This window comes from Mustela lutreola, chromosome 1 (assembly GCF_030435805.1).
Source record: "Mustela lutreola isolate mMusLut2 chromosome 1, mMusLut2.pri, whole genome shotgun sequence".
Classification (NCBI taxonomy): domain Eukaryota; kingdom Metazoa; phylum Chordata; class Mammalia; order Carnivora; family Mustelidae; genus Mustela; species Mustela lutreola.
In genome coordinates, this window is record NC_081290.1 from 60,158,688 (window position 1) to 60,302,866 (window position 144,179).

Below are 144,179 nucleotides of genomic sequence, written 5' to 3' on the forward strand. Positions count from 1 at the left end.
TGTGGGAGAACTAAGGGAGTGTTTTGTTTTTGGTTTGGAATTTTTAAATTTTTTTTAAAGATAGCTTTAAGTACTATGTTAAGAGAAAGTACATACGTTCAAACAGCAGTTTCCATTATATTTACCAAAATTTTACTGTAGAAGTCAAAACAATTAAAAAAGAAAAATCTCAAATGTCCGTGTAGCTCTTTTATTCTCAGCTACATAGATGTGGGCACTCTGAGATTTCTGGCTAAGGATGCTCACTAAGGTAAGCTATCCTCTGGCTCTTGTTTTTCCTTCCTGTAGATCTATAATAAAGGTGATTCAAAACCCTTGATTTGCTTTAAAATTGAGTGTTGCCTAGAAGCACCCCATACTTTTATTCTTTTCACTTGTACCCACCAACTTGAGAATAATTAGTTGCCAATGGTAGTTTCAATCTTAATGTGGTGGGTTTCCACTTGCAAGTTTGTCTTTTGGTATCCCAATAAAGACAATTAAGTAAACTCCATAAGCCTATAATTGAAATGTTAACAGATAATTGCCCGTGTAATTATCCCACATCATTTTATTATCATTAGAGGAGGATAAAAGCCAGCTGTATAATTCAATATCATATATTACTCTACTACTGAGATATAGTTAATGATAATGCATCTGTTTTATAACAATTTGAGAGTTTTCATTTTGGATGACTACAAAGGGCAGGTTGATCTTAGGTGTTGGAAACATTTTAGAAAGTAGGAATATTGTCCCAAGTGCTTTTCATTTACCAGGGTTATGGCCATCTAATTCTCGACATTTCTCCTAAAAATATTGGTGTTTGCCCTGGAATACTTCTTCCATTCAGCAAATGGGTGACAGCAAGTTATTCCCTATTCTAAATAGGAAGTAGAGGTGATGAAGTCTTCAGTCCATTGTGTTTGGTTTGTGTGTCCCTTCTCAGTTATGGGGCAAGTTTCTCGGTACTCCTGTGAGAACCCCATTAGTGTTCTTCCACTTCTCTAGCACTTAGCTCTTCTCCATCTGTTACTTACTGACCTATTAGTCATTTCAGAATGTTCTATACTGGTTTCATGTGACTTCATTTAAATTTTTTTAATTTAATTGATTAATCTCAATGAGATTGATTATGCGATTATAACACACTTTTATCATTCCCCTACTGAAAATACATTTTTAAAAATGAAACTTAATCTTTACTTTAACAAATAACCAATTTCAACATCACCTTTTTAGGATTTCTATTATTTGGTTTTCTTTAATGGCACCCATACCTTACTCCAGATCCTTCCTTTAAAACTTCAAAATCTTCTGGAGATTTATCTGCTTTCCTCCTATTAACTTATTTAACAGGTCTTCATTCTAAATTGCTATTCTAGTAACTGTTTGAAAAATTAGAGATGACATGAAAAATTTTGGCTTTCTACTTTAGTGCCAAAAAGTTTGTACACATATCAGGGTCAGTAAAATTCAGTTTCAGAAATATAAGTAAACATTTTTTTACTTTACCAAATTAAGTCATAGATCTGTAATATAATATAAACAAATAATTTAGATTGTTTTTACAATTCAACATTCAGAAAATATGAGTTGGATAATAGAAGTATTTAGTTGGTATTTTTTTCTTCCACAGTGTATTCTTTCTTTGATTTGGAACCAAATCTTTTTTTTTTTTTTTTTTGCATGAAAATATCAGAGTCAGTTCTTGTATTTATTATTGTTGGTTGGGATGTTCAGTACAGAATTCAACATTGGATTATGTGTCTGGTAATGACATGTATCTATTGCATAATAAAAAATACCATTATATATAAAATGAGTGTTCTGAATATATATAGACTGTGTAAAGTGATATTTGATTAATGGTTTATTTCAAAAATGAGGTAGCAACACTGACGGGACTGGAAGAGATTATGCTGAGTGAAATAAGTCAAGCAGAGAGAGTCAATTATCATATAGTTTCACTTATTTGTGGAGCATAACAAATAACATGGAGGACATGGGGAGATGGAGAGGAGAAGGGAGTTGAGGGAAATTGGAAGGGGAGGTGAACCATGAGAGACTATGGACTCTGAAAAACAACCTGAGGGTTTTGAAGGGGTGGGGGGTGGAAGGTTGGGGGGCCAGGTTGTGGGTATTAGAGAGGGCACATATTGCATGGAGCACTACTTGTGGTGCAAAAATGATAAATACTGTTACGCTGAAAGGAAATTTTAAAAAAAATTAAAAATCCACATATATTTAAGTTTTGTGCTAGGCCAAATAGTCATATTTGTTTCTGACCATCTTACACTGCAGTTAATTAATTTATTTTGGAACTCTTCATTATTTGTCCATTGTTAACTGACAAAGGCAAATAGTAATATTAATTCAGTTTCATAAAACTGAAAATTTAAAAAAATTTTGGAAACTAACTTTCAACTTCACTATTTTGAGTATAAACTCAGGCTACTCTTCTCGTACCCACTTACTACTTAAATTTTTTAAAGAAATGACTTAGTGTACCAGAGAACTCTCTCTAGTGAATTTCTAAAGAACTCAGTTTCACTAGAAAAGAGTGAAAAATGTTTTTGTTTAATTATTACTGAATTATCTTGAAGATAAATATTCAATGAGTTTGTTTGACTGTAATGCCAAACAAAGATGCCTAATTGTTGATTTGACTTTTATTAGTGAGCTAAAGGTAAAGTTTTCTGACTTGATGTGAGCATACATTTCTTTCAACAGACCATATATAACCCCTGTATTTTCATTACTTAGTTGTCCAGCTATAAGGTATATGAAAGATAAAATGTATATCTAAATGTATATCTGAAGAAAAACTTTCACTGTCTATGGATATAGCCATGGGAACATTTCCAGTGCATATAAACCTCTTCAGCATAGGCAATTACGGGTAAATGATGTAATCAATGGATTTAAATTTTAGGTCTTTTCAAAATTTTCAAACTTGATTTGTTTGTTTGTTTAGTATAAGGATATCATCAACCATCAGATTCCAAATCAGTTCAGACTTATCCATCTTTAAGTTTTCAGCACTCAAGAAGAAGCTAATTAGGACTATTTTGGGTACCATATATATGAGCTTCTAGGTCACATATAAATTGCCCTAATAAATAAAAAATTATATTAAAAAAAAATAATGTCCTGTGAGCTTTCCCTTTCCCTCCAACATGATGAATAATTGTATTTCTTAATGAAGTCGTTTTTACAAATGCTTTTTTTTGGGTTAGGAACTGTAATTTTGGCAGTACTCAGAAAAAACTTTTATACACTTGCCTATGGTAATTATTTTAATATTCAGGTCTTTTCATTTATATATTTTCCCACTTACATTTTTCATCAGCATTATTTAAATTATTGTCATTCAAAAACAAACCTGGCTAGAATTTTGGTGTTTTTTATTTAGGTTATTAAGTTGTTCTTGATGCAATTACTGCATGTACCAGTCGTAGTATCTCCATATGTTTTACTTATCTATGACAATTTGATTTGTTTGTGTTGATATAAACATATTTTGTTTGCATATCAAGTATGTATATATTATTTTCATTTCCAAAGTAGAAATACATTTTCCTACATTTTAACAAAATGAACACAATTTTAGAGTTCTTTACACCATTTTTTTAAAGGATGAAAAAAGGGACATTCTTGCCAATCTTAAAGAAAAAAAAATTATAACAGAATAGTATGAACAGAGGTGCCTGGGTGGCTCAGTGAGTTAAAGCCTCTGCCTTCTGCTCAGGTCATGATCTCAGGGTCCTGGGATCCAGCCCCACATCGGGCTCTCTGCGAGCCTGTTTCCCCCTCTCTTTCTGCCTGGCTTTCTGCCTACTTGTGACCTCTATCTGATAAAGAAATAAAATCTTAAAAAAAAAAAAAGAATAGTATGAACAACTATGCACCAACAATAAGCTGAATTAATGAAAATAACAAATCCCTAAAAAGGTGAAGCTACCAAAACTGACTCAAAAGAAATAGGAAATATGAATGAACTTATAATAAGAAAAGAGATTGAATTATTAAACAAACACTTCCCCATGAAGAAAGACCTAGGACCATAGGATGTTATTGGTAAATAAAAACATTAATCAAACATTTAAAAAGTTAATATTAATTCTTTACAACTCTTCCAAAAATAGAGTAGAAATAGAATATTTCCCAACTTATTCTATGAGGCCAGTTTTCCTATCATGCCAAAACTACAAACATCATAAGAAAAAATTACTACAGACTTGATCAATATTCTTCATTAACATAAATTTTACAAAATCTTGAACAAAATACTTGCTAAATAAGTACAGAAACACATAAAAGGGTTATACCACATAAGTCAAAGTAGAACCAAGTGTGATTTATGCCAAAATACAGATACAAAATCAATAACGTACCATAATAATAAGATAATGGGGAAAAAACACATGATGATACTATAGGCACAGAAAAAGCATTTGACAAAATACAACATCATGGCATTATATGAACATCCAACTAAGAAAAGCAGAGGATTGGCTGAAATTGATAAAGTGTGTTTATAAAAAATATACCGTTAACATCATACTCAATGGTAAAAAAGTAACAGTCTTCCTTCTAAGATCAAGAACAAGACAAAGTTGTCTATTCTCAACATTTCTCTTTCATATTGTATTGGAAGATCTAGCTTTGGTATTTAGGCAATTAAAAAGAAATAAAAGACATTCAGATTGCAAGAGAAAAAGAAAACTATTTAAAGATGGCATGATCCATTAAAACCCATAAAGAAGTTCAGCAGTTTTGCAGGATTCAAGGTCAATATATAAAAAATCAATGGTATTTATTCATACTAGCAATAAACAATCTGGAAATGAATTCATATGCTATTTAAAATAGCATCAAAATAATAAAATAATTTAATAAAATATATGTACTAAACTTTAATAACATAAATGCTACACTTGTACACTGAAAATCACAAAAATTGTAGGAAAATTAAAGAGCTAAATAAGTTGGGAGACATCCCAGAATCTTGGGTTGATTCAATATTGTTAAGATGCAGTACTCACCAAATAGATTTACAGATTCAATAAAAATCCCTATCAAAGTCTTAAATGCCTTTTTGACAAAAATCAACAAACAGATCATAAAGCTCATGTGGAAATGCAAGGGATTAGAATACTGAAAATATTTCTTAAGAAGAAATAAGCTGGTGGGCTCATACTTCTTGATTTTCAACTTGACTACTACATTCATCAAGACAAGGGTAAAAATAGAGATCAATGTAATAGAATTAAGAGTCCATAAATAAACTCATGTATCTATGGTTAAGTGATTTTTGTCCAAGGTGCCAAGACAATGCCACATGGATAAATTTTTTTTTTTTCAGTAAACGATGTCGGGATAGTTAGATATCCACATGCAATACACACACACACACACACACACTACACATGTGTTGTGTGTGTGTGTGTATATATATAGAGAAAGAGAGATCACACGATTTACTCCTGTTATATATATATACATATGTATATATGTATATATATATATAGATCACATGATTTACTCCTGATATATATATATATATATATATATATATATATATATATATATATTCTTGTGATCCTGAATTAGGCAATATGTTTTTTTACATATGACACCAAAAACAAAAGTGACAAAAGAAAAAATATAGAAGCTGACCTTTTAAAATAGAAAACTTTTGCTCTGAAAATATAGCTCTCAGAATAGGGGGAAATAATTGGAAGTAATAGATATCTGAAAAATATTTTTATATGCACTATATTAACAAAATTCTTGCAGTTCAATAATAGACAAATTATTCAACTAGATGATGGGTAAAGAATTTAGATAAATATTTCCCCAAAGAAGATATACATATGGCCAATAAAGACATGAAAATATGCTTAACATCATTAGTCACTAAGACATACAAATCAAAATCACACTAAAATACCAATTCATACCAACAAAGATGGCTATAATAAAAAAGTCAGACAGTAACAAGTCATGGTGAAGATGTGAAGAAATTAGAATCCTCATACACTGTGGTTTTATTTATTTTATTTTAATTTTATTTTTTTATTTTTTATAAACATATATTTTTATCCCCAGGGGTACAGGTCTGTGAATCACCATACACTGTGGTTTTAAATATGAAACAGTTCAACAACTTTGAGAAATGGTTACACCATTCTTCAAAATGCTAAATATAGAATTCCATATGATTTACTATTTCCACTCCCAAGTGTATACCCAAGAGGAATGAAAATATAGATCCACATGCAAATATGCATTAATGTCCACAACAGCATTAGTCATTATAGCTAAATGTGCAAACTCCAGTTAGTGGATGGGTTCCAAATACCCATCAGCTTATAAATGGAAAGCAACATATGGCATATGCTATTATTACTTGGCAATAAGAAGGAATTAAGTACTAATTCATGTTATAACATGGAAGAACCTTGAAAAAGTCAGTTTAGAAGCCAGACGTATGTACCCTTGTATTGTGATATCATTTCCATGAAATATCCAGAATTAACCAATCCATAGATACAGAATATAGATTAATGGTCAGCAAGGTGTGGGGAAAGAAGAATATAGTTTGAGGGTTAATGATTGTGAGGTGTCCAAATGAGGCTATAAAAATATTCCAGAATTATATAGTGGTGATGGTTGTACAACTATATGGAAAATATAATAAAAATCATTGCATTAATACTTAAAAAAATGAATATTTTAACTTTAAAAGAGTGAAGTATATCTGCATTAAAAAAAAATTACTTGGAGTTTACAATGCTGAATAACTGATCTCTAAAATTTAAGTTTCCTAGAAGCAAGCACTAAAATACACAAAGATGTAAACAGATATATAGCATCAAAGTAAAAAATGTTGATTTTGGGCTGAATGTGGTCTTGGTTTGTATTTTTTTTTTTTATGGTGATCACTATTGGACATTAAGATTATGTTTCAGAATGTTTCTTATGTGTTTTACCTGCATATTTTCATCTAAATCCTCATAATAGTCTGTGACAATTTATAAAACCCTTATTTTACAAAGAAAAAAAGAAAGCTTTAGTGATAAAAAGTTAGCACAAAATCTCTCTATTAGTGCATGGCCAGATTTGAACTGAGAATGGCTTATTCCAAGGTCCATAGTATTAATTGAAATACAAACTTTTCATTAATTAATTGGCTGATTAACTGATTGGTAAATTGTATCATGTACTCAATTTTTTTTCATTTTTTGTTTGTTGTTTGTTTGTTTGTTTATTTCTACCAAAGGTCACATTTAAAAGCAGACATACAGTAGTAAAATGTCAAGAAAAATCAATACTCTCATGGGGATAGCATTTTTATGGGAATGGAATGGGTAAACAACCAGGAAGCACTTTGAGAACATAAAATATGAGAATAGGATAAAAAGAGATTGAATTGTTAGAGGGGTCTTTGCAAAGAAGGTGATCTGTAAGCTAATACATAAATGATGAAACATAGCAGCTCTACAAAAACCGGGAGGAAGAGAATCTTAGACATTGGGAACAGTACAAAAGCCCTGTGGTATGAATGTGCTTGGGCAAAAAGAAGGCAGATAGGGCTGGGATATAATGATGGAGATGGAATGGCAGAATAGAGGTCTGAGAGCTAGGCAAGGGCCAATTAATGGACTTCGTAGACCTGAGTAATGGGTGGGAAGAAGAAGGGAATGACAGTCATGATGATCTGGATGATGGTGGTAATCATGATTGTAAATCTACCAGAAAAAAAAAAAAAATCAATGTGTATACCTGATAAATGTCAGCACTTTGTCAAGTGGTTTGCATACATCATTCTCACTATTCTCCAAGACATTGGTAAGAGGAGAGTCATCTCCATTGTACATAAAATAAACCAAACTTCAGAGATATTGGCTATCTCAATATCACACATCTAAATCAGTGCTAGAGGAGTTTGCATCTGTGTAATTCCTTTACCACAACTACTAGCTACAACTGCCTTCTAAGAAATAAATCTGTAGCAGAAGATTATGTACCTTTATCATTCAATGGCATTTTTAGTTGAATTAAATAAAAGTTTATGTTGTCCACCAAACGTTTCTTGTTTGTGATTTGCTCTCACTGTGGTTGGTGGTAATTCTTAAAAATTCGATGTTCATTATTTATATCACTGGAATTCTAAGAAAACCAACGTTGTGATTTCACAAAGAGCCCCCATGTCTTGAGTTGTAATTCTGGGTCACCACCCTTGAGGATATTTTTGGTGTGTACCTTATGTTCTAGGGACAAAATATCCCAGCGTTGCTGCAAAAGCTAGCACATGCAACTCAAAGACCGCAGCAGGTTTAGATTGTTACTTATTAGGCTGGTCATTCTAAATAAGCAGGCACGATCTTGTTATTTTGGCATGCAGTTACAGAAAAGAGCTGGAACTCCCAGGAGCATAAAATGAAATGTCAAAGAGTCCAGGGATATGTCATTGTCCACGAAAAGCCATCAGCAACTGCCTGGAAAAACATCAGATTTACATTTATTCCACAAAGTAGTAAACACTATTGACAAGTGAAATGTTTCTTGTGTTCTGTCCCCTGGAAGGATTTTAAGAAAGACAAATGATATTTTTTTTGTGGTTGTTTTTTAAGAGGTTCAAGTATGGGTCAGAGTGGTAGAGGAAAATCTACAGAGCTGATGTGAAATAAGACTGTGCCCTTTCACAGAAACACATCCCATCTGGAAATAATCATGAAGAAGCAAGAATAGAAGAAATTCTTATTTTCCCCGACCTAATATAAAATTGTGACTCTGCTGATTATTGATGATAAACTTAGGCTCAGTAAGCCGAAAGGTTGCCTAAGACATCACTGCTAACTAGGAAGAGAACCAGGTTTTTGACCCAGGTAGCCTGCTCTTGGAGCCTACAAACACATTCACCAAGTAAAGAAGGAACTATACCATACAAACCTCTTTCTTGGGGAGATAATGATTCTAGTCAAACTGGATGGCCAGGTTGAATATGGCATCCAATGAAATGTCTTCTTGAGACCCTAAAGCATAATTTCTAACTCCTGTATTAAAAACAAACAAACAAAGAAACAAACACTTCTACCCAGAGTGTTTTGAAATCCTTTTACACATACCACATTGCATGACAATTATTAATATGCATATTTATCTGCCTGATCCCCCCTCTTCCCTGACGAGAATACAATCTCAGGAGATGCATGGATTTCTATTTTATATCCTTCATCTCTAGCCAAGATACTGAAAAGTAGTAAATAAGTAAATGATTAAATAAATTAATAACTCAAGCTAGAAATAACCTAGCAAATGACACCTTGGAAGCTTTTGCTAACCTTCACATAGAGTTATAGCTTGGGCACTCTTTTCAATTCCTTTAGATAAAATTGTTCAACCTTTCACTTGCCCTGGAAGAAAAGGCCAATCTGGCATCATTCATCTTCCAGGTAAGTTCAGAAGTATGTTTCAGGTATTATGATTTATGATAAAGTTTTCAGCATAATAAGGGAGAGATAGCTACCTCTTTCCCAGATTTTCAAAATAGCCTATTCTAGGGTTGAAGAACATAAGTGGATTATATACAGTCTTGTTTGTCCTCCACTGAGCAGGCTTAAATATTTATTTATTTTTCTTGGAGATAGCACAGTTTATCTCCGTAGGTGTCCACATATCTGTAAAGCAGCCAGGCAAGGATTTTCAGGAGGATCTTGGCCAGAGGCAGCCAATATGGTGGTGGATTAGTTTCTCATTGATTACCTGATGGGACAGTATGTGTGGGAGGGTCACACTAATCAGGAGTCCAAGTTTCTGTCTTGAAATAAAATCAGTCTGTGCCTGCAGAAAGGATTACACAGAGTATGTCTCTTTCCTATTAACATCAGCTCTAGCTCCATCATCATTGCTTGATGGCCTCAAGTTTCCCCATGACATCAGCTCAATCAACCTACTGTAGTCCTACTGGGGTCCTAATGGACTATTGATTGGAAGGTTAGCAGAGCATGGTTGGAATTAACATCAGACATAAATATGAAGCCAACATCTATACCTTCCAATCATATATTCTGACTTATACTCAGACTCCTAAAATTCACATCCAGTTGACATATAATGAGGACTGAATCTGTTCCAGGCACTATCATCAGCTGTTTATATAATTTACTTAACCTTTATTTAAAAGTCAAATAGTTTTGCTACTATTTTGCAGTGCAGTAATTGGGACTTAGAGAGATTAAGTGGTACAAAACAGAGCAGAATTCAGTTTTCTGGACATTTATTCTATTGGTCTTTCTATTAGGCCAGAGATGATTACTCCCAGTTAATAGCTATGATCTTTGTACTGCTAATCATGACATTTTCAAGTCTATGATACCCTTATGTTAAAGGTGAACTTTTGTCCATAGATCAGTAGATGAGCAGCATATATCTGTATGTGAAAAAAAAAAAAGAAAATGAATAAGATGTCTAATTATGATACTAGGTATTATATTTCACAATAGCCCTTAAATCCATTCAGAACGTATTTCCATCACTTTGGTTAAAGCCACAGTCAGCTCTTGATGAGACTACTTCACTGACCTTCTAACAAAGTTCTGTTTTTCTGCCCATTCTAATACATTATTTTTTCTATAGCTACAGGTGAAGTTTTAAAAATGGTATTCTAATAGTTTCATTGTTTCAATTGGCAATGAAGAAGTCAAACTCTCTCTCTTCACAGATGACATGATTCTTTATATGGAAAACCCAAAAGACTCCAACCCCAAATTACTATAATTCATACAGCAATTCACCAACATGACAGGATACAAAGTTAATGTACAGAAATCAGTGGCTTTCTTATACACTAACAATTAAAATACAGAAAGGGAAATTAGAGAATCGATTCCATTTACTATAGCACCAAGAGCCATAAGATACCTGGGAATAAACCTAATCAAAGAGGTAAAGGATCTGTACTCGAGGAGCTACAGAACACTCATGAAAGAAATTGAAGATGGAATGCTCATGGAACATTCTATGCTCATGGATCAGAAAAATAAACATTGTTAAATGTTTATAAACATTGTTAAAATGTCTATACTGCCTAGAGCAATCTATACTTTTAATGCCATTCTGATCAAAATTCCACCAGTATTTTTCAAAGAGCTGGAGCAAATAATCCAAAAATTTGTATGGAATCAGAAGAGACCCCTAATTGCTACGGAAATGTTAAGAAACAAAAATAAAACTGGGGGCATCACGTTACCTAATTTCAAGCTTTACTACAAAGCTGTGATCACCAAGACAGCATGGTACTGGCATAAAAACAAACACATAGACCAGTGGAACAGAGTAGAGAGCCCAGATATGGACCCTCAACTCTATGAGCAAATAATCTTCAACAAAACAGGAAAAAAAAATATACAGTGGAAAAAGAACAGTCTCTTCAATAAATGGTGCTGGGAAAACTAGACAGCTATATGTAGAAGAATGAAACTCGACCATTCTCTTACACAGTACACAAAGTTAAACTCAAAATGGATAAAAGACCTCAACATGAGACAGGAATCCATCAGAATCCTAGAGGAGAACATAGGCAGTAACCTCTTCGATATCAGCCACAGCAACTTCTTTCAAGATATGTCTCCAAAGGCAAAGGAAACAAAAGCGAAGATGAACTGTTTTTAAAATACATAACAAGCATGATACGCTCTAGTTCCATCCATGTTGTCGCAAATGGCAAGATTTCATTTCTTTTGATGGCTGCATAGTATTCCATTGTGTATATATACCACATCTTCTTGATCCATTCATCTGTGACAATTAAAAAAATAAATAAATAAAATAAAATACATAACAAATATTTCATATGTGCTTGAAACCTTCAGTCTTTAATCTCACCTGAAGCCATTCTCCCTGTGCCAATATTATATTGGATATCTAAAAGAAATCTCAAAGAACAAAAAAACAAACACTGTTCAAAACAAGACCCTTCACATCTCTTCCAGTCATTCATTTATTCATTATAAACTATCCCAAAAGTTAGTGGCTTAAGAAAATCATATTTATTTTGCCAACACATGTGCATTACAGACAAGGTTTGGTAGGTACAGCATGTCTCTGCTCCACTAGGTATCAGTTAAGCAGGTTCAAAGTCATCTGAAGTTTATTCACTTACATATAGGGTGGCTGATGGTGACTATGGGCTGAGACATTAGCTGAGTCTGTCAGGCAGAACACCTACAAGTGGTCTCTCCACGGGGTCGGGGCTTCTCACAACATGGTAGCTGGGTGCTAAGGGTGAAGTCTTAAGGAACAGAATGCCAAGTGGAAGCTGTCATTCCATTTATGTCCTGATCTTTAAACTCAGACATTCTCTTTGTTGAGGCACCCATAAAGGCCTGCATAATTTAAAAGGGAGGAGAAACAGACCCCATTTATTGAAAGGAGAGAATTTTAGAAGAGCATGTAGGACTGGAAATATTTGGGTAGACTTTTCAGTGGACAAAGCTAAGTTATATTTGTCTTTCTCTCTCTCTCAGATAGATTGATGGTAGGTAAACAGATATTTGAGTGTCTGTATGTGTGTGTATATAATAGATGCTTATATAGGTCTATGAGATGTCTGCATACATACAGAAATATATAGAAATCCATAAACCCAAGAGCTGACACCAATATTTCCCATCCAATCATCACTATCCAGCAACATAGTGTTTATTCTACTTTTCTATCTTTCCATATTTGTAAACTTCTTCTCTGATAGTGTAATTCCTCCTTTCTCTATTATATTATTTTGTTTAATCAATTTCCCTCTACACATCCCATCTCTCATTGCCACTCCTACTGGCTTGCCTGTATGGACACTTTATTTAACCTGCTTAGCTCCTTCCATTCTACTCAAGGCTGTCCATTTGCAGAGAGCCTCCTTACCTCATCTGTCTGCATGCTGTTTAGGTGCTCTACTTACCTTCCTCAGGCTCTGAATTTCCATACCAACTATACCAGCTAGAACTCTATTCTCAGTCGGCTTGGGCTCTGTATTCCTGAGCTGGTGTGCCTGGGCACACGGATGTCCTGCTCACTCCCCTGGGCTCTGGCCCTGCCTCACCAGGTTCTTTACCCTTCACTCCCTCACTCTGCATGGACACCTTCTTTATCCTACTGGTACTCCAATACCTAACGGGGACAATTCTCCATGTAGATACTCTCATTGTCCTGCTTGGATTCTGAAACCTTAAGCTTTGCCACATACAGACATGGATGCTATCCTCACCAGCGGACCAATTCCTTATGATAGCCCACCTCATGCAGACACCCTCCTCAACATCCCACACAAAGCTGTCCTTCCAGTACATGACTATCTGGCTTGGCCTTACCTAAGATATCTAAGACTACATTTTTGAGGAAGTTGAAGGGAAAGATCTGTTGGTTGCGTTCTTTGGAAAGCAAATGTTGAAATGGAGTTAGGAGCACAAAAGTGTCACTGAAGTAGCACCTGAGAGAAAATGGGACCATCTTGCAGAGAAAGCCAGGCAATAGCAACTTAGACTGTGAGGCAGATGAATGTGTGCCACTTCTCAGAAGTTCACACTACCCTCTTCTTTTAGAGAAGACCGGCACTCATACTCATTTCTGCTAACTGAAAGAAATCTGAAGAAGAATTTGCTTTTACCAAGGGGGAAAAAAAAAGGAAAAGCAAAAGTAGCATCCTGCATTGCTTTTGCAGTGAGATGAGCCCTTATAGAGGCAGCCCACATCCTAGCAGCCAGATTGGTGCTGCCCGGCTGCTTCCCCAGGACCAACACTCAGCATGTCAGTATCAAGCTTCCAGAGCATGATGGGGTTTTGTTTCTTCACTTTATGCCATTTCAGCTTAGGAAAGTTTTCATAGGAACACTCTGCTTTTGAATAATGGGGAAATCTGTATATTGAAGTCTCTTCTAGTCCAGTGGAGAGCTCTGGAGCAAAAATTGCCCTTCCAGTGAGTACTGTGTTTGTCTTGGCCCTTCAAGTTCTTTCCTGAAGAGGGATCTGAAAGGAGCATCTCTGAATCTGTCACAGACAGGGTATGGGAAAAGAAGGGGAAAGGATTTCTATTAACCTTTGATAGTACTAATTATCAATATAAACACACACTGAATATCTCAATCCTGCAACCCACAGAAGTTTAAAATTAAGATTTTTGGCTCTCAAATATTGTTGTCTGTCAGCATTGCCTTTGGTGATTGGCAAAAACATATGTGTAGATAGTAAATCCAGACTTGGAACCTCTCAAAATGGGTCTCAGAAACCTGAATTTTTAACAAGTGGCTCAAGTCTTTCAAAACATTTTAACTCTGCCTTCTGATCCCTCATCTACTCAACGAATATTTCATGTGAGTCCATTTTTATCACCATGGTCCAGCTCATAACTCTGGAAACTGTAGCCATTGTTTTGTTGAGTGCAACATCTTGTCCTTTTACTGTAAATCTATTTTGCTCCGGGGCACACTTTCATAGGTCAAGATCCCTGCTGTGTTATTGAAAAATGTAGCTTGTGTTGTAAAGAGCAGTTGCTTCCTGCAGTCACAGATTTGGGCCTAGCATGATGGATATTCTTGGAGTATACATGACATAATAAACCTGGAAAATTAAAGTTTTCTGAGTATGTTTTTTTGAATGAATCTGACTTGTCTTACCAACATAAAGCATTAGGCATTAGGAACATATGAAAGAGATACCATGGGCAAAATTCAACAATTTCTGGTATTTGCTCTGGTGATGCTGCAAATCAACATATTAACCTTCTTCCATGTCTTCTGGTTTCCTTTGACTTGCTGACCCCTTGGTTCTGAACTCTGCCTCTATCTTTTCTTATGATTTTCCTTACTTTGAAACTCCCTCATATTTGACCCCAACAGTATATTTTTAACATGATTTGGTTATTTTCCATAAATATATGCAATTGTTAAATAGTGCTTCTACTGTCTTCTAAAGCAGCATAGGTAATTACTGTAGCAGGAAACCCTTCCTTTCTAAAGTGAGTTGGCAGATATTTTAGTCTTTTTTCAAAAAAAAGATTTTGCTCCAAATTTTTATCGCTATGTAAAGAAACATCCAAAATGTAATGGCTTAAAATAATTATAATCGTTTATTTTTCTCATGTATTTGCAGTTTAAGCAGGGCTTGGAAAGAACAGTTCATCTTTGTTCCTTCACTGTTAGCTTGGGCACCTCAAGGTGAGGGCTTACTCTATGGCTGGGGACCACTCATTCACATGTCTGATGGTTGATGTTGTTGTTAACTGCAAGTGCTAGTGAAACATCTGTGCTTGTGGTTTCCTTTAAGCATGGCAGCTATTTTCTAAGACTGGGTCCTCCAAAATTAGTAAGTGGAAACTGACCATTTCTTAAGGCCTGGACCCCAAACTGACCATCTTCATTGTTTATGATCTATTGGTCAGGTCAGAAATATCAGATTCAAGGGAAGGGGACATAGAATTCACATCTCAAAAAGAAGAATGTCAAGGGTTTTGGGGGTCATTTTTAAATATCGCCACACCAAACACATGATAATTAAGATTTGCAATTGTGAGATGACTGACACTGCTTGTAAGATTAATCATTTTCAAGAAAGTTTATTCCAAAACTTTCTTCTTTCTCTAGTTTGAGTGCTAAACAATGGATAAAAGTTAAAAAAAAAAATGTGCTTCCATGAGGCAAAGGAAAGGATAGAGAAAGTGCACTTGACTGATTTTTATCATGTTGTTATTCCAGAAATAAGATCTAGCAGGGGGAGAACTTCCTTTGGGCTTTTCTCTGGCAATGAAGGAGGAAGAAGATGATTACCTATTATAGTGGGTAAGACTGTTTGAAGGACTGACATAGACAATGTCCCATATGTTCCTAACCATATCCACCAAAGAAATTAAGCTGCTGTTATTATTCACATTACACCAAGGGTAAATTTTGAATTTGCAGTATTGGTGAATATGATCAGTATTGAATAGCTAGCAAGTAGAGAGACTGAAATTAAAGTCAGTGTTCCCTCAAATCCCATGCTAAGGCAAATTTTGTTAAGATACAAATTTTAAATTCCAAATTAAGGTAGAAAATATGTATTTAAATTGGCAAAATGAAGAACACACATTATGAAACACAAAGAACCTTGGTGGTTCTACTTAAATAGAAGGTCTAGGAAGCTTTGTAACAAGAAAGGAGCTGGAAAATGTGATTGTGTTGTGGGGCTTGATCCTGACAAGGGAAGGAAGTTTATCAATGCCCAAGAGTGAAAGACTTGTTGAACTCACAGGTAATTTGCTTGGAAAGCAACAGCGTGGCTCATTTTATCCGGTAGGGTCTAGTAAAAGGGTTAATATACTTGACAAGTTATGTTCTAAAACTGGAATACATTAGCATGGTAATACCAAGAAATGCATCCACTCATGAAAAGACATCATTTTTGGAGTTATGGAATCAAGTTTTACCCACATTAGCATGGGGGAGGCACAATTTCAGCAGCATAAAGAGTCTAATTCAAGGTAATTAAATTTTGCAATATTTATCTGGTTCTCAAGGAGTATTACATTGAAAGTAGATATGAAAGAGGAATATGAGATATGAGTGTTATCACTCATAGAATATCTACATTATGCTAGGTGTTTCCTACTCTCTAGGTGGTCACACAATTTTTCCCAACTTCTTTCCTTCCTATCTTCTGCCATACCATTCTTGGGAAAGTTGTGTCTGATCCAGATCAAGAATAGAGACAAGGCAATAGACTAGGCTAATGTTCTGGGACAGGGTAAGGGAAGAATGTAATAGCCCCAAGTTCTGCTCCTAGTCTAACACTGTCTTCTCTAATTCAGGCTTCTGTGGGAGTTCTACAAGGTCTGGGAGGTACTCTATTCCTTTGGTAGGTTTAATAGGTTCAGTGTAAGGTCAAAAGAAGGGAAGTGTGGGATGGGCAAGATAGATTGAGTTTCACTTAAGATATCTTGAAAGAGATTTTACAAAGCTCTTAAGGTTTGTTTATGACATCTCTGAGTTCTCAAGAGTACACAATTGAGAAAACTTTATGGGAGAAGATAATGATAAAAATAATTTATTTCTCTTCAGTTTCTTTTATGTTCTAGACCTTTGAGAAGGAGACAGCTAGACTGAAATTTGAGGTCTTAGTTTACCATGACTGGTGCTGATCCCTGCTTGGGACTTACTTACAGGAGATCATTTTATTCTACTAATAAACTTGCAAAGCCATTGAATTATGGTTGCTATAACAAATTGTCATAAACTTGGTGGCTTAAAACAATACACATATGTTCTCTTGTACTTCTAAAGGTCAGAAGTTCAAAATCAGCTTCACTGGGTTGAAATGAAGATGTTAGTAGGGCCACGTTCCCTCTTAAGCCTACAGGAGTTTGTCTTTTCCTGATTGAAGCCTGCATTCTTTGCATTTATTGGCTCCATCTTCAGAAACTGCAGTGTAACATCTTGCTTCTGTGATCGGATCTTAGTCCCACTTTTCTCTTGTAGCCAAATCTCCTTCCATCCTATAAAGATAATTGTGGTTAGAATCAAAAGTCTTCATGGATAATTCATGATAACCTCACCTTCTCTAGATTCTTAATTGTAACTACAAACTTTATTTTGTCATATAAGATAACATTCACTGGTTTCCAGGATTAGGACCAAATGTTTGGAGGCCATTGTTTGCTTGCCAAAACCATATCCTCCTGTGTTTTAGATAAAATTACATGAAAGGAGATCATGATTAAAATTCAGATCTTACTTTAGCTCAAGTTTTTTCTGCCTTATTTACAACTTCTGTATTGACCTCATCCTAGGATGGGCACCAACATTCCCATCTGTAGCAAATCCTACTATTATAGAATACCAGAGTTTACAGAGCTCATCAAGGGACACAAAATTTCTGATTGGTTGAGAGCAAATTTAATGGCAAAGCACTTCATGGCAGGTTCTGAAATACATCCCCATCATCAATTTTACATACGGTGAGAAACAACTTTTTTAACTCCTCCGATACTCACTTTCTTCATCTTCAAAACAGGAAGAATTATATGTGCCTAATAACCTGTGAAGCTTACTGGAAAGATTAGAGGACAAAGAAAGAAGAAATGCTACTTGAATTGTGAACACTATGGCCAGCCACAATTTTGGGGGTTTCTGAGACTCTATCCAAACAATAATGAGGAAGTGAAATTTTCATTTTTCTGATACAAACACATCACCCCTTGATTATTCATTTTCTAGGGATTGTATTAACTATTTGTCTTAAATTTTAACTTTTATCTGAAGCTGCAGGTACTACCAGCAAACCTATTACTAGACTGCAAGAAGTAAATTTTGGTCTTTTGACATTCTATCAAAATACTTTTCCCTTATAAGTATTGAAAAAAAAAAACTGAATTAAAAATCCCCTAGAAATAAAACTTATTTTTTTTAATGGAACAACTTGGCTATTACATTGACCACTTTTAATCTGATTTTATTTTCCTTCTTGGTTCATCCGTGTTGATGTATTGCTTCTTATAATAAGCAAAACATAATTCTGAAGACCACAGGAAAATTTCAGTAGCCAAATGCATCCTGAATAATTGCTAGTCAACTGACATAAATCCATTGCAACTCCAAAATCAGAAAGCAATAAGATTGGAACTGACCCAGAAGTTGCCAAGTGTAAGAAGGTAAAATGGAAAGATCTCCGGACTGGGGGCCTAGGAAACCATTTTGTTCCTTGCTGTCTTTCTTTTCCTTTGTCCTTTTTTTTTTTTTTTTAAAGATTTTATTTATTTGACATAGGGATAGATAGAGAGAGCATAATTGGGCAGAGCACTTGGCAGAGGGAGTGGGAGAAGAAGGTTCTCTGGAGAGCACAAGGAGCCTGATGCAGGGCTCATTCCCAGGGTCCTGAAATCATAACCTGAGCGGAAGGCAGACACTTAAGCAACTGAGTCTCCTAGGTACCCCTAGAAAACCATTTTCTAATCCATTCTGACAATCCTGCTCTTTTTCATGTCTGCTCTGTCTCTATCACTTCCTTATCCATAGTCTTTTTCAACATGACCCAGCAAGTAGGTTTTTTTTTTTTTTTTTTTTTTGTATTTAAAGTAGCATTTTTTTTTAAATTTTTTATTTTTTATAAACATATATTTTTATCCCCAGGGGTACAGGTCTATGAATCACCAGGTTTACACATTTCACAGCACTCACTAAAACACATACCCTCCCCCATGTCCATAATCCCACCCCCTTCTCCCAAACCCCCCCACCGCAAATATCATTCTCAATGGAGCAAGTAGGTTCTTAATTCTCTCTCCTTTAGACATTGTTCATAAGATCTTAACTAGTTAACTCTGTCAATGATGGAAACTAGCTGCTTCTGAACACTTTACTTTGTTAAGGCTCTGATTACTAAACAAAAAGGATAATATTCGCCCATGGTATTGTTAAAGATTTTAAATGGCAGGTGTAAATTTCCTATCACAGTGACTGGAACAGAGTTAGCATCTAAGAAATACTAAGCAGATAGCACAGATTTCTTTGTCTCTTTCTGTCTCAACCCCAATTCGTATAAACAGCCCCTTCATATTAAGTTAAAAAAAAAAAAAAAAAGCTATGATCATGTAACTCACCTACTCAAAAATATTCACTGCTTCCTCATTAACTACCATTGACTCAATCCACTACCATTTCTTGTCAGGTTTTCCCATCCTCCAACCCCAACAATTTGCCATTTTACTTATACTGTAATCCTTGAGTCCCTAATACTCAATTTGTTGATAATTTTCCTTTATTCGATATTTTTTTTTTTTTTCCTGCATCATGCCTGTCCAAGTCCTAGCACCCAAACGAATATGGGGCAAAAGTGGTTTGGGCCAAGGAGATTAATATATGTTCATACTATTATTCCATTTTCTCTTCAGTCTTTTTGAAATGTAACTTCTTCAGTATAATATAAGCTCTTTCCAAAAAAGAAAAAAAGAAGCACAAAAAGCTGTAGCCAATTTTATAATTACTGGTGAAATGACTTTGTGAAAACTATCTGGCCAGTTCTACTAAAGCTGAACATATGTCATGCTCTTCTACTCATCAGTTCTGCTAATAGGTGTATATCCAATAGGATAGTGTTTTTATGTTTACTGCTATTGGTAATATTGAAGTGCAATAAATAATAGTAACTCTGGAAACGACTTAAATGCACATGAAAAGTAGAATGTATAAATAATTGTAATGTATTATTCTTTGGAGCACTATGCAGCTACAAAAATGAAACAAACAAACAAATGAGTGGACAAAAACTACAACAAAATATGTTGACTTAGATGAATCTAACAGACCAGATATTTACCAAAATCAACCAGACATTTAACTCACTTTACATGAACTTTAAAAAAAACAGTCAAAGGTAATCAGTGGAAGTAGAAGTCAGGAGAATAATATTGGGGTACTTAAAGAGAATATGAAAGAGGCTTTTGTGATGGTGGTAATAAAATTTGGATGGGCTAGATGGGTGATAGGTATTAAGGTCACTTGTGATGAGCAACATGTGTTCTATGTAAGTGAAAAATCACTGAATTCTACTCTTGAAGCCAATATTTCACTGTATGCTAACTAACTAGAATTTACATAAATATTTTTAAACATTTTAAACATTAAAAAGCTAGCTATATGGTTATTTTTACCTTGTGAAAAATATTAATCTCCAAATTATTGAGTTATATGACTTGTCAAATATATATTATAATTTAGTACTATATGAGTTGGCTTGGATACCATAACAAAATACCATAGATTGGGTGGTTTATGCAACGGAAATAAGTTTCTGACAGCTCTAGAGAGTGGAATGTCTGATGGCAAGTTACCACCAACATGGGAGGATTTTTTTTTTTTTGAATCTTCTTTTTTTTTTTCCTGTAGGTAGCTGCCATCTTGCTATGTACCCACATTGCTTGTTCTTGTATTTTTGTGCAGTGGAAGGTAGTAAAGAGAGAGAGGAAGCAAGCTCTCTGTTGTCTCTTTTATAAGAACACTAAACCCATCATGGTAGTCTCCCACCCTCATGAATGGGTATAAATCTAATTATCCCCCAAAGGCTCATTATCCAAATATCATGATACTGGGGTTAGAGCTTCTATATAGGAATTTTTGAAGGGCATACTTCAGTCCATAACGAATACCATGCTATAAAAATAACTACAAACTTTAGCCTCTTAAACTCTTTTATTTGCAGCACTCTTAAAGTATCCAGTGATTTAATTCTTAAAACATAACAAAAAATGGAGGTTATTACAATACTCTAATACTGTTCCTTCTCATACTCCATTTTGCATTTGCAAACCTTCATGTTGAGAGTTAATCTCCCTGCTTATGCCATACAGTACTGGAGATTGTACACATACTCAACTCAGTCCTCACTTCTAAAATCAACCCCTGCTACTATATTACCTTACTAACTCACCTTGCGCAATTCCACTGACCAATTCCATGTCACATTTTTATTATCAGACAAGCTCCCTTTGGAATGAGAATTCCACCCTGAGTCTCTGAAAACTTGAGGTCATAACTTTCATGTGATTCTTGCCAATCCTCCCATCCAAGACCACACCTGCCAATCCCCCTGTCCAAGACCACACCTGCATATCCTCCAGCCACAGACTAGAGCCCCATTCCAAAGGACAGCCTGGGAACCGCTGTGCAATCAAATCAACATCAAGTCAAAGTAAACAAAAAGTTTGTGTTCCCAACTCCTAGTCCTCATCATTTACCTTGTAGATGATCTTCTTCAAATTTTAGCCCCTCTTCAAGTCAGTTTTCCCAGGTGTGGTATTTATTTTTCCAGTTCCATTTTGGCCATTGTTATCCAGGACCAAACATGCCAGGAATTCAAGATCATACAGATTATGACACATGTTTATATTTTCCACCATTTCTCCCCTATTTTTTTTGTCTCTTCTCAATTATCTTCTCATGTATTTCTTGTAACATTTCAAAGGATAGTTAGAACTTTCCAAGGATGATATTCATCATTTAAATTAAAGAGAAGAAATATATATATATATATATATATATATGTATATATTATATATACATATATATATATATATATATTATATTGATTTAGATTATATATATATATATATATATATATATATATACATATAAACAAGGCAATTCAAAGAATGGGAGAAGATATTTCCAAATGACACTATAGACAAAGGGCTGATATTCAAGATCTATAAAGAACTTCTCAAACTCAACACCCAAAAAAACAAATAATCAAGGCCAAAAATAGGCAGAAGACATGAACAGACACTTCTTTAAAGAAGTCAATTATCATATGGTTTCATATACTTGTGGAGCATAAGAAATAACATAGAGGACATTAGGAGAAGAAAAGGAAAAGTGAATGGGGGGGGAAGCGGAGGGGGAGATGACGCATGAGAGACTGTGGACTCTGAGACAAAGACTGAGGGTTTGGGAAAGGAAGATGTTGGGAAATGGGTGAGCCTGGTGGTGGGTATTAAGGAGGGCACATATTGCATGGAGGACTGGTATGGTGTATACACAATAAATCTTGGAACACTGAAAAAAATATAAAATTAATTAAAAAAAAGACATACAAATGGCTAAGAGACACATGAAAAACATGTTTATCATCATGGAAATTAAAATCAAAACCACACTGAGATAACCACTTCACACCAGGTAGAATGGCAAAAAATTGACAAGGCAAGACACAACGGTGTTGGAGAAGTTGTGGAGAAAGGGGAACCCTTTTACACCATTGATGGGAACACAAGTTGGTGTAGCCAGTTTGGAAAACAGTTTGGAGGTTCCTCAAAAAGTTAAAAAAGAGCTATCCTATGACCTGGCAATTGCACTACTGGGTATTGAGTCCAAAAATACAGATGTAGTGAAAAAAAGGGCCATATGTACCCCAATATCCATAGCAGCAATATCCACAATAGCCAAATTGTGGAAAGAGCCCAGATGCCCTTCAACAGATAAATGAATAAAGAATTTATGGTTCATATACACAATGGGATATTACTCAGCCATCAGAAAGGATGAATACCCAACTTTTGCATCAATGTGGATGAGACTGGAGGAGATTATGCAAAGTGAAATAAGTCAGAAGAGAAAGTCAGTTATCATATGGTGGCATTTATTTCCAGAACACAAGGAACAGCATAAAGGACCCTAGGAGAAAGAAGGGAAAAATTGAAGGGGGGGAAATTGGAATGGGAGATGAACCGTGAGAGACTATGGACTCTGGGAAACAAATGGAGGGTTTTAGAAGGGAGGGTGGGTGGATGGGTGAGCCTAGTGATGGGTATTAAGTAAGGCATGGATTACATTGAGCACTGGGTGTTATACGAAAACAATGATCATGGAATATGATATCAAAAACTAATGATATACTGTATGGTGACTAACATAACATAATAAAAAAAAAGTTAAAAAAAATAGAAGAAAGCATGAACTAATAAGATCAAAACAAAAATAAAGAATAACAATTCCTCAGTCAATAGAGTTTACATCAAAGAGGTACAAGTGTGAAAGGCAAGGATACTCATATTCAGACAAGTTATTCTACTACTCAGATCTATAAAATGGGAATGTGTCAGGATTGGGACAGAAAATTATGAAGGGCATAGCCAGATCATTTTTGGGAGTTCCTTTGAGTCCTTGAGTCTCTGAATCTAGATGCAAAGTAGTACAGTAAATCTCGTTTCCTCATAAGAGTTAAAGCAGCTAGACTTGGATGTGAATGACATTTAGAGCCTATAATGTTAATAGCATTCATTTTCAGGTAATCAACCTTTATTTTCAGAATAATTGTGAGGCAATAGTTTAGATACTTGGAGAGTGAAAGATATTATTTAACAATGAAATTGCTTTCTTAAGTTCTATTTAGTGTCATTTTATAGACAAAGTTATTGTTTTTTTTTTATAATTTTTTATTTTTTATAAACATATATTTTTATCCCCAGGGGTACAGGTCTGTGAATCACCAGGTTTACACATTTCACAGCACTCACTAAAACACATACCCTCCCCAATGTCCATAATCCCACCCCCTTCTCCCAAACCCCCTCCCCCCAGCAACCCTCAGTTTGTTTTGTGAGATTAAGAGTCACTTATGGTTTGTCTCCCTCCCAATCCCATCTTCTTTCATTTATTCTTCTCGTACCCACTTAAGCCCCCATGTTGCATCACCACTTCCTCATATCAGGGAGATCATATGATAGTTGTCTTTTGCTGCTTGACTTATTTCGCTAAGCATGATACGCTCTAGTTCCATCCATGTTGTCGCAAATGGCAAGATTTCATTTCTTTTGATGGCTGCATAGTATTCCATTGTGTATATATACCACATCTTCTTGATCCATTCATCTGTTGATGGAAATCTAGGTTCTTTCCATAGTTTGGCTATTGTGGACATTGCTGCTATAAACATTCGAGTACACGTGCCCCATTGGATCACTACGTTTGTATCTTTAGGGTAAATACCCAATAGTGCAATTGCTGGGTCATAGGGTAGTTCTATTTTCAACATATTGAGGAACCTCCATGCTGTTTTCCAGAGAGGTTGCACCAGCTTGCATTCCCACCAAAAGTGTAGGAGGGTTCCCCTTTCTCCGCATCCTCGCCAGCATCTGTCATTTCCTGACTTGTTGATTTTAGCCATTCTGACTGGTGTGAGGTGATATCGCATTGTGGTTTTGATTTGTATTTCCCTGATGCCGAGTGACATGGAGCACTTTTTCATGTGTCTGTTGGCCATCTGGATGTCTTCTTTGCAGAAATGTCTGTTCATGTCCTCTGCCCATTTCTTGATTGGATTATTTGTTCTTTGGGTGTTGAGTTTGCTAAGTTCTTTATAGATTCTGGACACTAGTCCTTTATCTGATATGTCGTTTGCAAATATCTTCTCCCATTCTGTCAGTTGTCTTTTGATTTTGTTAACTGTTTCCTTTGCTGTGCAAAAGCTTTTGATCTTGATGAAATCCCAATAGTTCATTTTTGCCCTTGCTTCCCTTGCTTTTGGCGTTGTTCCTAGGAAGATGTTGCTGCGGCTGAGGTCAAAGAGGTTGCTGCCTGTGTTCTCCTCAAGGATTTTGATGGATTCCTTTCGAACATTGAGGTCCTTCATCCATTTTGAGTCTATTTTCGTGTGTGGTGTAAGGAAATGGTCCGATTTCATTTTTCTGCATGTGGCTGTCCAATTTTCCCAGCACCATTTATTGAAGAGGCTGTCTTTTTTCCATTGGACATTCTTTCCTGCTTTGTCGAAGATTAGTTAACCATAGAGTTGAGAGTCTATTTCTGGGCTCTCTATTCTGTTCCATTGATCTATGGGTCTGTTTTTGTGCCAGTACCATGCTGTCTTGATGATGACAGCTTTGTAATAGAGCTTGAAGTCCGGAATTGTGATGCCACCAACGTTGGCTTTCTTTTTCAATATCCCTTTAGCTATTCAAGGTCTTTTCTGGTTCCATATAAATTTTAGAATTATTTGTTCCATTTCTTTGAAAAAGATGGATGGTACTTTGATATGAATTGCATTAAATGTGTAGATTGCTTTAGGTAGCATAGACATTTTCACAATATTTATTCTTCCAATCCAGGAGCATGGAACATTTTTCCATTTCTTTGTGTCTTCCTCAATTTCTTTCATGAGTACTTTATAGTTTTCTGAGTATAGATTCTGTGTCTCTTTGGTTAGGTTTATTACTCGGTATCTTATGGTTTTGAGTGCAATTGTAAATGGGATTGACTCCTTAATTTCCCTTTCTTCTGTCTTGCTGTTGGTGTAGAGAAATGCAACTGATTGCTGTGCATTGATTTTATATCCTGACACTTTACTGAATTCCTGTATAAGTTCTAGCAGTATTGGAGTGGAGTCTTTTGGGTTTTCCACATATAGTATCATATCATCTGCGAAGAGTGATAATTTGACTTCTTCTTTGCTGATTTGGATGCCTTTAATTTCTTTTTGTTGTCTGATTGCTGAGGCTAGGACTTCTAGTTCTATGTTGAATAGCAGTGGTGATAATGGACATCCCTGCCGTGTTCCTGACCTTAGCGGAAAAGCTTTCAGTTTTTCTCCATTGAGAATGATATTTGCAGTGGGTTTTTCATAGATGGCTTTGATGATATTGAGGTATGTGCCCTCTATCCCTACACTTTGAAGAGTTTTGATCAGGAAGGGATGCTATACTTTGTCAAATGCTTTTTCAGCATCTATTGAGAGTATCATATGGTTCTTGTTCTTACTTTTATTGATGTGTTGTATCACATTGACTGATTTGTGGATGTTGAACCAACCTTGCAGCCCTGGAATAAATCCCACTTGGTCATGGTGAATAATCTTTTTAATGTACTGTTGAATCCTATTGGCTAGTATTTTGTTGAGTATTTTCACATCTGTGTTCATCAAGGATATTGGTCTATAGCTCTCTTTTTTGGTGGGATCCTTGTCTGGTTTTGGGATCAAGGTGATGCTGGCCTCATAAAATCAGTTTGGAAGTTTTCCTTCCATTTCTATTTTTTGGAACAGTTTCAGGAGAATAGGAATTAGTTCTTCTTTAAATGTTTGGTAGAATTCCCCCGGGAAGCCGTCTGGCCTTGGGATTTTGTTTGTTTGGAGATTTTTAATGACTGTTTCAATCTCCTTACTGGTTATGGGTCTGTTCAGGCTTTCTATTTCTTCCTGGTTCAGTTGTGGTAGTTTATATGTTTCTAGGAATGCATCCATTTCTTCCAGATTGTCAAATTTATTGGCGTAGAGTTGCTCATAGTATGTTCTTATAATAGTTTGTATTTCTTTGGTGTTAGTTGTGATCTCTCCTCTTTCATTCATGATTTTATTTATTTGGGTCCTTTCTCTTTTCTTTTTGATAAGTCGGGCCAGGGGTTTATCAATTTTATTAATTCTTTCAAAGAACAAGCTCCTACTTTCGTTGATTTGTTCTATTGTTTTTTGGTTTCTATTTCATTGATTTCTGCTCTGATCTTTATAATATCTCTTCTCCTGCTAGGCTTAGGGTTTCTTTCTTGTTCTTTCTCCAGCTCCCTCAGGTGTAGGGTTAGGTTGTGTACCTGAGACCTTTCTTGTTTCTTGAGAAAGGCTTGTACCGCTATATATTTTCCTCTCAGGACTGCCTTTGTTGTGTCCCACAGGTTTTGAACCGTTGTATTTTCATTATCATTTGTTTCCATGATTTTGTTCAATTCTTCTTTAATTTCCCGGTTGACCCATTCATTCTTTAGAAGGATGCTGTTTAGTCTCCATGTATTTTGGTTCCTTTCAAACTTCCTTTTGTGGTTGAGTTCTAGCTTTAGAGCATTGTGGTCTGAAAATATGCAGGGAATGATCCCAATCTTTTGATATGGATTGAGTCCTGATTTAGGACCGAGGATGTGATCTATTCTGGAGAATGTTCCATGTGCACTAGAGAAGAATGTGTATTCTGTTGCTTTGGGATGAAATGTTCTGAATATATCTGTGATGTCCATCTGGTCCAGTGTGTCATTTAAGGCCTTTATTTCCTTGCTGATCTTTTGCTTGGATGATCTGTCCATTTCAGTGAGGGGAGTGTTAAAGTCCCCTACTATTATTGTATTATTGTTGATGTGTTTCTTTGATTTTGTTATTAATTGGTTTATATAGTTGGCTGCTCCCACGTTGTGGGCATAGATATTTAAAATTGTTAAATCTTCTTGTTGGACAGACCCTTTGAGTATGATATAGTGTCCTTCCTCATCTCTTATTATAGTCTTTGGCTTAAAATCTAATTGATCTGATATAAGGATTGCCACTCCTGCTTTCTTCTGATGTCCATTAGCATGGTAAATTCTTTTCCACCCCCTCACTTTAAATCTGGAGGTGTCTTCGGGCTTAAAATGAGTTTCTTGGAGGCAACATATAGATGGGTTTTGTTTTTTTATCCATTCTGATACCCTGTGTCTTTTGACAGGGGCATTTAGCCCATTATCATTCAGGGTAACTATTGAGAGATATGAATTTAGTGCCATTGTATTGCCTGTAAGGTGACTGTTACTGTATATGGTCTCTGTTCCTTTCTTATCTACCACTTGTAGGCTCTCTCTTTGCTTAGACAAAGTTATTGTTAAAGAATTCCTTGTATTCTCTTGTATAGTTAATAGATTATACTACATCAAGTTTCTAAATTTCATGGTCATAATAAAATACACTAACGGGATTATTTAATAATCATTTCCCAGTAAAAATAATAGATAAAAGGTAAACTTGTAACAATGCCTAAGAATAATCAATATTTGAAAAGATAGAGAAAGATAACAAAAGACACTCTCCTTATTTTTATTTATTCTTCTCTTTTTCTCCTACTTTTTCTTTTCCTTCTTCTCATCCTCATATTCTGTCCCTTTCATAAATCAAACTAATTTTAATAATGTTAAAATAAACCAAACACTAGTAAATAAAACAAATTTTCTGTGGCAGTTGTCTTATATTTTGGTGCTAACAATCTTACATTTAGTTGTAAAATCAAGAATAATCAGTAAAATCAGTAAATAATCACTAAAAATAAACAATAAATCATCATTATCACCCTCTTCCTCCTTAGCATCATTCCCATCATTATCCCTGACAGTGGCAAAGGTGATGTAAAATAAAGTGCGGGTGAGAAAATTGATACAACAATTTTGAAAAGCCTTTTGGAAATATGTATTAATAGAATGATAAAAGCTTATTGAATTTAGATGCAGCAATTACATATCTGAAAACCCACCTGAAAGAAATAATCCTAAATAGGGATATATCATTACATTCAAAAACATGTAACATAGTTATTTATAATACTAACAAACTTGAAACAACTTATATGACCAACAAAATTAGAATAATTAAACAAAGTATAGTATACATACTCAACTGGATTATACAAGATTTAAACTAAATTTCTATGAAAACAGTGTTATAAATTATATTATAAACATCTCCCTTACCAAGGGAAACTACAGTACAACTACTGTATATAAAGTATGATTGGGCGCCTGGGTGGCTCAGTGGGTTAAGCCGCTGCCTTCGGCTCAGGTCATGATCTCAGGGTCCTGGGATCGAGTCCCACATCGGGCTCTCTGCTCGGCAGGGAGCCTGCTTCCTTCTCTCTCTCTCTGCCTGCCTCTCAGTGTACTTGTAATTTCTCTCTGTCAAATAAATAAATAAAATCTTTAAAAAAAAAAAAAAAAAGTATGATTATAATAATGTTAAATTTGTTCAGAAAAAATGAATCTAAATAAATATATTACCACTGTAGAATTTAGAATGTGGGAGAATTCTCCCCTTATATTCATATATTTCTGTTTTACACTTTTGGAGTGGAGTCTTTTGGGTTTTCCACATATAGTATCATATCATCTGAGAAGATTGATAATTTGACTTCTTTTTGCCGATTTGGAAGCCTTTAATTTCCTTTTGTTGTCTGATTGCTGAGGCTAGGACCTCTAGTACTATGTTGAATAGCAGTGGTGATAATGGACATCCCTGCCGTGTTCCTGACCTTAGCAGAAAAGCTTTCAGTTTTTCTCCATTGAGAATGATATTTGCGGTGGGTTTTTCATAGATGGCTTTGATGATATTGAGGTATGTGCCCTCTATCCCTACACTTTGAAGAGTTTTGATCAGGAAGGGATGCTGTACTTTGTCAAATGCTTTTTCAGCATCTATTGAGAGTATCATATGGTTCTTGTTCTTACTTTTATTGATGTGTTGTATCACATTGACTGATTTGCGGATGTTGAACCAACCTTGCAGCCCTGGAATAAATCCCACTTGGTCATGGTGAATAATCTTTTTAATGTACTGTTGAATCCTATTGGCTAGTATTTTGTTGAGTATTTTCGCATCTGTGTTCATCAAGGATATTGGTCTATAGCTCTCTTTTTTGGTGGGATCCTTGTCTGGTTTTGGGATCAAGGTGATGCTGGCCTCATAAAATGAGTTTGGAAGTTTTCCTTCCATTTCTATTTTTTGGAACAGTTTCAGGAGAATAGGAATTAGTTCTTCTTTAAATGTTTGGTAGAATTCCCCCGGGAAGCCGTCTGGCCCTGGGATTTTGTTTGTTTGGAGATTTTTAATGACTGTTTCAATCTCCTTACTGGTTATGGGTCTGTTCAGGCTTTCTATTTCTTCCTGGTTCAGTTGTGGTAGTTTATATGTTTCTAGGAATGCATCCATTTCTTCCAGATTGTCAAATTTATTGGCGTAGAGTTGCTCATAGTATGTTCTTATAATAGTTTGTATTTCTTTGGTGTTAGTTGTGATCTCTCCTCTTTCATTCATGATTTTATTTATTTGGGTCCTTTCTCTTTTCTTTTTGATAAGTCGGGCCAGGGGTTTATCAATTTTATTAATTCTTTCAAAGAACCAGCTCCTAGTTTCGTTGATTTGTTCGATTGTTTTTTGGGTTTTTATTTCATTGATTTCTGCTCTGATCTTTATGATCTCTCTTCTCCTGCTGGGCTTAGGGTTTCTTTCTTGTTCTTTCTCCAGCTCCTTCAGGTGTAGGGTTAGGTTGTGTACCTGAGACCTTTCTTGTTTCTTGAGAAAGGCTTGTACAGCTATATATTTTCCTCTCAGGACTGCCTTTGTTGTGTCCCACAGATTTTGAACCGTTGTATTTTCATTATCATTTGTTTCCATGATTTTTTTTCAATTCTTCTTTAATTTCCCGGTTGACCCATTCATTCTTTAGAAGGATGCTGTTTAGTCTCCATGTATTTGGGTTCTTTCCAAACTTCCTTTTGTGGTTGAGTTCTAGCTTTAGAGCATTGTGGTCTGAAAATATGCAGGGAATGATCCCAATCTTTTGATACCGGTTGAGTCCTGATTTAGGACCGAGGATGTGATCTATTCTGGAGAATGTTCCATGTGCATTACAAATTTTATTTGATGACTCTGAATTGATTTTTATAATAAAATAAAAATAAACATATTTTTGGATGAAGTTATTTTGGAAATTTTTAAGGCCAAAGCTTTTTAGTTAACCCAAATTTACATATCATGCTGTGAATTAACAACTTAGAGTACTAAGCACATAGGGAAAGCAGAAATATTATAGACAGCATCGTCTTCTCAATCACTCAACACCAGGTGGGGGGTACAGGTCTGAACCGAATTGACAACACTTTATATTTAATTAGGTATTCAAAGTTGAATATTCATCCTTCCTGATGGAGGCATAATACTCCATAGTGTGTATGGACCACATCTTCCTTATCCATTTGTCCGTTGAAGGGCATCTTGGTTCTTTCCACAGTTTGGCGACCGTGGCCATTGCTGCTATAAGCATTGGGGTATAGATGGCCCTTCTTTTCACTACATCTATATCTTTAGGGTAAATACCCAGGAGTGCAATTGCAGGGTCATAGGGAAGTTCTATTTTTAATTTCTTGAGGAATCTCCACACTGTTCTCCAAAGTGGCTGCACCAACATGCATTCCCACCAACAGTGTAAGAGGGTTCCCTTTTCTCCACATCCTCTCCAACACATGTTGTTTCCTGTCTTGCTAATTTTGGCCATTCTAACTGGTGTAAGGTGGTATCTCAATGTGGTTTTAATTTGAATCTCCCTGATGGCTAGTGATGATGAACATTTTTTCATGTGTCTGATAGACATTTGTATGTCTTCATTGGAGATGCGTCTGTTCACATCTTCTGCCCCTTTTTTGATATGATTATCTGTGTTGTGTGTGTTGAGTTTGAGGAGTTCTTTATAGATCCTGGATATCAACCTTTTGTCTGTACTGTCATTTGCAAATATCTTCTCCCATTCCGTGGGTTACCTCTTTGTTTTGTTGACTGTTTCCTTTGCTGAGCAGAAGCTTTTGATCTTGATGAAGTCCCCAAAATTCATTTTCACTTTTGTTTCCTTTGCCTTTGGAGACATATCTTGAAAGAAGTTGCTGTGGCTGATATCAAAGAGGTTACTGCCTATGCTATTTATTTATTTATTTATTTATTTATTTATTTATTTTTCAGTTTTGTGTCATAACTGTGAGGAAATAAGTGACCTCGGAAGCCTACATCATCCTGATAAGATCTATGTTCCCATTGAAACCTTACCTCCCCTTTCTAACTCTGGTTCCCCAAGGCTTATGTCCTCCTGCACTTTTCCCAGACCCAGTCAGTACGCTGGGTCCTGCACTTTTCCCAGATCCAGCCCAGGGTGCCTTGGCACCCCCTTGTGCCTGGAATATGACTTTAATTGCTCACTAGAGCATGCCACCCTGTCAGTGTTCACTTTTATTTACTCCAGTTTATTTCCCTTTCCCTCCCTTATCACCCATTGGTGAGTCATATATTTTACCTATTTGTTTATTTTCTTCAATAAACCATGAGCCTCATTAGAAGAGAGATATTTGTCTAGTTATCTCTATATAGCCATGGCCCAGAAATGTACAAGGGTCATGTCAGTCAGTCAATAAAATATTTGCTGGTTGTTCAATAAATCTATTAAGTGAATTTACTTTTTGTAATGTAGTCCACTTTGTACTTGTTTTTTCATTTACATTTTAAAAACACCAGGTTTGTTTTTAACTGTTATCAAAATATACTGAAAGTATTTTTCTTTGGGTTTGCTTGTTTAATGGAATGACCTATGAATCTTGTTTTAGATTTTGGGGAATTAGATCTTGGTGGATCTGTAGTGTGGGTCTTGTATTGCTTATACTTCCTACGGGGACATTAGAGGGGATTGCAGAATGGTCAGGTCCAGCAAACTATGTGATTTCACTGAACCTAGTAGAGTCAGTTTTAATTTACCATTGTTGCTGTCAGTAAAATGGCAACACGAGAGGTCTTGAGTTTAACTACTGGACGTTTGTTCATCTTGGACTTTTTATGGGCACAGGCACTCTGTGTTCTCCATTGTTCCTGGCGTATTGGAGCTCATGGAAATATCTAACCCACTGGAAGTTTCTCATCCAATTCAATGTCTTCTCTCTAAATGAGAAGCTGTGTTAAAGAAGTTCCATTTCTTTTAGGCTTCCTGTTTGGGGTTTTCATTAATTAATTCCCAGACCATAAAAAGAAGGACATGGCCAGTTTATTTTCTGGTCAGATTCAGTCAAGAGTTTTCAATTTATATACCCACTATCCTTTTTTTTTTTTTTTCCTGGCTTTTAACCTGAGTTTCTGGTTCCCATTGGTCCTGTTCTGGGTAGCACAGCAGAATGGGAGAAAGCAAGGCTCAGCAACCTCACAAGGGCTGCAGAATGCCACTTAGCCTCTGAAGTGATGTTGTTTTGTGTGAGTTAGTCTTTTTTCGCTGATCAAAAAATAATTAAAAGGGATATCTTCTAAAATTCATTCTTTTTTTGTTTAAATTTCTCTACAACCAGACACATATATTGGAAATATGCAATGAGTTAGCTTGTTATAAGAGGAGTTCTTTATCCCAAAGGAGTACGCCAACTCTAAAAATACATTTTTACATTTTCCTTTCTTTTATGTTGCCTAAAAACATAAGAAATACTAGTTTTCCCTCCCTCTCTCCCTCTCTTACTCCCTCCCTCTCATTCCCTTCCTCTTTCTCCCCCTGCCTCTCTCTCTCTCTCACCTCTGTGTTTATATGTATTATCTCCCCATCTGATATGACACATTCTAGTCCCTGACTTGTTTGAAGGTGCTAAAAGGAATCATATTTCAGGCCTCTGCTGATAATCACATTCCTTCAAGTTACCTTGGTGATTTGACTTTTTAAAGTGTATTTTTGAAACAATATGCATTCACTGATTTGCATGACAAATAAATTACCAGTTTGAAGTATTGAATGCCCCATGAAATGTAATCATGATGTTTCAGATAAATTATAGTTACCATGTAGTTTTTGTTTAAAGAAATAACTTACAATTTCTGTTCGGTACATCAAATTTGTTTACTATTTATCCGGTGCCCAACACTTTGCTTTCTGTGTTGCTTTCTGTGGGGCACAAAGAGGAAGGAGAGACAGCTCTTTGTACTAAAAATCCCATGCTTTGATGTATTCAGATGAGTGAGTGACATTAATAGTATTTTCTTCACTAAACTGTATGTCTCAAGTGTCGGAGGAACGATTCTATAGCAATCACCTTCAAATTATAAGGTTTCTTCAGGCATAGCCTTCTTATTTTACTGGACTTCCCAGGTTTTGGTTTGTCCATCCCTTATACCAGCTTTACTCTTTGTCAAACCTAACCATGTGTATATACTTCTGGGCACTGAGCTTATCACTGGTGGTTTATGGGAAGCAACAGAGACAAGTGCTCAGCCTTCCTGGAATTAAAGACTCATGATGGAACATCAAGGCTAGTGTATATGATTTCTTAACCCAGAATGTTGATTGTGGCAGCAGCTCATTTTTCTGGCACTTGTAAGCTAAAGCTATATTTAGGAAAGAGATATTAAGTTTTTTAATCTATAAAGAGTTACATTCTGGACTAGAGCCTTGGGCACTGATAGTGTAAATGTAGAAATTCCGAAAGTAATATAAGCATAATTTCTTGACTGATAGGGTATGGGGCATGAGGAAGAGAGAAATAGATGCTATCTTGAGGGGTTTTGTCTTAATTTCCTTGGTAAATGTGGATCCTATTAACTAAAGTAGGGAATAAGGGGGAAAAAAAGTACAGAAATGGGGTATTATTTAGGGAGAGTATATACCCATTTTAAGCCTGTCAAATTTGAGTTTTTAGAGCATTATTTAAATGACAATATTAAAGAGAAAGTTATATTTAGAAAAGGCTAAATCTTCAAGAAGAAATCAGAGCTAGAGATGAATAAGTGGACTTCATCTATATTCAGTTACCAGTTATGTCAAAGAGTGGTTTGAAATAGTATGTTGTGTGTGAACCATTAACATCAGTTCTATTTTTTTTTTAAATGGGGACTGAAATGGGCTAAATGTTTGTGTCTCTCCAAAATTCAAGTTGAAGATTAATCTCCAATGCAATGGCATTTGGGAGCTGATTAGGTCATGAGGATGGAGCCCCCATGATGAAATTAGTATCCTTATAAAAGAAACCCCAGAGAGCTCCCTCATCCCTTTTGCCATGTGAGGTTCAGCAATAAGATGGCTTTCTATGAACCATGAAGTTGGTCCTCACCAGACAGTGAATATGTTGGCACCTTGATCATGGACTTTCAAGCCTCCAGAACATGAAAACTAAATTTTTAATATGTAAGCCACTCAGTCAATAATATTTTTGTTCCATCAGTCCAAACAGATTAAGACAAAAACTTTAAACCCCCAAAATAATTAAGTTACTTGACTGTGGTTGTGTAGAAAATGGATGCAGAAGTGCAGAGCCAGTATTATTATTTTTACTGTACTACTGTTATTTCTGAAAGAAAACCTGAAAGAGGATGATAATAAGGCTATAACATGATATGATAATAAGGCTGCTGCTACTGATGAAGATGATGGTAAGGATGATGATGGTGGTGATGAAGATGATGGTGATGATTATGAAAATTAGAGTGATAGATTGACCACATTCATTGAAAAACTGTCATGTGAGAGCACTATAATAAATATTTCATATGCATTATCTTATTTTATATTCACAACAATGTTAGATGTAAGCGCATTTATTACCTATATTTTACAGAAGAGAACCCTGACATCCAGGGCAGCTAAAAAATGGATAAGCCAAGATGCTAACTTCGCTTTCTCTAACAGTAAAATTATTTCTCTAGGCCCCACACCATACTCTTTCACTTTCATCTGTCCATCTATTCACCCATCCAACCTATCAGCTAGCCAACTAAACAATATTGTCAAGTTCATTCTGTCTGCTGGTAATTGCCACCAAAGAACCCACAAGTCTAGGATAGAAAACTGATAAATGAAGTATTCTTTTTTTTTTTTTTTGTAAAATTCTTTTATAGTTGGCTAATTAGCTGTTGCCAAAAATTAACTTGAATGCCCAGGATAGAATACTTTGTCTAGGGAAGCATTACTATTATTGTTATCAGCTATGAAATGTTGCTTTTGCAATGAATCATCACATAAATATTTTAGTTAAACAAGTTCAGTAGAAAATTATTCTTGGGACATCTGGGTGGAACAATTGGTTAAGTGTTTGACTCTTCATTTCAGCTCAGGTGGTGATCTCAGGGTCATGAGATTGAGCCCCATGTAGAGCTCTGTGCTTCACAGAATCTACTTCAGACTATTTCTCCCTCTACCTCTGCCCCCCCAAAATAAATAAATATATATACACATATATACATATATATTTTTAAAGTTTATTCTTTATATCATAAATGATTTTCCTTCATTAACAAGTTTGTATAATAAGACTTGATACATGGGGAAGATCTTGATGTATAAAAGGATTTAATGGTTAATGACTTATTTTAATTTGATTGATTTTTGTGTAAAATGAAATAAACTTGCATCCTCCTGCTATAGATACTGTGATTTTCCTACTCAGCAAGATGGCCCACCATGGGCCATTGGGTTCTCTGATGCCAAATGTCTCCATCTTTCATAGGGGGCTTTCTACTACAAATTTATGATAATAAATACTTCTTTAACCATTCTAGTGCTCCATTCTTTTCTAGATACATTCTTCTTATATGTGTTTTCAGTACAAAATGGTGAAAAGCAGAGTTAGACACCGAATGCTACTAAAGACCATGGGACAATAGGGTCAAGGCTCCAATTGCCATATTCTTTTAGTACTATGTGTAGAAACTTGAAATGCACAGGAAAGATGGTCTCTAGTCCATTACTCCCAAAAGAATAGTAGTGAAGTCAAAGTTAAGGGATGACCAGAATCATCTGGTAAGAAAAGTTTTGGTGTGTTGCCAGGGACTATTAGCTTCAAGTTTGGAGTCTGGCCAGAGTTAAAATCAAGCTGGGAGGCAAAATGAGAGGAGAATCCCATGGGTAAAGGCTACAAGAGAGAACCAGTAAGCAAAAAGTATAGCTCCAGGGAAAGTTGATCCTGTATTATTATGCTAGAATCAACCTCCTTTGAATAATTTAGATACCTATCCTCCAGTGAATTCCCTGCTTGATTTTTAAGGACATAGTATTCTAAGCCAGCTACCTAAATGTAAGTTATTTTTTTCTGTGTCTAGGAAATGATTATTTTGTATGGATTTTGATTCGGTAATCAAGAAACTAGAATATATTCATCAAAATAAAGTGTGATTTGCTGAGAGATTCCCTAGGAGGCAGAGAGAGTGCCTGGTTATGCATGTATTAATTTGTGCCATTTATTGAACAATTAATCTGTTCCAGGTACTTTCTGTATATAAATATATGCAATTTTTATTATAAAGTCTGGATCACAGGTATCATTAGACTCATTTTATCTTGAAGTCAAGGCTTAGAGGTATCTTAAATGACTTGAAAAGTTCCAAATACAATAAATAGTGAAGCCAAAATTCAAAGTAGGTCTTTCTTTTTATCACTATTATACCCTATAAAACTATTTCAAATTCACTTTACAATGCTTCTAGTAGAGCCTTATGAGACAAAGTGCGGGCCCCTAAAATAACAAAATCAAGTGAATAAGTTAAAAAAAAAACTTTCTTGATGTATTAGAAATAATATTACCGAGAGATAAGTGAACCATAAGACGAAACAACATTAGAATAATTGGGATTCCAGAAGAAGAAGAAAGAGAGAGGGGAGCAGAAGGTATACTGGAGAGAATTATTGGGGAGAATTTCCCCAATATGGCAAAGGGAACGAGCATCAAAATTCAGGAGGTTCAGAGAACACCCCTCAAAATCAATAAGAATAGGCCCACACCCCATCACCTAATAGTAAAATTTACAAGTCTCAGTGACAAAGAGAAAATCCTGAAAGCAGCCCGGGAAAAGAAGTCTGTAACATACAATGGTAAAAATATTAGATTGGCAGCTGACTTATCCACAGAGACCTGGCAGGCCAGAAAGAGCTGGCATGATATTTTCAGAGCACTAAATGAGAAAAACATGCAGCCAAGAATACTATATCCAGCTAGGCTATCATTGAAAATAGAAGGAGAGATTAAAAGCTTCCAGGACAAACAAAAACTGAAAGAATTTGCAAACACCAAACCAGCTCTACAGGAAATCTTGAAAGGGGTCCTTTAAGCAAAGAGAGAGCCTACAAGTGGTAGATCAGAAAGGAACAGAGACCATATACAGTAACAGTCACCTTACAGGCAAAACAATGGCACTAAATTCATATCTCTCAATAGTTACCCTGAATGTTAATGGGCTAAATGCCCCTGTCAAAAGACACAGGGTATCAGAATGGATAAAAAAACAAAACCCATCAATATGTTGCCTCCAAGAAACTCATTTTATTTTTTTTATTTTTTTTTAATTTTATTTATTTATTTGTCATAGAGAGAGAAGCGAGAGCAAACACAGGCAGACAGAGTGGCAGGCAGAGGCAGAGGGAGAAGCAGGCTCCCCGCCAAGCAAGGAGCCCGATGTGGGACTCGATCCCAGGACGCTGGGATCATGACCTGAGCCGAAGGCAGCCGCTTAACCAACTGAGCCACCCAGGCGTCCCAAGAAACTCATTTTAAACCCGAAGACACCTCCAGATTTAAAGTGAGGGGGTGGAAAAGAATTTACCATGCTAATGGACATCAGAAGAAAGCAGGAGTGGCAATCCTTATATCAGATCAATTAGATTTTAAGCCAAAGACTATAATAAGAGATGAGGAAGGACACTATATCATACTCAAAGGGTCTGTCCAACAAGAAGATTTAACAATTTTAAATATCTATGCCCACAACATGGGAGCAGCCAACTATATAAACCAATTAATAACAAAATCAAAGAAACACATCAACAATAATACAATAATAGTAGGGGACTTTAACACTCCCCTCACTGAAATGGACAGATCATCCAAGCAAAAGATCAGCAAGGAAATAAAGGCCTTAAACGACACACTGGACCAGATGGACATCACAGATATATTCAGAACATTTCATCCCAAAGCAACAGAATACACATTCTTCTCTAGTGCACATGGAACATTCTCCAGAATAGATCACATCCTCGGTCCTAAATCAGGACTCAACCGGTATCAAAAGATTGGGATCATTCCCTGCATATTTTCAGACCACAATGCTCTAAAGCTAGAACTCAACCACAAAAGGAAGTTTGAAAAGAACCAAAATACATGGAGACTAAACTGTATCCTTCTAAAGAATGAATGGGTCAACCGGGAAATTAAAGAAGAATTGAAAAAAATCATGGAAACAAATGATAATGAAAATACAACGGTTCAAAACCTGTGGGACACAACAAAGGCAGTCCTGAGAGGAAAATATATAGCGGTACAAGCCTTTCTCAAGAAACAAGAAAGGTCTCAGGTACACAACCTAACCCTACACCTGAAGGAGCTGGAGAAAGAACAAGAAAGAAACCCTAAGCCTAGCAGGAGAAGAGAAATCATAAAGATCAGAGCAGAAATCAATGAAATAGAAACCAAAAAAACAATAGAACAAATCAACGAAACTAGGAGCTGGTTCTTTGATAGAATTAATAAAATTGATAAACCCCTGGCCCGACTTATCAAAAAGAAAAGAGAAAGGACCCAAATAAATAAAATCATGAATGAAAGAGGAGAGATCACAACTAACACCAAAGAAATACAAACTATTATAAGAACATACTATGAGCAACTCTACGCCAATAAATTTGACAATCTGGAAGAAATGGATGCATTCCTAGAAACATATAAACTACCACAACTGAACCAGGAAGAAATAGAAAGCCTGAACAGACCCATAACCAGTAAGGAGATTGAAACAGTCATTAAAAATCTCCAAACAAACAAAATCCCAAGGCCAGACGGCTTCCCGGGGGAATTCTACCAAACATTTAAAGAAGAACTAATTCCTATTCTCCTGAAACTGTTCCAAAAAATAGAAATGGAAGGAAAACTTCCAAACTCATTTTATGAGGCCAGCATCACCTTGATCCCAAGACCAGACAAGGATCCCACCAAAAAAGAGAGCTATAGACCAATATCCTTGATGAACACAGATGCGAAAATACTCAACAAAATACTAGCCAATAGGATTCAACAGTACATTAAAAAGATTATTCACCATGACCAAGTGGGATTTATTCCAGGGCTGCAAGGTTGGTTCAACATCCACAAATCAGTCAATGTGATACAACACATCAATAAAAGAAAGAACAAGAACCATATGATACTCTCAATAGATGCTGAAAAAGCATTTGACAAGGTACAGCATCCCTTCCTGATCAAAACTCTTCAAAGTGTAGGGATAGAGGGCACATACTTCAATATCATCAAAGCCATCTATGAAAAACCCACCGCAAATATCATTCTCAATGGAGAAAAACTGAAAGCTTTTCCGCTAAGGTCAGGAACACGGCAGGGATGTCCATTATCACCACTGCTATTCAACATAGTACTAGAGGTCCTAGCCTCAACAATCAGACAACAAAAGGAAATTAAAGGCATCCAAATCGGCAAAGAAGAAGTCAAATGATCACTCTTCGCAGATGATATGATACTATATGTGGAAAACCCAAAAGACTCCACTCCAAAATTGCTAGAACTTATACAGGAATTCAGTAAAGTGTCAGGATATAAAATCAATGCACAGCAATCAGTTGCATTTCTCTACACCAACAGCAAGACAGAAGAAAGAGAAATTAAGGAGTCAATCCCATTTACAATTGCACCCAAAACCATAAGATACCTAGGAATAAACCTAACCAAAGAGGCACAGAATCTATACTCAGAAAACTATAAAGTACTTATGAAAGAAATTGAGGAAGACACAAAGAAATGGAAAAATGTTCCATGCTCCTGGATTGGAAGAATAAATATTGTGAAAATGTCTATGCTACCTAAAGCATTCTACACATTTAATGCAATTCCTATCAATGTACCATCCATATTTTTCAAAGAAATGGAAGAAATAATTCTAAAATTTATATGGAACCAGAAAAGACCTCGAATAGCCAAAGGGATATTGAAAAAGAAAGCCAATGTTGGTGGCATCACCATTCCGGACTTCAAGCTCTATTACAAAGCGTCATCATCAAGACAGCATGGTACTGGCACAAAAACAGACACGTAGATCAATGGAACAGAATAGAGAGCCCAGAAATAGACCCTCAACTCTATGGTCAACTAATCTTCGACAAAGCAGGAAAGAATGTCCAATGGAAAAAAGACAGCCTCTTCAATAAATGGTGCTGGGAAAGTTGGACAGCCACATGCAGAAAAATGAAATTGGACATTTCCTTACACCACACCCAAAAATAGACTCAAAATGGATGAAGGACCTCAATGTGTGAAAGGAATCCATCAAAATCCTTGAGGAGAACACAGGCAGCAACCTCTTTGATCTCAGCTGCAGCAACATCTTCCTGGGAACATCACCAAAGGCAAGGGAAGCAAGGGCATAAATGAACTATTGGGATTTCATCAAGATCAAAAGCTTTTGCACAGCAAAGGAAACAGTTCACAAAATCAAAAGACAACTGACAGAATGGGAGAAGATATTTGCAAAAGACATATCAGATAAAGGACTAGTGTCCAGAATTTATAAAGAACTTAGCAAACTCAACACCCAAAGAACAAATAATCCAATCAAGAAATGGGCAGAGGACATGAACAGACATTTCTACAAAGAAGACATCCAGATGACCAACAGACACATGAAAAAGTGCTCCATATCACTCGGCATCAGGGAAATACAAATCAAAACCACAATGCGATATCACCTCACACCAGTCAGAATGGCTAAAATTAACAAGTCAGAAAATGACAGATGCTGGCGAGGATGCGGAGAAAGGGGAACCCTCCTACACTGTTGGTGGGAATGCAAGCTGGTGCAGCCACTCTGGAAAACAGCATGGAGGTTCCTCAAAATGTTGAAAATAGAACTGCCCTGTGACCCAGCAATTGCACTACTGGGTATTTACCCTAAAGATACAAACGTAGTGATCCAAAGGGGCACGTGCACCCGAATGTTTATAGCAGCAATGTCCACAATAGCCAAACTAAGGAAAGAACCTAGATGTCCATCAACAGATGAATGGATCAAGAAGATGTGGTATATATACACAATGGAATACTATGCAGCCATCAAAAGAAATGAAATCTTGCCATTTGTCACAACATGGATGGAACTTGAGCGTATCATGCTTAGCGAAATAAGTCAAGCAGAGGAAGACAACTATCATATGATCTCCCTGATATGAGAAAGTGGTGATGCAACATGGGGGCTTAAGTGGGTAGGAGAAGAATAAATGAAAGAAGATGGGATTGGGAGGGAGACAAACCATAAGTGACTCTTAATCTCACAAAACAAACTGAGGGTTGCTGGGGGGAGGGGGTTTGGGAGAAGGGGGTGGGATTATGGACATTGGGGAGGGTATGTGCTTTGGTGAGTGCTGTGAAGTGTGTAAACCTGGTGATTCACAGACCTGTACCCCTGGGGATAAAAATATATGTTTATAAAAAATAAAAAATTAAAAAAAAAAAGAAAGAATATTACTTCTTTGATTACTCACCTATTTATAACATTTGGTCAGAGATTACTTTTCAAGAAGATTTAAAATTAAAATAAAAATGGAGTCAGTTCCCCAAGTTAGTAATTTTTCATGTAAGAAGCATATCAAAGTATGCTATAGGCCCTATGAGTATACTCCAAAGTTTTGAGTAATGATAGCATATTTAACCTTCAATGATTACTACTGTTGATAATAATAACTAATGCCTAATATTAATTTACAGTTTTAAAACTTTTTCATTTTTACTGCTTCATAAAATCATGTAAACTCCCAAGGGTCTACTTTGAAGATGACTCACTTGAACATCTAAATTAGAATAATACATCATCTCAAGTGAATTGGGTACATAAATATAAAAATAAATACATATGATCTCATATTAAGGAAAATGAATCTTATACCCCTTTGTAAACACTAAAGTTCTGCATCAATGCTGGAACTATTATTAATCTTTTAATAAGTCAAATCTTTTCCTAGGGAAGAGACTCATTTAACAACGTCTGGATGGGTAGTAGCTTAGCCTCTTGCGACAGGGAATCTCAATACCTTATGAAGCGATTCTCCTTTTCTCCCAAATAGTTAGAGAAAGGCTTATTTTTAGTAGGTCAAAATCTATTCTTGTATATGCTAAGGTTTTAGAAAGACAATCAATACTACTCTTTCTTTCTGGAGTTTGGAACCAACTGAGACATAGGAGAAAAAAATGGGAATAAAGCTATTAGCTTTGTGACCGTTAAGTAGAATTAGAGAATGCTGCTTGATGTATGACCAAAACAAAATCCCCTAATAGGTTTCCCTTCTGGAATATAATCTTGCCCATAAAACTACAATTTCTCAAGCATGTTTATCCCATGGATGTGTCACTTAGGAATGAGATATTCAAAAATAAAGTGAGAGATATGAACAGAGCTACAAGTGCTCTATCTCTATTTCCAACCCTACTAAGAAGATAAATCACTTACAAGAAAAGTGGCAAGAGAACCCTTAAAGAGGAGAAACAAAAGCCTGTTAGACTTCCTGCAGAGCAGACAATTCCTTTGTTCTGTGGAAATAGTGGGAAGGGGGGTGGCAAATGCTCCTTTATAAGTTATTAATATTTCACGTTTTCTCTGTAAACTGTTGGTCCCATCAGTTAATTCTATGGCTGACCAGACATGTATCTGTCCTCCTCAAAAGGTTAGAACAATAGTTTTTAGGATAGTCTTTGGTCTTCATTCATGAGTCCTTTCTCCCAATTCCAAGTATTATTCCTTTGTTTTCTTCTCTGGAAATACTATTGTAGACAATAGTATTTACTTTTACTCCCTCCACCAAAGCTAAATAGCACAGAAGAGTGATTGAAATTAATCCTAAAGCCCTGTTAGTCCTAAAGATTAAAATGTAGTCCTTGTTCTATTATGCACAGCCACTCTTCCTGACATATAGTGCTTAAGTGGTTAAGCAATAACTTCATATGGCAGCTTAAAGATATTCATTTAATACAGTTTCCTCAGCATAAAGTATCCCCAGGTTAGCATATAAACACCCTTCAGCTATCAAATCCTCAGAGGGGATGTAACGCTTGAACATCTCATGCCCTTTCTCTAGGTTAAATTAATAATTTTTATTCTGGTCCAATCATACTTTGATCCAACATGGGTATAGCTGCCTCCCAGGGTCCAAAAGTGAATTAATTCAACAACTACTTTCTCCGGAACCTCACTTTTAAGAGTTTAGATTTAAGAGTAGACTTCCTCATGGCCAGCCCCATGCATTCTATATTGACAAAACACAAGCTAAAACAGAATAATATCCATTCTTAAAACAATTTTTATTTATTCATTCACTCAATTCACAAATATTTATTGTGGTTCTACCATGTGACAGGTACCATATCAGAAGATAGGGATACAGCATTGAAGAAAACAGAAATTCCTCCCTTACAAAACTTACCTTCAGTTAAGAGAGGCACAAATAAATATATAAATGCATAAATATGTAAATAAAATATATGTGGGTTTGATGTTAACCCATTCCAAGAAAAGAAAACATACAAAGTCAAGAAAAAGTTAGAAAATATGTTCAAGGTGGGGGTATAGAATGACATTTTAAATAAAGTAGCCAGGGCAAGCCTCTCTACTTCATATTTGTAGGAAAGACCAGTGAATAACTGGAGGCAGACACTAAATGCACTTTCGTAGATGTCGGGGGGGGGGGCAGAAAACAAGAGTGGAGCCTAGAGCTAGAGAGGAAAGTTACAGAAATAAAATAAAAGCTAGAGCCATTCTTGGTATCTATAAAGATAGTGTGACATGAGCTAAGAAGTGTGAATAACTCAACTGTTTGCATCTACTATATAAAAGGGGAAAACACAGAAACACAGACCCAATGAGCAGTTGTTTCAAGTAAAATTAAGTCTCAAAATCCAGCACCTGGTGCAATACAGAGCCAAGATACTGACCAGTCAAGAAGCCCATTGGAAATTCAGCATTCCAGAGCTGTGAAAATGGGAAAAATCTTGCTTTTTGTCTCACCAGGATACCAGTTAGCCTGTCTGTGCCAAGCCAGAAAGTAATGCCTGTGAACTTAAACTCTATGAAGGGATATAACCATTGGGAGGAGTGTTAATTGCCACCCATGCCCACTCTCAAAGGGTGGCACCACAGATACTCCCTGTGTCCCTCCAAAGGTTGCTGGCAGTGCCAACTACCACATTGTCTTTCCTTCCCTTCATATTTAAAGCTTCTAAAGTCACTTTGTCTGTGAGCTCTGGAGTTATGGTGCCATAGCTTTGCACTGAGTGTGGGCTTCTTAATGGCCCAGACTCTCTCACGAGCAGCCATTTTTAGCCTCATCCCACCAGTGCCTCCTGCCTTGACCTTTTGCCACTGAGTCTCCTAGGGCTAGGATAAACTGCCTTCTGGCAACAATTTCCTCATTGTTGTATTTATTTGTATTGGAGAATCACTCTCTGTAGGGATGATTCTATTCCTGAGGCCTTAGGCACTGAAGTGAGCATATTAGTTTTAGTAATTTTTTAGCTTACTACAGTGAGGATCAATATCTTTGCAGTGAACTCAAGACCCTGTCTTCCTTCAGTTTTTGAGCATTCCTGACTTCAAGCAACATTTCTGCTACATCTTTTTCAGCAGAATAAGACAGGACCCTGATGTCCTATTTCTAAGTAATTTTCTTTTCCCATTCTTCTTTAAGGAAGGTTCAGAAATTTAGTCAGTTTAACTCTCAGTGTTGTCTTCCTTCTCTAGTAAGCTAATGCAATTTACTGAATCTGAGCACCATCTTTCATATCTCTATCAAAAGAAAGAGAGATGAAAGGAAAGATGTAGTAGGTCCCACAACATCCTCTGTAGTTTTTCATCATAAAGAGGTACAAAGTAAATGATTTGTGGGTTTGACAAAAGGCATCCATTGTCTACAACAATCTGCTCCTCTTTTACCTTCCTAAGTAGGATGAATCCACCCTGGTGGCATTCTCCTTTCACATAAAAAATGAAACCAGGCCTGGTCTTGCTGTATCATTGTTCTGCTTGGTTCCCTTGGAGAGGCTTTTGTTTCCTGTGCCTTCCTTATAGTCTTCCAATCCCTATGATGCTCACTCATGCAGTGGGATAGCTGCAGCCTTAACTACAACTGAGCTGCTTATAATACACTCCACATTGGCTTTGAGTAGCCAATGTCCTTTGCCTTGATCTTCTTTTCTCAAATCAGTGCTAATTGTCTGCTACCACTCTACACAGCTGTTCTGATCTTTTCTGGAAGTTTTCCCTTTTATTATGAAATAGCTCTTAATGGCCTTAGATATGTCCTGCATCTGGTTTCCCTTGGGGAGGTCTCTGCACTCTTTACTCTGGAATAAAGCCACCTTCTTATGTATGATTGGGGGTGGAGATATCACCCTCTCTGATCTACAAAGACACCTGCCTGTTTCTTAAACTCCTTTCAAGGACAATCAACCCAGGTGGATCCCCTTTTCCCTGTCATATCGTCTAGTTTGGCCTCCCCGATCCAGTTCTACTTTATGAAAACACCCCTTCCTCCACAGATGCATTGCTTTCTCTAGAGTGTCTGCCATTCTCCACTGCTTCTATTGGGATAGAAAGGCAAAAACATAGTTTTAAACCAATTCAATATAAGAGAACCCAATTCCTAGAGATGGAGTACATGCTACAGGTACATGTTTTTTTATTTATTTTTTCTTAATTTTTGAGCTGGCAATTGTTTTGTCAAGTTCCTCTTTTCCTCAGTCCAATAATGTGACAGAGCACATGTATAGTAAAGAGTTTATTCCTTTTTATTTATTCATTAGTAAAATCCACTATTTTTTTTTGTCCATGAGGTTGCATATTTGTTTAATTTATTTTAAATTTATTTTATTTTTTCAGTGTTCCAAGATTCATTGTTTATGCACCACACTCAGTGCTCCATGCAATACGTGCCCTCCTTAATACCCACTACCAGGCTCACCCAACCCCTCACCTCCCACCCCTCTAAAACCCGGTTTGTTTCTCAGAGTCCACAGTCTCTCATGGTTCGTCTCCCTATCCGATTTCCCCCAACTCACTTCTCTTATCCATCTCCCAATGTCCTCCGTGTTATTTCTTATGTTCCACAAGTGAAACCATATGACAATTGAGACTGCATATTTGTAATCTAATGTCATAATTCTGAGTATGGGTCCTGGTTCTCTATGAATGCAAAAACCAGACTTCATACTCTATAGCTTATGTTGAACCTAACTGCAACTGTAGTGTTAAGTCGCTGCCTGGGGCTTTTGCAAAAAAAGCAGGAAGGGACCAAAATCATCTCATCTACTAATGCCTAAAGCATCTCTTCACTGAGGAATCTTAATTGGGTCCAATTCTTTTCCCTATTACCTGCTCCCTGACTTAGACCCACTATGTAAGTCAGGTCAAGGTTAGCTTCCATGGCCTGCATGCTAAGGCCCCTGGGATGTGCTTAATAAGAGCCAACAGGGCATCACTCGGGCCCTCACCTTTTTAAAAATAGTTCCTTGTCTGTAACTAACAGCAACTAGAGATAGCTGTGATCCACATTAAAAAAAAAAAAAAAAAAAAAGCAATCTGAACTTACGAAAGCTTAGATCCTAAAGCATTTCATCCTGGCCAAGTCAAAAACCTCAATCTGTCTCAATTTTATGTATATAATGTTATGTGCATAATTTTGATCTCTAATTCTTAAGAACCTGAAACCAGGCCCCATTTATAATATCATCATGTGTTGGTCTATTCAAATTAAGACCCAATCATGAGGAATCAGCAAAAGGTCTAAAATGTTATCTTTATTACTAACAAAGCTGATGGGAACATAGTCTTAGACCTGCTGCCAACATGTTTTCAATACATTCTCTACCTCTCAGTTAAACTTACCCACCCAGCTCCTGGGAATGCTAGAAAAATCAGAACCTTACATGCTTGAGATCCTACCTTAAAAAGAGGCATGAAAGAGTGTGATTGTTAATTTTACATACCTACTTGGCTGGCCCATGGTACCCAGATATTTAGCCAAACATTATTCTGGATGCTTCTGTGAGAGTATTTTGAATGGATTTTGAGTAAAACAAATTGCCCTCTATAACACGAATGGACCTCATCCAATCAGTTGAAGACTCCAGTAGGGGAAAAGCTAAAAAAAAAAAAAAAAAAAAAAAAAAAAAAAAAAAAAAAAAAAATTGACTTCCCTAAGCAAAAAGGAACTATTCTGGCTCTTAGGTGGCTCAGTTGGTTGAGAGGCTCCTAGGTTCAGGTCAAGATCCCAAGATTCTGGGATCAAGCCTTGCTTTGGGTTTCCTGCTTTGCATGGAGACTATTTCTCCCTCTACTCTCTGCTTGTGTCTTTCCTCTCTAATTTTTTTCTTGCCATCTTTCTCTCAAATAAATAAATAAAATAAAATAAAAATGAATTACTTTCTAGTGACTTGCCTTTAGACTTCATATACAGCAGGGTCTTTTCTGGTTAACCAGCACACTTGCCTTTGGGCTTAGATGCACTCCCTCTTGAGTCTTCAGCCTGCCATCCTACATCATCAGATTTTCGGTTCACCAAGCCTCCCACTTGTCACAGTCATGGCAGCAAATTCTGTATGCACATGTCTAACTGGTCTTGTTTTTCTGAAGAACACTGACTAATTCGGGGGACCTAGTGGGAAATGTTACTGCATACTCTCATTTCCCTTTCCAAACTCACTATCTCATCAGCTTGATGAATCCTTCTTCCTGCCTTAGCAACCAGAGGACAAAGTGGGGAGATATGCCAGTCAGTGGTGGTTTACTCATGTTTTCCTCCAGGAAGCATGAAGATTGGAGAACTTCTACCACTTGGACCCTAGATCTTCCTTCTACAGTGACACATATCTAGTATAATCTTTCCTACACCCAATAGCCTTACTTATTTTTGTCAGTCATCTTATGTATGTTTAGCCACTTTCAGATTAAACAGAATTTTCAACATCTTTCTTCTTTTGTGAAAGTGGATTCACTTTAAGGGTGCCTGGTGACTCAAATGGTTAAGCATCTGTCTTCAGCTCAGGTCATGATCCCAGGGTCCAGGGATGGAGTCAGCACTGGGCTCCCCACTCTATGAAGAGTGTGCTGCTCCCTTTCCCTCTGCTGTGCCCCCTGCTTATGCATGCTCTCTCCCTCTCTCTCACTCTATTTCTTTCTCTATCAAATAAATAAATAATATTTTTAAAAATATAAATAAACAAACAAACAAATAAATAAATAAGGAAAGTCGATTCACTTTACATCCAAGTCACAGCCTAGGTACCAGGTGTAAGGCAGCAAATGGAAACTTTCATTCAGACAAACTTGATTTCAAACCATGTGTTCCCATTGATAAGTTTTTTTTTGTTGTTGTTGTTGTTGTTTTTGTTTGTTTGTTTTTTGTTTTTTGGGCATTAGGTAGCACAATCTCTTGATTCACATTTGTCTCTCTTGTAGATTTGAAATAACAATCTACCTAATAGGATTTTCATAGGAACTAAATGAGTAATAAAGGTGAAAATATTTTGCACAATGTCTAGGGCATACTCTTCCAGTTACCACTGCATTCATGAGATTATAAAAATGCTCCTGTGATAAAAGGGATCAATATTCCCCAAACTCTGCTTTATCAATATGACCACTGCTCTTCTCTGTCAGTACTGCTCTTCTCTGTCAGTTTCTAAGGAAAATATTGACAAAATTCTTTGCCTGACCAAACTTTAGTCAGTCCCCTTAAACTTCTTCTAGGTCCATCTGTATACTTCCTTGTAAAATCCAATTTTAGCAAGAATTCTAAGTCAGTTTACCATGAATCTCCCACCTTTTGTATCGGAATGTCCTGGCCTGACTCATCAAGGATCCTATTAGGTTGGTTTTGCAAAAAGAACTCAAGACCAACCCCCACCCCAAGCTCATGTCCTCTCTTGATAATTCTCCATCCACTGTCCTTACCAGCTTTTCACTACAGATCCTCACTATCCTTGTTCTGTTCAGAATGAAGCCCAGTTCTATAATGGTTTTTTTTTTTTCCTATTACAGTAGGCCTGAGTAAAATCTGTCTTTATCACTTTAACTTCCATCCAGCCCTGGTTTAATTTAACAACATCCACAAAGGGAGAAGAGGGAAAAAAAAAAAAAAAAAGCAAATTACTTTTTTTTTTTTTTTTTTTTTAATTTTCCAGAGCCTTTGCCTAACATCCCAATGCAGAGTTCTCTGATAACTTGAGCCAGAGGAAGTATCTTAGGGTGTGGACCTCCTGGTAGGTCCCTTTCTGTCTGTCTATTTCCTTCCCTCTCTCTTTATACGTGCAAAAGGTCACATTAGCCTAACTAGTTATAAAGAGGCATAATGGAGGATATGAAAGCATGAGTGTAGAGTAGAAGAAAGAGAGAGGTTAAGAAATTTGGCATAGATATGCTGCTAACCACCTTACATGGGATCTTGTCTTATTAGATCCAATGTGCTCTAGGCACATAGAGGGAGAAAACCATCCAGGTGCTGCTGTGCGTGTGTATGTGCATAACTAAACTCACTAGAAATCATGTTCCAGTCAAACAGTTCTGAGCCACCAACTTTAAAACTCTTGAAGAATTGACAGGTAGGAGGTGATATAATGTCCTTATAAGAAAAGAGTGAGTATCTTTATGTATCTTATTGCTCTTCTCCTTGAAATAGTCACATGTCAGAGGTACATCAAAACACTATTCTTTTTTTTTTTTTATTTCCTGAAAAGAATATTCCTTTTCCAGGTACTCCCAATCCAGCATTTCACTTAGTAAGGACACAGATCTAAACAATGAGCATTGCATTAGGTTTTTTAGTTTAAGGAAGAAAATGAGAATGCCAGTTGAGGAAATTATAAAATCCAGGAATTGTATGGCTTCAGACAAAACAAAATACAGGTGTTTTTAATGCCATCACACTCTTGTCTCTTAAAATATCTCGTAGCTTCTGTTTCCTGTGTATGAGCTCTATCTTTCATTAATCCTGTCACATGTTAAAGTGATGCAGTCAGCAGGACAAGACTATGTGTGGTATTTATGATTTCTGATCTAAGTGAGTGATTTACCATCTTTCAACATCTATACCACTTCTCCAAGTTTCATTCACCCAATCCAGCCCATATGCTATGACTTGCATCTAATGTTAGGTGCAAAGGAGATGGAACCCTGTCCCTGCAATTGGCTTAGGGTAGTGAATTATTGCTCTGTTTTATGAATACCCTAATTCTTTGAGGACTTTTCTATGTTTCTAATAATTTACCAGATAATGAACACAGCCTCTGTAAGATAATACTCTGTAATAGCTTTTTCCTGCCTCCCTTTCATCCAGAGAATAAGCACGAGTACTACATTCACTCCATCAGACTCATCCATGAAAGATATAGAGCAATGGTAGGGAGCAGGTGTCATTTGAATGTATCCATGGCAAGGGTAGATGTTGACATAACACATGTCCAAGTTGTGTTGCTGCCATCTTTTGGCTTTGTTTCTGGCCATTCGTCCTCATGCATAAATGACTCTGTTACACTCTGATTCTTTGTGCCACCTAATAATAAATTATTTTCCCCCACTAAATTGGAAAGGGTTGAATCAGATACCTGCAACTTACAACTGTGACTATTATAGCTGCCCACCCCATTGATGGGAAGTGGACGTCCTAGTTTGATAATCATAGCATTTTGACATGATTTGGGAGAAGGTAAATTCCCCAACACAAGTAATACTGGATTATCAAAAAGTCCCTGACGATAGAGGGCACATACCTCAGTATCTTCAAAGCCATCTATGAAAAACCCACTGCAAATATAATTCTTAATGGAGAAAAACTAAAAGCTTTTCTGCTAAGCTCAGGAACATGGCAGGGAAGTCCATTATCACCACTGCTATTCAACATAGTACTAGAGGTCCTAGCCTCAGCAATCAGACAACAAAAGGAAATTAAAGGCATCCAAATTGGCAAAGAAGAGGTCAAATTATCACTCTTCACAGATGATATGATACTATATGTGGAAAACCCAAAAGACTCCACTCCAAACCTGCTAGAACTTGTACAGGAGTTCAGTAAAGTATCACGATATAAAATCAATGCACAGAAATCAGTTGCATTTCTCTACACCAACAACAAGACAGAAGAAAGAGAAACTAAGGAGTCAATCCCATTTACAATTGCACACCAAACCATAAGATACCTAGGAATAAACCTAACCAAAGAGGCACAGAATCTATACTCATAAAACTATAAAGTACTCATGAAAGAAATTGAGGAAGACACAAAGAAATGGAAAAATGTTCCATGCTCCTGGATTGGAAGAATAAATATTGTGAAAATGTCTATGCTACCTAAAGCAATCTACACATTTAATGCAATTCCTATCAAAGTCCCATCCATCTTTTTCAAAGAAATGGAACAAATAATTCTAAAATTTATATGGAACCAGAAAAGACCTCGAATAGCTAAAGGGATATTGAAAAAGAAAGCCAACGTTGGTGGCATCACAATTCTGGACTTCAAGCTCTATTACAAAGCGGTCATCATCAAGACAGCATGGTACTGGCACAAAAACAGACAAATAGATCAATGGAACAGAATAGAGAGCCCAGAAATAGACCCTCAACTCTATGGTCAACTAATCTTCGACAAAGCAGGAAAGAATGTCCAATGGAAAAAATAAATCAATAAATGGTGTTGGGAAAATTGGACAGCCACATGCAGAAAAAGGAAATTGGACCATTTCCTTCACCACACATGAAAATAGACTCAAAATGGATGAAGAACCTCAATGTGAGAAAGGAATCGATCAAAATCCTTGAGGAGAACACAGGCAGCAACCTCTTTGATCTCAGCTGCAGCAACATCTTCCTGGGAACATCACCAAAGGCAAGGGAAGCAAGGGCAAAAATGAACTATTGGGATTTCATCAAGATCAAAAGCTTTGCACAGCAAAGGAAACAGTTAACAAAATCAAAAGACAACTGACAGAATGGGAGAAAATATTTGCAAATGACATATCAGATAAAGGACTAGTATCCAAAATCTATAAAGAAGTTAGCAAACTCAACACCCAAAGAACAAATAATCCAATCAAGAAATGGGCAGAGGACATGAACAGACATTTCTGCAAAGAAGACATCCAGATGGCCAACAGACACATGAAAAAGTGCTCCATATCACTCGGCATCAGAGAAATACAAATCAAAACCACAATGAGATATCACCTCACACCAGTCAGAATGGCTAAAATCAACAAGTCAGGAAATGACAGATGCTGGCGAGGATGCGGAGAAAGGGGAACCCTCCTACACTGTTGGTGGGAATGCAAGCTGGTGCAGCCACTCTGGAAAACAGCATGGAGGTTCCTCAAAATGTTGAAAATAGAACTGCCCTATGACCCAGCAATTGCACTACTGGGTATTTACCCTAAAGATATAAATGTAGTGATCTGAAGGGGCACATGCACCCGAATGTTTATAGCAGCAATGTCCACAATAGCCAAACTATGGAAAGAACCTATATGTGCACCAACAGATGAATGGATCAAGAAGATGTGGTATATATACACAATGGAATACTATGCAGCCATCAAAAGAAATGAAATCTTGCCATTTGCGACAACATGGATGGAACTTGAGCGTATCATGCTTAGCGAAATAAGTCAAGCAGAGAAAGACAACTATCATATGATCTCCCTGATATGAGGAAGTAGTGATGCAACATGGAGGCTTAAGTGGGTAGGAGAAGAATAAATGAAACAAGATGGGATTGGGAGGGAGACAAACCATAAGTGACTCTTAATCTCACAAAACAAACAAGGGTTGCTGGGGGGAGGGGTTTTGGGAGAAGTGGGTGGGGTTATGGACATTGGGGAGGGTATGTGCTTTGGTGAGTGCTGTGAAGTGTGTAAACCTGGTGATTCACAGACCTGTACTCCTGGGGATAAAAATATATGTTTATAAAAAAATAAAAAAATTAAAATGGAAAAAAAAAAGTCCCTGACACCCACCCAGATTTGTAGTGATGTAAACCAGAAATACTTACTTAATGAAACAATCCATTGATTTCTTAATTAATAAGAAAATCTGGAACATCATCTGGTGAAAGAGTTATTCCTTATTTTCATCCACATGGCTGGCCTTTTAGGTGCAGTCAACCAGCACAAATACTATGCTGGGGCAGGCACCTGAAGCTGCCATCATACCATCATGCTCAGGACCACAGCCCTCTAATTCCTTACCCTGCTTCACTTTCTAACCCTGGCTTTGGATACTGGCTTCTTCCATTAATACTGAATTGTTTTCCTTGATTCTCTTCCACATTTAGGATGACATACTTCTTTCTTCAGCTTTTTGGGACTCCTTTTCACCCTGTGTTGCAATTTAGCATGCTTCCATGATTTGTACATTTCCCAGAGTTTCAGTAGGCATTCTGCCATCTTGGCCTCATTAAACTTTTTGGCCAAGCCAATTCTTACTCTCCACCTCATAAGGGAAACATGGCTCAGATATTCACTGTAACGTGCTGGTGTCCTTATATCACCATATCTACTACTTTGGTGGGGTGTCCAGATCCATTCTTTCTCCATTTTCCAAATCACACTGTTGAGCAATGCATGTCTAATTTTTATGTTTATGGAGGACCTTCTGAAAGAGAATATCTAACTGGGATCTTAATAAAATTGGCCTTTGAGTTATTGATGAGGCATCACTTTTTAAGATCAATTTTCTATGGTTTTATGACAGTTTTCAACTCAGCTTTTGTAAGCCCGGTTAGTGATGTTGCAACTTCCCCTGGGCATTTACTGGTCCTAGGTGCTTTTTGGTGGCAGCTGTTAAAAAGCTGCTGGAAGATGCTGGGCTTTGCATAGACAATACAAACCATATATATAGGACATAAAGTAAGTGTATTTTATAACAAAATAGAACTAAATTTTTTTGTGAATCAGAGTAGCTCTTCAGAATAGGACACTGGGATACACTGTGATAAAGGAAGATGCTAAAGACTGGCAGTCAAGGAACTGTACTCTAGTCCCAACCTGCCTTTAAGACTGTGTAATCTTGGACAGGTCCTGTCATCCATCAGGACTGCAGCATTTTCAATCTGCAAAGTAAGAGGTGTAGACTAAATCAGTTGTTAGTAAACTTTTTTTTTTTTTAATTGAAGTGAAATTGCCACACTATTTTCAGGTGTACAACGTAGTGACTGGCCAACCTTACATGTTATGTTGTACTCACCCCAAAAGTAGCTGCCACCTGTCACCATGCAATGTTATTACAATACCACTGACTATACTTTCTTCCTGTCCCTTTCATCCCTGGGATTTATTCATTAATAACTGGAGGCCTATAACTCCTATCCCCCACCCATTCTGCCCATCTCCACCCTTGGCTCCTCTGGCAACCACCAAGTTTTTATCTGTATCTATGGGTCCGTTTCTGTATTTTGTTTTTTTTTTTTTTAATGTTTATTTATTTGTTTTAGATTCCACATATTAGTGAAATCATATGGTATTTGTCTTTTTCTGATTTATTTCACTTAGCAAAATCCCTCCACTTCCATCCACAATGTCACAAATATTTTAGGCTTTGTGGGCATATATTTCCTGTTGCAGCTACTCAGTTCTACCATTTTAATGTGAAAAGAGCCATAGACACCATATAGGAGAATAGAACATGGCTGTATTCCAATTTACGAAAGTAGGGAGTGGGCAAATTTGACCTGTAGGATGTATTTTGCTAACCCCTTGAATAAATGATCTCTAAAGGTGACACACATCTTCTCTAATATTATCTGATTCCAAATACAGGTGATATCTGGAATAGTAAAATTCTCCAAATGATTTTAAGACTACGTTGTGGTAATAATATTTGATTTGCATTAAAGTTATATTTTGTAATATTTTCCTTGATGCCTTGTCCCTCACACTAGTTCCTCAGTATTACAACCCCTTCAGTTTCCATTAACAGACACACACACACACACATTTACACACACATACACATTTCCCTCGTGAGTTCAAATTGATGAACTCTAGAATTGTGGCTACCTAAAAATCAGTGTTACAAATGTGCTCATTGTTTATAGGCAATTTTGATAACTTTTGAAGCATAAGCTGACTCAGAAACAATCTTTTTATTTAATCAATTGAATAAATATTTATTAGAAATTTATTTGCTTGTGCTGGGAGCTGGGAATAAAATACTGGACAAACCGGATATGGTTCATATCTTCAAGGTCTAAATAGTCCAGTATAATTGATTTAACATTTTAATCACATCTGCTTAGTAAGTTTTATTAATTTAGTACTGCAAATAGAGAACTTGAACCAAAATACTTTTGTTCTTGTCTTAACCTAGTACTTGAATGATTTTGGTTCAACTCTTTAATTTTTGTGAACTTTACTTTTCTCCACTATAAAATAGTGGCAGTTACATGCCTACTTTTAAGAGTATTTGAGGAGCATGAAGGGTTCATTTCATGTGAAATGCTATTTATAAGGACAAGTTTTGTACACATAATGTATTATTGAGTAAAGGTTTTTTATTACCTAATGTTCATTTAGTTTAGAATTGTCAGATCTATGTTCATAATTGTAATTTTTCTTCAGGACTATTTCAGAATTTTCTGATCAGTCTCCTGGATTATCTATCTATCTATCTATCTATCTATATTACATAATATACATATACATATATATATATATTATTTTCATGAAATGTAGATGTGAATTTCTTTATAAGCGTATGACCTATACATTAAAATTGGTGGACTAATTCAGAGTCATCCACATTGTGTTCATTACGGGAAAGTCAGTTTCTGGAAAAGTTCCTAAATGCACTGAAGTTCCCATCGCATCGTCATCCTCCGAAACCCCCCACCCCATATGGAAGTAAATTGGAAACCAGTACTGGTAATACCAATGTGTGTCACATCAAGAAAAAATGCATTAAACTTATTAATTTGGCTAAATAATAAAAACAACATCATATTAAATATTATTGGCTGGTCTAGTCCCGTTCCTGGGCACCTAATACATATGATCACATCGTTGTTTTTTTTCCCCACAAATACCTTGTCTGATATTTTCTCCATTTTAAAACATGCTCACAGTTAAGAAGCAGATGGACCAGGATTCAATCCCAAATTAGTCTGACTTTAAAACACCTGCTCATTTCTCAAATTATACAGTGTTTTTTGTTTCTTTTTTTCTTCGTCAGTTTCAGTCTAAATTTAACTTCCAGATAATATAAAACCATGCTGGAGAGCCATTGAGATAACTTGGTTTCTATTCATATGAGAAGAGTAAAACCTTCATGACTAAGAATTCATCCTAAAAGAGAGACCAGACGCTAGAATGTAGTTAAAATACAACAAATCAGAGGCAGAGGGATGGGATGAACATGAGAACATTCTTTTGCGCCTGCATCTCATTCTAGGGATAAGGTAGGCATATTGGGAGAGGCAGTGCATCAGAAGGTAAAATAACTCTAAAAAAGCAAAGACATTAGGAGAAAGGAAAAAATGAAGAGGGGAAATTAGAGTGGGAGAGGAACCATGAGAGACTATGGACTCTGGGAAACAAAGAGAGGGTTTTGGAAGAGAGAGGGTGAGGGGTTAGGTGAGCCTGTTGGTGGGTATTAAGGAGGGCATGGATTGCATGGAGCATTGGGTGTTATATGCAAACAATGAATCATGAAATGCTACATCAAAAACTAATGATGTACTGTATGGTGACTAACATATCACAATAAAAAATAAATAAAAATTAAAAAATAAAAAATAAAAGAGCAAAGATGGGATGAATGGGACACAACTTTAGACTAAAGTTATAAATTACACTTATAGATTAAAGTTACAAATTACCTGGGTATACCACATTCCCACTCCTCACAAATTGTTGTGGATCCTTCTAGTCCTTTTGAAATTTAAGCCTACAGAATCCCTGATTCTCCGTTCCAAGGATGAGGAGCTGGCTACCAGGAAGGGAAATCAAAGTTCTTATTTATCCTCTTTCTTATCTCTGGAGCCAACTGTAAACATCCACCTCATATTCTTCCCCTTAGAAAATAACTCAGGTCTCCTGACCTCCCTGAAATCAAAGGGTCTCCTTCTGCAAATGAAAGGGAAAGAGAAAGAACACAGGGAGAACTCTTTTTTTTTTTTTTTTTTTTTTTTTCCCTTCAAGTAGTCCCCATGCCCAGTGTGGGGCTTGAACTCATAACTCTGACATCAAGACTTAAGCTGAGACCAAGAGTCAGATGCTTAACTGACTGAACGACCCAGGCACCCCAAACAGAAGCCCATAACGCCTGTAACACTTCCCTGCTAACCTAAACGTGTATCCCATGCCCTTCTCTACCAAACCTCTTACTTGAAGCTCAGCTTTTCCAGGAGAGGCTCTGGGGAGGTATCTGGTAGTATACTTGCAGGGGGCAAGAAGGGACTTTGGGAAAACGACACTTTAATGGAATTCCACATCCAGTATCTTTTAAAAAGCAAGACTTCGGAGAAGGTGCCTTCACCGCGTGACCCTCCTCTTCTTTCCAGGGAAAGAAGGTTAATTATCCCTACACTCCTCAGCAACATGAGGATAGGGCTTTGTACTGCTGACCACTCAGAACAGTGCCTGGCAAGGAAAGAGAACTAGTTAATAAAGGAAAAAGAAATAGGAAGGGGAGGGTGCGAGGGAGGGTGAAACAGAGAAAAGTAACAGGACTTATTTCTGTAAAGTGACTGTCGAAGTTTGAACCCTAGTCCCTTAGAATATGGCCTAATTTAGAAATACGGTTGTTGCAAATGTAATTCATTAAGGTGAGGGCATACTGGGGTGGGGCAGGCCTTTTATCTAACAAGGCCAGTGTTCTTATACAAAGGGGAAATTTGGACAGAGACACATCTAAAAGACAACAGGAAGGCAGAAGTCAGAGTGATGCCTCCACAAGCCAAAGAACACAAACATTGCGGACCAACCACTGGAAACCAGGGGAGAGCCAGGAACACACTCTCCTCTAGAACTTCTGAGAGAGCATAGCCTTCCCATAGCCTTAATCTCAAACTTTTGGCTTCTGAACTGTGAGACTATAAATAACTGTTGTTTAAGCCACACAGTTTGAGGTACTGTGTTGCAGAAGCCCTAGGAAGCCATTATACCTTACAAGCTTATCTGTTTAGGCTTTTTTTTTTTTTAACCAGTTCTCCCTATTGATTCATTTTCTTCTTCCTGCATTTATCTTAAAAGACCCAAAGTGATTTTTAAAGTCTTAAACATAATCACTGTCCCCTAAACCTCATGTTTCAAAATATCCTAATGTCTCCCTGTCACCCATTAGAGTAAGGCTGATAGGGCCCTATGTGTGCCCCCATGTCCCACATCATACTCATATCTAAGCTGCATTAACACAGGGCTTCTTAGACTCTCTGACCTATTTTCTGGATCCCACTGTAGACTCAAGTCTGCCATTCTTTGAACAAGATCTGAATGGCACAGAGGTCAGCCCCTTTTCCCTAATCATCTGCTCTCCATTTGTCAGGCAGGGCACAGCAAACTTATTTTTCTATGATTTCAGGATTTTTCTGGCTGAAAAGATAGTTATTTGTATATGTTAAATTCTACTTGAATCCCCTCAGGCCTAGTATCATAAACTTCAGTAATAAATCAAGCAAACACATCAAAGAAATAAAACTTTGCTGAGCTTCATCCCTGAATTACTGAAAAAGTGTTCTTTGGCACTCTGGCAAAAAGCAGCTTTTAGACTGATGATTTTTCCATTGCATTAATTCCTGATTTCAAAGGCATTAGGTGGAGGGGAAGGTGATAGCTCTTCAGGGTCTTCAAAAATGTAAGGAAATGAAAACACTTAAAACCTCTATTATGCTTGAATGCTCCTCTCCACTAAACTGCAAGCTTTGGGTTTTTCATTATCTTCTTACTAGTAATTAACTTACCTGAGCATAATCAACAAATAACAAAATGCTGTGGCAAAATAAGAAATTAGTCTGCAAACATTCCTTAGAATTATGGAGAGAAGCACAGGGACAAATGATGCACTCAAGATGTAGCCATCTTGCCTGAGAACCAACCCTTACCATATAACGGGCTGGAGTGACTTTCCCAGTGTTCCATCTCTAGGCTCTTATGAAACTATTTTCTACACTCAGACTTGCTTATGTAAAAAGTCTACAGAATCAAAATACCCTGCCGCACCCTAGGAAGAATGGAGATGAAATTATTTGGGATATGAAATAGATGAGAAGGCTTGAGAGTTTCCCAAAACGTCATTTTTCCTTGAATGAGACTGCCTTAGGATTGAAGCGTTGAATACTGAATCTCTGCTTTGAGACCTTTCTCTAAGGTTTATGGACACTTTCCATTCAGAGACAAAAGAAAAGGTGATGGCATTGTCAACATTTCCCATTTACTTCTTCGTTGAATGTGAACGAAAAAAAGAAAAAAAAAACAAAAAAAGGTTATCTTTGATTCTCTGAACTAGGTGGGGGTTTGATTAGTGAGAATGATGTGATTGGAGTTTATCAGATGTGGGCTGAAATCCAACCATTCCAGCTTCTTAATTCCAGAACTGATTCCACTTTGTGCTAATTAACATGGAACAGTGTTTCTGGCTAAGGGATAAAGGCCCTTTCCTGGAAGAACTTCATAAGTCTTAACTTTATGAAGCCTAGAGTTGGTATAATGGAGTTTGGGGCTGCAGATCTCACTGGATGCTTGCAGTCAGATTGCCCAGGGAGATGGAGGCCTGAGAGGGAATTTAGGAGGGATGCAGAGTGGTTGTGAGGTCATGTGAGTGATACGCTTCACCTGCTCTGCATGGCTCATGTTTCTATCCCTCCATACCCTGGGATAGAGCAGGTGTGGTAGGTGGTATTGAAGTCTGAACACTGCTGGAGGACCTACCTTGTCACTTAGCAGTGGCTTTGAACAAACTGATTAATTTTTTGACCTTCCACTTCCTCATTCAAAACATTGAAATTATAATACTCCTTTTGGAGGCTATTATGAAGAAGGACTGATGCAATGTATATGAAACATTTTGAAATAATAGTAAGTATATTTTGAATAATACTTACCATATGCCAGTCCTGTATAAGCACTCCAAAGTTGTTTTAGCAGGTAATAAACTTATAACTGTGTATTGTTATTGTCCCTATTATCTAGATGAATAATAGGTACCAAAATGTTAAGTTTCAAAAGGTATACATTCATAAATTATTCATCTGTTGTTATTATTATTATTATTGCCATAATCACTATATTTTTCATTTGCAGTCTTATTATTTCTCAACAGCATTAAGTTCAAAAATAGAATGGAAAAAAAGGGAAATATTTAAATATACAGAAGTAAGTGCATGGCATTCTTGAAGTTTTCCCTTTTATTTGGCTACTTTGCTTGCTCATACATCATTGTGGATATATTCCAGATTTATGGGCTTAGGAATGTACCAGTAAGCAGAATTTGATTTAGTTTTGTCCACTTCTGTCCATCTCTGCAGTCACTGACCAAACCACCATCTTGCCCAGCCTTACCATTGAAGAAATAAGCTCCTCAATGAGTTTCTTGACTAGAGTCTCACTTCCTTCCTATCTAATCACCACACTCCATGTGGTCTTTCCCAAATACAACTGTGCCATCCTTCATAGTTTATAACTGACTCCACAGTGAAGTCTAAACCATTCTTGTTGTCTTACGTGGAAGCCCTTCTTTTCTCAGTTCCCTACTTCACTTTCCACCTTTTCCTCTTGTGCCACCCTCCACCCTTGTCTGATACCATTCTATGCTCCCCAATCCCCCGGACCTCCTTCATTACAGTCATTTCTGCCAGAACGTGGTATGTGCATTCCTAAAAGCCATAGGCTATGCAAAATTATGCAATATAAGCCACAAGACCTATGGGATCAAGGGCATAGCAGACTCTAAAATTTTATTTGTGACATGCATAGAACAAAGACAGAAACCTAGTAAAAATGGGAACACAGTTTTACACCTGCCAAGTGGTTAAGACACCCATAAACTCTGCAGAAAAAAATAGACCCTGACCTTGAAAAAGACCAAGGGTGTGTTCATCGAAGTGAGAATCAGACGGTTGCAGATTGTGAGCAGTTGCAAGTGGTGGCAGGAAGGCTACCTTAAATTAGAGGGAAAGATGTTACAGTGAGTGGAAAGCAAGTTGGGTTTCTGACACTCAGAGGACATCTGAAGTACCAGTGGACATGTGAGGTGCTGCATGTTTCATTTTCTGTGTTCCTACACCACTCGGTTTAGCCAGATATGATTTTCTTCATTCAACAGTGTCTCTCAGAGTCACACATATGCAAATGTAAAATTTATCCAGGCTCAAACTATCCCTTAATATATTAACTAAATTGAAATACAGTTACCTTTTCAAAACAAGATGTGCAGCCAACTGTGTCATGATATGCCATGGTTTATCCTGCTCCTGGGCTTGTACTGCACTGGACTTTTCCATAGAATACAGCTTGCCTCTCTTCACTTTTGTAAATGCCACTTATCCTTTAGATCTTAGCTTAAACACAATTTACTGCAAAAAGCCTTCTTTCACCTGGTGGTGGATATTAAGGAGGGCATGTGTTGGATGGAAAACTTGGTGTAGTACATAAACAATGAATCTTGGAACACTGAAAAAATAAAATTAAATTAAAAAAAAAAAAGAAGGCTTTTTTTTTTTTTTTTTTTTTTTTTTTTTTTAAGGAGACCTTCAACATGCTCCAAGTAAACGTTTCTAAAACTAATCCCATCCTATTTTCAACAAAACTCTTCCTAAACCTAGATCTTCATTCAAAATACACTGTGAGAACGTATGTTTCTTTCTTTGGCCTCCCCTTCAACAAACCCCCCTCCCCGGTCTTTCCCATCTCAGTTAATGACAACTTCACTTTTCCAGTTAATCAAAAACTTGGCATCCTCCTGAGAACCTCTCTTTTATACCCATTACTTAGTCTGTCAGGAAAGCTTGTTGGTTCTGCCTTCACAATTTATTTAAAATCCAACACTTCTTGCCCAACACTATTGTCCTTGTTCAAGTCACTACCACCAAGTATCTGGGTGATACTAGAATTCTTCCTGCCAATTTGCCCTGTATAATCTATTTTTTTTTTAGTATTTTATTGATTTATTAATTAATTTTTTATTTATTTAACATAGAGAGACAGAGAGATCACAAGTAGGCAGAGAGGCAGGCAGAGGGGGTAGGGAAGCGGGCTCCCCGCTGAGCAGAGTCCGATGCGGGGCTCGATTCCAGGACCCTGAGATCATGACCCGAGCCAAGGGCAGAGGCTCAACCCACTGAGCCATCCAGGTGCGCACCATGTTGTCTATTTCTAACAAAGAAGCAGGGTGATCCTTTCAACACTCTTGGCTCAGGTATCAATATAGCTTTGTTTCTTACTCCCTCAGTCTCTGCCTAAATATCATTTTACTGGTGAGCTTTTCCGTGACCACCCTAATTAAAGTAACCAAAGTACTGTCTCATCTTTATTGGCATGGTTGTCCCTGTTCCCCTTCATGTAGATCCATAATATTCTGCATTTTTTTTCTTTATAATTGTCTAACTTTTTCAATGAGACCATGAGGGCATAGGATTTTTGTTCATACCTCAGAAGATAGAATAGACATTCAAAAAGTCAGAGCAGACATTCAAAAAGTATTTAATGAGTAAAAATTTTGGATTTGAGATAACTGCATGAGCTAGCAATTGTTCATAAAAATTACTACAGGGGTATCAGTGTTTTTTTTTTTTTTCCTAAAACTTATCATGTTTTTAGAAAGCCACATTATAACAGCAAGATTTGTTTTATTGATAGTTCTTGCTGAAAGAGGTTTGATTTTGGAAGTGGTTCAGTTATGAGTCTAGTATCTAAGGAAGTCTAATCTACTAACATAACAAATCAGATGTAAGAGTTTGGAAACAACAAACACAATTACACTGTTAGTGATAGAGTGTGCATTTCCCAAGAGTGCAAATCAAATAATCAAATAAAAAAGTCAGAATGATAATGCCATTTATTACTTGGAAACTTGGACTCCTGCTCTCTCCTTGTTTTTCACGCTGCATTATCATCATCTGTCGATATCAGTGAAATAGCTATAACAGCTGAGATGATATTTAAGATTCAAGAGCTTATCAGTTAACTTCAGCTGACTAACTAGGTTATTTTTCTGCTCTATTTATGCATTTTTTTCATCTGTTTTTCTTGTTTGTTTACAACTTCTGAGATGGCAAAACATGGGTCCAGCGATGTACTGAACACCCAAAGTTTAAAATGTAAGCTCCAGAAAGCCAGTATGAGTTTGATTTCAGAGATGATCTTTAATCTTGGTCTTACCTTTTGTTATTTGGATGACCTTGTAAAAATCGCATAAGTACATACTTAAAGGATCTACTCAGAAAGGGACAGCAACATCAATTAGTGTGTTAATTAGGCTTTTTTAAGAGAAACTGCTTCCCACTAGTGAAATTCAGTCTCACCTGCAACACTGTGTGTAAATTTAAGCTGGTTGGCTTGGTTCTTGTGTGATATTTGTGATTGATGAGTTTTTATATTTCTGTGACACTTTTTCTCTAGGAGAAGGAACCAGCACTAGGGCCAGATTGCTAACAATATCATTATGATTTTATTATAGTCCTGGTTCTGGAGATCCATAACTTGGTTTTCTATTAGCACATTAGTCAAGCAAGGCAGTGGGAAAGCAATCACTTCTGGTGTAGGGCAGCACAAGCCACCTGGCTTTTGGAAATGCCTATTTGGATGCACTAGAAATGAGAAAACTAAGTGAAGTGACCAGCATGAAAGGAGTTTTTCCTTCATTGTGCACCTGTAGCCAGTGTATGAGATGATAGTGTCCCTGGAAAGGGAGACACATAAGACCCATTAACATTTTGAGGATAGATGCACACTCACCAAGTGGTAAATTTGCCCATTAGAGTAAGAAATTTCATCAACAATTTCATTAGCAATCTTACACAGGCAAGCAGGAGTGTTGTTTGGCTGGAAAGATCCTAGAGGGACCTGAAACTGATAGGTTTTAATTTAAGAAATATTTTAAGAATACACATAAAAGTCATATTGTGACCTTAAAAAGATGAAGAAAACTTGGCATGAAAATCTGAACAAAATGTTATAGCCTTTCTTTTCATAGGATTCCAAGACTGAAAACTCAGGAAGACAATGTATGGAAGAAAACTTACCTTCCACATTACCTATGTGCCATTAAACCTGAATTGAGATAAATCATAACCTCATTATGTTAGTTTGCTAGAGCAAAGTGCCCAGATGGGGCACCTTAAACAACAGAAATCTATTATCTCACAGTCTGAAGGAGAGAAGTCTGAATTCAAGGTGTCAGCAGGGTTATTTTCTTCTATAGCTTCTCTCTTTAGCTTGCAGATGGCCATCTTCTCCCTGTGTCCTCAAATGGTCATCCCTCTGTGTGTCTGGGTCCTAATCTCCTCTTCCTATAAGGGTACCAGTCAGGTTGGATGGGGGCCTACCTTGAAGCCAGTTAAATGACTTCATTTAACCTAACTCACCTCTTTAAATTCATTATCTTTAAATAGTCATCTTCTTTGTTCCTCAGATGTTACTAATCAACATGTGAATTTTTGTGTGTGTAGAGGAAGGAGGGGACGTTTTCATCCATAATACTCATTCATGCAAAATTTGGATGGTAGGTTTTCTTAGCTCATCTTCCAGAAGAGATAATGGACGTTTGGAAAGGTCAAAAATTATCATAGTAACAGCTAAACAAAGTGAAAGAGATTGAATGAGAAAGCCATTCCATTCTTTTCTCCCTCCAAAGTTTCCTTTGTTTCACTGATAAACATTTAAAGGAGTTAGATCAGGAAAGGGAAGGAAAACAAAACACAAAACAAAACAAAACAAACAACAAACAACAACAACAACAAAAACAGAGGACTATAATGTTATTCCTCTTAATTTCTGGGTATTCATATCATTAGTGGAACACTGAGAAAGCACCTATGATCATGAAAACATTCATTTAATTTCTCAAGAAATTAGGAACTGAACTCAGCAGCTGTACTTAAAAATCACTGAAGATATAATTATATAAAGTATTTGGATAATTTATGTATCAGTGATTATTTTTCCCATGCATAGTTTAATATAAGACATTAAGATACTTAAAGAATTGTATAAAAGTAAATATATCTTGCTTAAAATATGAACTTAAATAATCTTGTTTTCAATTTTATAAGATTGGAGTCTTTCCAATGCAACTTAATTCTTTATAGAATCTTAGCAAAATGTCCTCACTTTCATATGGGATTCAGGCCACTGTAAATTAGAAGGAATTAATGTTGATATATATTTATTTTGACATTCTATATGCAGTTTCTTCAAGGGAAATATATTAATATTGCTCTTTCCCATTCAGAGTGGGAAAAAGGGGGAACGGGAAGGAAACCTGGTTAGAATTGAGGAATCTTGCATTTTATTCCCTCCTCAGGTATCAATGTGTCTAGTTATATTGGACAAGCTGCAAAACTGAACCAGGCTTCAGTTTGCTCATCTGTGAAAAGAGTATATCCATTGTTAGCATGTAAGTATCCAATGAATCATATGTGTAAACTACAAAAAAGTGTAAATGTAGAAGTGTATTGTTTTATTCCTTGAAGAGGAGACTGACCCTGTGTTGAAGTCCAAGCACATTATAAAAACTGGGAATACAATGAGAAATAAGCACATCCCAGGGCTACCTGTGTGGTGTAGTCTGCTAAACACTGACATTGGGTTTTGGTTCAGGTAATGATCTCAGGGTCCTGAGATCAAGCCTTGTGTGGACTTCGAACCCTGTGAGGAGTCTGCCAAAGTTTCTCTATCTCTCTCTCCCTCTATCCCTCCCCATGCACCTTTTCCCTTTCTCTCTCTTCATTTAAATAAATAAATAAATAAATAAATAAATAAATAAATGAATGAATGAATGAATAAAAATAAGCCCTATCCAGTTCTCAAGAATCTGACAACAAAGTGAGGGAAAGAGACAACATAATCTGTGGTCACAAATACAAATGATGCATGCCCCAGGGTAGTCCATCAGATATGCTGTGGGATCATATAAAAGAATCACAAAACCCTGCTAGGGATGAGCAGGGAATGGGTAGGAAGTCAGCAGAAAGTTCCCAGAGATGATACTAGAACTGGGTTGACTGTGAGCAGGATGTAGCCACATCAATATAATACATTTTTATACATAATACATTCTATTTTGCTTTTACCTTATAACCAATTAAAAACTCTTAACACAGAAGATAATGAGAGTTTTGATTGTGGTTTGATATAATTGGTGATTTTTAAATAAATAAAAGGTTGGTTTCTACAAGGATTTTTATGGATTTTCTCAAACTTCATCTTTTGTGGATTAGTATTGATATTTCTACTGTGATAATTGTGGCAATGTGTATTTCCAAAGATGATCACAGTGACATTTTCTGTCTTGAATTCTATTCTTTCAAGTGACTCTGCCATTACTTTAATTTAAAAGTGGGGTCTTTGCCTCTTTTTTAAAATTAGGGTGACCTTTTGAGCACCTCAACAAAGAGAAAGCCAGAAATGATGCTTCATCACTTTGTACCTGGGTAATAAAGATGATGTAGCTTTACCTTTACCACACATTTTAGCAACTGTGTGGAGTGTGGAAGTGGGTTCACTCCCTTGAATCACCATGCTACAAGGGGGTCAAACCACTTTGTGGGCATATGCAGGTACTCTGGACATCAATGTTGGCCTTTGACATTCCCAAACCAGCCGCCAGGCAGGTAAGTGAACAAACCTTCCTTCAGATGGTATTCTCTCTGGCTGGGAGTCACTGGTCACCAGCTTTTGAGTCCTTCGGCTCTGGCCCCCAACATTGCATACTTTAGTGTCAGCAGACTACCAAACCATAAGCTATTTGAACTCCTGACCCCCAAAATCCACAAAATTAAATGCTAAGCTGCTAAATTTAGGGTCAAATTTTTATGGAGTGAATAATCAAAATAGAATTTGGTCCTCAAAGGAAAATGCTGCCATAATAGAAGCCTAAATATGTGGCATTTTCTATCAACCAGATAGCAGAATTTGAAAGGGTCTTGAGGAGACTCAGGAAAGCTAGAACTCAGGGAGGGAATACTCCCGGAAGGCTAGAAGAAAAATAATTCTTGTTTTGTGATGGCATAGAGTTTGAAAACATTGTTTGCTGTGGGGATAGAGGAAATCCAAATGTTCTTAACTAACTAGCAGATTTGCTGAAAATAACTTCCAGGCAGAATAGGGAAATAGCTAGCTGATTTATTTGGTCCACAATAGCTAATTTTTTTATAGAAATATGCTAACAAGAAATTGGGCAGTTTTCAAGCAAAATATGAGGATTTTGAAGACAACAGGATTTTCTGGGTTAGAACAACAACAACAAAAACCACAAACAACAAGGAAAAACACAACAAAAGAAAACAAAACAAAAACAAAAAGAAAAAATCAAGTGATAAGGACCCTGGGAAAAAATAAAGTAAAAGATAGTCTCAGGCTAAATAGGAAACCAATATTTTTATTATAAAAATCCTTTTTAAGACTTCAGAAGTACCTAAGTTGGAGACTTATAGACTTTTTCAAATAATCAAAAGCCTTCTAATGACCTGAATAATGTGCTTACACATGGTCTCTATTTAACTGAACCTAAGGAAAGAAGGGCTTATCCCAAGGAAATTCGTGATGTATATTTTTTCCCTAAAATAATTAATTATAAAAGGATACACAAGAAGCCCAACAACATGTTAAGAGAAAAGAACTAGTAGGGCTGAACTGTATAAAGAGAGAGTTCTTTGAAAACCCACATTTTTATAGGCAGGAAGCAGGCTGTAAAGGCCACTCAGTTACAAACATGACTCATATCTCAAAGAAGTAGAAAATTGTTTCAGAAAGGTGAATCAAAGTCCCTGTAAGTAGGACTAAGAGCCAAAGATAGAGTAGCACAGACCCTAATCAAGAATTGGTGACATGTGCTTGCTTGGAGTTTAAAATTTTCTGATTGTCTAGAGACTTCCATTTTGCACCCCTTTGAATGTAAATGGCTATAGTATTGTCTTGTGCCTGCCCCACTGCTGAGTTATGTAAAAATGTGTGTGTGTATGTGCGGCCAAGGGGGAAGACAATCTTCTGTCTCTTTAGCTTAGAAAAATTTTTAAAAGATTTTATTTAATTATTTGAGAGAGAGAGAGAGAGAGAGAGAGAACAAGAGAGAATGAACAGAGAGGGAGAAGGAGAAGCAGGCTCCCTGCCAAGCAGAGATTCCCCCCACCCCACCACCACCTACCAACTTGGGGATCAATCCCAGGATCCAGGATTATGACCTGGGCTGAAGGCAAATGCTTAACCATGCCAACCAGGTGTCCCATAGAGATTTTTTTTTTTTTTTTGGTATTTCAACAGTTTCATTTATTTATCATTTAGAGCTCTATTAAAGTATAAGGAATAGAGGCGCCTGGGTGGCTCAGTGGGTGAAAGCCTCTGCCTTCAGCTTGGGTCATGGTCCCGGGGTCCTGGGATCGAGCCCCACATCGGGCTCTTTGCTCAGTAGGGGGCCTGCATCCCCCCTCTCTCTCTGCCTGCCTCTCTACCTACTTGTGATCTCTGTCTGTCAAATAAATAAATAAAATCTTAAAAAAAAAAGTATAAGGAATATATAAAAACTGCATGTATAATCACCACATATCAAAGGAATTAAGTACATCTGTCACTTCCAAAGTCTTCTTTGGGTCCCTTTGTTGTGTGTGTGTATATTAATAACATTTAACATGAGACACACCACCTAAACAAAATTTTAAATTCACATCATGTGGGAACCTGGGTGGCTCAATGGGTTAAAGTCTCTGCCTTTGGCTCAGGTCATGATTCCAGGGTCCTGGATTGAACCCCGCATTGAGGTCTCTGCTCAGTGGGGAGCCTGGTTCCTCCTCTCTCTCTGCCTGCCTCTCTGCCTACTTGTGATCTCTGTCAAATAAATAAATAAAATCTTTAAATAATAAAATAAATAAATTCACATCACTGTATCATTAGCTATAGGTTCTATGTTTTACAGTAGACCTCTAAACTCAGTCACCTTAATATAACTATGACTTTATCCCATTAATTAATAGATCCCCATTTCTCCCTTTGCCTAACCCCTATAAACCACCATTCTATTTTCTGTTTTTGTAAGTCTATTTTCAATACCTTATATAAGTGGAATTATGAAGTTTTGTTCTTGTGTGACTATCTTATTTCACTTAGCGTAATATCTTCACATTCTCAGGTGCAAATGGTAGAATTTCCTTCTTTTCTCTTTAAAATTGGATACTAATATTCCATTGTACACATATACATGTTTTTTTATTTATCAGTTGATGGCCATTTTAGTTGTTTATATATCTTGGCTATTGTAAAAAGTTTTTTGGTAAATACAGGAGTGAGCTATCTCTTCCAGATCCTGATTTTAATTCTTTTGGATATATGTGGAGGATATTGGATATGTGGGACTTCTGGATCATATGATAGTTTTATTTTAATTTTTGAGGGACCTCTATATTATTTTCTATAGTACCTTCACTATCTTTCATTTCCACCAATAGAGCACAAGTTCCAATTTCTTACCAATGCTTATTATCTCTTGTTTTTATAAATAAAGACATCTTAACAGGCATAATGTGATATCTCATTATGGTTGTGATTTGCATTTCCTTGCTGATCAGTGGTTAAACACTTTCTAATATACCTGTTAGCCATTTACATGTCTTCTTTGGGTAAATGGCATTCAAGTCCATTTTTCAAATTGGGTTATCTTCACTAGGTTATATTTTTTTGTTCCATCATAGACTGTTAGGACTCAGGCTGCCCACCATCTCCTAATTGGGCTTTCAGAGAAGAAATCATTGAATAAGCTAAATAAATGTATCTTGTAAAGTGTTTAAAAAATAAATTGGGTTGTCTTTTTGTTATTGAATTATAGAAGTTCCTTATATGTTTTGGAAATGAACCTCTCATCAGAATCATGGTTTGCAAATATTTTCTTCCATTCCGTGGTTTGTCTTTTCACTCTTTAAATTGTTTCCTTTGCTATTTACATATTTTAAATTGATAGAAACCATACAATAGCTGTCACACAGAAGAGGATTCACATGGATATAGATCTGATTTTTGATGATGGGATCCTAGACTTATAGCTGATGCCATTATGGGACAAAATATGCAAATCTTAATGAGCATATTTTGTATGTTGTACTGATGTATATATTCATGACCAGTGGGCAGACTGTGGAAAGTTGTATCTACAAAACTGGCCATGACAACACCACACATGGTTTTCACAGTGTGAATGCAAGATTTGGGAACGGAGGTAGGGGTTTATGGCTGGCTGCTTTGGATATGGCAGAAGTGACACATTGCAATCTTTAAGGCTTAATCCTATAAGGTGATGGAGCTTTTGCTTTATCCATTGGAAGTCTGTTGTTCAAAATCCTAGCTATTATTGAGATAGTTCAACTGCCCTGAGTTGGCTTTCTCAACTGACAATGTGAAGTAACATGTATGTACTGCAGTCAACACACCTAATCCTCAGTCTAACCCAGCCTGGGCAAAATACACGTCAGATAATTCCAGGTCCCCACCACCAAGGTATAGTTGGTCTTCATCAAACCGAAGATGTCAAAACCCGAGATGTCTGCTGTACTCTGCCCAAGTTCCTGGCCTTCAAATTTAAGATCATAAAAAATTTGCTTTAAGCCACTAAGTTTTGATTCAATTTGTTATGCAAAAAAGTAATCAGGACAGTACATTCTAGAGAACAAGTTATTAAAGGTTACTTTGAACCCACATTTCTATTGCAAAATAATGCTAGAAATATCTAATAGTATAAAGAGAAAGCCATTTCTCTTAAAGTAAGTATCAAGCCATTTCTCTTATACTCTCACATATACTCTCAAGCCATTTTTCTTAAAGTAAATATCCTCTATTTTAAACTAGATAAGCATTCACCAAGGTGTTTTCTATATTTATATAGCTTACACTTAAAATACTTGTTCTTTAAAAAAACAATTTATGAAACATCAGTCATATTGTTCAAAACATGTGAACTTAACAAGTTACCTTAGAAATCCTAACATTGCAGCATATGTACATAAATATCATTGCTTTTAACAACTGAATGTGGAGCTGAAGTATGACTTTTATGAGCTTTCTCAAATTCTTTCTTTACGGGTCCCAGGTACATTAAAATAATGATAATGATAACAATATTATTATTAAAAAGATATTTTATGACTGTACTGGAATAAGATTAATATAATCTAATCTTCAATAATTATATAATTATTATTATATTTGCTTTTTAGTGATTTTCAAGGAAATTAAAATTAAAACATTTGTGTGGACTGTAGGCATTGTTCCTACTGATCCTAATGTAGAGTTTGGCTCTGGATAACAAGAGTCTTATATTATAAATATTAATAATTTATTTAACCATTTTTCAATTGAATACTTTTAAGATAGTCCTACTGTGAAAACAATTTTTACTATTGAAGTCATGCTGCAATTGACATAGTTGTACTTTCTCCTTTTTAGATTCATACATAAGTATTTTTCTAGAACACATACCTAGAGCGAGGGTTGATATATTGATAGATATACAGATTTTTTTAAGCTATAAATAATCCCCAAATTGCCTTCAAAAGACTGGAGAAATTGGAAATCTTTTTTTTTTTTTTAAGATTTTATTTATTTATTTGAGAGAGAGATAGCACAATTGGTAGGGAGGGGCAAGAAGGAGGGAAAAGCAGACTCCCCACTGAGCAGGAATCCTCTCTTGGGACTTGATCCCAGAACACTGAGATCATGACCTGAGCAGAAGAGAAAGACTTAACCTGCTGAGCCACCCTGGAGCCCCTCAGTTGACAATCATTTCAGCACTGGAGGGAGGTTTTCCTTACTTCATAGATGATATTTGGTAGTATTTATATATAATATAGTATTTTTATAAAGTTATTAACAAAAACCCTCACTGAGCATGTACATTTACTTGTGTTTGTCTATGATTATATGAACGTAAGACATGGCATAAAATGATACACAGAAGCTGCTAATGTTTATTACCCAGACAAAATAATGGAGCAAGGGAAAAGATAGAAAATATAAACAAAAATAATTTATGAATTATTTTTAAATAAATGTTTTAAAACAGAAAGTAGAATATATGACTTTACAAACAACAGTATAAGTCCTTTTCTCTTTATGATATATACAAGCCCTCCAGTGAAGGAATCAGTCTAATTCTGATCCTTAATCAAGTGATGACTATTGGGTGGATCAAATGTGGACACCTGAACTGAAAGGATTCAATCCCTAAGGTGTCCAGAAACCCATGAATTAATGACTGAGAATAAATAGCATAGAAGATCTATATCCTTCTGCCAAAGAAGAAAGCACTAGGCAATCCTTGGAGTCTATGGCATGGTCTAACTCTGCATTCCTAAGTGTTAAATAAAAGCAAACAAACAAAAAAGTTGCAAACCATGTATAGCATGATCCATTTATATTAAAAATGAAGTGTATGTGTCTCAATTGTTTTTGTCCATTCGTTATGCACTTCTTTTGGTTTTAATTTTTTTTTTTTTCATTTCTACCTTACCTTTTTAAAAATATCTTACTTATTTGAGAGAGAAAAAGAGAGAGCACAAGTAGGGGGATGGATAGAGGGAGAAGCAAACTCACTGCTGACCAGGGAACCTGACCTGGAGCTCAATCCCATGACCCCCGGAACATGCCCTGAGCCAAAGCAGATGCTTAACCAAGTGAGCCACCCACGTTCCCCTCTATCTTACCTTTCATGCTTGTTTTTCCTCAGATCTCTAGTGATTCATATTTATTTCCTTAAGGAATGGAGAATGTGTATCTGTTTAGATCTGAAGTTTGCCCTCAAGTTGGAGATCATTGACTCTGTTCCTCTAAAAGATGGCATTGAAAGCAAGTAGCCCTTCTGAAAAGTAATTAGGAAGCTGGGTGGAGTATATGAGCCTGTACTTTCCATTCATTCACACACCAGGAAAGAATGTTCAGGTTTCATGTTACACATTGGACAATTGGTGTACTTAATTGTCTTTTTTTTTTTTCTAATGGACATTGTGTAAAACTGATAGAGGTCCACAAAATGAATATAACTAAGAAACAGTAGTTTTGTATAAGTGTTAAATATATAAAACAGATAAATAAAATTAATATATATATAAAACAGATAAAATAAAATTACATTAAGTATTATATGAAAAGCCCTTTGTGTAAACAATCCATTGACTCTCACCTTTGATTTGATGATAAACCTCCCCTTGGAGATAGGCCCACATTTCACTTTTAAGTCTACAACACTTATTTCTTTCCCCTTATCTCTCTACTCCTTCTTCTCCTTCCATCCTCATTCCCTGATGAGAAGGAAGCATAATGTTACCTGATAAGTGAACTTAAGCAGTTATAGCTAATGGAGACATGGTTGGTATACAAGGGTTTTGAGTGTAGTTAGTTTGAAGCAAATAGTGAACTTTACCAGCTTGGATGTTTAAATCAGGCACAATTAACATATTAGTGAGACAAGTTCACCTTTTTAATAAAGGATCTTCATCATAGTACTATTTAAAGTTATGTAAATATCTATGTCTAGAAAATAACTAGCACAGATGGAAAATCTAAAACCAAGTGAAGAATCTATTAGCATGGAAGAGTGTCCATGAACCTCAGACTTGCTAAGGATAAGAGCTATACAGACTTGGGTGGTTCCTAGTAATAATAATGGAAGAAGAAGAAGGAGGAGGAGGAGAAGGGGAGGGGGAGGAGGAGGGGGGAAGAGGAGGTAGGAGAGGGAGAAGGAGGAAAGGAGGGAAAAGTAAGGAGGAAGAGAAGAAGGGGAGGAAGAAGAGGAAGAAGAAAATCTAAAAGTGGTATTATATGCTTACATTTTGACTGCTTCTTCTTGAGTAGTGAGATAAGGAAGTAGGCTCAGTCTGCCATCTTGTGTTTATCATCCCATTAATGATAATTCAGTCATGGAGAGTTGCATGTGTTTTGATGGCATTATTTGCTAATTCCACTTATGGGAGCCCCAAAACTCTTCCTAAGGGTACTAATGCATCTACAATTAAAGCAAGTTCCAGTCTGCATTTAACACAACCCACATTTATGAACTTTCAAACTTGTTTTGTTTGAACATTTAACATCTCCTGTTGGTCTCAAGATCATCTGAAATCAACAAATATGTGTGAAATATTTATGAAGCTCTTACTCAGAGCCAGGTAATTACATAGTAATAATTTTCAAATGTTGACTCAATCTCTTTCTGATTTACCGGTTACATTTTTCCCTCTATTTTGCTTGTTTCTCTCTTTCCTTTTTTCTCCTCTCTGGATCAAAGAAGATTTCATGATCATGTCTTATTTTTAAAAGGGACTACATTCGGGACACCTGGGTGTCTCAGCGGGTTACTCTTCTGCTTTTGGCTCAGGTCCTGATCCCGAGGTCTTGGGATGGAGTCCCACAACAGGCTCCCTGCTCAGAGGGAAGTCTGCTTCTTTCTCTGCCTGCTGTTCCCTTGCTTGTGCTCACTTTCTCTCTGTCTCTCCAATCTAATAAATAAAATAAAATCTTTTTTTTTAAAGACGACATTATTTTTGATGGCTCAATAATATTAAAGAAAAATGAAATCTTGCCACTTGGAACAACATAGATTGAGCCAGAGGGTATAATGTTAAGTGAAACAAGTCAGTCAGAAAAAGACAAATATATATGATTTCACTTACATGTGGAATTTAAGAAACAAAACAGATGATATAGGGGAAATGAAGAAAAAAATAAAATAAGATGAAATCAGAGAGAGAGAGAAAAACCATAAGGGACTCTTAGCTACAGGAAACAAACTGATGATTGCTGGAGGGGAGGTGGGTGGGGGGATGGGGTTACTGGGTGATGGGTATTAAGGAGGGCGCATGATGGAATGAGCACTGGGTGTGACATACAACTGATGAATCACTAAATTGTACCTATGAAACTAATAAAACACTGTATATTAATTAAATTGAATTTAAATTAAAAAGAGACTACAAATATAGGTATGAGTAATGTGATATCCTAAAATTCAGACATACATCTATATCTATAATCTCAATAGATGATAGATAGCTGATAGATGTCTTGCCTTCAAATATTTACAAAATAAATATTTGGGCTGGAAAAAATGTCGGGGTAACCTTTTTTTAAAATATTTTATTTATTCATTTGACAGACAGAGATCACATTTAGCCAGAAAAGCAGGCAGAGAGAAAGGAAGGGAAGCAGGCTCCCCGCTGAGCAGAGAGCCTGATGCGGGACTGGATCCCAGGATCCTGAGATCATGACCTGAGCCAAAGGCAGAGGCTTTAACCCACTGAGTCACCCAGGCGCCCCTGGGGTAGCCTTTGCATATTGCTTCCAATTCCCTTAGTTTACAGGTGAAAAAACTAAGATGCAGAGTAGTGAAATGATTCACTCATGATCCTTCTGTAAGTAGAGAAGCAAGTATAAGTACTCAGGTTTTCTGTGGAGACTTTTCAATACTGTGTGGATTTTTCCCATTGACAGTCCAAAATGACACACCACCAATTTGCGTGTGTTTGTCTGTGCGTGGGTGCACGGCTGTATGTCATTTGAAAGTCAGTTGCTAAATACTTATTGTATCAATCCCAAAGTGGAAGTAATGGTAATGGCTATGCATTTGTAAATGTGACCTTGAGACCTTTTTGTTTTATGTTCCTATAGAGATTGACTTCAGAATGATTGTCTTCCTTGGCCCTTCCCCCTTTAAAACTCTGTGTGCTTTCTGAGATGAAGGTTTGTCTTTTCTTTCTTTAGCAAATACATATTGCTTGAGATTGACAAGTAGCCTCTTTACAGATGTCACTTCCTAAGAGTCAACAGCTCTGCCACATTTTTTCCAATTATGTTTGACAGTGTCCTTGTAAAAAATCTATGGACAACCTATTTCAGCTTGTCACATGTGAATTATACCTTCCTTTCCTGGTCCGCTCACCCTAGCAACAGATACTAGGTCCAAACACACCACGTGCCTATGATGGTAAATTAGTGACATAAGAGGATTCTCACGAGTGATAGAACATCACACTGAGATGAAACAAAGTTATCACAGAGTTCATGCTGATTAAATTCATTTGTAGCCATTGATAGGGGGTGTCATTGGTTGTGATGGTTCTGAATGCCACTTATAAGTGCACACATGCACTGATTTATATAGCACAGCCAAGATTCACATCTCTGGATGCTGAAGGAAACTGACAATGAGATACCTAAGCAGCTGTCATTTCACAATGAAAAAATCCTAGAGGGGGGGAAGAAGTACCAGGAGCTATAAGAGAAACTGTCCCAATTTTTCAGGGGAAATAAACATAATTTATTTCAGAAATTATGGATTTGGGGCACTACCTGGAGTAGGCAATTAAATAAATGTTGTCTTTGAATGTTGGGGTATGTAATATCTCTGATAAAGGTACTTGAATAATCTCTAATAACTGAATTGACTTAGAGTGATTGGAATTAGGGATCAGTGAGGGACCAGTTGGACCACTGGAGACCAAGTCTTGCTAAACTCCTCCTATGCCTGTTTTTAGATGAGAACAAATAAATATTTTTTTCATGGAGTTAACATGGTGAAATGAGACCAGGATGTTGATTTCATTTTATTTGGATTTGATTCAGTAATCCTTCTATTTACATAGATAAGAATTCTCTAGAGGAAAGATTCAGTGATCATCCTTTGTTCTCTTGAACAGCTTTGTTCTCTTGAGAATTTTATATGATCTGAATGACACCAGAAAAGATCATTTAGCAACTTAGGACAAGTTCAAGATCTACCTCTACTAGCATGTGAACTCCATGAAGGCAGGGAGTTCTGCTGTCTGAGTCATGTTTCCAATGTGTGTTTTTCTGACTCACATGCCCAATACAATTTGCAAATAAATTTACAAAGCCAGAGAAAAAGAAGAACACAGAAATGAGTTTCACCAGTTTTACAGAAACTCCAGTTCTCCTTAAATCTCTTTTACCTGGTCTTAGAGTTTCTAATGAGTTGATTCACATCAGTTTTATTCTTGACTGGCCAACTGTAACCACAATTTGCCTTCTTTCCTATTCTGTTTAAGCATGACTGTCTCTGATCAGCATAAATGCCTATCAAAAACATCACTGCCATTGCTTTGGTACACACATGCCATCTCTAGTGATTATTTCTAAGTTGAAACTGTCTGTCTCAGAGGCCAAATAGAAAATGAAAAGAGCAAGGAAGATGCCCTGCTACTGCCAGCCTCCAAGAAGAAACTGTTGTTAGGGTTTAAACACACCCAAGCATAGAAGCTCTAATATCTAGCATCTCGGTTAATTCCCTGATGTAGAGGTTATGCCCTGGCAGTGGTATGGAGTAAGTTCCGGGAGTAAGTTTATTGTAAATTCACATGTAATATGTCATATATCACATGGCTGTTACAAACTTTGCTACCTTCATTCTGGCTTTCCTGTCACATGCAGTGGTATCTTTACTGTGAGACTATGACTTTTCATTGCTATGCAGGACCAAGGGAACTTAGCTTATTAGAATCTGGTATCCCTCGAAAGTCCTTCTTACAAAATTGACCTTTAACTGGTGGTGTCTGGGAACTTAGATTTTCTATCACTCACAAAACTGAAAAAAAAAAAAAACATCCTCAGCATGCCTAAACTGTTTGCACAAATACTACGTGCTTTCCATTTGCGGATCCATGAGGCAGGGGGCATCTGCATGGTAAGACACAGGTAAAAACAATGGTAATGACCCCATAATGTCCTTCCCTGGTAGGCAATATTTCACATGAGTTGTCATAACTCAATGCTTGAGGAATTGTGTGTCAAGAGACTCCACCTAGAGAAGACCCTTGGAAAATGGCACCTCATTTCCTCTGGACTTTTTTCCACGTGTGGCTTTCCCCTCACTAAATTTGCCTTGTATTCCTTTTGCTTTAAGAATATGATTATAGTCATGAGTATAATTATGTACTGATTTCTGTAAGTCCTCCTAACAAATCACTGAACCTGGGGATATCCTTTAGAACTTCTGATACAGCTGTCAAGGAAGGGATCATATTAACCGCTACAGATTCTGTCTGATCCTCAGGGTCCCTGGATGTTATCATAATTCAACTCTCTTTATTTTTTTTTTTCTTATTTGAGTTAAAAATCAGGTATGAATCCTTAAGACAAAATGAATAAAATGCTAATAAAATGCTGATAAAATAGTAGCTACAATTTATTAAGCCAATTTACATATTTATTTTTCATTTTAGTGAGGCACTATGATTGGTACTTGGCATATATTTTCTCATTTAATCTGTATAACATTTCCATGAGGCATGTAACTGTAAAACCATATATTTATAGATAAACTGAGACACAAGGAGGTCAAATACCTTGTCAAAAGTTCTATAGCTGGGGCGCCTGGGTGGCTCAGTGGGTTAAAGCCTACGCCTTTGCCTCGGGTCATGATCCCAGGGTGCTGGGATTGAGCCCTGCATCTGGCTCTTTGCTCAGCAGGGAGCCTGCTTTCTCCTCTCTCTGCCTGGCTCTCTGCCTACTTGTGATCTCTGTCTGACAAATAAATAAAATCCTTAAAAAAAAAAAAAAAAAAGTTCTACAACTAAAAAGGTAGTGATAGTGGAATTTAAAAATAAGAGTTTTGTATGTGCTATGGTGAGTGCTGGGAAGTACACAGACCTGTACCCCTGGAGCTAATAATACATTATATATTTATAAAAAATAAGAGTTTTGTAAAATCATTCATGATAAATCTACATGGGATAGATTTTTCCTGTCTTTAGATTTACCTTCCACTGAGACCCTTATTTGTCCTAAACCAATTATTATATTCCTTACATACCACTGTTTGGGGATAATTTTTTTTCCACAAAGAACCCCTGAGTCTGTCAATCATACAGAACATATATAACATGTGTACCCATCAGCAGTCCTCCAAAAACCATGTCTAAAACATAGGGAGAAATGAGTCTAAGTTGCATCAAGGACAAAACTAAGTCTTTTTTATTTTTAATTTAATTCTGTTAACTGTTGGGTGCCTTGGTGACTCAGTCAGTTAAGCTTCTCCCTTTAGCTCAGATCATGATCCCAGAGTCCTGGGATCAAGCCCCATGTGGGGTTCCCTCCTTAGCAGGGAGTCGGCTTTTCCCTCTCTCTCTGCCCCTCCCTACCCCCTGCTCATGCTCTCAATCTCTTTCCCTCACTCACCCTCTATCTTTCAAATGAATAAATAAAATATTTAAAAAATAAATAAATTCAATTAGCCAACATATAGTACATCCTTAGTTTCAGATGTAGTTTTCATAATTTAGAAGTGGTCTCCTTGATGACTATCACCCAGTTACTCCATTCCCTCACTTAACTCCTTTCCAGCAACCTTCAGATTGTTTACTATAGTTAAGAATCTCTCATGGTTTTTCTCCCTCTCTGATGACTCCCCATTCCATTTTCCCTCCCTTCCCTTATGAACCCCTGTGCTGTTTCTCATATTCCATATATGAGTGAAACCATATGATAATTGTCTTTCTCTGATTGACTTATTTCATTCAGCACAATAACCCTTCAGTTCCATCCATGTTGATGAAAACGGTCTTATTACCCTTCCTGACAGCTGAAATATATATATATATATACACATACATATATATGAATATATATGTATACATATGTATGTGTGTGTGTATATATATATCTCACATCTTCTTTATCCATTCATCTATTGATGGACATCTGGGCTCTTTCTGCAGTTTGGTTATTGTAGACATTGCTGCTATTAATAATGGGGTGCAATTGCCCTTTCAAATCACTACTTTTGTATCTTTGGAGTAGATACCTAGTAGTTCATTTGCTGGTTCATAGGGTAGCTCTATTTTAAACATCTTGAGGAATCTCCATACAGTTTTCCAGAGTGACTTTACCTTTCATTCCCAAAAACAGTGTAAGAGGGTTCCCCTTTCTCCATATCCTTGCCAACATTTGTTGTTTCTTGTCTTATTAATTTTAGCCATTCTGACTAGTGTGAGGTATATCTCATTCTGGTTTTGATTTATATTTCCCTGATTCCACATGATGTGGAACATGTTTTCATGTGTCTATTGGCCATTTGGCTGTCTTTTTTGAAGAAATGTCTATGATGTCCTCTGTCCACTTCTTGACTGGATTATTTGTGTTTTTTTGAGTGTTGAGTTTGATAAGCCTTTTATAGATCTTGAATACAAGCCCTTTATCTTATATGTAATTTCAAATATCTTCTGCCATTCAGTAGGTTGCCTTGAGTTATAATGAATGTTTCCTTTGCTGGGCAGAAGCTTTTTATCTTCATGAATTCCCAATAGTTCATTTTTGCTTTTGTTTCCCTTGCCTTGGAAGACATGTCTAGAAAGATTTTGTTGTGGCTGAGGTTGGGCAGGTTGCTGCCTGTGTTTTTCTCTAGGATTTTGATGGATTCCTGTCTCACATTTAGATCTTTCATCCATTATGAGTTTATCTTTGGGTATAATGAAAGAAAATGATATGGTTTCATTATCCTACATGTGGCTGTCCAATTTCCCCAACAATATTTGTTGAAGAGACTTTTTTCCCATTGGATATTCTTTCCTGTGTTGTCAAAGATTGGTTGATCACAGAGTTGCGGGTCCATTTCTGGGTTCTCTATTCTGTTCCATTAATCTATGTGTCTGTTTTTGCACCAGTATCATACTATATTTATGATTATAGCTTTGTAATAGAGCTTGAAATATGGCATTGTAATGACACCATATTTGGTTTTCTTTTTCAATGGTTTTCTTTTTCAACATTCTCTGGCTACTTGGGGTCTTTTATGGTTCCATATCAATTTTAGTATGATTTGTTCCAGCTCTGTGAAAAATGTTGGTGATATTTTGATAGGGATTGCATTGACTGTATAGATGGCTCTGGGAAGCATAGACATTTGAACAATATTTGAATGTTTTTCCATTTCTTTGTGTCTTCCTCAATTTCTTTAATAAGTGTTCTGTAGTTTTAGAGTACAGATTCTTTACCTCTTTGGTTTGGTTTATTCCTAGGTATCTTGTGGTTTTGGGTACAACTGTAAATGGGTTTGATTCTTTAATTTCTCTTTCTTCGGTCTTATTGTTGGTATACAGGAATCCAACTGATTTCCGTGCCTTGATTTTATATTCTGCCACATTGCTGAATTCCTGTATAAGTTCTACAAATTTGGAGGTAGAGTCTTTTGGATTTTCCACATAGGTATCATGTCATCTGCAAAGAGTGAGAGTTTAACTTCTTCCTTGCCAATTTGAATGTCTTTTGTTTCTTTTTGTCGTCTTATTGCTGAACTAGGATTTTGAGTACTATGTTGAACAGCAGTGGTTAGAGTGACATCCCTGTCATTTTCCTGACCTTAGGGGAAAATCTCTCAGGTTTTCCCTATTGAGAATGACACTCACTGTGGGCTTTTCACAGGTAGCTTTTATGATATTGAGGTACACTACTTCTATCCCAACATTGTGGAGAGTTTTAATCAAGAAAGGATGCTGTACTTTGTCAAATACTTTTCCTGCATTTATTGTGAGGATCATATGGTTCTTGTCTCTTCTTTTATTAATGTGTTGTATCACATTGATTGATTTGTGAATGTTGAACTACCACTGAAACCCAGGAATAAATCCCCCTTGGTTGTGGTGAATAATCATTTTAATGTACCGTTAGATCCTGTTGGTAAGTATTTTGATGAGAATTTTGACATCCATGTTAAGGAGGGATATCGGTATGTAGTTATCCTTTTTGATAGAGTCTTTATCTGGTTTAGGGTTAAGGTAATGCTGGCCTCATAAAATAAGTTTAGAAGTTTTCCTTACATTTCTATTTTTTTGGAAACAGTTTAAAAACTATAGGTATTACTTCTTTAAAAGTTTGGTAGAATTCCCCTGAAAGCCATCTTCCCATGAATTCCTTTTTGCTGGGAGATTTTTTATTACTTCTTTAATTTCCTTTCTGGTTATGGGTCTGTTTAAGTTTTCTATTTCTTTCTGGTTCAGTTTTGGTATTTTATTAATTTCCAGGAATGCAACTATTTCTTCCAGATTGCCTAATATGTTGGTATATGGTGGCTCAAAATATGTTCTTAAAATTGTATTTTCCTAGTGTTGGTCATGATCTCTCCTCTTTCATTCGTAATTTTATTTTATTTATTTTTTAAGAGATTTATTTATTTATTTATTTGTCGAAGAGAGAGGGAGAGCGAGCAAGCACAAGCAGACAGAATGGCAGGCAGAGGCAGAGGGAGAAGCAGGCTCCCTGCCGAGCAAAGAGCCCGATGTGGGACTCCATCCCAGGGCGCTGGGATCATGACCTGAGCTGAAGGCAGCTGCTTAACCAACTGAGCCACCCAGGCTTCCCTCATTCATAATTTTATTAATGTGGACCCTTCCTCTTTTCTTTTTGATAAGGCTGGATATGGGTTTTTCAATCTTATTTCAAAGAACAAGCTTCTAGTTTAATTGATCTGTTCTACTATTCTTTTGGTTTCTAGTTCATTGATTTTTCTTATTTCTCTTCTTCTTGGTTTATGATTGATTTGCTATTATTTTTCCAAATCTTTTAGGTGACTTTTTTTTTTTTTTGAGACTTTTGAGACCTTTTTTTGGGATTTTTTGATACTTTTTTGGAGACTTTTCTAATGTTTTAAGAAAGACTTGGATTAGTATGGTCTCTCTTAGGACATCTGCTGTAGTACAGATATTTTGAACAGTTGTGCTTTCATTTTCATTTGTTTTCATGAAATTTTTATTTAATTCTTCTTTAATTTCCTGGCTGACTCATTCATTCTTTAATAGGATGCTGTTTAAACTCTAAGAAGTTAAAATAAAAATATACAGGGAATAATCCTAATCTTTTGGTATAAGTTGAAACCTGACTTGTGACCCAGTAAATCATCTATTTTGGAGAATGTTCTACTTGAGAAGAATGTATCTTCTGTTGTTTTGGGGTAGAATGCTTTTTATATCTATGAAGTCCATCTGATCCACTGTGTCATTCAGTAACCTTGTTTCCTTTTTGATCTTCTGCTTAGATGGTATGTCCAGTGCTGTGAGTGGGGTGTTGAAGTATTATTATTGTATTATTACTAGTGTGTTTCTTTAATACCAACTTATTAATTGGTTTATATAATTAGCTGCTCCAAGTTAGGAGCATAAATGTTAATAACTGTTAGATCTTCTTTTTGGATAGACACTTTAAGTATGAGAGTGTCCTTCTTCATCCCTTACTACAGTATTTGGCTTAAAATCTGATTTGTCTGATATGAAGATTGTCATGCCTCCTTATTTTGATTTTCTATAAGCATAGTAAATGGTTCTCCACCTCTTTACTTTCCTTTTTTTAAAAAAATATTTTATTTATTTATTTGACAGAGAGATCACAAGTAGATGGAGACAGAGGCAGGCAGAGAGAGAGAGAGAGGGAAGCAGGCTCCCTGCTGAGCAGAGAGCCCAATTTGGGACTCGATCGCAGGACCTTGAGATCATGACCTGAGCTGAAGGTAGTGGCTTAAAACACTGAGCCACCCAGGCACCCCACCTCTTTACTTTCAATATGGAGGTATCTTTAGGTCTAAAATGAGTCCATTGTACACAGCACATGGATGAGTCTTGCTTTTTATTCCATTCTGATACTCTGTGACTTTTCATTGAATAATTTAGCCTATTTACATTTAAGTAACTATTAAAAAAATATCAAGTGTGTGCCACTGTATTACCTGTTAAGTCCCCATTTCTGTAGATTGTCTGTATTTCTTTATGGTAGATGTTACTTTTTGGCTCTTTGTTTACAAGATCCCCTTTAATATTTGTTGCAGAGCTGGTTTAGTGACCACAAATTCTTTTAGTTTCTTTTTGTCCTGGAAGCTCTTTATCTTCCTTTCTATTTTGAATAAAACCCTTTCTGGATAATTATTCTTGACTGTATATTTTTCTCGTTAATTCTCTGAATATATCATGCCACCACTTTCTGGCCTACCAGGTCCTTGTGGATAGTTCTGCTGCTAGCCTAATGTTTCTACCCCTGTAGGTTAAGAACCTTTTAACTTGAGCTGTTTTCAGGATTTTCTCTTTATCTGAGATGCAGTCTAAACTGTATGTTCTAAGAGCTAGGGTAAATGAGTCAGAAGAGAGAGACTAAGTGAAATAGAAGACAAGCTGATGGAAAGGAAGGAAACTGAGCAAAAAAGGGAGGAACAACTAATGAACCAGGAGGGGAGGCTTTGAGAAATCAGCAATACCATAAAGTGAAACAATATTAGAATTGTTTTCTATTTGTTCTAATATAAATTGTTAATAGAAATTTCTAATAGAATTATTTGCTTTCCCTGAGGAAGTAGAGAGAAGAGGAACAGAAGACAGACTGTAGCTGAGCAAACCATTTGATCAAATTACAGCTGAGAATTTACCTAATCTGAGGAAGGAAACAGGCATTCAAGTCCAAGAGGTAGAGAGGATCCCTTTCAACACCAATAAAAATGATCAACACTCCAACATATAATAGTAAACCTTGTGCATTTTAGAAATTAAAAAAAAATCATCAAAGAGACTAAGTCTTTATATAAGCATTTGAAGCTTTTCTCAACTTACTCTTAAATCTCTAAGAGCAGGGGCGCCTGGGTGGCTCAGCGGGTTAAGCCACTGCCTTCAGCTCGGGTCATGATCTCAGGGTCCTGGGATCGAGCCCTGTGTTGGGCTCTCTGCTCAGCAGGGAGCCTGCTTCCTCCTCTCTCTCTGCCTGCCTCTCTGCCTACTTGTGATCTCTCTCTGTCAAATAAATAAATAAAATCTTTAAAAAAAAGAATGTCTAAGAGCAGAAGTTAGTTTTTAAAATATGTTTGAATCCTTAACAACGTGTGCCATTTGGGGCACATACTAGGTACTCATTTTTTTTTTTTTTAAATGCAGTAATGGATAAATAGATGAGTGTTGGGTTATAGAACTTTTTGGGCACTTGGTAATTGTAATATTATCCAGAAATTTTAGTGTTAGAGACACAATTTAGACTGGAGGTTTGAGCAATTTAAAAAACATATATTCACATTATATTTATAGTTAAAAGATGTTACAGATACATAAAATAACTACAACTCAAAACCACACTAAGGAGAGTTTCAATAATAGGAAAGTGGTTGAGTGCCTCCATACTTTTGATCCATCAAGAAAAATTTGGTATAATTTTTTCATGATGTGTTAAATAAAAGATGCAAGTTTCAGTCTTGATAGTATGGAATGATTACAATTTCATTAAAATGCATAAGCATATATATGGATGTGTATATAAAGATGTGAATGTGCATATTTATTTATTTATTTTCTTACTTACTTACTTATTTTTAAAGATTTTGTTTATTTACTTAAGAGAGAGAGAGAGCAGGGTGATAGTAGGAGGGAGAAACAGGCTTCCCACTGAACAAGAAGCCCGAGTCAGGGCTCAGTCCCAGGACCCTAAGATCATGACCTCAGTCAAAATCAGATGCTTAACTGACTGAGCCATCCAGACACCCTGAATGTGTTTTTAATGTGTTTTTAATGTATACATATAACATTTTTTATTTATATATAAAATATATTTTTCATAAGAAGGCATGATTGTATCACTTTGTAAACACTAGTTTACTCTGGCAGTGAGATGGAATAAGTGTTGGGGAAATTTTAGCTTCTACCATGAATATAAATATTATACTTCTAACTATGGTGAGATTATAAAGTTTTTATTGTTTCTAAGCATTTATACACACACATATACATATGCATATATGTGCACATATACACATACACATACATATATATGTATGCATATATGTATGTATATGCATACATATATATGTATGTGTGTATATGTGCACATATATGCATATATGCATATATGCATATGTACATATGCACATATATGCATATGTACATATACACATGTATATACGTACATTTATACATATGTATATGTGCATATATGTATGTGTGTGCATGCATATATATGTATATATGATTTCAATTGACAAGTCTAGGAACATAAATACATACACGTTATGTCAAGTGAAGAAATGGAGAATTATAAAGAAGTGCCTTGTAAACTAAGACTCTGTATGTCTGTGCATGTACATATGTGAGTGTGAGCCTGTGCATGTGTGCATTTGTGTTTGTGTGTTATATGCATATGTGTCTTTATCTGAAGAGTATACTTAACTGTGACTATTTGGGAGGTATATTTATGTAAGGCTTTGATTTTCTTATTTTGTTCATTTTCTAATTTCTATTTGTTTGTATTCAATTGGATTATTTTATGAAATAAGGGAAAATACACAAAAAGGACAGTATTAGGGCTAGCAAAACAGAAGCAATAATTCTGCTTTGTTGACTGTGGGGAAGTAAAAACTGCCCTTTTATTTATAGAAGCAAAGGTCTTCTCTAGGTCTTAAGAGATGAGGTAAAATTCAAACTTCTAAGCCTGGCATTGAAAAGTCCCCACAGTCTGGCCTCAATATAGCATTTTGACCTTAAATCCCATATCTCTCATAAATTCCTTTCTATAAAACTGTTTTGCTCATATCCTCAGAAAGTACTTTGCAGTGTCCTGCTCCCACAAATATCCTCACATTAAATTTTATTACCTGGAATGACTTTCTGTTTCCTCCATACATCTATATTCTATTGCTATTTGGATTCTTCCTTCTTCTTAAATGTAATGGCTTCCCTGAGATATGATATTGAGTTCCAATCCAACTTGTTGAAACTAAAGAGATTGAACTCACAATATTCATGAACATCCTAGGGATAGATGATGGGAAGTTTTAAATCACGCTCTAACAATAAAAATTTCCCAACTTTTACGTATTAGTCATGCCCCACTACAATGTCCCACATGCATGCAGGGGAAAAAAAATGACTGTAACATTAACACAATGCAACAAATATTAAAGAACATTACAAAGAGCAAAAAGAACAAGTAGAACTTTATATTATTTTAGTTCAGGGATCTGATTATTTCTAGTACCATTTTGTTTTGTTTTGTTTTGTTTTGTTTTTGTTTGTTTGTTTGTTTTAATCTAGTACTGGAAAGCCTCTGCCTTCAGCTCAGGTCATGATCCCAGGGTCCTGGGATCTAGCCCCGCATCAGGCTCTCTGCTCAGCAGGGAGTCTATTTCCCTTCCTCTCTTTGCCTGCCTCTCTGCCTACTTGTGATCTATCTGTCAAATAAATAAATAAATAATCTTTAAAAAGAAAATAAAAAGGGGCTCCTGGGTGGCTCAGTGGGTTGAACCAGTGCTGGCTATTAACAGATTGTGATTTAAAACTTCTCCCAGTTAGCCCAATGAAGTTTTGCAGAGAGAGTCAACTTTTGCACTCCCCACTACCTCGCCAAGTAACTAATATAGATGAAAGATCACAGTCAGAGTCCTGGCATAAGATGATGTTGAGATTTGGCTCCCTGCCAACCAGCTGTGTGACTTTGAAAAAAAATCAACTAACTTCTCTGAATCTCAGTTTCCTCATTTATAATGTAGGGGTGATAATAATACTGACTTCTTGAAGTTACAAAAAGTTATCATATAGTATATATAAAGGGAATTTCAGCAATAAATTCAGTTTCCTCACATTTCCAGGAATGATGGTCTAATATCCAACTGCCATTACCTGCTATCCTTCTCCCAATGGTTTAACTGACTACTAAGGCTTTCTTTGCCTGGAAATAAGCATGTTGCATGTTTCCTTCCACAAAAGCAAACTTCAACTGTAACAGTTGGGAGCTGTTATTTAAATGCCTCAATGCTCTCTCCCTTGGTTGAAATAATCATAAAGTACATTATTTGTATTACCTTCCAGATTTGCCAGGAAAATTAGTCCACAGAGAGTTAATTTGCTGACAAGATAACCTATATATGTGCGTATCTATATATATATTTTTTTCCCTCTTTCTTTGTTTCGATTTTCCATTCCCATAGATACATTCCTAAGATCATCTCCCAAATAAACTTCTTGCACTCAAATCCTTACCTTGGGATCTGCTTCCAGAGGAACCTAAACTAAAAAACAGAGGTTATGTTTTATGGATGGAATGTTTGTGTTCTCCCAAATTTCATATGTTGAAATCCTCACCACTGATAAATTCATATTTGGAAGTGGGTCCTTTGGAGGTAATTAGGTCAAGAAGGTGGATGCCTCATAAATGGGATTAGTGCCCACATAAAAGAGACCACAGAGAGATCTCCAACCTTTGTCCATCATGTAAGGATGCCCAAGAGAGGATGATCACTTATGAACCAGGAAAGATCTTTTATCAGATGCATATTTTGCCAAACTGACTGAGACAGTATGGTATTTAATAAGTATGCAGTAAATATTAGGTTGTCTGATTAATGCTTCTACACTATTTATATTAATAATTCATAGTATATTTTTAACTGTGATTAAGAATCCATACCTCAAAAGAAGGTAAGTGTGGAAGTTTAATAAACATGACATAAAAAATAGGAAAAAGTAAAAGCTTACATTTCTAATTAACTATGACATTGTCCTCAGTGAGGCATCAGAACTTCCGTGAAATAAAACGGGATGGCCCTGGAAAGTTACATGAAAAAAAGAAATACCCAGGGCACATGGTGCACACAAAACCTGTTTGCCTTCATAAATGTTTTCAGTGGTTCTCAGATCATGGCCACTTGTGCCTCTATGTTTGAAGCCAACCCTCTAATCCATCCACTGAATGTCTATTCTGGAATGATTCAATACCATGCAATTGATATATATTATGTGATGATATAACACTAATTTGCTCTTCATTCATAGATACATTAAATTGATCAAATGGTGCTTGATAGCCTTTGTGATGAATTATATTCATACATAAATATCATGACATACCAGGTTTATTAACATCCATTTTCCCATTATGTTCTCCCAGCAATGCTAAAAAGAAGTATGTGCATGTATTACTAGCCTCATAAAACACAGGAAGAATCTGTGATTTAGAGAAAATAAATTATTTACCAAAAGCCACAGCCAGAAAGAAGCAATTAAGAGTTGTTGCTGGACTTGACGCAGCAAGTTAAATTAAATTAACTTGAACATTTTATAAGAATTGCTTAAAAGTTATGGGTAGCTAATCAATACAGAATTATGGACGTAAAGGTACCTATTTATACACAGAAAGATTGAGTTGACTTTCACTCCTGTGATCTTGATCCCCAAATTTAGGTAAGGTATGCTTCCCATATTGTTCTATTACACACATTTCCATTATCTGAGTTTCTATCAAGCTATATATTTTTTTCTTGACTACCACTTATGATTATCCACTTCTAGATGGCATGTGGAGTAAAAGCAGGAACAGTGGTTAGTTTATGCACAAAGTCACCTCAGTTGTCTGGAGCAGTGCCTGGTACTGGGGTAGGGAAGTTCAAAATGTTTGTTGACTGTAGCATAGAATGACTATTCTGGACATGTGCTATTTTCCTTGTATAGATGTATTGACTTATGACTTATGAATGTGTGTTTTTTTTTAAAGATTTTTTCTTTATTTATCTGACAGAGATCACAAGTAGGCAGAGAGGCAGGCAGAGAGAGAGGAGGAAGCAGGCTCCCTACAGCGCAGAGAGCCCAATGTGGGGCTCCATCCCAGGACCCTGGGATCATGACCTGAGCCGAAGGCAGAGGCTTAACCCACTGAGCCACCCAGGTGCCCCTATGAATGTGTTTTTAAAAACACATCTTAACTTTCTGGCACATATCTGCTGGAATGCCTCCTGCCATGATAAGCCAAATGAGGCTAAGGGTCAGGGAATTATTTTCTATGAAAGAAAATTATTCCTGGTACTTGTGAGGTCAATGGAACTGTGCAATGTTGAAAAAAAAAAAAAAAGTCTCTGTAACCAGGATACTAGTATGAATTTCCACTTAACATCTCTGCAGTGTAAAACTTTGATGAAGTTAAAAAGATCTTATGTAATTCCAGTCTGTCCTCTGTAAAATGGAAATTACACTGACTTTTGAGACCATTGGGAAGTGATTTTGCATCATAACCATTCAGTAAATGGTGAGACCATTTTCTTATGTTGGTGTTTCACCTTGCCCTATTTGATTTTACTTCATGAAAGCTATAAGATGACACATCTTTTTTATTAGTGTGTGCATTGTCTGTGACCTCCTGGCCAGAATGCACACTGTATGAGGACACAAGGCTTGTTGTATGTACTGCTGTATTACCATGTAGTCTGGTGCCTGGAATAGGGGAGATGGTCAGTTATTTTTTGATGAATGCAAAAATGTCACTATTTTTTGTCACTATGTTTTGGCTCTTTTTGAATGCTTATTCTACACCAATATGTATGCCTATAATTTGAAGTTATCATTATGTTTTATTCAGCCCTAACCTCGTGTCATGAAAATTGAGAGGATTTCAGGATTCTTGGGAATGAATGAATATCAAAAGACTCAACTTCTGATTAATCACAAAGTGCAAAGCTCATTAACAACATAACTTTGTTCAAAATCAGTTCCTTGATTTCAATATATGTTTCTCCCATTACGCTAACCAAATTTCACTCAGTAACAGTATAATTAAAAAATAATATGTGTATCAACCACTAGCATTTTGTGTATCTGGGAATCAGCTTGGATATAACTTTCAGGATAATTCTCTTTTTCCCACTTCCTGGTTTTCTCTCCTTTACTTAGATCAGTATTTGCCTTATTTATTTTTATCCTTTTGCACATCTCCTAACTTTTTCAGTGCTTTCTTAAATGACAAGTTTTAATTTTTATGAAAAATCTTTTCTTCAGCTGAACAGAATGATCTTGATAAACACCCACTCAGCAAAACTAATAGTTTATTATAGCATGCCTGAAATGAATATTCAAAATCATGCATATCCTGTGTGCAAACACAAATTAAGTTATTTATAATCATGATCATGTTTACATGGTTCAGACATAGACAGTAAACAGAATGAACTGTAATTTGTCTCTATCTCTCTGGCCAGCACATGGAGACACATCTTTGTGATTTGAAAATCAGAATTTTTATTTTTAGAACAGATATCTGAAAAGTGTGTTCTCTTCTAATAAAAGTATTTCCATTCTAAAAGCAACATTCACTCATAAATATTCTATATTTCTTCCTTTACAGTTGCCAGACATTTTTTTTTACAACATGAAAACCTCATTTCCATGAGAAAAAGGCAGCTGTGTTCCTAATATAGAACAGAAACATAACTGCTTTAAAAGTGGGTCCTGACACGTTAATTCAAAATTTTTTATCTTCAGTTGTTAGATATTCAGTGAAAAGGCTGTGACGGGCTATGAAAAATGTAAGGAGAACTAAAACTGTATTTTTTACTTATGCTTACTATTTTCTTAAAAATTAAAAAAAAAAGCAAAACAGTGAAATGATTGTCTTTACTTGTTATCTTTGTCCCTTATCTTTTTTCTAATTTGTATTCATACAAAAGAATCTTCACACAAATTGGGATTTTCATCTGTTTTCACTGTCTTGAATAGGACCATCTTAACCAAGAACACTTTAAAGCTTAAATTTCTGAGGTTAAATTTATTATAGATTGAAACAGGACATTCTAATTAAAATGAAGACTTTTCAAAGGGATCATCAATATTCCTCAGGTGATCCATTTCTTGCTGCCCTTATTTCTCTTTTCTACTACATATTTTATAGATGAATTAAAGCAGTAGCTCAAATTAATACATCTCTGCACCCATGCTTGGAGATGCTAATCATTCTTTAACAGTAAGTAATTTTGGAACGTTAGAAATGACACAGGGAACTTTCAATAAAATTCATTAATTTTCTGAGAGGGGAAACTGAAGCCCAGAGAGGGAAAATGCAGTTTCATGTGGCACCTCCAACTTGTGAAATTTTGGAGCTCTAATGATATTGAGTGTGAGGATGATTATGATGATGATGATGGTGATGTTATGCCCACATAAGTGTGATGCAAGGTAATCAATGAAGACTATCCAAGTGAGTTACTTTTTTGATTTGTACATGTATCTGTCTAGGATTGTGTAATGTGAAATACGTATGGATAAAATAATGCAGGGTATAAATTATTTTCTTGCTTTCGTTTGTAGTAATTCAAAGATTACTATTAGAAACCAAGATATTGCCAAGTAGTTTTGAGGAATAAATTCTCATACTGAAAATATATTAACCAGGAAGTCATGAGTTCAAATAATGAAAACAAACTGCTCAAAAGTATATGTTAAGTATGCAGCCGATTAGTAGTCTCCCAAGATCCTAATACTGTAGGAACAGTGCTACACTGAATCTTTGATCACCTTTGATAGTTAAATCTGTTCACTTTTGTCTTTATATTGAAAAAAAAAAAAAACAAACTAAAATATATATTTTATTTTCTGATTTCAACAGCTTTTCCATTAATGTTGTTTTTCTGTTTGATAATTTGTTATTTATTTATTTGAGACAGAAAGAGAAGGGGAAGGGCAAAGGGAAGGGCAGAGGGAAAGAAAGAGAGAGAATCTTAAGCAGGCTCCATATCTTGCATGGAGCCTGCCCCCAGGGCTTGATCTCAGGACCCTGAGATCATTACCTGAGCTGAAATCAAGACTCGGACACTTAACTTACTGAGACACCCAGATACCCCTCTATTGAGGATTTAATACAGAATCTTAATGGGATTTCTTATTGTATTTCCCAAGCTTCCTCTTTCTGTCATAGTTCCTCAGTCTTTCATGAACTTAAGGCATTTTGAAGAGCCCTGCTCAGTTATTTTGTAAAATGTGCCTCATCATGGGTTTGTCTGAAGTTTTCTCATGAGTAAGTTGATAATCATTGGGAACATTACCACAGAAAGTATTTATCTTTCTCAAAAACTAGTTTTCAAGCATTAAATGGTAATACATATAGATAACATCATTAATTATTTTAGTACTATGTCATTTGCTGTGGCTTCCATTAAAATAATTAAAAAATTTTTTTTAGAGATTTATTTATTTATTTAAGAGAGAGAGAGAGAATGTGAGAGAGAGCATGAGACATGGGAGGGTTATAGGGAGCAGACTCCTCACTGAGCAAGGAGCCCCATGCAGAACTTGATCCCAGGACCCCAGGATCATGACCTGAGTTGAAGACAGCTGCTTAACCAACTGAGCCACTAAGGCACCCTAAAAGAGTTTTTTGTTTGTTTGTTTGTTTTGTTTTGTTTTGTTTTTTAATCATTCTCTTCTTCTTTGAGTACCTCATAGGTTATCTCTTCCACTTGCTTGCAGAATTAGTCCCAATTACATCAAGGAAATTGAAGCCCAAGAAGATGGTAGGATGCAGTCAGGCCACTAATTAGCAAAAATACATCGCTTAAATTTTTGTCTTCAGAGATTTAGCAACAGTTTTCCCATTCAAGTTCACCATGAAAAGTTAGGGGCCTCATGACCTCAGGGTGTCTTAAAAAGATTCATGTGAACTCCATCTTTCATTTCACTTCTAGTCATAAGGCACTAATCACTGTTCCGTTTCATATGTGTCACTGTTCCGTTTCATATGTAAGATTCATGAAGAATGTTTTCTCAGAAATTCACCATCAGTACATTGGACTTTCAACTTCTCTCTTCTTCTACTCCTTGAGTAATTCCATCTCTGCATGGCCATGAGGGAAATAAGCACTTCTTACTTCCCCTAATTGGAAAGAGATATGCCACCTCTCAGAGTTGAGGATTCTTGGTGTGCCTTCGAAATCAATCTGACTCCTGAATAATGATTTGGCTCTGCAATAACCAGTGCCTTGAAACCCTGCTGAGGTGCTGTCATCAAAACCCCCTAAAAAAAAAAAATCAAATTTTACTCTGAATGGAGCCTTAATAACAGTTGGAAGCTTTAGCCTCCTGCCTATAATTTATTTACAAAGAATCTTTTTGAAGAGAACTATCCTGGAAAATTCTGTGTGGCTTTGATGTTTGCAAAAGTAACCCTATAAAGATAGAAAGATGATAGATAGAAAAATAGACAGATATACCTACAGATAGAAAATAAGACATATTAAAACAAGAAATCTTGTGTCCAATAACTCACATGTGAGTTCTTGATTCTTACATTTTTCCTATGACCAGAACCTCACCTTGACCCTAAAAATCATTTTAATCATTTATGACCAGTGATTTAGTTTAGTTCTTCCATAAACATTCTTAGAAAATGTTTTTAGTGGAAGTAGTTTTTTGGGTTTTTTTGTTTGTTTTTTGTGAGGAGTCTTGGAGATCAGGGTGCAATACAGAGAAAGGGAAAACAGCTATTAATGGGTGGATTATGGACTGAACATGCATCTCCAAAATTCATAAGGCAAAGTCTTACCTCTACCATGACTGTATTTGAAGATAGGGCCTCTAAGGATGTAATTAAGGTTAAATAATGTTGTAAGTGTAGGACCCTGATCTGATAGGATGGCATCGTTATAAGAGGAGGAAGAGACACCAGAGATTTCTCTCTCAATCTGTTCATGTGTAGAGAAAAGGCCACATAAGAACACAGCAAGAAACTGGTCATCAGCAAGCCATGGGAATGAGATCCCACTAGAAACCAACCCTTGTCTCCAGAACTGAAAGAAAACAAATAACTATTTGTCCCCAGCATTTCTTGTCTCCAGAACTCGGAGAAAACAACTATTGTTCAAGCCACCACATCCGTGGTATTTTCTTATGTCAGCCTAAGGTGACTAATAAAAGGTATATCATTAATCCAGCTATCAAGTGGGCCCATGAAATGTAATTTTGCTAGGGAACTTTGCAAATTGGTGTACCTAAGAATTATTTCTTCCCAAGGGATGAAGAAGCTGAAATATCTGCACATCAACTCATAACAGGCAATGGCTAATGACTGCTTATGTTGGTCATCAATTTATCCAAATGCTAATCTGGATGCAGATTGGCTTCCTGCAATTTAAGTGAAAAAATGGAGGTCTCAGGAGCACATGCAAATACCATCAGTTGTAAGTGAGCATGAGCATAGTGAAATGGACAGTGAATACAAGTAGAATTCTAGCAGCATCCACTACATCTGAAAAACAAGCCCAATTCATTCTAGAATAGCTCCTCTTAAGTTTTCCTTACAAGGAAAATGATGCCAGAATCTGTAACGGGTTTGTGTGTGTATGTACATGGGATTGAATGGGTGTGTATTGTTAATATTAATAGCCCTTATCAGGCTACCTATCAGGCACACCAGTGTGCATTATCTCCAGTCCCAGCAATCTCCCTTCTTGGCAAATCTTCTTCATCTGCATCTTTCTTCCTTCTCTTGACCATTTTGCCTAAACACAGTGATCTATCACTAGAACATGTGTTCTGTAACCAAATCACACCTAAGTTACTGCAAGAGTCCATAATATAAACTTTAAATAGCAAAGTATAAAATAAGGACTTTTTTTTTAGTTTTAAACTTTTTTATATCTTAGCTGTAGAGAGTAAAAAAAAATCAACACAATATAATATAGTAAATATAAATTCTGATAATATAATAAATATAATACATGAATATTAAAAAGTCTCCACTTATAATAGTAGCAAAGAGTTGTGTATAGTCTATGTAAATAAATATTTAAGTGTCTGTTAAGGACACACAAAATTGTTCATCAAAATGAAAAGGCAAACTGCTTTTGAATATAAGAACACAGAATCCTAAAGATGTTAATTTTCATTCAACAATTATACATTTTTTTACCTTGATAGGAATACTATCAACATTTTGTAGGAATGAAATAAATCTCTTCCTCAAGTTCAAGTGGAAATAATAAACAACTATGAATAGTCAGGAAGAATATTTAAGGAGTAATGAGAGAGTATCTAGTATTTAAAACTTAGCATAGAGCTACAGAAATAATGGTGTATTGCTGTCATATAGATAGACACAGATCAATGAAATGGTAGAAAAAGTTCAGGCACAGATCTAATATGAAAATTTAGTATACAAAAATAGTGTCATTTCAAATCAGTGATGAAAGGATAGGATAGATTACTAAAAAATTGTTGTCAAAACAACTGGGTAATTTTGTCCATTCTAACTGGTGTAAGGTGGTATCTCAATGTGGTTTTAATTTGAATCTCCCTGATGGCTAGTGATGATGAACATTTTTTCATGTGTCTGATAGCCATTTGTATATCTTAATTGGAGAAGTGTCTGTTCATATCTTCTGCCCATTTTTTTTAATATGATTGTCTGTTTTGTGTGTGTTGAGTTTGAGTTCTTTATAGATCCTGCATATCAACCTTTTGTCTATACTGTCATTTGCAAATATCTTCTCCCATTCCGTGGGTTACCTCTTTGTTTTGTTGACTGTTTCCTTTGCTGTGCAGAAACTTTTGATCTTGATGAAGTCCCAAAAGTTCATTTTCACTTTTGTTTCCTTTGCCTTTGGAGACATATCTTGAAAGAAGTTGCTATGGCTGATATCAAAGAGGTTACTGCCTATGTTCTCCTCTAGGATTCTGATGGATTACTGTCTCACGTTGAGATATTTTATCCATTTTGAGTTTATCTTTGTGTACGGTGTAAGAGAATGGTCGAGTTTCATTCTTCTACATATAGCTGTCCAGTTTTCCCAGCACCATTTATTGAAGAGACTGTCTTTTTTCCACTGTATATTTTTTCCTGTTTTGTTGAAGATTATTTTCCCATAGAGTTGAGAGTCCATATCTAGGCTCTCTACTCTGTTCCAATGGTCTATGTGTCTGTTTTTATGCCAGTACCATGCTGTCTTGGCGATCACAGCTTTGTAGTAAAGCTTGAAATCAGGTAACATGATGCCCCCAGTTTTATTTTTGTTTTTCAACATTTCCTTAGCAATTCGGGGTCTCTTCTGATTCCATACAAATTTTTGGATTATTTGCTCCAGCTCTTTCAAAAATAGCAGTGGAATTTTGGTTGGAATGGTATTAAAAGTATAGATTGCTCTAGGCAGTATAGACATTTTAACAATGTTTATTCTTCCAATCCAAGAGCATGCAATGGTCTTCCATCTTTTTGTGTCTTCTTCAATTTCTTTCATGAGTGTTCTATAGTTCCTCAAGTACAGTTCCTTTACCTCTTTGGTTAGGTTTATTCCCAGGTATCTTATGGCTCTTGGTGCTATAGTAAATGGAATCGATTGTCTAATTTCCCTTTCTGTATTTTCATTGTTGGTATATAAGAAAGCCACTGATTTCTGTACGTTGACTTTGTATCGTGCCACGTTAATGAATTGCTGTATGAGTTCTAGTAGTTTGGGGGTGGAGTCTTTTGTGTTTTCCATATAAAGAATCATGTCATCTGCGAATAGAGTTTGACTTCTTCATTCCCAATTTGGATACCTTTTATTTCTCTTTGTTGTCTGACTGCTGTTCCTACGAATTCTTTTTTTTTTTTTTTTAAGATTTTATTTATTTATTTGTCAGAGAGAGATCACAAGCAGGCAGAGAGTCAGGCAGAAAGAGAGAGAGAGAGGAGGAAGCAGGCTCCCTGCCGAGCAGAGAGCCCGATGCGGGGCTTGATCCCAGGACCCTGAGATCATGACCTGAGCAGAAGGCAGCGACTTAACCCACTGAGCCACCCAGGCTCCCCTGTTCCTATGACTTCTAATACTATGTTGAACGAGAGTGATGAGAGTGGACATCCTTGTCGTGTTCCTGATATCAATGGGAAGGCTGCAAGCTTTTTCCCATTGAGGATGATATTTGCTGTGAGTTTTTCATAGATAGATTTTACGAAGTTCAGGAATGTTCCCTCTATCCCTATAGTTAGAAGTGTTTTAATCAGGAACGGATGCTGGGTTTTGTCAAATGCTTTTTCTGCATCAATTGAGAGGACCATATGGTTCTTCTCTCTTCTTTTATTGAGTTGTTCTATCACACTGATTGATTTGCAAATGTTGAACCATCCTTGTAGCCCAGGGATGAATCCCACCTGGTCATAGTGGATAATCTTTTTAATGTGCTGTTGGATCCTGTTTGCTAGGATCTTGTTGAGAATCTTAGCATCCATATTCATCAGTGATATTGGTCTGAAATGTGTTGGAGAGGATGTGGAGAAAGGGGAACCCTCTGCCACTGTTGGTGGGAATGCAAGTTGGTGCGGCCACTTTGAAGAACAGTGTGGAGATTCCTCAAGAAATTAAAAATAGAGCTTTCCTATGACCCCGCAATTGCACTACTGGGTATTTACCCCAAAGATACAGATGGAAAGACAAGGAGGGCCATCTGTACCCCAATATTTATAACAGCAATGGCCATCATTACCAAACTGTGGAAAGAACAAAGATGCCATTCAATGGATGAATGGATAAGGAAGATGTGGTCCATATACACTATGGAGTATTATGCTTCCATCAGAAAGGATAAATACCCAACTTTTGTAGCAACATGGATGGGACTGGAAGAGATTATGCTGAGTGAAATAAGACAAGCAGAGAGAGTTAATTATCATATGGTTTCACTTATTTGTGGAGCATAACATATAGCATGGAGGACAAGGGAAGATGAAGAGGAGAAGGGAGTTGAGAGAAATTGGAAGGGGAGGTGAACCATGAGAGACTAGGGACTCTGAAAAACAATCTGAGGGTTTTGAAGGGGCGGCGGGTGGGAGGATGGGGGAACCAGGTGGTGGGTATTAGAGAGGGCATGGATTGCATGGAGCACTGGGTGTTGTTCAAAAACAATGAATACTGTTACACTGAAAAGAATTTTAAAAAATAGTAAAAAAATAACAAAAACAACAACAAAAAAACAACAACTGAGTAACCACTTGAAAAGTTTTAAATTGGATTCTTTACCTCACCCCTCATGAAAAAATTTTAATTATATAAAATAATTTAAATTATATAAAAAATCATATAATTCATATAATTATATATGATATAATTTATATAATTATATAATTATATATGACATATTTTATTATATCATATATAATTATATAATTAAATTATATAAAATTATATAAAAATTTAAATTATATGAAATAATATATATATTGTGGACATTGCTGCTATAAACATTTGGGTGCACGTGCCCCTTCAGATCACTATGTTTGTATCTTTAGGGTAAATACCCAGTAGTGCAATTGCTGGGTCATAGGGCAGTTCTATTTTCAACATTCTGAGGAACCTCCATACTGTTTTCCAGAGTGGTTGCACCAGCTTACATTCCCACCAACAGTGTAGGAGGGCTCCCCTTTCTCCACATCCTCACTAGTATCTGTCATTTCCTGATTTGTTGATTTTAGCCATTCTGACTGGTGTGAGGTGATATCTCATTGTGGTTTTAATTTGTATTTCCCTGATGCCGAGTGATATGGTGCACTTTTTTAAGTGTCTGTTGGCCATCTGGATATCTTCTTTGCAGAAATGTCTGTTCATGTCCTCTGCCCATTTCTTGATTGGATTATTTGTTCTTTGGGTGTTGAGTTTGCTAAGTTCTTTATAGATTTTGGACACTAGCCCTTTATCTGATATGTCTTTTGCAAGTATCTTCTCCCATTCTGTCAGTTGTCTTTTGGTTTTGTTAACTGTTTCCTTTGCTGTGCAAAAGCTTTTGATCTTGATAAAATTCCAATAGTTCATTTTTGCCCTTGCTTTCCTTGCCTTTGGTGATGTTCCTAGGAAGATGTTGCTGCGGCTGAGGTCAAAGAGGTTGCTGCCTGTATTCTTCTCAAGGATTTTGATGGACTCCTTTCTCACAGTGAGGTCCTTCATCCATTTTGAGTCTATTTTCATGTGTGGTGTAAGGAAACGATCCAATTTCATTTTTCTGCATGTGACTGTCCAATTTTCCCAGCACCATTTATTAAAGAGGCTGTCATTTTTCCATTGGACATTCTTTCCTGCTTTGTAGAAGATTAATTGACCATAGAGTTTATAGCAGCAATGTCCACAAAAGCTAAACTATGGAAATAACCTATAGGTCCATCAACAGATGAATGGATAAAGAAGATGTGGTATATATACACAATGGAATAGTATGCAGCCATCAAAAGAAATGAAATCTTGCCATTTGCGACAACATGGATGGAACTAGAGCGTATCATGCTTAGCGAAATAAGTCAAGCAGAGAAAGACAACTATCATATGATCTCCCTGATATGAGGAAATGGAGATGCAACATGGGGGGTTAAGGAGGTAGGAGAAGAATAAAAGAAACAAGATGGGATTGGGAGGGAGACAAACCATAAGTAACTCTTAATCTCACAAAACAAACTGAGGGTATATGCTTTGGTGAGTGCTGTGAAGTGTGTAAACCTGGTGATTCACATACCTGTACCCTGGGGGATAAAAATATATTAAATGCCTACAAAATAAATAAATAAATAAATAAATAAATAAATAAATATGTATATATATATATTTTTTTTTAAAAAAAGAAGTCATAATTGTTCTAAAGAGTATTAGATTAAAAAAGTGTTTGAAGTGGCAAAATTTTCCTAACATAAAGCCTAAATTTGTAAGAGAAAAAAGTATGGATTGAACTATACATAAACTAAAGCAGAAATTTATGCATTACATACAAAACCATAAAATATTAAAACTCAAATGACAAGCTCAGAAAAGAAAGAGCAGTCACTCCTGAAGAGTTGAGCTAAATTACATCCCAATTTCTTTAATACGTAATAAGCATTCACAAAGAAATAAGACAAGATCAATACCCAGTAGAAAAAAATGGACAAAAAATACAAACAGTGCCCAGAAAAACACAAGTGGTTTCTGAACATATGAAAATGTTTGCATCCCGACTCATAAGAGAACACTGCTGATATAATTTTCATAATCATGTTGGTAATATTGAAATGTTTGTCATTAATGGTGTTGAGAGTAGATAGGAACACTCGCAGTGCTGATGGTGCTGTAAGTAGTGAAAATTGTTCTAACTAATTAAAATCCTAAATGCTGATGCCTTTCCTCTAAACAATCGTATGCCAGGAATGTACCCTGTAGGTATCTACATACTTGTAAGAACAACAAGGTGGATGGAGAAACTTTTTTTTTTTTTTTTCAATTGGGAGCTAGTTAAATGAAATATAACATACCTACATGATGTAATAGAACACAGCTTTAAATAAGGTGGAAACTTCTTTTTTTAATTTAGGTAAGAAAAGTCTTTGTAATTTTTCTCATTAAGAAAAGCATAGACCAGGAGCACCTAGGTGCCTCAGTTGGTTAAGTGTGTGACTCTTGATTTTCCCATCCTGATCTCAAGGTCCTGAGATGGAGCCCCATGGGGACCCTGCTCAACATGGAGTTGACTTGAGATTTTCTCCTTCTCCCTCTACCCCTCCCCCCACTCGTGCTTGTTCTCTTGTGCCTCTCTCTCAGAGGGATGAATAAATCTTAAAGAAAGAAGTGAGAAAGAGAGAAAGGAAGGGAGGGAGGGAGGAAGGAAGTGGAGAGGGCGGCAGAAGGAAAGGAGGAAGGAAGGAAGAGAGAGAGAAAAGACAAGACCAGATAGAGTAAGAATACTATCATTTATGCAAATAACACATTAAGCCTGTATTTGTTTCTGGGTTCCCTGAAATTGGGAATGGGCGTAGATATACTTCTTAATATACCTTGTACCTGTATTACCAGTTCAAATATTTAACAGTAACAGTTTTGTCCATGCTGGTCTCTGGTACATTTTTGTTTACTTATTAAATACTTTCTGTTCTGTTTTCATTTTGTACATTTTTATACTTTCTCTCCCTTTTTACTCTTTTTTTTTTATATTTTCTATTATTAGCTTCTTATTTTTTTTTCTAAGATTTATTTATTTATTTGACAGAGAGAGATCACAAGCAGGCAGAGAGGCAGGCAGAAAGAGAGAGAAGGAAGCAGGCTCCCGGCTGAGCAGAGAGCCAGACGCGGGGCTCGATCCCAGGACCCTGGGATCATGACCCGAGCCAAAGGCAGCGGCTTAACCCACTGAGCCACCCAGGCGCCCCATTAGCTTCTTGAATTTACCAATTTATGTGGTTATATTTCCTTTTTTAAATTTTGTTTTTCCTTTTAGATTCAGTTGTCTTTTTCCTTAGGCACATTCTCTAGAAGTTACTTCAATGAGAATCTGAGAAGTTCCTGAATTTTAGCATTTTACAAAATTTTTACACTCATGGATCCTTCTTAGAGTGTTTTATATGTGTATTTTTTAACTGTAAGTCTATTTGGGCCCCTGCCCTATGTTCACTTTTTTCTTTTTTCCTTTTTCTTTTTTTCATGTTTTTATTATGGTGTACCATCTAAAAAATTAACATGAGTAGTTTAGGCATAAACAATAATAACATACCAGTTTAATGAATTCCATCACTTGCATTAACCAGCTTTCATAATTATAAAGGTTTTGAGATACTTTTCCTTTCTTTCTTTTTTTTTTTTTTTAAGATTTTATTTATTTATTTGACAGACAGAGATCACAAGTAGGCAGAAAGGCAGGCAGAGAGAGAGAGGAATGGAAGCAGGCTCCCTGCAGAGCAGAGAGTTCAATGTGGGGCTAGATCCCAGGACCATGAGACCACCTGAGCCGGAGGCAGAGGCTTAACCCACTGAGCCACCCAGGTGCCCCATGAAATACTTTTCTTAACTTATTTTTTTCTCTAGTCTTATATTTGAGAAACTAAAATTCAGACCTCAAATTGTATCCTTTATACTAGGATGTATCTTTAAAAAGCAAAGCCTTTTCTTACATAACCTGAGTGACATGAGCCACATCTAAAAAAACTAGTTCTTTAAATTTTCTGCTATATATTACACATTAATATTTTTTCCAATTGTCTGAAAAAAAAAAAAACTTTATAAAGTCTTTTCTGGTCTAGCAAAGTACATGCACTACCTTTGATTCAAGCTGTCTGTATTCCTATTGAATGCATTGTTCTTGTAAGCTATCGGTTTGTGTGGGAGGATATTAGAATTAAACCATTTGTTTTACATTGGAGCACTTAATACATTTATTTTTGTTTCTGTATGAGGTATTTGAGTTAAAACTGCATCTGTCTGTTTTCTAGCTGTTCCACAGGCTTGAATTTCTTTAAATGTAGGTCTATTTTTAGATTCATTGGTTTTGTTATTCCACTTCTTTCCTAAATGTATTAATGTACTTTCCATTTTCCTTTTAGTATTTACCTGAAAAATTACTACATACATCATCTACTTATTAGTTTAATAAAAAAATACCACTTTGCAAGAAATATAAGAAATTTAGAATACTTGAATTCCATGAAACCCCTAAATTATATGTGCATCTGTATTTTAATTCTACAGGGAAATTTGGAAGATCACAATTGCTTTTATTATCCTTATAAATTTACTGTGAGGTCCCTCCCTATTCGTTTAGATGTGCCCACATGCTTCCTCTTTTCTTGTACTGAGTATCTTCCTGCATCTCCTTCCCCTTAGGACCATTTTGACTCTGAACCCTTTTGTTTGTTTGTTTTGTTTTGTTTTTATGGTTTAGGCCAGGTGGCAACCAATTATTTTGGTGCCTGTTTGCCTGAAAATATTTTCATTATTTATTTATTTATTTATCTGTTTACTTTTAAGATGTTTTCCATGAATATAGATTTTCAGGTTAGTGGTTATTTATTACCAGTTAATTATATATAACATTTCACTGTTCTCTGCCTTTTTTTTTTTTTTTTTTTGTCCCTAAAGAGTGATTGCCTTTCATACTTTTGTTCCTTTCAAGGTAATATATTTTTTTAAAGCAATTTTACTATAATATGGTTAAGTGGGGATTTCTTGTTCTTATATTTATTTTGTTTCAATATTCTGTTCAAATATTTTGCTACTGCTTCAGGAATGTGAAATAATTTTGATGTTCTTCATAAGTTTTAGAAAATTTCTGAGCAGAAATTCCTTAATATTTCTTATTCTCCTTCTTGCTTCTCCTTCTGGAAGATAATATCATATACATTAGAAACCCCCCTCTCCATTCCATGCATCTTTTATGACCTTTCTTTTATTTATTTTTGTCTCCACAATTTAGTCTAAATATTTTCATTTGAAATGTATTTCACTCTCTGCTATATATTTAACTTTCAACCATGTATAATTTCTTTTTTTAAGTTATGTTCAGCTAGCCACTATATAATACAACATTAGTTTTGTTTTTTTTATATGTAGTGTTCAGTGATTCCCTAGCTGTGTATAACACCCAGTATGTCTAATTTCTATCTAACCCACATCTAATCTGTTAGGAAACTAATTATTTGAGTTTGTGATTTAACTTCTAAGACTATCTTGTGGCTATATATGGTCTTTTGATTTTCTTGATTTTTCCATGTTCCCCTCCCCCCATCTCTTCATATTACTGTTGTTAAAGGGTGTGCCTGGTATATAGATATTTTAGAGATAATCTGAAGCCCAGCATGTGGCTCCCTTCTTCTAAAGAAAGTCTGTCTTTTTTTTATGACAGCTGGCTGCACGCTTAAGAAGTCCAGTATTAAATCACATACCCTCCCCAATGTCCATAATCCCACCCCCTTCTCCCCAACCCCCTCCCCCCGGCAACCCTCAGTTTGTTTTGTGAGATTAAGAGTCACTTATGGTATGTGATTTGGTGAGTGCTGTGAAGTGTGTAAACCTGGTGATTCACAGACCTGGGGATAAAAATATATGTATATAAAAAATATATGTTTATAAAAAATAAAAAATAAAAAATAAAAAAAAAAAAAAAAAAGAAGTCCAGTATTAACACAATCTATACTAGAGCTGACATGATTCATAGTTGCATTTCAGTCCTGTGTGAGCTGCTCTGCATGTAACTTGTTAGTCCCAGATATAGCCTCTCCCGACCAAAACCACAGTTCAGAGTATCCCAGTTTCTCTCTGCCTCTTCTGTGGCCCCACCAGGCTATCAAAATTTCTACCTGGCTTCTCAGTATTTCAACTGCTTTTCTGGAATTCACCTGTGCCATTAGAATGTAAGAGGCTATAAAAGCCAGTTTCACATTTAAGTTTGCTCTTTCTCATAAACATTCACCTCCTGGTTTCCTTTCTGATGCTCTCAAGCAGATTTTCAGAAATATCCAGTCTTTCTTGGTTATTCACAACTGGTTGGTCCCAGTCACCTCTGACCCAATTATAGGAAGCTGATACTTCTCATTTATTTGCAAAATTGATAATGGTGAGTATTAAACCTACAGAATTTTTATTTGATTTGATATTTTTTTAAAGTGACACAACCATTTCATCATGTAGATATTTGCAGCTTATCATAATTGTAATTCTTTGCAATATTTATTAAAAGATTTAGAATATCATTTGAATTACCAATAAATATACCTTTATGGGAATATTTATCTTGCCTTGAATTAAGGAATTAGTCATTGTGTCATTGATACTTCTGTTTTCATTTGAAAGGAAAGGGGGAAATGAGGAATTTCAAGAACATTCAATATCAAATACAGTCTATAAACAAAACTAGGGAAACACTTAAAGAAATATCTATATCTATATCTATCTATCTATCTATATATATATACATATATATGTATATATATATATATACATATATATATATATTTAGCTTTTAATGAACCTCACAGTGCTGAAAATACTGAATGCTTATATGTGAAGGAATCTGCAAATCAAGAGATTATATGTGGTTATCTGGTTATGTTTTGTTACAGATGTTCTTGTTTTGTTTGAGAAGAAAAACTGAAATCAGAGGTGGGATACATAGCAGAAGAGCAGATGAGAGATATTTTATGTTTTTAAAAAGATATTTTATGTTTTTAAAAATATTTTTATTTTATTTATTTGATAGAAAGAGAGCATGAATGGGAGGAGGGGCCAAGGGAAAGGAAGAAGCTGAGCAGGGACCCAGACACTGGCCTCCATCCCAGGACCCCAGATCATGACCTGAACCAAAGTTAGACACTTGACTGACTGAGTCACCCAGATGCTCCAAGACATTTCACATCCAGAAACAAGTTGGAAGGACCACAGCACTGGAAACAAGAAATTATTTCATTAATATGCTATATATAGAGAGATTTTTTTCCCCCATTGGGTTTTAGCAGTCTACCGTGTATAACTGGTTAGTGTGTGACTCAAGGATTTATTTCAAAATGTTTTTTTTAAATTGTTTTTTTCTTTTTCCTTTTTTTTAAATTTTTTTATTTTTTTAAATTTTTTATTTTTTATAAACATATATTTTTATCCCCAGGGGTACAGGTCTGTGAATCACCAGGTTTACACACTTCACAGCACTCACCAAAGCACATACCCTCCCCAATGTCCATAATCCTACCCCCTTCTCCCTATTTCAAAATGCTTTAATCTCTATTCATACACCATGACCTATTTATTTGTTAAAAATTAGCATTTTGCTTTTTTAGTCATGTGTTAGAAAGTTTTACCCTAAACCTCTTGAAATGGGGGAAATGATTGGAATTTTTAATTCAGTATATTACTATCACAACTGCATTTTCAACACTTGTTTTTAAAATAAATGTCATCTATTATCGTAAAATGCATTTTGGCTATATAATTGTCTGCATGGGGCCTTGCAATTTACTACTGTCTAAAATAAAATTAGCAAAGAGCACTTAATGGTGAGTGCTTTTAACTTAAACTGCATATTGAATCTATAATGTGTTCACACAGGAATGGGGAAAAATAAGTTGCTCTCAATCCAGAACATGGAAAGCATTTTCAGGAATTTAAAGAGCTGATAGATGTTGCCTAGAAAAAGATAAAAAAAGAATTCCTAAAATGCCTATAATTTTAAAAATCCACTAAAACAATTGGGGAAATTATCTTTAGAATAACATAAATATCAGCTCTTGTTATTTTCATGAACAGGGCTTTCTGTAAAGCCAGTTTTGCAAGATGCAAAAAATATGTCTCCACTTCAAGAATATCTGAACAAAAAGCTTCAAGAAAAAGAAAATCTTGAAAGTCCTTGAAAGATCACTCCATCTGGTTTCTTCTGTGTTTAATTACCACAAAGAATTGTTTTTAATATTTTAATATCTCAAATCAAATGTTATAGGAGATCCAGTGTTTCCCTGGTTCTAAACCTTTCTTCTCACCACAGTCAAAATTAAATAAACATTGATTAAATATCTCTGACTTTTATCAAACTCTTTATTGGGTTATGGGAGGAAAAGTTGACAACTATCTAGCTTATGGTAGTAGTTTCATAAAAAAGACAGACAAATATAGTTTAATCTGTGCTATAATAGAACTTTGTGAAAGGAGCAGGCCATCTGAAGAGGTTGGAGAAAACCCCAAATTTATTTTATTTATCTGAGTCTTAAATAACAGCAGTAATAATCAATACTCACCAGTTCTTGATCTTTTACACTGGGAGTTAAACATATTGCATCCCTTGATGTCTTCCAACATCACTTTCATTAGTCCCACCTTACAGACCAGAGAATGGAATATAGAAAGGCTGAGTAAGTCCCCCAAGGTGATGTGATTATTAAATATCAAAGATTTTTTTGGCCCCCAAAGCATGTTTTTCCCCTACTAATTATCATTTAAAGCATGCCAAGATAAATTGTATTAAATTTGAATTCTCTCTTTTTGTGAATTCTTATAAGGCCAGACTTTTCAGGATTGAGATGCAATTGGTCTGTGATGAAAGGAACTGAAGATGGTTTCCAACCAATAGTCAATGAAGAATTTGAACTTAATTCCAGTAGTTTATGAGAAAATTGCCTTAGTCTTACATCCCATGAAAACTGAATTCTCCCAAAAACTCATGTAATTCATAAGCAGATCCTTCCCCATTCATACTTTCAGATGAAACCCTACTCTTAAGCAACATCTTAATTACAGTCTTGAGAATGTCTCTTAATCAGAAGACCCAGCTAAGTCATGTCCATTTTCCTGGCCCACAGACACTGTGAAACAATAAACATGTGTTGTTTTAAGCTACTGTTTGTGTTAATTCACTGCATAGCAGTAGGTAACTAGTCCATTGCTTATACACTATGTGGGACAACTTTATTTTCTGTGGGTAGTTCCTTCTGTAGATATAATGCTTAGGGCATACAGACACATCAATAGTGCCTCCCTTCCTCTTGTCTGTACTTTCTCAAGGTAAGAAAGAAAACCCATGATACGCTAATTTTGACAAACATACTAAGATAATGACTTTTTGCCTATTCTTCTGGGTCTCTGAATATTTACTTCAGATTTGCCAAATTGTATGAAACTTAAGACATCTTAACTAATCCTAATTCAAAAATTGTTATAGTGAGACAAAGCGTGGACTGTGGAACCAAATGTGTCAGTTCGAGACGTCTCTCTACCATTTACTAGCTGATTCTCAGTTTCTTTAATAATGTATGTTTATATAATCATATAATAATATGTATTCCTCTTGCCATATAGTGAATTGTCAGTCAGTATTATTGATTATTAGTTTGTTGTATTCAGGCTACATTTCAATTAATCTTTTAATCATATACTCCTCAAACATCTCATTTCTCTCTTCCTGGATGAGATTTCAGCCAGAGATTACAAGTGGGTAATTTATTCACCAACTCTTTTGAGCATTCACTATATGCCAAGAGTTTTCTTTCTTCCTTTTAAAAATATAATCATTAAAATCCCATGACCCTAAGACATTTTTTATTGTTAATAACTTCATTTCTTAGAGGAAGAACTTGGGAACTTATATTGTCTGTAGCATGGAAATCCACATCCTGCCTGAGAGTAGAATGTTGCTTGGACTAATCCACAACTGCATCTAGTCCCATTAGTCTGAGACCTTTTAGGGGTATACGCTGAAAAATGCATTGTGGTAGGCAGGTTTCTAAATGAACTCCAATATTTCTCCCCCCTGGTATATAGTTTTGAATATTTCCTTGAGAAGAGAGAGGACTATGAATATGATTAATGTCCTTCCTATGATTAGCTATTTTACATGACAGAGGTAAAAGACGCTTTGCAGATGTGATTAAGACTGCTAAAGAGTTAATTTTAATTCAACCAAAAATTCTAATATCCTGGGTGAACCTGACCTAAAAAGATGAGCCCTGTATAGCAAGATCAAGCAGTTAGAGGGAGGAAAAGTCAGATTTGAAGCAACATGGATTCTCCTCATTGGTTTTAAAAATTAGATCTGTCATATTGTAGAAAGGACTAAATGGCAGGGAATAGCAATTGGTTTCAGGAAGCTAAGGACCTCAGTAATGCAGTCCAAAGGAACTGAATTTTGCCAACAACCATAGCTTGTAAGACCCCCAGCCAATACAATGATTTCAACCTGGTGAGACTGAGTGGAGGACATGCTCTGGGCATGTATCAGCCTGGAATCTTGACTATGGAAACCATGAAATAATATATTTGAGTTGTTTTAAGCTGCCAAGTTTGTGGTAAATTTTATGAAACAGTAGAAAAGTAGTGTACACATAGTGAGAAAAATATTTAATTTTCCTAGGATAATGCCTTGTGTTATAGATGTTTCTTTCTTTAATAACTTTAGTCATTAAACCTGTGTCACTATCCAGCCCAAAATGTTTCTTGTCATCTAATCCCAATTCTACTGAGTCCATCCGAACCAAACCAAGTAACAAGAATTTGTTCCATCCAGTTCAATTTGTGTTCTTATTTGGGGCTGACCCAGTTAAAAACTGGTCAGCAATTAAAGGGTAATTTGCCTTACTCATCATTCTTGAGTGTTCATTTCTGAAAGGAGGCTTTGTCAAAATGTCAATCTTTGGATTCTGCTGTGCCTATAATCTGGTGGCTTTCCAGTTCTTGCTGAATAAGAAGCTAAATATACATTTCTATTTTTGTCCCTAATTAAATGTTCATGACACAGTGGAGTTGAGAAGAGCAGAGCTTACCAATGCTCTTGTTCCTTTGTGGCATGTGCTGTAAACTAGGAGTAGAGTGAAACCAGCTTCATTTTAAATACTAACAATATATCCTAGGAACCCAGGAGGGCAACATTTACATAATTGGATTTTATTTCACATGTGATCTTCATGGCCAAAAGAGAAGCAGAAGATACTGTGGGGAAAGGACCTTGTAGCTTCAAGAGTAAGAAAGCTTAAGGGGAATAAGTTATAACTGTTATAAGACATTTGACCTTGGAAAAATCATTTAATCCATCTAATGTTCAAGCTCTTCATCTGTACTTTATAACTCCTTTTGCTCTTTCTCTTTATATCAGAACTCCCCTAAGTTAATTGTGTCTTTATTATTCTCTATGAGGTCCCTCTTGCCACACCATTTTCTGCATCTCCACTTCTTTTGAATTCTTTTAGCCAAAAGGATTTCATTGGGATTATTCAAACATCTTCAGTGTCTCCACTTTTTATCTTTTCAATTTATCTTTCTCAATGAAGCCAGAAATCTCTCTCCTACATACACTTATGTAGGTGTTGAATCTCCCTTCCTCAAAACCCATCACTGTTCTCCAAGTTTCTCATTTTCTATGGAATTAACTGGTACAGTCTTCTAGCATTCTATACAAGGATAAGGATGTCCTAGTGTCTGTGCCAGACCTAAATCCAATGCATCCTACATTCAAGCTAAAGTAGACTACTTAAAATTTCAAAGTAGCTCCCTTCTCCATGCCTGCTTTCATTCTATTTTCCTTTCCCTTCATCCACTGAAATCCACTCATCCCTCCAAGATCTAGCCAGCAGGAGTTTCCTTAGGCAAGCCTTCCTCCTCAAATGGCAGGTAAATAAATACTTGACTGATACAACTACCATGATGTTGCTGGAATTGGTTTTAAATGCAGCTGCCTCCCATGCTGAATTGGGAGTGCCATGGAAGTAAACAGTTTAATTTACTATTCTTTTATTTTTATTTTTTCACTGAACTCAGGAAAGCGTACTAATGAATAATAGTTGAATGCATGACTAGATGTAGTAATAATAACAATAAATACACTTTACAAATATTTACCACAAATATTTACCTTTACAAATATTTAGCACCTGCTGTGCTAAGAGCTTTAAATGGATTCAAACATTTGATTCTCTCTCTCTCTCTCTCTCTCTCTCTTTTTTTTTTTTAGATTATTCATTTATTTATTTGGCAGGCAAAGATCACAAGTAAGCAGAGAGGCAGGCAGAGAGAGAGAGAAGGAAGCAGGCTCCCTGTTGAGCAGAGAGCCTGATGTAGGGCTCAATTCCAGGACCCTGGGATAATGACCTGAGCTGAAGGCAGAGGCTTTAACCCACTGAGCCACCCAGGCACCACTAAAACATTTGATTCTTAGAAGAGCCTTTCATGGCAGGTATTATTATGTTCTCCATATTTAGATAGCTAAGCCTGAATTCATTGAATAAGTATTTCCTCTAAGGTCAAACAGCTAGTAAGAAGAATGGATTAAGTGAATATGGGAAGGTTTGTTACAGTTCTAGAATAACTTTATTTTCTTTATCACCAGAAGGCAAGTATTACAAGCATTGTAATATTTGTGTGTTTTAGCGCATCGTAATTCTCAAAGGAGATCATCCTGCGTACTAATTTTCATTGCACAGCATTTTAAATACCAAAAAGTTAGTATATTTGGGGTAAATCAGTAGCTATTGGAAGATGTTTTGAAAAAGAGGGAATATAAATACATGACACAAACTCATTCCTTGTATTTTAAGATTTGACAACCCAAAAATAGGGACTTCTAAAATTATAGAGTCTTTTGGGCTTTCATTATAACTTAGCACATTTAATATAAATTTTCTCAACACAAAACACAGTAATATTTAACAAATTCATGCATATTACTTTCTTGCAAGTCTTACTGATTTAGGAGTTGAAAGACAGGTATGATTTATACCGTCTAGTGTTTCAGATGGTAACATCTTTGTTAAATTGTCTAAAAATTAAATATTTCAAGTGTAAGAAATTGTGTGTTCAATGTCCTTAACCATTTTGTGTGATCCTATATACTGTACATAATTAAGTTAATTGACATTTGTCAATGAGGCTTGCACATTTGGATTGCTCTTCTGACTCAATAAGCCTACCACCCCTTGTCCTTTTGGATTCTTTCTCCTCAAAAGATAACTAAGAGTGCAGACTACTAGAAGGGGAGAGAAGGAACCAGACAGACATGTGGATGAGCCACATTGACTCTCTTGCCTCAAAAGTACCATATTTTTAACGAGATGAGCTAAGTTGTCATGATTGTTTTTAATTCTTAGGAGTCCCTGAAAAATTTGGCATCGGAATTTGCTTCCCTGGGGGTACCTATTTTAGAAATTATGTTCTTTCTTTTTTGTTTCCTTGAAAGAAAAGAAGAAAAAGAGGAAACTAAAAGACAAAATGGGTAAGGGAGTTGAAATTGGTGGTAGAGAAGTTTCTGACCCAGGGCAGTCTTATGTGTAATAAATTGTTTTTTTATTGTATTATTATTATTTTATTTTTATATTATATATTCACAGTAGTATACTTTACTTCTCCTTTACTGTGCTTTGTTGTCATACCTGTGTCATAAACAGCATGTGCATTATTTAAAAAATAGTCAACAGTATTTCAAAGATATTTAAATAATTAAGAATACCTTATGTATTTATCCATGCATTTACCATTCCAGTGTTCTTTATTCCATTGAATAGATCCATTTTTTTTCCATCTGGTAATATTTTGCTCTGCCTGAGAACTTGTTTTGTTTTTAGTCACCTATTGATAAATTCATAGAGATTTTGGATGAATGATGAAAAGTACATTATTCTGACCCTTTTTTCTTCTTTCAAGATTTTATTTAAATTCAAGTTAGTTCACATACAGGGTAGTATTAGTTTTAGGGGTGGAGTTTAGTGATTCATCACTTGCATATAAAATTCAGTGGGCATGACCCCAAGTGCCCTCCTCAGTGTCCGTCTCGCATTTACTCCACCTCCCACCCACCTCCTTCCATTGATCCTCAGTTTGTGCTCTGAGTTAAGTCTCTCAGGTTTGTCTCCCTCCCTACTTGTATCTTAATTATCATTCTCTCATATGTTTTGTTTCTTAAATCCCACGTATGAGTAAAATAATACGATATTTATTTTTCTCTGACCGACTTATTTCTTTTTTTTTTTTGAAATTTTAATATAATTTTTTATTTTTTATAAACATATATTTTTATCCCCAGGGGTACAGGTCTGTGAATCACCAGGTTTACACACTTCACAGCACTCACCAAAACACATACCCTCCCCAATGTCCATAATACCACCCCCTTCTCCCAAACCCCCTCCCCCCAGCAACCCTCAGTTTGTTTTGTGAGATTAAGAGTCACTTATGGTTTGTCTCCCTCCCAATCCCATCTTCTTTCATTTATTCTTCTCCTACCCACTTAAGCCCCCATGTTGCATCACCACTTCCTCATATCAGGGAGATCATATGATAGTTGTCTTTCTCCGCCTGACTTATTTCGCTAAGCATGATACACTCTAGTTCCATCCATGTTGTCGCAAATGGCAAGATTTCATTTCTTTTGATGGCTGCATAGTATTCCATTGTGTATATATACCACATCTTCTTGATCCATTCATCTGTTGATGGACATCTAGGTTCTTTCCATAGTTTGGCTATTGTGGACATTGCTGCTATAAACATTCGAGTACACGTGCCCCTTTGGATCACTACGTTTGTATCTTTAGGGTAAATGCCCAATAGTGCAATTGCTGGGTCATAGGGCAGTTCTATTTTCAACATTTTGAGGAACCTCCATGCTGTTTTCCAGAGAGGTTGCACCAGCTTGCATTCCCACCAACAGTGTAGGAGGGTTCCCCTTTCAACGCATCCTCGCCAGCATCTGTCATTTCCTGACTTGTTGATTTTAGCCATTCTGACTGGTGTGAGGTGATATCGCATTGTGGTTTTGATTTGTATTTCCCTGATGCCGAGTGATATGGAGCACTTTTTCATGTGTCTGTTGGCCATCTGGATGTCTTCTTTGCAGAAATGTCTGCTCATGTCCTCTGCCCATTTCTTGATTGGATTATTTGTTCTTTGGGTGTTGAGTTTGCTAAGTTCTTTATAGATTCTGGACACTAGTCCTTTATCTGATATGTCGTTTGCAAATATCTTCTCCCATTCTGTCAGTTGTCTTTTGATTTTGTTAACTGTTTCCTTTGCTGTGCAAAAGCTTTTGATCTTGATGAAATCCCAATAGTTCATTTTTGCCCTTGCTTCCCTTGCCTTTGGCGTTGTTCCTAGGAAGATGTTGCTGCGGCTGAGGTCAAAGAGGTTGCTGCCTGTGTTCTCCTCAAGGATTTTGATGGATTCCTTTCTCACATTGAGGTCCTTCATCCATTTTGAGTCTATTTTTGTGTGTGGTGTAAGGAAATGGTCCAATTTCATTTTTCTGCATGTGGCTGTCCAATTTTCCCAGCACCATTTATTGAAGAGGCTGTCTTTTTTCCATTGGACATTCCTTCCTGCTTTGTCGAAGATTAGTTGACCATAGAGTTGAGAGTCTATTTCTGGGCTCTCTATTTTGTTCCATTGATCTATGGGTCTGTTTTTGTGCCAGTACCATGCTGTCTTGATGATGACAGCTTTGTAATAGAGCTTGAAGTCCGGGATTGTGATGCCACCAACGTTGGCTTTCTTTTTCAATATCCCTTTGGCTATTCGAGGTCTTTTCTGGTTCCATATAAATTTTAGAATTATTTGTTCCATTTCTTTGAAAAAGATGGATGGTACTTTGATAGGAATTGCATTAAATGTGTAGATTGCTTTAGGTAGCATAGACATTTTCACAATATTTATTCTTCCAATCCAGGAGCATGGAACATTTTTCCATTTCTTTGTGTCTTCTTCAATTTCTTTCATGAGTACTTTATAGTTTTCTGAGTATAGATTCTGTGTCTCTTTGGTTAGGTTTATTCCTAGGTATCTTATGGTTTTGGGTGCAATTGTAAATGGGATTGACTCCTTAATTTCTCTTTCTTCTGTCTTGCTGTTGGTGTAGAGAAATGCAACTGATTTCTGTGCATTGATTTTATATCCTGACACTTTACTGAATTCCTGTATAAGTTCTAGCAGTTTTGGAGTGGAGTCTTTTGGGTTTTCCACATATAGTATCATATCATCTGCGAAGAGTGATAATTTGACTTCTTCTTTGCCGATTTGGATGCCTTTAATTTCTTTTTGTTGTCTGATTGCTGAGGCTAGGACCTCTAGTACTATGTTGAATAGCAGTGGTGATAATGGACATCCCTGCCGTGTTCCTGACCTTAGTGGAAAAGCTTTCAGTTTCTCTCCATTGAGAATGATATTTGCGGTGGGTTTTTCATAGATGGCTTTGATGATATTGAGGTATGTGCCCTCTATCCCTACACTTTGAAGAGTTTTGATCAGGAAGGGATGCTGTACTTTGTCAAATGCTTTTTCAGCATCTATTGAGAGTATCATATGGTTCTTGTTCTTACTTTTATTGATGTGTTGTATCACATTGACTGATTTGCGGATGTTGAACCAACCATGCAGCCCTGGAATAAATCTCACTTGGTCGTGGTGAATAATCTTTTTAATGTACTGTTGAATCCTATTGGCTAGTATTTTGTTGAGTATTTTCGCATCTGTGTTCATCAAGGATATTGGTCTATAGCTCTCTTTTTTGGTGGGATCCTTGTCTGGTTTTGGGATCAAGGTGATGCTGGCCTCATAAAATGAGTTTGGAAGTTTTCCTTCCATTTCTATTTTTTGGAACAGTTTCAGGAGAATAGGAATTAGTTCTTCTTTAAATGTTTGGTAGAATTCCCCCGGGAAGCCGTCTGGCCCTGGGATTTTGTTTGTTTGGAGATTTTTAATGACTGTTTCAATCTCCTTACTGGTTATGGGTCTGTTCAGGCTTTCTATTTCTTCCTGGTTCAGTTGTGGTAGTTTATATGTTTCTAGGAATGCATCCATTTCTTCCAGATTGTCAAATTTATTGGCGTAGAGTTGCTCATAGTATGTTCTTATAATAGTTTGTATTTCTTTGGTGTTAGTTGTGATCTCTCCTCTTTCATTCATGATTTTATTTATTTGGGTCCTTTCTCTTTTCTTTTTGATAAGTCGGGCCAGGGGTTTATCAATTTTATTAATTCTTTCAAAGAACCAGCTCCTACTTTCGTTTATTTGTTCTATTGTTTTTTTGGTTTCTATTTCATTGATTTCTGCTCTGATCTTTATGATTTCTCTTCTCCTGCTAGGCTTAGGGTTTCTTTCTTGTTCTTTCTCCAGCTCCTTCAGGTGTAGGGTTAGGTTGTGTACCTGAGACCTTTCTTGTTTCTTGAGAAAGGCTTGTACCGCTATATATTTTCCTCTCAGGACTGCCTTTGTTGTGTCCCACAGGTTTTGAACCGTTGTATTTTCATTATCATTTGTTTCCATGATTTTTTTCAATTCTTCTTTAATTTCCCGGTTGACCCATTCATTCTTTAGAAGGATACAGTTTAGTCTCCATGTATTTTGGTTCTTTTCAAACTTCCTTTTGTGGTTGAGTTCTAGCTTTAGAGCATTGTGGTCTGAAAATATGCAGGGAATGATCCCAATCTTTTGATACCGGTTGAGTCCTGATTTAGGACCGAGGATGTGATCTATTCTGGAGAATGTTCCATGTGCACTAGAGAAGAATGTGTATTCTGTTGCTTTGGGATGAAATGTTCTGAATATATCTGTGATGTCCATCTGGTCCAGTGTGTCGTTTAAGGCCTTTATTTCCTTGCTGATCTTTTGCTTGGATGATCTGTCCATTTCAGTGAGGGGAGTGTTAAAGTCCCCTACTATTATTGTATTATTGTTGATGTGTTTCTTTGATTTTGTTATTAATTGGTTTATATAGTTGGCTGCTCCCATGTTGTGGGCATAGATATTTAAAATTGTTAAATCTTCTTGTTGGACAGACCCTTTGAGTATGATATAGTGTCCTTCCTCATCTCTTATTATAGTCTTTGGCTTAAAATCTAATTGATCTGATATAAGGATTGCCACTCCTGCTTTCTTCTGATGTCCATTAGCATGGTAAATTCTTTTCCACCCCCTCACTTTAAATCTGGAGGTGTCTTCGGGTTTAAAATGAGTTTCTTGGGACGCCTGGGTGGCTCAGTTGGTTAAGCGGCTGCCTTCGGCTCAGGTCATGATCCTAGCGTCCTGGGATCGAGTCCCACATCGGGCTCCTTGCTTGGCGGGGAGCCTGCTTCTCCCTCTGCCTCTGCCTGCCACTCTGTCTGCCTGTGTTTGCTCTCGCTTCTCTCTCTATGACAAATAAATAAATAAAATTTAAAAAAAATAAAAAAAATAAAATGAGTTTCTTGGAGGCAACATATGGATGGGTTTTGTTTTTTTATCCATTCTGATACCCTGTGTCTTTTGACAGGGGCATTTAGCCCATTAACATTCAGGGTAACTATTGAGAGATATGAATTTAGTGCCATTGTTTTGCCTGTAAGGTGACTGTTACTGTATATGGTCTCTGTTCCTTTCTGATCTACCACTTGTAGGCTCTCTCTTTGCTTAAAGGACCCCTTTCAAGATTTCCTGTAGAGCTGGTTTGGTGTTTGCAAATTCTTTCAGTTGTTGTTTGTCCTGAAAGCTTTTAATCTCTCCTTCTATTTTCAATGATAGCCTAGCTGGATATAGTATTCTTGGCTGCATGTTTTTCTCATTTAGTGCTCTGAAAATATCATGCCAGCTCTTTCTGGCCTGCCAGGTCTCTGTGGATAAGTCAGCTGCCAATCTAATATTTTTACCATTGTATGTTACAGACTTCTTTTCCCGGGCTGCTTTCAGGATTTTCTCTTTGTCACTGAGACTTGTAAATTTTACTATTAGGTGACGGGGTGTGGGCCTATTCTTATTGATTTTGAGGGGTGTTCTCTGAACCTCCTAAATTTTGATGCTCGTTCCCTTTGCCATATTGGGGAAATTCTCCCCAATAATTCTCTCTAGTATACCTTCTGCTCCCCTCTCTCTTTCTTCTTCTTCTGGAATCCCAATTATTCTAATGTTGTTTCATCTTATGGTGTCACTTATCTCTCGAATTCTCCCCTCATGGTCCAGTATCTGTTTGTCCCTCTTTTGCTTAGCTTCTTTATTCTCTGTCATTTGGTCTTCTATATCACTAATTCTTTCTTCTGCCTCATTTATCCTAGCAGTGAGAGCCTCCATTTTTGATTGCACCTCATTAATAGCTTTTTTGATTTCAATTTGGTTAGATTTTAGTTCTTTTATTTCTCCAGAAAGGGCTTTTCTATCTCTCAAGAGGGTTTCTCTATTATCTTCCATGCCTTTTTCGAGCCTGGCTAGAACCTTGAGAATTGTCATTCTGAAGTCTGGATCTGACATATTACCAATGTCTGTATTGATTAGGTCCCTAGCCTTTGGTACTGCCTCTTGTTTTTTTTGTGTGTTGAATTTTTCCGTCTTGTCATTTTGTCCAGAGAAGAGTATATGAGGGGGCAAGTAAAATACTAAAAGGGTGGCAACAACCCCAGGAAAATATGCTTTAACCAAATTAGAAGAGATCCAAAATCGTGAGGGGGGAGAAAGGGGATAAAAAGAGGTTCAAAAAGGAAGAAAGAAAAAAAGAAAAAAAAAAAAAAAAGAAAAAAGAAAGAAAAAAAAAAGAAAAGAATTTAAAAAAAAAGAAAACACCTAAGAAAAATATAAAAAAGATAAAATATATGTATTAGATAAACTAGTAAAAAATCGTTAAAAAAGAAAAAGGTAACAGTTAAAAAAAAAAATGTTACCCGAAGGCGAGAAAAAAAAAAAAAAAACAAAAAATGAAAAAGAAAAAAATTAAATTAACCGCAAGACTAAAAAAAATCACAGGGCAAAAGCCATGAGTTCCGTGCTTTGCTTTCTCCTCCGCTAGAATTCTGCTGCTCTCCTTGGTATTGAAACCGCACTCTTTGGTAGGTGAACTTGGTCTCGGCTGGATTTCTTGTTGATCTTCTGGGGGAGGGGCCTGTTGTAGTGATTCTCAAGTGTCTTTGCCCCAGGCGGAATTGCACCGCCCTTACCCGGGGCTGGGGTGAGTAATCCGCTTGGGTTTGCTTTCGGGAGCTTTTGTTCCCTGAGCGCTTTCTGTAGAGTTCCGGAGGACGGGAATACAAATGGCGGCCTCCTGGTCTCCAGCCCGGAGGAGCCGAGAGCCCAGGGCCCCACTCCTCAGTGCGCGCCCAGAGAACTGCGCCCAGTTACTCCCATCTGCCTGACATCCGGCCGCGCTCCGAGCTCACCGAGCCTGCGACCGGTTCAAGGTCACCCCGAGCTGCGAGCTTACTGTCGGCTCTGTCTCTGTAGCCGGCTTTCCCGTTCCAATACCCGCAAGCTCTGCGACACTCAGACACCCCCGATCCTTCTGTGACCCTGCGGGACCTGAGGCCACGCTGACCCCGTGTGGGCTTTGCCCCGGGTAGCCTCTGGAGCGATGTCCCTCAGCGGAACAGACTTTTAAAAGTCCTGATTTTGTGCGCGGTTGCTCCGCCGCTTGCCGGGAGCCGGCCCCTCCTCCCGGGGTCTATCTTCCCGTCGCTTTGGATTCACTTCTCCGCCGGTCCTACCTTTCAGAAAGTGGTTGTTTTCTGTTTCCAGAATTGCTGTTCTTCTTCTCTTCGATCTGCCGATGGATTTTCAGGTGTTTGCAATCTTTAGATAAGCTATCTAGCTGATCTCTGGCTAGCTGAAGTAGTCTCGGCCTGCTACTTCTCCGCCATCTTGACTCCTCCTCCTGACTGACTTATTTCACTTGCATAATACATCTAGTTCTATCCATGTCATTGCAAATGACAAGATTTCATTCTTTTTGATGGTTGAGTAATATACATGTGTGTGTGTGTGTGTGTGTGTGTGTTTCTCTGTGTGTGTGTCTGTGTGTTTGTATGCACATACACATACACATACATACATACATACCCTTCTTCCTTATCCATTTATCTTTTGATAGATATCTGGGTTTTTTTTCCATATTTGAGCTATTGTGGACATCACTGCTATAAACACTAGGGTGCACGTACCCCTTCATATGACTGTATTTATATCCTTTGGATAAATACTGAGTAGTACAACTGTTAGGTCATAAGGTAGTTCTATTTTTTAACTTTTTGAGGAACCTCCATACTGTTTCCCAGAGTGGCTGGTCCAGTTTGCATTCCCACCAACAGTGTAGGAGGGTTCCCCTTTTTCCACATCCTCACCAACATCTGTTTTGCTTCCTGAGTTGTTAATTTTAGCCATTCTGACAAGTGTGAGGTCGTATCTCATTGTCATTTCGATTCCCATTTCCCTGTGATGAGTGATGTGAAGCATTTTCATGTGTCTGTAGCCATTTGCATCTCAAGAAGTTGCTTTAAAAAATGTTTTATTTTTCTTTAAGCGGGGAAAATCTGTGAGATTGAAAGAAGATGCAATTCAAGTTAGGACAATCTTTCCCTATATTCTGAAACAGTGCCAGAATGGGCATAGATACAGATAGTTAACTCTGTTAAACTGTTAAACTACTAAAATGCTGTGTCTAAACCTGTGTGGAGGGGAATGAGCTTGTGAGATAAGTTTTGGTATCTGTGATAATTTTCTCAAAAATTCATTCACCAGCCACTTTTTGTTCATAAATTATTCAAGCATCCCTTGGATCCTGGAGCCCTGATAAGACTGGGAGGTGGGTTATGTGAATTTCCTCTTCCTGTGGCATTAAATCTCTCTCACCACGATTCATGCCATTGCACATAGCTCTTCAGAGAAGTGGAAGGACAGAGGTCTACAAATAATCCCTGGGGACAGAAAGGGGAGCTGACCCCTGCTAAAGAATGGCCAGGAGGTGGGACAGAAACATAATAATGAAGCTTCAAAGTACATCAGAAAAATGAGATGAGAAGAATTTGGCAGCTGAGGGAACAGTATGGGCTCCCTGTGTGGTTGCCAAAAAACAGTAGTTTTTTAGAAGAAGAAGCTGCAGGAGGAATACTGCTAGGGAGACATAAGGGCCAGATTACAGGGCCCTTAGAAGACCAAACTCTTGCATAAAAACTAATCCGGAATAGCCAAACTATGGAAAGAACCTAGATGCCCATCAACAGATGAATGGATCAAGAAGATGTGGTATATATACACAATGGAATACTATGCAGCCATCAAAAGAAATGAAATCTTGCCATTTGCGACAATATGGATGGAACTAGAGCGTATCATGCTTAGCGAAATAAGTCAAGCAGAGAAAGACAACTATCATATGCTCTCCCTGATATGAGGAAGTGGTGATGCAACATGGGGGCTTAAGTGGGTAGGAGAAGAATAAATGAAAGAAGATGGGATTGGGAGGGAGACAAACCATAAGTGACTCTTAATCTCACAAAACAAACTGAGGGTTGCTGGGGGGAGGGGGTTTGGGAGAAGGGGGTGGGATTATGGACATTGGGGAGGGTATGTGCTTTGGTGAGTGCTGTGAAGTGTGTAAACCTGGTGATTCACAGACCTGTACCCCTGGGGATAAAAATATATGTTTATAAAAAATAAAAAATTAAAAAAAGAAAAAAACTAATCCGGTAGCCCCAGCAACACATTAGAAGTCATTTAATGCCCATCGTGACTTTCACAGGATAACTTACAAAAGTATTACTAACAAAAGGGAAAGATGACACTTTGTTTAGTTACCCTGACATGAATAAACAGCCATTCCCTCCTTGAAGGTGGAATTCATCACAGGCACACAGAGGGCAGAATTCAACATTCTGTCTTTGAAAATAACTCAAGCTACCTTCTTTTGGAACCTATACAAAGCTTCTGCCCAGGAATATGTGATGATTTTTAAGGCTTTTAACTTTGGCAGGAAAGTAAAACGATTCATAGTGCTAAAACACCTCTTCTAACACAAACACTTGATTTTGCCCAACGTTTACCTAAAAAGCACAAAATGTAAATATAGTTCTCTAACAAAGCTCAGTGGAGCTGAATGACACTTTAAGGGCAAACAATAACCGTGACTTTTTCTTTTTAATCTGATTCCAAAGGAATAGCAAACGCAGAGATCAATTAACCCAATGTAAAAATGAGAGTGAAACTGCACGAATCCCCAAAAGACATTTGCTTGCATACTCTAGTTAACGTAAGTTACACTTTCTGTAGCCCATCCTTTTCTTTTTGGTGGGAAATGCAATCGTGAGAAAAAGTACCTAACTGAGCAAAGTTACTGTACTTCCCACAACTCTATCGAGACTTGCTATTCTTGGAGCAAAAATACAATTTCTTTCTGCCGTAACAATTTCTTTTTTCCTATAGGCTGGGCGTTATTTATACATACCTCTACTCAACAGACTCCTTGGACCGCTAAACATCACTCCCTCTGGAATTTGTACTTGTTGGTGCCCACTGCATGCTGAATGCGCCTAGGCAATCTGCCCATGCACTTTTCATGCCAGAACTTGAGATGTAACCCTACCATGAGCCAAGAGCTTTTATTTCCAAACTTGTTGACACTAAGTGTGCTTGTTGTTGCAATTATGTAATTTAATTATTAAGTAGTGTACAGTTTCATGCAAAAATAGTGTTAAATTATTTGGAAAGCCTAATAAAAGATGTTTCTATGACAAAAAGAGTAAATTATCTGTGGGTGAGATAGCTTTAAAATAGAGGAATTTCTCTAAGCTCTTACTCTTTAAAAAAAAAAAAAAAACAACTGGTGATTGAGTAGAGATGTGGCTGGATAAAAGAAATTGAGCAAAACCCTTTGCTTCTCTACACGCAGTCCTTTGCATTTGTCATCTCCATGCACACCAGGTAACTTCCCAATGTTGCATTTGCCTTCTGCCTACAGAACCTTCTTGGCCCACAAGCTTGGAAGTTCAAAAATTCCTTAGAATGGACATCCACTGGGGATAGTCATCAACAAATGACTGACAGAAATGGTTGTATAAATACCCTAGTCCATAGCCCCATGGGCAGAATATCTCTCAAGGCCATGTTCCATACTGGTCTCTAGATTTCTCCAGTGGACTCCAGTTCTGCTTACCCACAGTAGTGCTGTGACTTATAACTAACACTTTTCTGGCTGCCTTGCCTTCCATATCTCTTGTCTCTACTTTTCTACTAATGCTTCTTTCATAATAAATTAAATATATTCAGAATATGGTCCCTGCATCTGCTTCTGGGGGTATCTTAGCTTTGATTGCCATACAGAATACCAATACTGGGAGACTTAAATAACAACAGACATTTAGTTCTTCACAGTTGCGGAAGCTGGAAGAATGAGATCAGGGCACCAGTATGGGTTTTTGCTTTGGTTTTGTTTGTTTGTTTATTTGTTTGTTGGTTTCTGATGAAGCCTCTCTTTATGTCTTGCAGAAGGCCATGTTATGCCTGTGTCTTCACATGGTAGAGAGGAAGAGTTCTGATCTCTCTTTTTTATAAGGACAAAAGTCTAATTACCTCCAAAATGCTCCACCTCCAAATACCATTACATCAGTGGTTAAGGCCTCAACATTTGAATTTTGAGACATGTTTCTCTCTCTTTCTCTCTCTCTTTTTTGTAATGTTATTTTTTTCAATGTTCCAAGATTCATTGTTTATGTACCACACCCAGTGCTCCATGCAGCACTTGCCCTCCATAACACCCACCACCAGGCTCACCCAATCCCCCACACCCTCCCCTACAAAACCCTCAGTTTGTTTCTCAAAGTCCACAGTCTCTCATGGTTCGTCTTTCTCTATGATTTCCCCCAACTCACTTCGCCTCTCCAATTCCCAATGACTTCCGTGTAATTCTTTATGATCCATAAGTAAATGAAACCATATGATAATTGATCTTCTTTGCTTGACTTATTTCAGTCAGCATAATCTCTTCCAGTCCTGTCCATGTTGATACAAAAGTTGAGTATTCATCCTTTCTGATGGAGGCATAATACTTCATAGTATATGTGGACGACATCTTCCATATCCATTCGTCCATTGAAGGGCATCTTGGTTCTTTCCACAGTTTGGCGACTGTGGCCATTGCTGCTATGAGCATTGGGGTGTAGATGGTCCTTCTTTTCACTACATCTGTATCTTTGGGGTAAATACCCAGTAGTGCATTTGTAGGGTTATAGAGTAGCTCTATTTTTAATTTATTAAGGAATGTCCACACTGTTTTCCCAAGTGGCCACACCAACTTGCATTCCCACCAACAGTGTAAGAGGATGGGGAGACACATTTCAATCTATAGCAGGGGAGAACCAAAACTAGGACAAAACATTACATGGAACCACAGTCAATAGGTATGTACTCCTAGGAAAGGCCATAGTAGCAACTGAAAAGATTGATAAATAACTGGATATATAAACCTTTTAAGTAAAAACAGATTTTAGGGAATGCATGTAATAAAAATAACTTTCTAAGGTACCTGGCCAGGTGCAATCTCAATTGTGATTTGAAAACAGTCATCACATTGTGACCAAAGCCTTCAATACCTTAATTAAAAATATATATTTTTCTCTATTTTTAGATAGGCTTTTTTGGGCTACTTTTTGAATGCCATTTTATCACTCTGCAATATGAGTAGGTTTTTTGAAGTGAAACATTTCAAGCATATAAAAATATGAAGTGATGTAATGAGAGGAGGCACACCAACAAGTAGAGTTTTTATATTTGGTTCCATATCATTTTTTAAAATGAATAAAATATTGCAGCCCCATCTAAAGTCTTGTCTCTCACCCTTCCCCTTCCTGTGTCTCTGTCTTCATAGAAAACCACTATCCTGAAGTCCATATACATCATTCCCATTCATATGTATTTGCAATACTTTTATTGCACAGATAAAAATGGAGGTGTTCCACTCAGGTCCCAAGTACCAATCTCTCAACAACTAACATCAGAACTGCTGGATTCCAGCTGTGCTCCAGGCTGAGCATTGCTTCTAGCTCTGAAGCATGACCTGTCCCTGATGTAGCCAAAGGCTGGATAATGCAAATACATATTCAGCCCCCTTGCCTCTATGTGGAATAACTCTGAGGAGCCATCCTGGCTCCAAAACTCCCTGTAGGATGGTCTGAAACCTCAGTTACAAGCAAATTATAACCTGGCTTCTCAGTTGGCCCAATTCTGCACTTCTCTGTTCCTTATAACTCCCTTGGGAAAGATTTTCTAAATCTGCTGCACACATCTCTCTATCTCAGAGTGAGATTTCAAGGAACCCAATTGAAGAAAAACCATAAATATAGTTGTTGTTGTTTTGTGTGCTTTAAAATTTACATAAATGGGATCATACTGTTTTATTCACTCTTTTATGATTTTAAGATGTATCCATATTGATACATTTGAATATAAGTCATCTTAACTGCTATATAGAACATGATTCTATGAATAAACCATGATTTATTAATTTATTCCTCTACTGAGAAACAGTTTATTCCACTTCGGGTATTAAAATCATGGCTTCAATGAAACGTTTTTTGTTTATTTTTCTTTTGCATATATGAATGCTTCTCCATATTAGACATTAAGATACAGAGTACTCATTCAGAAACTATACGATGCTACAAGTTACCAGCCATTTTCCTATAGCTCTAAAGTGGTTTGTAACCATTTTCATTCCCAATAATGAGTTTCAATTTCTCTGTATTTTGGCCAAAACAACTTGTTAAAAATATAATTTATTTAAAATTGGGATTTTTTTCCAGTAGTTAATGAAAATACACATCCTTTCATGTTTTTCTTCTTTTTGTTTCTTTGTCATTAATATTTTTTTCTCTGTATATTGCCTATCTTGCTATATTTCTGTTAGGACATTTGTCTTTCTTATGTTTATATGTATGTGTGCATATAGATAGAAAGATATAAAACATATATATTCTTTACATATATTAGATTCAAGCCTTTGTTGGTTATGTGCCAAATATGGAGTGTGATTCTTCATTGTATTTATGGTGTCTTTTATTTGTAGTATTTTTAAAATTTAATGTAACCAAATGTATTCATTCTTCCAATTATGCATTTTTCTTTACATGTTCTGTTTAAGAAATTATCCCCTTTGCCAAGGTTATAAAAATATGTTTTGTGTTAAACATTTTATAGTTTTCTTTCTACATTTAAGGTTTTAATCAAGCTCAGATTGATTTGTGTATAGAATTAAGAAGGATCTAATCATCTGTATTTTTCCATTAGAAAGAGTCTGTTAATCTAGTGCTATTTATGTAGTGATATATGTTTCCTGGATGATTTGTTTTGTCATTTCTGTCATAGGTTTAGCTCTGTGTAGTTCCTTTTATCTTTCTTTCTTTTTTCTAGTTTCTTTGTGTGTGTAGTGGGGAGCAATATGCCTTAATCTGATTTTGGACACCTGTAAATATTACAGAATTTGCATAAACAAATCAATGCAATATTTACATGGGCTAAGGCAAGTCTTTCATGGTAACTAAAGAGTTTCCTTATTTTTTTTAAACTTGTTTTTTACTTGATTTTGGATTGATGGGTAATTATTTATTTATTGATGTTAGCTTATAAATGCATACTTGTCTAGTGTGTTTGAGTGTTCTACTTATTTTTGAGTCAATTTTGGTGAGATGTTTTTCTAGATTACTGTCCTTTTGATCTAAATTTTCCAAAACATTATATAATAATTCATAATGCAGTTTTTTTTTCTTTATATATGTGTTATGAACATCTTTTCCTCTTTTTTTTTTTTAAGATTTTATTTATTTGACAGAGAGAGATCACAAGTAGGCAGAAAGGCAAGCAGAGAGAGAGAGAGGAGGAAGCAGGCTCTCTGGCGAGCAGAGAGCCCGATGTGGGACTCAATCCCAGAACCCTGAGATCATGACCTGAGCTGAAGGCAGAGGCTTAACCCACTAAGCCATCCAAGCACCCCTCCTCTTTGGTGACCAAATCTGACAGAGATGTATGTTTTCAAAGAACTAACTATTAATTTATTGATCCTTTTTATAATTTTTTTTTAATTTCACTCATTTTTTCATGCTTATTCTTTATTTTCTCATGTTATCTATATTTGTTTTACTTGTTCTGCTATCAGTGTTTTAAGTGGTACTCTTAGATTATTAGTCTTCAACATTTTCTATCTTCTAAAATTTGCATCAGGACTATAAATTTTCCTCCAAGAAATACCTTAACTACATTCTACTAGTTAAACTTAAGTTGCTTTTATTTAACTTCTTATTTATCTATTTAATGATTTAATTTATTATTATTTATTATTTAATGATGAATATTCTAATTTTTATAACAATATAATCTTCTACTCATCTTTTTTTTTTTTTTTTTTTTTTATTTTTTTTTTTTATTTTAGGAGCTAATAAAAGCAGGTGCATAGCACAAGCACAAGCATGTGAAAAAGGGGAGGGGCAGAGAGAATCTGAAGTAGACTTCACATCCAAAGTGGAGTTTAACACCAGGCTCAATCTCAAAACCCTGAGATCATGACCTGAGCCAAAATCAAGAGTCAGTCACTTGGTCACTTAACTGACTGAGCCACCCAGGCACCCCTTGCCCAACATTCTTTTAAAGTTAAGCCATGCTGTTTGTCTCAAATTTCCAAACTTACCACATTATGAATCTGTTTTGAGTGACTTCAGTGTTCTCTTTTGCAGGAATAATCTCAAAGAAGTGAATATATTCTTTAAGTTTGGTCAGCTTAGCACAGTGCAGAGTGACATCATTACCATCATTATATCCTTTTCTCTACGTGTCACAAAATCTTTTTAGATGATCCATTGATTGGCTGATCAACATAACTTACTTCTGTTATGCTTCTAATGGATGGGCTAGGTTTTTAGATTTTAGTGCAATTAAGCCTTCTTTGCTAAGTACTTTCTGTAAGGTATGCAAAAAATCATGTATTTTCCTTGCTTTTTACCTTTGCCATAGTTATTTCAAAACCATTTGTATTCATAGTTGAACCAAAAGGGGTAAAAAGAGTTATATTAAAACATTCAAATTCTATATTTGCAACCTGTAGGTCTCTGGAAACTCCTACCTCCCTTACTCTTTAACCTTTATCAATGAATTAAAATTCATCTTTAGTATTAAAGTAACTGTAATATTTGGTTTGAAGAGTGTTTAAGGGAGCTAAAACATTTCAGCTTAGATTTGTAAGATTAAAAAAAATGAATGGAAAAGTTAGTCTCTTAAAACTAAGGTATTTTAAAATGCAGTTCTCCTATTGTCCAAGTTAAAATACTAACATGTGTGTGCACATGATGTGATCTTAGTTGGATACCACATGAAAACCTTTGTGGACACACACATATTTTATCTTTTCAATCAAAAGTAAAACAAAATGATCTAGTTAGTTGCACGGTGAAGACAGTAAGTAGAATCAGAACTCATTCTAAAATATGTTTAACTGATTTTTAATATGCCTGTTCCTAATCCAGGTATTATAGTTACCAAAACACAAAGATGTATTAAACATGGCTCCTTTACTTCATTCAGTGGTTTATGTTAGTGGAGGGAAAATCAGGAAATAATATTCTCTGTTCAGGGATAGAGTAAAAATGCAGAAGAGGAAAAATTAAATCAGTGTTCCAGCTGCTTATTGGGTTGGATAGAGAAGAGAGGGTGGGTATTTTTTGAGAAGGTGCTACACACCTAACTTTTTAAAAATGAGTGGTTTTTTTTTTTTTTTCCCTAGTAAAAGCAGTGGAGATGGTGTGTGTTCAGGCAGATTCATTGCAAGCTGACTTTCAGTCCATTTGCCCGGAGAAAGTCTGTTTCAGATCACTCTCAGGAGCTATACCTCTCAGGGAGGGAGGGATTGAGAAGCAAGATTGGGCAAAGGAAGAAGCTAGACTGTTTAACAGAAAATTCAGCTGATTTCATGGGGCCCCTGTAGTTGAACTTGTTCATTTTACAACCCAAGAATGTCTTTCTCAAGGACCTGGGAACTATCCCTTTGAAATATCATCAAGAAATACAACACCCCTATCTTCCCATAATTGGTGTGAGAGGGTAGGAGCTTAATATTGGTAAGAGACAATTAGCAAACAGATGGCCAGTCATAACGGTCAATGTAACATTCGCAGTGTTTTTCCACTCCTTCATCCAGTGATTAAAAACTCTCCCGGGGACGCCTGGGTGGCTCAGTTGGTTAAGCAGCTGCCTTCGGCTCAGGTCATGATCCCAGCATCCTGGGATCGAGTCCCACATCGGGCTACTTGCTCCACAGGGAGCCTGCTTCTCCCTCTGACTCTGCCTTCTACTCTGTCTGCCTGTGCTCGCTCTCACTCTCTCTCTCTCTTACAAATAAATAAATAAAATCTTTAAAAACAAACAAACAAACAAAAAAAAACTCTCCCACCTTTTGTTTCAGTAGGGTTGAATTCAATTCCTCTCCTCTAATGCAGATCAGAATGTCTCTTGCAACCATTGTAATAAAGTCTTTCTTGCCTGTTTAACTTGTCTGGTGCAATATTTCTTTAACGCTCATCATCATGGATAGGCTACTGCAGGGGGAGAAGTCTAGCCATGTGCCCAGCAGTTTTTTCTGCAATAGACAATTCCCAGGGAGGGGCTCAGCTGGGATCTGTCAGCAGCCCACACTTCCAGCAGTGGGGACAGACATATTCTGTGTCTCTCTCCTGAACTGTGAAGTCCAGACATCATATTCTGGCCTCCACTGTAAAAACATTCAGAGATTTAAACCAAAGTCAACTGCCTTGGATTTTAGAGACTTCATATTGAAAGAAAAACCTCCAGGAATGTCTTCCTACAAAATACTTTATATTTTAAAAATCAGTAAGATAGGGTACCTGGGTGGCTCAGTGGGTTAAGCCCCTGCCTTCAGCTCAGGTCATGATCTCAAGGTCCTGGGATCAAATCCTATATCAGGCTCTCTGCTCAGCAGGGAACCTGCTTCCTCCTCTCTCTGTCTGCCTGCCTCTCTGCCTATTTGTGATCTCTCTCTGTCAAATAAATAAATAAAATCTTAAAAAAAAATCAGTAAGATACATGTCATCTTCCAGGGCATTTCTAAGCGTTCTCCAAAAAGTGAATACTATTTTTTGCAATTTATTTCACCTTTATGTATTCTACAACTGTGCTTTGAAGGCCGTCTACTTTCTACCCCACCCAAAAGGTAATTGCTACTTCTGTCAAATTCTAAGCCAACTTCTTATTTGCTGTCTAATTAAAATTAAAATTAAAATTAAAATGCAAACCCAAATTTGTGCAGTCAATATTCTTCTTGAGGACAAAGTGTGTTTACAGAAGTGCTGTTCCAATATTTAACATTGTCATACTCTCGACCATCTTATGGCAGAATCTCAGAACTAGCATAAGGCTGTTATTTTACTGATACTCCTTTGACTGCAGACTCCATGGACAATATTTAGTTGGGGTTAAGCTGTGTGAGTTTAATATAAATCCCCAGTTTACTGATGTTTATGTTAATGAAACCTTAATACCACTTTGAGAGCCAAGTCCTGTATAATCAGATTTCAGGTGGCCTACAAAATAATGAGAAAATAGTAAAATAGGAATATGTAATGAGCAGTTTTCTTTTGATAATTTGAATATTAAAGCTTTTCAAGCCTTGTGAAATAGCTTGTATTCACTAATAACATATATTGAGAAACATAGATAAATCAGAGTTATGAAGCTCCATAAATTAACCAAAAAACGAACATATCCATATAATATCATAAAAGTTAATGAACAGAATAGTACTAACACATCTAGATACTCCCTTCTACCTGTTTGAATCATTAACTTCATTCTATTCCTCTTTTCTAGTCCCATAGATTGCTTTTACCCATTTTTGAAAGTTTTATAAATAGGATTATACAGTATGATATCTATTTTTCCTGGCATTTTTGGCTCAAAAGTATGTTTATGATTGATCTATATGGTTGTGTTTATTTGTAATACATTTATTTTCAAGAATGTATATTAACTTATTATATTATATATATTAATTTGCTTATTTGTTCCATTGTTGCAATTTGGGGTTGTTTTCAGAATTTGGTTGCTATAAGTGTTCTATGGACCACGTTGTATTTATTGGCCTATCTGTGTAGATATCCCTGCTGGGTATACACCTCTGAATGTAATCACGCATACAATGGTGTTATTGTATATATTGCATTAGATGCTAGTATGTAGGATTAGCTTCAGTAAACTCTGCAGGACAGTTTGTAAAGGTAGTCATACCAATATCCTCTTACAGTGTATGAAAATTCCACTTAAATCTTATCCTTGTCAATGCTTACCACTCGTAGTCTTTTTTTCTTTAAAGATTTTATTTATTTATTTGATAGACAGAGATCACAAGTAGGCAGAGAGGCATGCAGAGAGAAGAAGGGAAATAGGCTCCCTGCCGAGCAGAGAGCCCCATACAGTGCTTCATTCCAGGACCCTGGGATCATGACCTGAGCTGAAGGCAGAGGCTTTAACCCACTGAGCCACCCAGGCACCCCTATAGTCTTTTTAATTTTGGCAATTCAGGTACTGTGTAGTAATAATGATATTTCATTACAGGTTTATAGTTTTGATTTGCATTTTCCTTATGATTAGTGAGAAGGAACAATTTTCAAATGTTTTATCTGGATATCCTTTGTGAAACACCTGATCAAGTATTTGTCCATTTTTCTATTGTCATTTGCCTTTTACAAGTCATTTGCAGATATCTTTATATATTCTCAAAACAATAACAAAGTCTGTTGTGCTGGAAATTCATTTTCCCTTTTGGCGTCTTACTTTTTATTCTCTTTAAGGTGTATTTTGAAAACAAAGTTTCAAGCTAATTTTGAGCTCCTAAGTTCACTCCATCAATTTTTCTTTCTACAATTAAATATTGTTCTTGAATTTGCCAAGTTTTTATTGCTGATCTATAGGAATATAGTTGGGTACTATATTTTGACTTTAATACACTTAGCAAGATTTACTTATTGTTTACAATTATCTCTCTGGTGTCTTGATTTCTATTAGTTCCTTTGCTATATTAATCATTGCTTTAGGAAAAAAAAAATTCCTGAAAACAGATTCCCTGTTCTCTGTATTACCAATTGTCTCTATCAGTTTTCAGTTACATATTTTCTCTTTGTGTACATGGTTATTTTGATAACTTCTGCATAATGACCTCTCCTTTTAGAAGGATTTTAGCATCTGAAAGTGAAGAAGGTAAAAACATAACTAGCTCTAGGTCACATTGATCATATCAGGAACTGAGACTATTCAAAGCTGGACCTTGATCTCAGTGAAGTCAGAACCAGCCTAATCATAAGCATCAAACTCGGTGTCAGTGGATATATGAGCCTTTACCACAGCTTCGCTCTTTGGTGGGAATGTTTTTGTTTTTGTTTGCGTTTTTTCTTGCAATTTTGTGAGATTCTCAAAAACCCTGTTAAGTCTTCTTTAGGAATCAGGAATAACTCAATTGGAAAAGGAGACCTAATGTTCTTGCCTTTTTCTCAGACTGACCCCACTACCCTTCATTGTGTTGATAGCACCCCAATTCCATCAAATCAACTTTAATACAAATTCTGTGAAACTTTGTCTTTCTTGTCTATCTGTGTGAGAGAGTTGGTGTGAATCACATCATCAGCAATTGTTAAAATGTAACTTCTTAAAGTCTTGAAGTCCTTGTTGGAATCTGAAAGAATGTATTGATTAAATACTATCCTAACTTTGACTCAAAGACTGAAAGTAATTGAGAGACACAAAAGTCAGGAAGATGGAGATAACATATCAACTTTTTTTACTAAATAATAGTTGGTTTGGAGATTTTTGATTTACATGCATGTGTGACAATAGGATACTTCTAGATAACAACCCTAGAATTCTGTGTTTGAAAAAGTAGAGCTAAACTATATGTGTACAATTACTTAGCATATGTATGAAAATCAGATAATGTTTTTCTTTTAAAAGAATATTAGTAGGACTTAAAATCTTGTCTACTGCTACCAGAACATACATTTTGTATGCCAAAGACATCATTTCATTGTTCTCAATGAGGAATAGATCCAACTTACTTGTTGCTGAAATGAATTCATTATGCATAGCTGATGATCATCCACTCCAATAAAAATCATACTTTGTGGCATATTTTCTTCAACGTGAGCACATGTCAACTCATTGGTTTCCTCCCAGAACACTTTGTAACCAGATTCTTTTTTAGTATGACTAGAATATTCTGTACATTCAGATCCGATATTCAATGCATGCTGTGCAATTTCTTGTTTGTTTATAACTACACGGATGGTCTTAATATATATATATATATATATATATATATATATATATATATATATTTACAAATTTTCATTCAAATATTTCTGTCCTGGAGTTGACTCAGAACGGGTTTCTGGGTGAAATTCTGGTCCTGCTCACCTCATGCTGACCCTCAGGAAAATCTGTGACAACTATTTTTTGGCATAAAATTTTCGTTCATCAGTTTTTATGAGGATGTTGTTCCTGCCCTTCACCCAGTTGATTGCCAAAGCATATGGTTCTATATTACAACAATAAAATAGAATAATATTCAGACTCCACATTCTTGACAGGCAATATCACCTTGAACTCATTGCTGCCATCACACATCAAAACCTTGGTCATGGGAAATAATCATCATAAAAACAGCAGTGCAAGTCATTTATCTGACTGAAGAGTTGCCTTATTTATTTATTTTTTTATTCATTCATTCATTCATTCATTTATTTTGGAGCACGTAACACCATGAGTGAAAGGAATAAGAATGTGGGCTCTGGAGCTAAGCAACTTGAGCAAAACTGCGGTCAAGCTTGTTACACACTATGCGAAGAAACTACTTAATTTTTCTGTACATGTGTCTTATCTTTTTAAAATCACAACGTTTTAAGGAGTAAATTAATTATTATTTAGACAACGCTTCAAATAATTCCTGGCACATAGGAAGTTCCATTAATTTGATGGCTCTTTGATTTTTACACTTAAATTCTTGGGTAGTTTTAGGACTCTTACATCTATTATAATTTTAATCAGTGCAAACCCCTGTGTTTACTGCTTTATCCCTTAACACCCTTCATATAGTACATGTTAAATAAATATGTGCTAAATAAATGAACTTAATTTTGCAGAGATCCCTGGTTTTGCCTTCTTTAAGTGATATAAGGAAGTTTAGAAAATGTGGTGTTACATTTATGTGGGGCAGTATGTCAAGAGAAATATTTGTAAAATTACACAGTACCCACTTTAATAGAGGTGATGGGACAAATTCTTAATAAGTCTGAATTATAGGAAGATACTACCTTTCTTCTTGAGGAGAACATGAATTAGCTACTGGAAACACAGAAATGGAGAACCGAACAATACAATTTCTAGCCTTAAGGAGCTCCCAGTACTGTGGTTATTGAGGCAATCTATTCAGAGATGGAAAATATATTCCAAATCTGGATATGGCAAGAAAACTGTAAATTTAAGACACTACTACTGGTTGATAGGAGCCCTAGAAGGAGACAGAAAAGTTAAATTTAACACAAAAATACACATGCACACACATCTTCATGCTTGTGATTCTAATTACATTCTAATTCGTCACTCAGAAAAAATGAGAAGTTTTATAACTGTCTTTTGCAGTACTACTAGATTATACTTGCTATAAAATCTAGCATCTGCCAAATTCAAATCTGTGATTAATGTTAATGCCAATTGCACATTGTCGGCATACAGTGCACCTGCACACACATTTCCAATGACAAGCACCGTATATTACCTTCAAATCAGCAAGGATTGTTTCCAAACTTGGAACTGACTTAACATATATTAACTCCCAGTGTAAGTATGTGCTGCAAGCTAATGCCAAAACATCTTGAAAGGCCACATTATAAAAACAATGCAGGAAACAAATTGAACTTAAAAAAGAACTACACAGTCTGTTGCTTGAAGCCTTAAGTGAGTGGTGTTGGGTTCTACAATCATGAGTACCCTGGATAGATTATATATTGCTTTTTTCCATAACCACTGACTTTCTGATTCTCAGTGCAAAAGAGGGAAGAGAGAAAAAAGACACATTAAGAAAATTATTAAAGCTATTATCTCTGACTTCTTGAAATATTGATATAAAGAGTAAAATATTATATCTTAGTTAATATTAATGCAGTTCCTGCACTTTTCTGAAAATGTGTTTTACAAAGCTTCACTCATTTTATACAACATTAAAGTTTTTCTTATGTTCCCCTTTTTATAGGCAAGTGAACAGAGGGTCTACCTAGCTAACAAATATTAACTGAATGATCCCACTCCTTTGTCCCCATCATGCCCCATATTTCACAGACTGAGCTCCTCAGAATGCCATGGATTATAAATTTTCACTAGAAGATTACAGATTGCTCTTTCTCTAACTATGTGAGTTATCATATGCATGAATCATAGGGAGTACCTCCTGATCATTCCTTTTGAACTATTATTATTATTGGTGGTCGTATGGGTATTATTATAACTGTTCTGAGGCAAGTGGGCATGCTCCAAGGTCAGAAGTCTTTCTGACCCCCAATATCAGTGAAGAAGCCAAATAAAAATAAGTAAATAGGCATTTAAGGAGGAGGACCACCATAGCAGAATCTGAGAACATCTGATCACCTAAGATTAGTATGCATTTTCAGTTAAGAAGTCTGATGTGTAAATACTTGACCAAGCTGTCTATGTGAGAAAACCTGATTATGCAAAGTGAATGTGACACTGAGCTTTCCTTTCAAATGGCAGATCAATAAATTTACAATTGCTCTGACTAATTTTTTAACGCATATATCTATGAATCTCCTTCCTGTTTACAAGGCATAACAAGATGCAGGGACTTTCTTGGTCCTAGAAAAAAAACAGAATTTTTTTAGGATCCCATCTTAGTGCAGGGGCCCACATACTACAGCCCATGAGCCAAATTCATCCTGCTGTGGGCCAAATCAGGACACACTCATTTGTCCACATACTGTCTATGGTTTCTTTTGCACTAAAATAGCAGCATTAACATGGCCTGCAAAACAAAAAAAAAATAGGTACTATTTGATTCTTTGTAGAAAAAGGTTGGCTCTAGAATTAGGTAGACACATATCACAAAACATGCACACACAAACACACACATACAGAAAAAAATATATTTATTTATTATTTATTTTTAAACATAAACACCTCAGTAACCTGGTATCAAACTCTCAGGACCAGTACAGGGGCTCCTTAACTCTAAGCATCTGAATATTCCTTCTAGAATTAACTCTATGCAGGGGAGTACTCTATAAATCTCTAGACTTCTAGGATTTGCACATACTAGCCACATAAAGCAACCAAAAAACATTCTTCAACTCTAAATATTTCGTATTACTCTTACATTTATATATTTGTTGGTTTATAAATAAGATACATGAGGGTAATATTAATATCCTAATTTGGCAACTAGATGCAAACTTAATGCCAGAACTGAAAAGTTCTATTTTTAAAAATTTTCAGTAGAAATCTATTTGAAAACAAAGCAACACTAACGTGATTGGAATGACTTGATATGAAAATAATCTAAATTATCTAAATGTGCACTTCAGCTTTCAGTTCTATTGGTCAGTTTGAATATTTAAAAAGAAAAATATTGTTTAATAATAGGTGTAAAATAATTCTAATGTTTATATTTTGTACATGCTAAAATTTACATTTCAGATGAAAATGTGTTAACATTTACCAACCTTTGAATGAATTTACATTTATTTTTAGTCAGCCAGAAAAAATTTTTTTTTGATTTTTTAATATAATATTTTATTTTTTATAAATATATATTTTTATCCCCAGGAATACAGGTCTGTGAATCACCAGGTTTACACACTTCACAGCACTCACCAAAGCACATACCCTCCCCAAAGTCCATAATCCCACCCCCCAAACCCCCTCCCCCCAGCAACCCTCAGTTTGTTTTGTGAGATTAAGAGTCACTTATGGTTTGTCTCCCTCCCAATCCCATCTTCTTTCATTTATTCTTCTTGTACCCACTTAAGCCCCCATGTTGCAACACCACTTCCTCATATCAGGGAGATCATATGATAGTTGCGTTTCTCCGCCTGACTTATTTCACTAAGCATGATACGCTCTAGTTCCATCCATGTTGTCGCAAATGGCAAGATTTCATTTCTTTTGATGGCTGCATAGTATTCCATTGTGTATATATACCACATCTTCTTGATCCATTCATCTGTTGATGGACATCTAGGTTCTTTCCATAGTTTGGCTATTGTGGACATTGCTGCTATAAACATTCGAGTACACGTGCCCCTTTGGATCACTACGTTTGTATCTTTAGGGTAAATGCCCAATAGTGCAATTGCTGGGTCATAGGGCAGTTCTATTTTCAACATTTTGAGGAACCTCCATGCTGTTTTCCAGAGAGGTTGCACCAGCTTGCATTCCCACCAACAGTGTAGGAGGGTTCCCCTTTCTCCGCATCCTCGCCAGCATCTGTCATTTCCTGACTTGTTGATTTTAGCCATTCTGACTGGTGTGAGGTGATATCGCATTGTGGTTTTGATTTGTATTTCCCTGATGCCGAGTGATATGGAGCACTTTTTCATGTGTCTGTTGGCCATCTGGATGTCTTCGTTGCAGAAATGTCTGTTCATGTCCTCTGCCCATTTCTTGATTGGATTATTTGTTCTTTGGGTGTTGAGTTTGCTAAGTTCTTTATAGATTCTGGACACTAGTCCTTTATCTGATATGTCGTTTGCAAATATCTTCTCCTATTCTGTCAGTTGTCTTTTGATTTTGTGAACTGTTTCCTTTGCTGTGCAAAAGCTTTTGATCTTGATGAAATCCCAATAGTTCATTTTTGCCCTTGCTTCCCTTGCCTTTGGCGTTGTTCCTAGGAAGATGTTGCTGCGGCTGAGGTCGAAGAGGTTGCTGCCTGTGTTCTCCTCAAGGATTTTGATGGATTCCTTTTGCACATTGAGGTCCTTCATCCATTTTGAGTCTATTTGCGTGTGTGGTGTAAGGAAATGGTCCAATTTCATTTTTCTGCATGTGACTGTCCAATTTTCCCAGCACCATTTATTGAAGAGGCTGTCTTTTTTCCATTGGACATTCTTTCCTGCTTTGTCGAAGATTAGTTGACCATAGAGTTGAGAGTCTATTTCTGGGCTCTCTATTCTGTTCCATTGATCTATGGGTCTGTTTTTGTGCCAGTACCATACTGTCTTGATGATGACAGCTTTGTAATAGAGCTTGAAGTCCGGGTTGTGATGCCACCAACGTAGGCTTCCTTTTTCAATATCCCTTTAGCTATTCGAGGTCTTTTCTGATTCCATATAAATTTTAGAATTATTTGTTCCATTTCTTTGAAAAAGATGGTTGGTACTTTGATAGGAATTGCATTACATGTGTAGATTGCTTTAGGTAGCATAGACATTTTCACAATATTTATTCTTCCAATCCAGGAGCATGGAACATTTTTCCATTTCTTTGTGTCTTCTTCAATTTCTTTCATGAGTACTTTATAGTTTTCTGAGTATAGATTCTGTGTCTCTTTGGTTAGGTTTATTCCTAGGTATCTTATGGTTTTGGGTGCAATTGTAAATGGGATTGACTCCTTAATTTCCCTTTCTTCTGTCTTGCTGTTGGTGTAGAGAAATGCAACTGATTTCTGTGCATTGATTTTATATCCTGACATTTTACTGAATTCCTGTATAAGTTCTAGCAGTTTTGGAGTGGAGTCTTTTGGGTTTCCCACATATAGTATCATATCATCTGCGAAGAGTGATAATTTGACTTCTTCTTTGCCGATTTGGATGCCTTTAATTTCCTTTTGTTGTCTGATTGCTGAGGCTAGGACCTCTAGTACTATGTTGAATAGCAGTGGTGATAATGGACATCCCTGCCGTGTTCCTGACCTTAGCGGAAAAGCTTTCAGTTTTTCTTCATTGAGAATGATATTTGCGGTGGGTTTTTCATAGATGGCTTTGATGATATTGAGGTATGTGCCCTCTATCCCTACACTTTGAAGAGTTTTGATCAGGAAGGGATGCTGTACTTTGTCAAATGCTTTTTCAGCATCTATTGAGAGTATCATATGGTTCTTGTTCTTACTTTTATTGATGTGTTGTATCACATTGACTGATTTGCGGATGTTGAACCAACCTTGCAGCCCTGGAATAAATCCCACTTGGTCGTGGAGAATAATCTTTTTAATGTACTGTTGAATCCTATTCGCTAGTATTTTGTTGAGTATTTTCGCATCTGTGTTCATCAAGGATATTGGTCTATAGCTCGCTTTTTGGTGGAATCCTTGTCTGGTTTTGGGATCAAGGTGATGCTGGCCTCATAAAATGAGTTTGGAAGTTTTCCTTCCATTTCTATTTTTTGGAACAGTTTCAGGAGAATAGGAATTAGTTCTTCTTTAAATGTTTGGTAGAATTCCCCCGGGAAGCCATCTGGCCCTGGGCTTTTGTTTGTTTGGAGATTTTTAATGACTGTTTCAATCTCCTTACTGGTTATGGGTCTGTTCAGGCTTTCTATTTCTTCCTGGTTCAGTTGTGGTAGTTTATATGTTTTTAGGAATGCATCCATTTCTTCCAGATTGTCAAATTTATTGGCGTAGAGTTGCTCATAGTATGTTCTTATAATAGTTTGTATTTCTTTGGTGTTAGTTGTGATCTCTCCTCTTTCATTCATGATTTTATTTATTTGGGTCCTTTCTCTTTTCTTTTTGATAAGTCGGGCCAGGGGTTTATCAATTTTATTAATTCTATCAAAGAACCAGCTCCTAGTTTCGTTGATTTGTTCTATTGTTTTTTTGGTTTCTATTTCATTGATTTCTGCTCTGATCTTTATGATCTCTCTTCTCCTGCTGGGCTTAGGGTTTCTTTCTTGTTCTTTCTCCAGCTCCTTCAGGTGTAGGGTTAGGTTGTGTACCTGAGACCTTTCTTGTTTCTTGAGAAAGGCTTGTACCGCTATATATTTTCCTCTCAGGACTGCCTTCGTTGTGTCCCACAGATTTTGAACCGTTGTATTTTCATTATCATTTGTTTCCATGATTTTTTTCAATTCTTCTTTAATTTCCCGGTTGACCCATTCATTCTTTAGAAGGATGCTGTTTAGTCTTCATGTATTTGGGTTCTTTTCAAACTTCCTTTTGTGGTTGAGTTCTAGCTTTAGAGCATTGTGGTCTGAAAATATGCATGGAATGATCCCAATCTTTTGATACTGGTTGAGTCCTGATTTAGGACCGAGGATGTGATCTATTCTGGAGAATGTTCCATGTGCACTAGAGAAGAATGTGTATTCTGTTGCTTTGGGATGAAATGTTCTGAATATATCTGTGATGTCCATCTGGTCCAGTGTGTAGTTTAAGGCCTTTATTTCCTTGCTGATCTTTTGCTTGGATGATTTGTCCATTTCAGTAAGGGGAGTGTTAAAGTCCCCTACTATTATTGTATTATTGTTGATGTGTTTCTTTGATTTTGTTATTAATTGGTTATATAGTTGGCTGTTCCCACGTTGGGGGCATAGATATTTAAAATTGTTAAATCTTCTTGTTGGACAGACCCTTTGAGTATGATATAGTGTCCTTCCTCATCTCTTATTATAGTCTTTGGCTTAAAATCTAATTGATCTGATATAAGGATTGCCACTCCTGCTTTCTTCTGATGTCCATTAGCATGGTAAATTCTTTTCCACCCCCTCACTTTCAATCTGGAGGTGTCTTCGGGCTTAAAATGAGTTTCTTGGAGGCAACATATAGATGGATTTTGTTTTTTTATCCATTCTGATACCCTGTGTCTTTTGACAGGGGCATTTAGCCCATTAACATTCAGGGTAACTATTGAGAGATATGAATTTAGGGCCCTCGTATTGCCTGTAAGGTGACTATTACTGTATATGGTCTCTGTTCCTTTCTGATCTACCACTTGTAGGCTCTCTCTTTTTAGAGGACCCCTTTCAAGATTTCCTGTAGAGCTGGTTTGGTGTTTGCAAATTCTTTCAGTTTTTGTTTGTCCTGGAAGCTTTTAATCTCTCCTTCTATTTTCAATGATAGCCTGGCTGGATATAGTATTCTTGGCTGCATGTTTTTCTCATTTAGTGCTCTGAAAATATCATGCCAGCTCTTTCTGGCCTGCCAGGTCTCTGTGGATAAGTCAGCTGCCAATCTAATATTTTTACCATTGTATGTTAATCAAATCATCCAAATATTATCTTTACCTCAGTATAGCACCCAGACATACACAATAGTAATTAAATTCTGTCTACTTTTATATTTTTTCACTCATATTGACACCCAGTAATAAAGAAACTGTACATACGGGTGTTTTGAAGTTGTTTTTGTCAATATAAGAGCAGGTAACATAGGTATTTATTCACTTGATTTATGATGTTCAACCCTTTAAAAACATAGTAAGCAGTCAAAGTCCTGTTCACATGCATACAAGGAGACACGTGTCTCCTGGCTGTTTGGGCTCACATGGTTAATCTGATAGTTATTCTGTACCCAATTTCCTTATCTGTACAGTTAAGCATCATCATCCACATCATAAGATCTCTGTGAGTATTTGATGAGTTAATATATGTAAAAGCATAATATTTGGTTTCTGTTAGTTTCTTCCTCCAAATATATTGTGTCATATGAAACTCAAAATAATGAGATTTGTTTTATTGAGATCAGTTTTGGTTTTATTGGTTTATTTGGTTTTATTGAGTCTATTGGTTTTATTGAGTTAGACCATATTTCTCTTTAATAGATGATGAATCTGAGCTTCAGAAAAGCTGGTATCTAATGGAGATCACGAAGTTAGTGAATGGTGGATAAGAGGTGATCCTGCATGACATAACAGAATAATGAAATAGAAAAAAAAGGATGGGTGGTCTTTGAAGTCAGAGATCCAGTTTTAAAACCTATTTTGACAAGTACTGGCAATGTGACCTTGAATAATAGCTGACTGAGGTTGACAGCAGTTATCTTGAAAATTTATGAGGATGAAATAAAGGAACATAGAATATCACATAGATGTATGTGATTTATGTTGTTTCTGATCTTATATCTCCGTATTTGTTTTCTTGCATTTAAACATGCATTTAGCAGTGAGAATATTTCTTTCAGATAAAATTTCTTGTGGAACCCCAACATTTTTTAAAACATAGTATGTGAAGCACAGCTTTGGATGACATTTTTCAAAGTGACCCTGTGTTTAGGAATATAACTTCTTCCCCTTATTCTTTATGGCCATGGATACTCCTGCAACACTTCCTTTGAACTTCTGGGTCCTCAGAAACAAGGTTTGAAATAAATACCCTGGAACCATTTCCTTCTTGTATCACTGCATCTATCTACATAAGAAATCATCTGCAGTGGTAACTTTTCTCATGAAGCAGTTCTGACAGCCCAAGTGGATAAGAATTTTCCATCTGCCTCTGTTGGCTGATGTTGCCACTTCTGAGCATCATGAAAACTTCTCCTCAAAATGCCACCCACTGGTACTTCTTCTCCCTCATCTTGTTCTAAGGCTGGGCTGACAAAGCATCCGTCATCACCATGACCTTGACTTGCCTTGACTCAATCTCTTTCATGTAAAAGCATTCTGAGGCTCTTCCCCCATCAGAATGAGAGCCAGATGTATCTACCAGTTTAAATGCCAGCTGGAGTTATTTGAGTTTGCTAAAACCAGGGTCATATTTTACACACCTGCAGTTTCCTTTTAGCTTTTCAGATAAGACTAGATTTTGCCAACACTGGCATTTTTCAGTAACAATGTATTTCTCTGACAGTCCCATTGAAAGCAAGTGGAGCTTAGCACCTTTCAATTCGGATATTGCCTTTGGCTCTCACACAGATGTCTGTCATTGTAGCTTCTATTTTGGGGGTTCAGGAATGCACAGGCTTGGAAGACTATGCTATGCCAGTCATCAACATAAATCAGATCATGTCATTCTGCTGCTTACTACTCCCCAGTGGGTTCCCATCAGATTCAAACTCTTCATCTTGCATTTAAACACCTACATGAACTGATCCCTCCTTAGACCTGCATTATCTAATAACACAGTTCTCCTCTGTCACCCTGCCCCACCCACAATGACCCAGTTTCCATTCTGTTGTCACCCAGAGCTTATTTCTTCAGCAAAGACTTTGGGCTAACCTTCCCTGTCTGGAGTGTTTCTTCTCCTGACTTCATATGGTTGTGTCTTCATGCCATTCAGATTCTGTAAAT